The following is a 144,179-nucleotide window of genomic DNA, read 5'->3' as shown; positions in this document are numbered from 1 at the left end:
CTCTGTTCAGTGTTGCCGCGGTCATTCCCCTGTGTGCTCCGGCACTGGTGACGGTCCTATTTTCTGAAAGAGCAACACGGGTGCGTTTGCGTCTTTTTCAAGATGTCATTCCGCCTGTGCGTTTCTGGGTGCGGTCGTTCCCTGTCTCTCTCTGATGGTCACAACTGTTGTGTCACGTGTTTGGGCTTACAGCACGCTGAGACAGCTTTTGTGGACAGCTCATGTTTTCACTGTGGGAACATGACTGTCGCAGTGTTGAGGGCGAGACTCGCCTTCGTTCGCGGAGAGCGAGTCCCCATTACCATGCCCCACCCTCGGGTGCTGTGTGGGATGGGTGACCGGAGGATAGTGTTGGATGTCCCGCCCGGTAACCATTCCCTGTGGGCTCCTCACTCCTCCCTTCCACTGCAACCACTGGAGCCTCCTGTGTTGTCTGCTGGTCCATCTGTAATGGGTGGGCCAGCGGTTTCACTCGGGGCTCCCCTGGAGGACAGGACGCCGATTGCAGCATCGGAGGGTGAGCTGACTTCTAGAGATGATGACTCGGCTGCATTGTCTCCCTCCGGGAGTTCAATGTTGCCCGAGCCGGATCCAGAATTATCAGCTATGCTGAAACCGAGTGGAACCTCCACTGTGTCCCGTTCAGTCTCGGTTGGAATCTGGAGTTTGGTATCTTGGGGCGGGCCGCGCTGGTTCTCAGCTCGCCGCCCCAGTGCCTTTCTTTCCCGAAATGCATGGAGAGCTTATCAGGTGGTGAACAGCATCTTTCTCTGCCAGAAACTGCCTGAATAGCTTTTCCCCCTCATTTCCCTTGATGGAGGAACGGTGAAGGGTTGCGAGGTGTCCCTCCATTGGAGCGGTCTGTCGACACAGGTGCACCTGTGTCCGGCGGCCGCTGCCTTTTGGGGGGATCCTCGTCTCCCCCCTAAGGCCTGTGAGTTTTCGTCCATTCCGACGGGCAGAGCTTACAAAGCCTGTGGGCAAGCCGCTTCCTCTTGCGTGCCATGGTGTTGCTGCAGGCTAGGGCACCCATGGCATGCACGAGGGTAATCCAGACCGTGCGCTCATAGGTGAGCACCGCACTGCATCCGACCTCACCCTCCGGGGTACGGGTGTCGTAGCGTGCGTGATCGGTCTGGCGATGTCCACCTTGGTGGTCCAGTAGCGCCTTCGTTGGCCCAGCCTGGTTGGTATGGCGGATGCGGACAAGGTTCGGTTCCTGGTCTCCCCAAATTCCCAGGTTGGGCTGGTCGGCGACGCGGTGGAGAACTGCATCCAACAGTTCTCTGCCGCTCAAGCGCAGACGGAGGTCATCCGGCACATCCTGCCCCGGTGGCCAGCTGCTGCCTCCACCCGCCGCCGGTGGCAGCTCCTCCGCCTGCTCGTCGCCGTGGGCGTTCCCCGGCCGCCGCTCCTGCTGGCCCTCCGCAGCAGCCTCCACCCAGGCCTCAGCATGGAGCCGGCCGCAGTAGAGACGCCCAGCCCGCTCCAGGCGCTGCCAAGCCAGGTGGCAAGCGACAGCGAAAGCATTCCGGAGCGGGCCGCCCAGAAATGGATGAGATGCTCTTGGAGTGGCACGACCACTCCCTCCCCCCGGGTGAGGGCCGGGTGGAGCCTTTGTTTGTGTGTGTGTCTGTTCCGCCGCTGGCTCCCTAAAAAAAAAAAAAAAAAAAGCGGAGCAAGCGGTACCCACACTTCAAAGAGGGAGCAATTTCATCTGTTCCTGGGTCCCAAGAGGGCCAGTCTGGCGGGTGTGACCCTGTATAGCCTTACACCCCTCAGCTCCCCCTTGGTCGCCAGCAGGCAGCTTGGTGCATTCGAGGACCCGGTCATCCGCCTTCTCACGCGCCCCCTGCCGCTAGTGGAGACAGGTAAGTGTTGCACAGCACACTAACACCACTCTCTCTACTTTGCTGCCCCATCTCAGGCTCGGCTACCCCGCTCAAGTCAGTGATAATCATCACATTAGGTGTTGAGCAGACGTGCTCCTGAAAATTCAGTGATATTCATCACACCGAGTGTTGAGCAGTGCTCCAGACTTGTGCGTGCTTATCTTATCCTGCTGGCGAAGGATTTTATATAGCCGCTCCTCCAGCCGGTACGAAGGCCAGTTGTAAACTCGTTCTTCGTGCTATTAGGTGGTGGGTCGTGACCATCTTGGCCCAAGATTGGTCTGCAGCTCCGACCTGAAAGACATGTGCTTCAGATCTCTACCTTCCGCACCGCAGGCCATCCTGTGTGTAGCGTGTAAGGGTGGAGTATCAGTACAGTGTCCTTCCCTTCGAGTGCTCCAGAGCCCGTTGGGTCCTCAGGTCAACTGGAAGAGAGTAATCTCGCCCATGGGCTGAGTATCTCTTTTTCAGTTTTGGAGATGGTCTAACACTCGGTCTAACACGTCTCTCCAATGAGAATGTGTTCAGCTGTTGTTGAAGTGAGAAAGGTGAATATTCCTCCATATGTGACCGCTTCAGCGCTAGCTTCATGATCGAGTCCCGAGGTGACCGTGGCAGAGCAGCTCACCCTGTGTGACTATAGTTCATCCCGGTTTGCTGCCAAACCCTCTTCAACAGAGGGGCCATGTACAAAGGGCGTGTTTTAACGGGGGCCTGGGCGACCCCCGACTACACGGGCATTCGTGCCTCGAGTTGTTAGACATTGCGACCGTTGCGCAAGCTTCCCTTACATGTCACAACTCACCCGTCACCTCCTCCTTGGAGTCAGAAGCTTCTGAGGACGCTTTGTTCCACTCCTCCCACCTTACTCAATCGTGCCGCCATCGAGCCTCACGACAGTTATAGCCAGGGCAAGTGGAGACTCCATCCCCTGGGTCCAGCTGGGTCATGACCATTCCGGGGCCGCTCAGTTGCCCCCCCCGGTTTCATCTTTCCGCCAGTGTTGTTGTAAACCAAGCGGACTACCCTTGGACAAACACTGGGTCTCAGCTGCCCCAGGGGCCCGCAGAAATGCGTTTAACCCCAGTGAGCCTTCTAAAAGTGACTGCGACTCATGGTCGCCTCGCGCCTGCTCAAGTCAGTGAAATTATCACACTTCATGTTGAGCAGAATTGCTCCTGAAACTCAGTGAAGTTCATCGCACTCAGGTGTTGAGCAGCAATGCTCCTGTAGCTCAGTGAGTTCATCACACTCAGGTGTTGAGCAGAAATGCTCCTGTAGCTCAGTGAATTCGTCACACGCAGTGCTGAGCAGAAATGCTCCTGGTGCTCAGTGAAGTTCTTCGCACTCAGGTGTTGAGCAGGAATGCTCCTGAAGCTCAGTGAACTTGTCACACTCAAGTGCTGAGCAGAAATGCTCCTGGTGCTCAGTGAAGTTCTTCGCACGAAGCTCAGTGAGTTTATCACACTCAGGTGTTGAGCAGGAATGCTCCTGAAGCTCAGTGAACTTGTCACACTCAAGTGCTGAGCAGAAGATGCTCCTGAAGCCCAGTGATCTTCACATCTTGTGTTGAGCAACGCTCCTGTCTTTTTGCGCCCGTCGCTTGCACCTACGTGCTAAGTCAGGAGAGGAACAGGTCTTCATAGTTGCCCCTTATTGGCCCAACTAGACCTGGTTCCCATCGACAGCCTTCCTGACTTCCCCTGAAAACTGTTTCAGGGACGGGGCACGAGGGCACCCGCGTTCTTCCCCCGGAGATTCCGGGCGGTCTTACATCTGAACGCGGAGGTTCAGGTGGCTATCACAGGGCATGTGATAGTTACCATCACTTCTGCGAGCACCCCCTAGAAATGGGTAGCGTGCATACGCCTTCAGAAGTGGAACCTAGTCGTTGAGTGCGTCTTCTCTCCAGAAGAGATCCTGAAAGCTTTCGATCACTTCAGTGCTCTCTTTCCTGCAAAATGGGTTGCAGTAGGCTGTTTTCCTTCACCCTCAAAATTATGTTGCCTCGGTGTTTAAACGACGCTCATCGTGTTGCAGAAGTGTGCAGAAGCACGTTCTGATCGTCAGGTTCCTGAGGAGCAAGGTCTTGTAAATCCTTGTGTCCCTCTTTATCCTCTTGGGCCTTGTCCCTGGTGCGACTATACTGCAGAGACCGCCCCTGAGCCACTGCAGGCAGTGAGTTAAAAATTCTGTTATATCAGTTCTCCTGCTCGTGTGGTCTCTACTAGAGGGTGGGTTGCATACGCAACCAGGACGTTTTCATGAGCTGTATGCCAAAATCATTAGTATTAAAACATAAAAGACCTAAAATATTTCATTTGGTGTGCAATGAATCTAAAATATATGAAAGTTTAATTTTTATCATTACTTTATGGAAAATAATGAACTTTATCACAATATGCTAATTTTTTGAGAAGGACCTGTATATTGGGCAACAGAAATATTTTGCTGAGATAATTGTTCAGACTTTATTTAAAAAAACAAAACACTCAAAATTGCGGAATTCATAGGCTTTTTTTGTATTATTTAGTTTATCATTTTTTGAATTACTTCATTATTAAATCTATTTTATTATTGTTATTATTAGCATTCAAACATAAGCTAATAAGCCAAAAACAAATAAGAACTGAAATGTCAAATACAAAAACACTGTATGTTTTAATGTCCTGATCATTATGTTTTTTTGGCCCTTTTTCTAAATTCATTGTGATGAGTGTAAAAAGAATGTGAAAAAAAAATGTCATAAGCAGGATTCAAACTCGTGTTTCTGACATAATCATTTTAGTTAATGGTACTTTTTGTTATTATTAAAGGTGTGTTTCATTATTTAAAGCGTACATACAAACAAATATTAACCACATTAAATATCAATATTCATCTTTAATCATTTTAACATACAAATAAAAGCCAGCACTTCTTTGTGAGTCAGTAGCAAGATGAGTTTGTTAGCTTTGATGGCTCAATCTTCAGATGCTCTAGTTATGTTCTGATGAAAGATTTGACTGTGCAGCCGGAACACAGTCTTGTGATGTAGGATTCAGTCTCAGTCTTATCAAGGATGCCCACTATGCCTCAGTTCTCTCTTCAAACACTTTCTTCTAAAGAGAACCCTTTGAAAGAAAAATACCAGAGACATTGTGGCAAGATATGCAGAAGAGTGATCAAAGAGTATTTTCAGAATGGTTGACGTAAAATCCTTACCCCCCTTTCCATTTTTCTGCCTCTGCATATGGCCACTTAGTGTCCTTTTGTGATAATGAGTCTACTTTAAAAAACAACAACATCCGGATATAATAGGTTAATGTAGGAAGGAGTATCTGATACTGCTACAATCCTCATATCTTTTTTTTAAAATTATATGGATAAAATAAATCCCTGTCCCTAACCTTCACAAAGACCCACTGTAAAATTATGCCAGGCTGAAGCTTCAAGATCAACAACTTCTTAATTAAAACTTGTGTATAATAGGATCTAAATCTGGCATGATCTGCCATAGCTCTTCCTGTGTCAGTCTGACAGAGTCTGAAAGAGCCCTAGTGTCTGAAGCTCCACTGTACACGTTGAGCCTGACACCTCAGGGACAGTGGGACCTGTGTTTGCTTTGGACAGCAAAGGGGCCGTCTGGGATATCCATCCTGGTTTGGCCGCGCTCCATTCTCTGTCAGGGTGCTGCTGTCAGTGATACATTCATTATTTCCTCTGAAATCTGCGGTGCTTAAAGGGATTAGGAACTCTGTGTCAATGAGGTCACATAGCCATCAGTGCTTCACACAGCTAACAAAACAATAAGTTAAAAAAATATCAAGTAAATGTTGTGATTATGTCACAAAAAGTTTCCCAGTTGATTCAACCTTTCACCTCAACCTCATATAAACAACCAATAATATTTGTGCAAAATATTTGAATGATTTTTTTTTTAAAATACCATAACTCACAACAAAAAACTGAATATGTAGCCTATAGTGCCCTCCACTAATATTGGCACCCTTGGTAAAAGCAAAGGGGGGTGTAAAAATAAATCTGCTTTGTCCTTTTGATCTTTCATTAAAAAAACTCGCACACCAGGGTGAATAGGAGAATGAAATTGTCCAGCCATGAGTTCCTGTTCCACAGAAGTTTAAGAAAACACAAAGGCCAAATTCCCTTCATCCATCACAATGAGTAAAAACAAAGAATATAGTTCTGATGTGCAGCAAAACATTGTTGAGAATCACAAAATAGAAAGTGGCTGTAAGAAAATAGCTCAACCTTTTCCACCATCAGGGCAATAATTAAGAAGTTCCAATCAACTAAAGATGTTACAAATCTGCCAGGAAGAGGATGTGTGTCTATATTGTCCTAATGCACGGTGAGGAGGTTGGTTCGAGTGGCCAAAGCCTCTCCAAGGATCACAGCTGCAAAATTGCAGAGATTAGTTGAGTCTTGGGGGTCAGAAAGCCTAAATGAAAAGTCAAACAACCACATACATCACCACAAGTTGTTTGGGAGGATTTCAAGAAAAATCCTCCTGGTTCATCCAAAAACAATCTCCAGCATATGCAGTTGACAGATATGACTGGAACTTCAAAAGGGACCTGGTTCTAAAAAAAACAGCTTTATTAGTGGACTATCTGCTTTGATCTGCAAACTCTTTATTGTGATGGTCCTCCAACAGACACTCTACTAATATATAGGCCTACTCTGAGAGTTAGTTGACATGTAGTTGCAAAGTTACTTATAGCCTAGTTAACAGAATGTTCCAAAGGGACCATCAAAATAAAGTGTTACGGTTTTGTGGAATGACTCATATGTTGTAAACTTATTTCATATAAAAGCAACAGAATTTATATTACAATCAGTTTATTAGCAACACAACACATGAACATGAATCACGATCTCAAGGAGGCTGATAGCACTTCTGTGAACTCAGTAACGACTTCATATCGATTCACTGTGTGTGTCTGATTCAAACCGCTAACTCAACAGTGGGCCGTTTCACGTCTTTTTTTTTTACTGACTCGTTAATAAGAACCGATTCAACGGGTTGTGCGCAAATTGGACAACCATTTATGGACGCACACAAAAAAGTTAATGACTAAATTTCAAGTTAGCCTATTGTCGCATTTGCGAGTGTTTTAGTCGCAGCTTGGAGTAAAAAAAAAAAAAAACACAGGAACTGCAGCGATTTCTTTTCTACACAGTCGTTCTCCTAAAAAAGACAGGCTACAGGATTTAGACTGCCGTCATTTCAACGTTCATCTCCTCATATAGGCCTATCTTTCTGACAGCAGATGACAGACGGATTCTGTCGGATACGGATAGGGCAACATTTCCTTTAGCCTACAGAAAAAGATGGCGTGTAGCCTTATCTTGAGGGCATGCTTTAAACATGCTGGCAAGATCCTACAAACCCAAGCAATGAGGGCATGCTTTAAACATGCTGGCAAGATCCTACAAACCCAAGCAATGACGCTGTGTTGTACTAGTCTAGAGGTCAGACTATAGGGCTTGTGTTTACCTAAGGCAGATGCTCATATCCTTGACTCCTTTCATTGATCTGTTTTTGCCGCAGGTGTCTGTTGTGAATGATGACCTCACCTGAGTACATTAAGGGGATGAAGTCATTATTAAATTAGTTGGTGCAGGGCCTTTCCACCCAGCAGGTGAGCAGGTTTTGTTTGACTTTGTTATGTGTATCTATGTGTTGTAATGCCTCTCAACAGTATGAATGTCTTGAAGGTACTGACTCAGGAATTCTGTTCTCCAGGGAATTGTTTTTATGTAATAGCCTACCTCCGAATTTGTGCAGTAGTGTAATTTGTCTATGTCACCACTAGGAGACACTGTTCCTGCAACAATCCGTGTCCTGCTAGGTTGTAAAAACCCTCCTCTGACAGTTGTGTTGACAATATAATCCACTTAAGTTATGGATATTTAGACTACAGACACTGTTCAGATGGGACAGCCATGTGGACTATATAAGAAGCAGCATGAAAAACTTCATCAATAAAAAAGTGTTTTTTCCTCAATTATTTTCTCTGCATATGGCTCTGTTTTATTTCATTAGTTTATTTTTGTTCAAATAGTTTAGCATAACAGTATGGAAAGGATTGATGGCTCAGCCCTGGTGGCTAATATAATGTGTTTTTCTTGTTAAGAAACAAGCATTAAAAATGAATGACATGGTGCTTTATGATGCAGTTATCATGGTCAACCAAGTACTTACAGTTTAGAGTTTAACAACATTCCTTTCATTCCTCAGAGCAGATAAACTTGTATGACATGCGTAGAACACTTGATAGTTTTACCATCTTACTTGCAAACATGTTGGAACCTCTAAATGGTCAATCTGAGAGGAGAGGATGCCTGAAAACAGATGTATATGGTTATTTCAAGTCTCTATTTACCATAATATGAAAGAACATCGGCACACCCCTGGGAAAAAAGGAAGTGTGGGCAAAGAGGTGTACCATACTGCAGTATATAGCAAAACAGAGTGCTTTCCTCAGGGACACATGTCAATATTCAGAAGACATGGAGGGATGAAAACTTGCTGCCTTGTGCTACAAAGACTCTTAAGCCTTTGTTTAAGTCCCCACGGTTTCTTTTAACCATCATCATGTCTTCTCTCTCAAAGAGGATTTATGTTTTGCAAGTCGTATACAACAATCCCCTTCTCTTTCATCGCTCTATTCTTGTTCTTCCTCTCACAATGTTTTTCTTCCTCTGTGACTCGGTTTTATTCCCTTTATCTATTTTATTGTCATAAGCAGTGTCACACACATGGTACTGTGATGAGAAACAAAGATCCATGGCAGTTTACGTGCGTGTTTGTGAGAGAGAGGGATGATATTTGAGGATGTCTGAACTCACTGTTCTCTTGATACAGTTCACTGCACTCCGCTGTGTCTTGCAGAGCCTGGCCGTGTGGGTGATTGAGGATTGGTGTCCAGATGTGAACTATTTAAGTAGAACATTGTCCAGCATGCATAAATGTGTCTGTGTGTGTTAGATCCAGTAGCACATTCCTCATCTCTTCGATTTTTATGCAACCTCAAAAAAATCTTAACCATAAGAATCTCTTTTTCAATCTGTTTATGTGTATGTTTATGTGTTGTTGTTTTTTTACGGTTATGAAAATCATGGTTTTTATGGTTTAGTTTTGGGATAAAGTTTAGAAAAGTTTTTCCTGGAATATTACTAGACCTCAATGACCTGCCTGTAAAATACCTAAAACTGCATATTTAGAGGTCTGATACAGTGTTGTATTGATGACCTCTATAAAACCATTCCCTGTATGCTAGAAAAGCTGAAATGTCAGTATATTCTCAAGGTATGTTCAGTCAGAGTTTCATTAGACTACATTGAAAATCATTTGGAATATATAGCTACAATTTACTAAGTGGGCTTTTGTGTGAATAGCATTAAAATTGGTTAGAAAAATACCATTGTTGCATTTATGAATATTTTATATTACACGATTAGGCCTATATATGCATAATTTGATACACATTTTTTTTTATTAATAATTTATAAATTTAGTATTTTATGTTTACCACTAAACATAGAGAATTGTGGGTAACCCTCCCAGGTCAAATACTCAAAGGATTGCTAAATTTGACACATTGACAATATTATCAGTTGGCACAGTATGAACATATATTTTCCCGCAAAACTGGTTTATATGAAACATCTCCAAGTGTGAGCTGCAGTTATATGTAGTTTCAACTCATTAATGTGAAGAACGGATATTTAATGGGTAAATATAAACAAGTGTTATGCCACACTGATCTTAAATAGTTAAAACAGTAATTTTGTCATCCAGACTTTTAAATAGAGGGGCTCAGTGGAGTTTTCCTTCATCACATATAGTCACATAATAAGCAAGATGTGTATTTAGGGAACACATTTTAAGTGAAAATGGGGGATGCTGAAGTTAAAGGGGTAAATTGTCTGCTTTTCTGTCATCTTGGACATATATTTGTATTTAACTTATATTCTACTCCATTGTTCTGTATCCTAACTCGTTTCCCCTTGTGCTTAAGAGTGTAAAAGTGAGGTTTCCTCCCACAGCTAAGCTTTTATAAAGGTCAGACAGTCGGTGGGTGGACTATGCCTGGGTTCTGCTGTCTGTGAAAGCAATCACAATGGCTTTAGGCAACTGGGAAGGAAGTGAACACATGCTAGTGTCATCAGTCACTCCTCCTGATGGCTTTAGTTAGGCTTGTCCTTCTCCTCAAACGTTTTTCTTATTTAGATGGGAAGGACCACACTTGGCTGGTCACTGTTTCTGTGTCTTTTTTTCACCTTTTCTTTGAGGGGCAGGCTGATTCACTTCCTAGCGTGACGTCATTGGGTTTTGCTCCAGACACATGGGCCAGTGATGGTTATCACAGGGCAATAGTGGAAAGCTGAGCCCATTTGCAAAGACAGATGAGGTCTGATGGATTTTGTTACTGAGAGAATCATTTGTTAGCAATAAAAGTCAAGAGGTTTTTTTCCACAGAACTCTAGGTTTTACCAGAAAACAATCAGAATTATGACACCACATCTTCAAAATATCAACCATATTACTTAGTTTACTGAATGGCATATTTCTGTCTTCTGGGACCCATTTCAGATGTGTGAGAAATGCCAGAGTTGTTGTTGTCTCCTCATTGTGAAATGAAGAATGCTCCTCAAACTGTCTCAGAGCAGCATTTGGCTGCCGTGATAACAAACGTATCTTTGGAAGGGAGGAGAGATTCCCGTCAATTCCCGTTTGCGTCAAACCTGCTGGATCACATTGAACAGAAAAAGATCTGCTCTTATTAAAGTGACTCAGCATATGTGCTGGAATTGTTAATGTGAAGTCTATTATGTAAATTTACTTTATTACAACTACGGGAGCTTTAAAACTCTTTCTGGACATTGTGTAGAGAAACCGGTTTTTGAATTTCTTTGGAAAATTGGGGTTTGGGAAGTGACAGTGGAAACGTGACTGGTCCTGGCACGCACTAGCACGCTCACTTTTGGCCCGACAGTGGAAACACGGCTATTGTTTCATAAAGCTCTTGCAAAACTGTGACCTCATAAGAAATGATCATACAGCACGCAGTTTAATGTATCAGAAGTGTGCTTTTGACATGTGTACTTTGTGGCACCATGGAATTGCAATCTGAGCAAAATCATAATATTTGATCCACCAATGGTAGGAGTTTGGGCTGGGGTTACTTCTTTATCCAAGAAGTGGCAGACTGAGGGGTCGTTTGAAAAGTAATTGTTTTTGGTGGCACATGTGTAAAAAGCTAAAACACTTGTCCATTCATTTTATAACACTTGCTTAACTAAACAATTTAACCAAAACTACTGTAAGCTCCCCAAGTGAGGAAATGTGCAGTACTGTATATTGATAGTGGTACAAATAAAAAAAAGAAAACCAAAACAAATAAGTATCAATCACAGAAGCCAAATGTTATGTGTCAGCTAAACTTTCTGCAGTGTGTCCGCCAAAGCATTTTTAGCCAGCTGAAAACCCTGGGATGTCTGCTGAAAATACCTATATAGCTAAGGGCGCTTGAGAGCGTTTTGGCAGCGCAGCATTTTTTCCAGTTGAAACACTTTGCTTGTTATGATACGGAATATCCGTGAAAGTGTTACTAGTATCTCATTTATATTGATATTTTGTTTCTGCGTTGATTCTATATTAAAATGTCGATACAATGTAACGTATTTTCTCTGGCTCTTGTTTTAAATTATTTTGTTCCGTTATTATGCTTGTTGTTGGCATCTGTTGACGTTGTACAAGCAGAATGTGGCGGTCGGTCGGTGTGCTATTAGTCCCGCCCCTCCTCCACTGTGATTGGATAGTTGGGTAAAAAGTGACAGTGATGAGCGCTATGTTTTACCCAAAGTTGAACATTCTTCAACTATCGGGGACCAGTAAAAAACGCCGGGGGCTCAGCACTTCAGCGTGAAAAAAACTCTCAGCGCCTCCTTACGCTCATGGCGTTTAAAAAATGCGGCGCTCCCATTGAAAACAATTGGAAAAAAATAGCTGCGAGCAGCGATGACGGGCCCAAGCCGGTGGCACCGCCACCCCGATGCCTTTAGTTACCCTAAAGGCACCGGTGTGGCGGTGCCACCGGCTTGGACCCGTCATCACTGCTCGCAGCTATATTTATAACTATATAAATACAGGTGAAAATTGGAATATCGTGGAAAAGTTATAATTTTGATGATTACGGCTGACAGCTTATGAAAAACCCAAATTCAAAATCTCAGAAAATTAGAATATTACATGAAATCAATAAAAAAAGAATTTTAAATACAGAAATGTTGGCCCTCTGAAAAGTATGATCATGCATATGTATATACTAAATGTATCAGTTTCACCTTTTAATTTGAATTGCTGAAATACATGAACTTTTGCACAATATTCTAATTTTTCGAGTTTAACCTGTATAGTGTGTATATATATATATATATATATATATATATATATATATATATATATATATATATATATATATTAAGGGACAAGACAAAGAGAATTTTACTTGCCCGACAATGAAACAGAGAAAAAATAAAATACAATAAATAACTAGGGAATCACTAAAACGAGAGGATTATTCTGATTTCATGATACACTCAAAATATTCCACAACAAATCCTTTAAATTTAATGATAAAGAAAGAATAAAAAAATAACTATAAACAAGCCAAAACAAAATAATTTAAAGCGAAAGTGAAAGTAAGCGGTGTTGGGCTCATGCAAGTCTCTCATTAGAATCAAAATGTTTCAACATTTGCGATGTATTTGGATGCTAAACTATTCTTAATTATAGGCTTTGTACTTCACTTACGTTCCAAAATCAATGGAAAAAATCATCCTCTTCACATGCGCAAAAACGTGCTTGGAAACATCACAGTGGAGCGGTGCTTACTGTGAATGATACGATTTGTACTGACTATTTAAACAGAGCAGTGTCATTTTTATCTGTTAGGTTGACTATTTTATTATATTTGGTCCCACTTTATATTAAGTGACTTTAAGTACTATGTACTTACATCGAAAAATAAGTACAATTATTGTATTCAGGTTGTATTGTAAAACACTTTTGCTGCTATTGAGATGTGATACTGGTAAGGTTAGGGTCAGGTGTGGTGGTATGGGTTGGTTTAAGGGGGTCAACTGTGTGTAAACATAAATTAATTACAGCTTTAATTACATGCAGATATTTTCAAAATATAAGTACAATGTAAAAACATGTACACAATAAGTCCATTGTATCAAATTATTAATTTCAATGTAAGTTAGGGGTGTAGCGATACACTCAGCTCACGATTCGATACGTATCACGATACTGGGATCACGATACGATATGCAGCTTCTATATAATAGTATTAACTTTCTTGTGGAAGATTGCTTGTGATAAGCTTTGATTTATCACATGACTCTCATCACTGCTGTGGTGATTGTTGGTTGTCAGTGTATTACAATGGTACAAAACAGATATTAATATTTCAATGGGTTGGTAAATTAACATTAAATCAGATTATGAAATGACGGATTATTACTGTAAATTTTACGTTAAGTCTGTAAAACCAATAACGTTGATACTGTATTTTTGACGGTAAAGTTCTGGTAACCACAGCTGCCGGTTTTATTCCGTAAAAACAACGGGATTTTTTTTACAGTGTACGTTGTATAGAATTCTTCTATACAATTGTCCTTCTTTCACTCTCTTTTTCGCATCCGGTTGCAGGAGTTTGTCTTTGTGGTGCCGTGCCGTTTTAAATGACACCAGTGCTCGAAGTGGGGCGGTACTCACCGGTACGCAGTACCGACACTTCTACGTTTTACTCTTAAGGCTGATTTATACTTCTGCGTCGGACCTACGCCGGAGCCTCTACGCCGTAGACTACGCTTTGGTTTTAATTTATACTTCTGCGTTGTTGTCCGCGTTGACGCACGCAGAGGTAGCATGTGAAACCCGAGGGAGCGGTTTGAGCAGACCAATCACAGCGCTTGCGTCCGGGTTGAATTGGACGCGTTGTTACATTTTTGGAGAGGTGCACGTCAGGGTACGCCGAAGGGTACGCGCGCTACACACAGCCTACGGCGTAGCTACGGCGTAAGTTCGACGCAGAAGTATAAATTGGGCTTTAAGCGTACCTGCACTTTTTCTTGCATAGGCCTACCGCTACTTCTCGCATGTAGCCGGTAGGCTATACTACCACTGACAGAAAAAGCGAATTTGTGGTGGGGGTTTTTTCCGCACCCATGTTAACAGGTTAGAGCTTTCACACTGCACGTGGATCAAGGTTATAATCGTTAACGAAAACGAACGAAAAAACGAAAACTAGGTGGGAAAAAACATTGTCGTTAACTGAAATAAAAATAAAAACGAGTCATTACAAAAAAACGATAACTAACTAAAACTGTAATGTGTGTTTGGCAAAACTAACTAAAATAAAATAAAATTATAGAGTAAATGTCCTTAGTTTTCGTCTTTGTCAATGTCTTGGGCCGCCGCACCGGCCGCCACATATTGCGTTTCCTTAATCATTTTTAAAAAACGCAGCCTATTCGTTCAGCTGCATTTTCTTTCCCTGCTCTCTCTCTCACATACACGCGCGCACACGCACGCGCGCGCGCACACACACACACACACACACACACACACACACACACACAGCCCCTCCCCTCCGTGCACACCGCGTCTCCATGAAAACGAGTGTTCGTTGAAAGCAAGTTCGCGAAAGGTTGGTATCTCGTGAACATCTTTACACAATCACACATTAAAAAGTAGTATAACAAATATTTTAAATTCTGAATACAATTTTGTCAGTGTGTTAATGTCGACCCGAGAAGCGATTGCGGCTTCTTTAGAAAGTTTGAGGTAAAATGCAGTTGGGTTGTCGATGTCAAAACACGATATAAGCTGTGATTCAAATATTAGCTAAAGTTAAATAATGTTATGTCATTTTTTTACTCTAACACTGAATGTTTGCTGCTTCAATCCAGATGAGTATTGTATAGGGTAAATTTAGTAGGGGTGTGAAAATTGTACCGCTGTGGGATTTGTATAGGTTGTGCATTTTGTATAGAAGATGTGTAACGTAGATTTTTTGTATGGCGTGTGGATTTAGTAGAGGTAAAGAGATTGAGCTCCTAGCAATGTCTTGTGTGGCTCATAAATGTGTTGATACATGCCGTTCATGTGTGTCTTCTTTAATCTGTTGGCTATTTAGGTTTTTTCCTGGCACACGTCACTTACACATTTTGCAATTACTGCGGAGTGTTATGTTGACTATTTACATATTTGTGCTCATATGTGACCCTGGATCACAAAACCAGTCTTAAGTAGCACGGGTATATTTGTGGGAATAGCCAACAATACATTGTATGGGTCAAAATTATCAATTTTTCTTTTATGCCAAAAATCATTAGGATATTAAGTAAAGATCATGTTCCCTTTCGAACGGTCACTTCGTATTGCGTAGCTATACGCAGTGGGGGAAACTCCTTTTCCTCGATTTACTGAAGCCTTTATGTAAAGCGCATTTGCAGCTGCACAGCTAGAACATGAGCGTCTGGCTCGCTCATAGGCTGCGCTGCGGCAACTGCACATCCAATGGCGCAGGCGCCCCTGACGTGCAACCAATGAGATCACTCTGCGTCATACACGTCAGAGCCCGCCAAGGGGGCGTGACCTCAGTCTATAATAGCCCCCGAATTCGCCATTATAGCAGATTTTACTCCTTCAGCGACAAACTTCACGTCTCTGACCATTTATTGAGCCTTCGCCGTCGAACAAGCCTTCAGCCTGAGCCAGCTACAGTTCAGCAGACGACACATTTCACCGTGTTTCTCCTGACGCCGTCTCTCCTGTGGCTATCCGGCGATATCCTTTTCATTGCTCTTTGTATATTGTATTATTTGTACGAGCGTTGTTCAAATGCATCGTGTTAAGACCTGCGCCACGTGCGGATGCAAGCTGCACGAGGCGGACGAACACGCTAGCTGCATTCCATGCCTGGGACTTCACCACGCGGAGAATGCACTGTCTGCCGGCGGATGTGCGGCCTGCGAGAGCATGCCTATCTCCGTGCTGCGAATTCGGCTAGCCCTCTCCCGTGACGGCGACGGCGCCTCTCCCGCGCTTCCTTTTCCGGCCCTACTTCAGCCAAGGAAGAAGAAGCGCCGCAGCCAACGGCAGCCGGAGAACATGGATGTTAGTGAACGCACGCCGGCCTCGTCCCCGCCTGCCTCACTCTCTCCAACCCGTTCATCTCCGGTCCTGTTCGAGGGAGATCAGCGCCCCCCCCACGTGGCGGGCCTTGTCTCCTTCGGCGGGCCTAGCGAGCACGACGACAGCCTGTCTATCGCTGCGTCTGAGGAAGAATGGCCGGGCTCTTTCGACCCCGTCATGGCTTCCCAGCCAACGCCCAACGCCTCAGCTACCAGGACTAACTCCGACGCGGAAATGCTTCGGATCCTGACGCAGGCCGTAGCGGACCTCGAGCTCGAGTGGGCCGCGCCCGCTGAACCCCCTCGAAGTCGGCTGGATGGCTGGTTTCTGCCAGGGCACCAACAGGCCCCTCGTCACAAGCCAGCGCCATTTTTTCCTGAGGTACACGAGGAGCTTACCAAGGCCTGGCGCACTCCTTATTCTACACGAGGCCCCGCAGTTTTCGCGACGCTCTCCTCCGTGGACGGAGCAGCGGAAAAAGGCTATGAGTCGTTGCCGCCCCTCGAAGAGGCGTTGGCCGCTCATCTCTGCCCGAACACAGCTGCTAGCTGGCGAACTAGAGCTGTGCATCCCAACAAGCCGTGCCGTAGCACTTCAGCCCTCGCCGGACACGCGTATTCCGCCTCCGGTCAGGCTGCATCGGCCCTGCACACGATGGCCGTGCTGCAGGTTTACCAGGCCAAACTCCTCCGGTCTATGGACGAGGCTGGCCCGGACCCTGAGGCTTTTCGGGACCTTCGGAGCGCCACAGACCTGGCCCTGAGAGCTACTAAGGCCACAGCGCAGGCTATCGGGAGGAATATGGCGAGTTTGGTCGTGCTCGAGCGCCACCTCTGGCTTACCCTCACTGACATTAAGGACGCGGAGAGAACAAAGTTCCTCGACGCCCCAGTATCCAGCACCGGCCTCTTCGGCCCGGCAGTGAAGGGGTTCTCAGAAAGATACACCGAGGCACAGAAAGCGTCCCAGGCCATGCGTCACTTCCTGCCTAAGCGCTCTAGCTCGGCGTCGAGTGCTCACAAGCTAGCCCCGCCGACGCCTCGGCCAACAAAGCCCACGAAGCAGGCCTCTCAGCCCCGCCCTGCGGCTGATGCCCAGCGCCAGCCGAGAGCAACCAAGCGCTTCCCGCTTCCCCGACGCCAAGGCCCCAGACCAAGCGCCGCGCCTCACACAGCGCCGCCAAAGTCGTCCTAGCATGCAGGGGAAAGAGAGAGGGCACGGGTCCCGCACTCGCCGGACCACCCTCGAAGAAGTCAACAAAACTTCCCACAGCCCCTTGTTCAGTTCAGGTGGCTGGGGATTTTATTACTGCAAACAGGCCCGCAATAGTAAGCGCGTTCTTGCAAACAAACGCCGTTTTCACGGCGACCCATATAAAGCACAAAAAGAGTATGTTTCACAAACACAACACGTGGGTTCACGGTCCCCCTTCATCAGGCGGTCCCTCCCCCGTTATAATACTGCCTTCCCTACACGCAAATGCTTGTACAGTCAGTCCAATACTCAATGTGTGCACAAATCACAATATAAGGGTATCAGGTCCCCCTTCACTAGGCGGCCCCTCCCCTGTTGTAACACTGACTTCCCCACACGCGAATGCCTGTACAGTCAGTCCAATACTCAATGTATGCACAAATCACATGATAAGGGTATCCGGTCCCCCTACATTAGGCGACCAGCCCCAGTCAGTGTGTCAAGCCCTAGCCACACGTGTTCTAGCCTGGCAAGCTATCCCCGGTGTGTCGAGTTGGGTCATAAACACTATAAAGCGAGGTTACTCGCTCCAATTCGCTCGCAGACCCCCGAAATTTCAGGCGGTTCTCGAGACTTCGGTGAGAAGCAACGTGGGTCACGTGCTTCGCACCGAAGTACAGAATCTATTAGCAAAAGGGGCGATAGAATTAGTCCCCCCCGCGCTAAAACACATGGGTTTTTACAGCCGCTATTTTCTGATTCCGAAAAAAGACGGCGGTCTCAGACCCATTCTAGATTTGAGACATTTGAACAAAGCTCTCATGAGACGGCCGTTCAAAATGTTAACTATCAAACATATCCTCGCGCAAGTGCGCACGGGGGATTGGTTTGTCACAATGGATCTGAAAGACGCTTACTTTCACATTCAGATAAACCCTCGTCACAGGCCATTCTTGAGATTCGCCTTCGAGGGCCAAGCTTATCAATACACCGTTCTGCCGTTCGGTCTATCGTTAGCACCCCGTACATTCACGAAGTGTGTGGATGCAGCGCTTTCTCCTCTGAGACATCAGGGAGTGCGTGTGTTAAATTATCTCGACGACTGGCTGGTGCTGGCACAGTCGAGAACCGAGCTATTAGCTCACAGGGATTTGATTCTCAGCCATCTAAAATGCCTGGGTTTCACAATCAATGTTTCAAAAAGCAAACTAACCCCCAGCCAGAGTGTGATCTTTCTGGGTACAGTTTTAGACTCGAGAGCGATGACAGCGCGACTCACACCAGAGCGCGCGCTCTCAGTGCGAGCGCTTACAGGCACTTTCAGAGCTCGCGAGCACGCGCCACTGAAGAAATTTCAGAAACTGCTTGGTCTCATGGCAGCAGCATCGCCAGTACTCCGCTTGGGATTACTGCGCATGCGCCCGCTGCAGCATTGGCTGAAACGGCGTGTGCCAACTCACGCATGGCAGTCAGGCAACTTGCGCGTTATGGTAAATCACAGTTGTTTAAGAACCCTGATTCCCTGGCGAGCGCAGAACTGGTACCACGAGGGGGTGACAATGGGAACAATTTCCAGAAGGAAAATGGTTCTTACAGATGCGTCCAACCTGGGTTGGGGAGCGCTGCACGAGGGCATGCCTGCATCCGGCCTCTGGTCGAGCACGGAGCAGAGCTTACATATCAACTGTCTGGAGATGAAAGCAGTTGGATTGGCCCTGAAAGCATTTCTGTCGAACCTCAGGGGTCACCACGTTTTTGTCCACACAGACAATATATCAGTGGTGGCCTACATAAATCGCCAGGGGGGCATCAGGTCAGGAAACCTGCATGCGATGGCGAGAGACCTCCTCTTATGGGCACAAACCAACCTGAGCTCTCTGAGAGCAGCGCATATACCGGGCATCCAGAATGTGGGCGCGGATATGCTTTCACGGGGCAACACTCCCCTCGGCGAGTGGTCCCTGAACCCACAGACGGTCAGTCTGATATGGAAGGTGTTTGGCGAGGCCGAAGTCGACCTGTTCGCCTCGAGAATCAACACCCACTGCAAATTGTTCTTCTCGAAGGACAGGGACGCGCTGGCCCATGTCTGGCCCAACCGTCCCCTTTATGCCTTTCCCCCCGTCTCGATGATTCCACAAGTCATCAAACGGGTCAGAGAGAGCGGGTGCCCAGTCCTTCTGGTGGCCCCTCTCTGGAAAACCAGACCGTGGTTCCCGGAACTGGTTCAGTTATCGGACACAATCCCATGGCCTGTCCCACTGAGGAAAGACCTCCTCACACAGGCGAACGGGACATTGTGGCATCCGAGACCCGATTTATGGGCCCTCCATGTGTGGCCCCTCAACGGGTACCCAAAGACCGTCCTGAGAAGGTCTTAAGCACTATATCTGAAGCCAGGGCCCCGTCGACTCGGCGCCTTTACGCTTCAAAATGGTCGGGTTTTTCCAGCTGGTGCTCGAAAAATCAGGCTGACCCAGAGTCATGTGAGATATCTGTAGTTCTCTCATTCTTACAGGAGCTGCTGGATGCGGGTCGCTCCCCATCCACGCTCAAAGTGTATGTGGCAGCCATAGCAGCACATCATGTTCTGGTGGCTGGCCAGTCACTAGGAAGAAACGACCTGGTCGTCAGATTCCTTAAAGGTGCTAGGAGAATGAACCCCTCCAGACCTCCATCTGTGCCATCTTGGGACCTCTCCACGGTCCTGGGGGCTCTGAAAGGTCCACCTTTCGAACCGCTCCAATCGGTTGATCTAAAACCCCTCTCGCTGAAGACCGCTCTCCTTATGGCTTTGGCATCTATCAAGCGAGTGGGAGATCTGCAGGCACTCTCTGTGAGCCCTGCATGTTTGGAGTGGGGTCCAGATGACTCCAGAGTCGTCCTCAAGCCCAGACATGGTTACGTTCCTAAAGTGCTCTCAACACCGTTCAGAGCACAGGTGGTGACGTTATCAGCCCTCCCTCCTTCTGCAGAGGATGGAGAGGTTAATCTTCTCTGCCCTGTCAGAGCGCTGAGAATCTATCTGGAGCGTTCTGCGTCTTTTAGACAATCAGAACAGCTTTTTGTCTGCTTTGGTGGTAGATCCAAGGGGGATCCAGTCACTAAGCAAAGACTGTCTAGATGGATAGTGGATGCTATTTCTATGGCTTATACCGCAGCGGGTCAAGTTTGCCCTATAGGCGTCAAGGCCCATTCAACCAGAGGTATGGCCTCGTCATGGGCTTGGTCATCTGGCATTCCCATTAGTGATATTTGTGATGCGGCCGGCTGGTCCTCGCCTTCCACATTTATGAGTTTTTATAATATGGAAGTGCCTTCCCTGCAGGCGAAGGTGCTTTCGGTATGATTAAGACCCGTTGGTGGCCGGTCTTGTCATATATTACTGTGCACAATCACATTCACATATATGTGACCAGTCACGGAAACTAGGGACACAAGTCGGTTCTGGGGCATTTTGAGTTATTCATAGATTCTGAGAGTGTAATATCCAAGCTTTCCAACGATGTGTAACATGTGGAAATCTGATAATATTTGGAGAAGTTGTGGCCATTTTAAAGTAGGCACTTAAAAAAGCTCAAAGAGGAGAAAACGAGCTAAAGATTGTGCAGTTCTCACCTGTCTCTGCTGCTGGGGGTGACAATAGGGCTCATTTACATCTCATTTAGATAAGCCATACCCCCTGTAAAGCTCCTCCATGTGCTTTACAGCTTTTTTTACACTTCGAATGAGTGCACTTCTGCCGCACTAGGCGAAAAACAATTGTGCTGCCCCTCTATTTGCAACGTACCAGCAACAACACACAAAGACCAATAATGCCATATAGCCTGCATATAACGCGAAACCAGCAACAACACATAAAGACCAATATGCCATATACATATAACGCAAAACCAGCAACAACACACAAAGACCAATATGCCATATAGCCTGCATATAACGCAAAACCAGCAACAACACACAAAGGCCAATATGCCATATACATACAGTATAACGCAAAACCAGCAACAACACACAAAGACCAATATGCCATATACATATAACGCAAAACCAACAACAACAAACAAAGACCAATAAGCCATAGGCCTACATATCTATAGCGCAAATAGTACGCAACGCTCGTGTGCCCAAAATGTCAACAATATTAAAGTTTATGTAGGAGGCAAATGCCTGCTGGCATTTTTCTTTAAGCAGTCATTTCTGCAATTTTCCAAATAATCACATTTCACCTCCTCAAATTACTGTTGCAAATCTCTTTACACCACTTTCTTATGTGCGTATACACACAGAAATGAAATGTCCGCAAGCACATTATATCATCAGCAGGTTCAGCATCTTAAATAACGACTAAAGAGCAAATGAAGCTTAACTTACATTTCAGAAACACGCACGGCAGGCCTTCATCGCAGCAGCAAAGGTCTTAACTGCATCCTCTATTTCGATTCTCCGTCACATATGAAACAGCCAGCCACCGCTGTCAGCGAGCCGAGCCGCCGTATTGAAGCACTGAGGGCGAGCGCGCTGCGCCCATACCTCCGGTTCAGTTTCCCGAGCCCACGAAGTGCGGCGAAAACATTTTCGGTGTAACTGCCAGACGGTTCATCTCGTCTGCGACAATCTTTGCGGCATCCATCTTCATTGAATTTTGATATCAGAGAGAGCTGGCCAGAGCACAGCATAATAAGTAGCCATGTGGTTGACTTGGAGGGCGGGGGCAAAAGCGCCGGGTTATTCAGTATGGAAATACACACAGACAATGACACGCCACGCCCCTACTGCATGCTAGAATCTCCGAAAACAAGCCGATTTCAACCTCAAAATGTAAGCTTTTAAATATACCAATACTGCTATCTCAAACATGGAGAGGCTTCTTCGTGATTTCAATTAACAGATTCTCCAAAAAATTGAAAATCACCAATTTTGAAAAAAAACTCTTCTTTCTCATTTTGCTCGAAAGTTGTGCTGCCGACTTGTGTCCCTGGTTTCTGTGACGGGTCACATATACATGAAACCCGCTGCTGGCCGGTTGTAGTTCATACATAAACCCGCTGTGGCTGGTTATATTTATATATATATAAACCCGCTTTTGGCCGGTTATATGACATATACAAAACCCGCTCTGGCCGGTTATATGACATATATAAATTCCATACATATATAAAACCCGCTTCGGCCGGTTATATTCCATAACAGATATCAACCCGCTTTAGCTGGTTAAGATTTCATATATAAACCCACTTGACTGGGTATATGTTCGTATACTAATAACCCCGACAGAGTCTGGGTTCATTGGTGTAGTATATTGGGTATTTCTACTGATGTATACTACTGAGACCTGACGGTGTCTGGTCTATTTTTACATAAATTATGCGGTTATGGCTTGTTCTGTACGCTCAGGGGTCCTCAGTAACAGCCAGTTACTCAGTGCGGCGTTTTGCATGGCGTCCCCACTGCGTATAGCTACGCAATACGAAGTGACCGTTCGAAAGGGAACTACTCAGTTACTCACGTAACCTCAGTTCCCTGAGTTAGGGAACGAGTATTGCGTAGCCAGCCGCACTATGGTAACATGGCAAGTTGTCGCTTCAGTCGTTAAACCTGCTATAATGGCGAATTCGGGGGCTATTATAGACTGAGGTCACGCCCCCTTGGCGGGCTCTGACGTGTATGACGCAGAGTGATCTCATTGGTTGCACGTCAGAGGCGCCTGCGCCATTGGATGTGCAGTTGCCGCAGCGCAGCCTATGAGCGAGCCAGACGCTCATGTTCTAGCTGTGCAGCTGCAAATGCGCATTACATAAAGGCTTCAGTAAATCGAGGAAAAGGAGTTTCCCCCACTACGTATAGCTACGCAATACTCGTTCCCTAACTCAGGGAACTGAGGTTACGTGAGTAACCGAGTAGTTCCATGAAGATATTTTGTAAATTTCCTACCGTAAATGTATAAAACATTTATTTTTGTGAGTGAATGCAGCACAATCGTGAACATAAATGGAAAACTTTAAAGGATCCCTCAGATTTCAGATTTTCAAATAGTTGCATCTCAGCCAAATATTGTCCTATCCTAACAAACCATACATCAATGGAAAGCTTATTTATTCAGATTTCATGTGATGTATAAACCTCAATTTCAAAAAAATGACCCATATGACTGGTTTTGTCATCCAGGGTCACATATGTACATTTTATGTAGCTACTGGTGTTATTGTTGAATACATATTTCTAAAATTGTATGATGTTTTTGTTGAGTAATTATTACACAATACTTTTTTCGGACCTTCTTCAATCTTGCCCCTGACAAATAACCAAAATTACAAAAAAAGACTAAAACTAACACTAAAACTAATAAAAACTAAACTTAAACTAAGCATTTTCAAAAAATAAAAACTAAACTAAACTAGCAAATCCACTTTAAAAAACTAATTAAAACTAAACTGAATTTGAAAACAAAAAGTCAAAACGAAATAAAAATAAAAACTAATGAAAAATGCAAAACTATAATAACCTTGACGTGGATGCGCTCCGGCGATCCGTTCCAGGAACGGTGTGTATACACAGAGACAGTTTATAGAGCAGCGCAGCGTTTCTCACACAGAGTCTATTTCTGCGGTGCTGCACGCGCTGAATTAAAGTTACAGCGCATGGTTCGTGGTCAACATGATTACAGATTGACATGAAAATATAATAATCTCACCATAAATGTATTTTTGGACTTGCAGACTTGGAGGAGTTCCGTTTTCATACACACACACACACACACACACACACACACACACACACACACACACACACACACACACACACACACACACACACACACACACACACACACACACACACACACACACACACGACTTGTTTAAATACATTTATGTTGTTAATAACAATAAATTGTTGTAGTACCAGCAATATCTCCAAGTTTTGTTTTTGACTGTAGAAATCTAAAATGTCATGATTTACCAATGCAAGTGAGTACCGGCACCTTTCCCCCCCACTTCAAGCACTCAATGACACATCATATTTGTTGTGTTCGACGTCGTGTATAACTGTAACAGTGTTTGTTTACAGTATTTACACACAGTTCGTGTTTTGTCTGTTTTTTTACCTTCCTCCTGTCGAGTAACTGGAAAACCAAAATGCTGCCAGACATTGGACTTGTAAGTGGACGGGGCATCCTCTATTTCAATTTCAGTCAAACTCATTTTGCACTGCTACTGCTCAGTTCAAGCGATTCATTTGAGCGTGAATGCAGTGATGCAAGCGTGACGCGGGTGCGGTAGCTCAACCAATAGGATAAAACGGACGTCATATCGTTAAAAAAATCCCAAAACAAATCGCCATAACTCTACTATACATATATCATAACATTTTTGCATCGCGATACATCGTACCACGATATATCGTTACACCCCTAATGTAAGTATATATTACTTAAAGCCACTTAATATAAAGTGGGACCATATATTTTATTAAGGCTATAATGAACAGGCTGTAATGTCAAGATAGCAATAGCACAAGATAGCACAACTGACTGGTTCTATGCCTTTACTTAATTAATAAAGGCTTAAGACATTTATTTTCCTTTTTAATGCAGAAACACCACACAGCAGTGAAACGGTTAAACTAGCCCCCCTCCTTACACACACACACACACACACACACACACACACACACACACACACACACACACACACACACACACACACACACACACACACACACACGCTGTTTAAAAGCAAAAATATATTTATCCAACCCCATTTAAAAACAGTCTGGGGGTGCCATCTTTTGGACATTCATCATATTGCATTGGTTTTCATTTCTTGTCCTCAAACAGAGTACTAATTTGTTCATTTTTAAGTTACACAATTATCAGTGCACTACAAATAAACTGGTTCTATGCCTTTACTTTATTAATAAAGGCTTAAGACATTTATTTTCCTTTTTAATGCAGAAACACCACACAACAGTGAAACGATTAAACTAGCCCCCCTCCCCACAAAATCTCACACACACACACACACACACACACACACACACACACACACACACACACACACACACACACACACACACATACAGAGAGAAAGAAAATGCTACAAAACATCCACATTCAAACCAAAATATCTGACCTCCTGTTGGTCGGAGCTAATGACTGTAAATTAGAAAGTTGCCCTGCTTGATGAGTACAATATACTTACCGAGCTTTATGATTGTAGGTGAAACTATAAAACTAACCCCCCCCCCCCACTTTTGTCAAAAGGTGGCGCTACTGAGCCCCTGCACCACGCCCGTTTCTGAAACTATGCACATGTCTACTGGCTAATAAATGTGATCCGTCTGTTGAGTTTCATGCAATTTCAAGCATGCTAAGAGTCTCAAAAGCATCCAAAAATAATATTAAAGTTTGATGCGTTGCCATGGCAACAGTATCTAAGATATCAAGAATCCATTTACAGTTCTACATCTGCCGTGTGTTTACATTATAGTAGTGAAGTTTGAAGCAAATCAGGTAAAAATAAGAGGGTGATTTCTAAGCATTTTGAAAGTGATACACTTCCGGCTGCAAGTTGGTTGCGCTATAACTTTGACTCACAATATTCACATCCATGTGATCGGCCTCTTACAACGAACACACGGCTGAAGTTTCATCAAGATCAGTTAATGTATGTAGAAGTTATAACACACTTTCTGTTTCTCTTTTTTACCATAAATTCCTTCCTCGCCACGGCTAAACCATTCGAGATATCAAAAATCCGCTGGCAATTTATCATCCTCAGTGTCTTGACTTCATAGCCACCGAGTTTGGTGGCGATCAGATAAATTCCCTAGGAGGATTATTTCAAATTCCATAGCATGCATTTCCAAACAACCCTAAATAGCCGACTTCCTGTTGGGCTGCCGTAAAAAGTAAGAGTATGAAAGTTGTTCGGCCCGATGAGATCATGTGTAACGAGTTTCATATTATTTCATGCAAGCGTGTTTGATTTATGGACCAAGTTTTCGGACCCCGTTCAAGGGGGCGCTGTTGAGCCCCCCTGCCACGCCCGGATACCAACTAAGAATGATAATAAATATTCCTTACGAAAACTATATGAACTTCGCCCTTTCAGGGCTTGGGCCCTAAATACGCCAGCTGCGTGAAAAAAACAGTTTGGTGGGCACACGACCTTAGGCTTGTTTTCCCGAATGACATCTGTAAAACCTGAGATACAGTATTACAGTTTTGAACTTGTTTTGTCAGTTTGAGTTTGGCACACCTATGCAGGATTAGCTCAGTATATCTGAATGACGACAGTATGAGCTCATCATTTGTGACAGGTAGCGCTCTTTATCATTTCATCGGTGGGCTGCTGCTTCATTGACATGAAGGAGATGACCTCTTGCTTCCAGACTCTTTCCACTCACTCCAAAGCAGAGCTACGTGGACCGTTTACTAGGCAACAGCACCAAACATCAGATGACAGTATGTCTGAGTGTATATTACAGTTTAGTGACGTGCCAAGAAACTGCTCTGTTAAAGCAAAAACATTCTTGGGCTCAGAATGAAAAATGAGTCAGGGGAAACGTTATCTCTGTACGCCAGTTCATTGGAATGTTAATTTCATATATTATACAAAGGAGAAGAAAAGAAAATCGAACATATCTCTCTGTCACTTGATGCATTTAATATTAGCTACCATAGGTCATCAGGGTTTTTCTTAGAAATCCAGACTTGGTTTCAGCAGACAAAGTGTGGAGAAATAGCTCAACAGGGCTCTTGTGTGATCATGACATACCTTTCATTACACAATCTGTTGGTATAACACCTAATTCATTTTCAGGTCATCCCTAATTGCTCCTAAAGAGTTATAGCAAATTTTTTGGCTTCATAAAAAGCTGCAGCCTGCCTGGTCTTGACGGTTGATTTGTTGTACATAGCAGTGATCTCAATTGCATAGCATTATACTTCCTGACAGTTCGGTTTTACCTTTATACCTACACAGATTCTATTATTTAAAAGTGCACTCAAATATTACATCGTAAAGTACCGTACTTTACGTGAATGTTTACATGTTAGTTTTACTTCCACTTCAGTGAAGTACATTTCAGTGGTAAGTATTGTATTTGACTTAAAACGTAAAACTAATAAAACATGCTTGAACTTGTACAACTTGTACTTACTTTGTTCATTGAGCGAACAACAAAATTTGTTCAGTAAAAATTGCAGACGTTTTTCCCAGAGTCAGTGTTGATGTCAAGAGTAACTCCCACCAGAAATGTGTGATACAATTGAACAACACCAAGCATTCAAACACCTAAGGATTAACTGAAATAACTAAAAGGGAAAATCAAATTAAACTTAACTTTGCATTTTATTTGAATAGTGTAAATGTCAGCTAGTGAATTGCTTGTTTCTGTTTTAACTTGATACAGTACCTTCCATAAGTACTAGTAGTCGGCTACAAAAGTGAACATTCACATCAGTTGTAATTATATCTGTTGTTTGAGTTGCATTTTCCTTTTTGAGCATAATCTTTCATTTGCAAAGTATTTTTTCTTTTTCTTTTCCTCTCTCTACCACTAGTTGTTGAACAAACATAAAGGTTTCCATTGTAGCCTACTGCATTTGATCAGTTACAAAAGAGTGTTTGTTTTGAAAATGAAGCTGAAACATTTTTCAAAAATTTTGGATAACCATATTCTGACCTCAGTTTCTTTCCCATTTTAGTTATGCAAGAAGTTACTGGTAAATTTCAGTGTGTCTAACTACTACAGTTACACACACAATTATAATTTTTTGATAACCCTTACAAAGTATACTTCTTTTAAAATTAAAAAATAAGAAAGTATATTTTCAGTGTACTTATTAGTATGTGCTTTTTAGAGCGGGTGTTCACTGATAAGCTCACACAAAAATTGCTGCATAAGATGCTTTCCAACAGGTGTTTTAACATTCGTTGTAAAACTGTGGACCTATTTTTCCAAACGCCTCACAAACGGACATTCTTCCGATGAGAGCTTGAATAATAGACACTCCAGCCCAGTTGGTGGCGATAATGCACCTTTGCCAATGTTTGGATAGCGTAGCCTACGATACTGCGACTGCATAACTACAGAAAGAATACAAACTGTTTCCGGCGGCGGAGTAATACCGTACCTCACAGAACATCCAATACAAGTCAATGGAGTTGGAAAAAAATTACGATAAAACCTGTTGGAAAGCATCTTTTGCAGCGATTTTTGTGTGAGCTTATCAGTGAACACCCCAGACCACTCGGTGAGTTTCACGTCTTTGTGAACTAAAGTTTAATGCATATGAAACCATTGTCCAGGTGGGGGGATGCTGATACAGAAACCGAAAATTCTCTGGACAGTAGCATTTGTCCAAATTTCAATCTTATCCGTTCTATTTCATCAGAGACGATCTTAAAACAGGGCTGTAAGTGTAAAATACCTAACTTGTCCTTTAAGTGTAAAGGAGGCTATACTTCTAAGAAGCACATAAAAAGTACACTGAAAGTGTACTTTCTTATTTTTTAGTTTATGAAAGTACACTTTTTGATATATACTCTCAGAAAACTAGTATTTTAGTGGTTTTTTAGCACAGTTTTCTTTAATCTTTTGACCCAGATATACTTAAAAGTATAATTAAGTATTCTTCGCTTGTAGTTGTGTTTAATCTTTTGATTGAGTAGCCCATTAAATATTTTTCTCACATAGTTTTACATACTGTCTTATAAACTAATATTGTCTGAAAATATTGATTTATAAGAAAACGTCTCTGGTTACTTGCGTAACCTATGTTCTCTGAATAGGGAACGAGACGCTGCGGAAAGCGCAGTGGGATATCCTCTGGATGTGCCGATTGCCTGAAGCCCTATAGAATCACGCCAATTCATTGGCTGATGGCGCTCGCGCAAGCTGGCTCCGCCCCGACGCACTTACGTCGTAGCATGACGAACGCGCGCGCGCCATCCTCTCCTCAGATTTCTCTGCCGAAAAGAAGAACTGTCGGCAGCGCGAGGAGCTTGGCAGCGAACGCAGCGTCTCGTTCCCTATTCAGAGAACATAGGTTACGCAAGTAACCAGAGACGTTCTCTTTCATAGGTTCACTCAACGCTGCGGAAAGCGCAGTGGGAACGAAATACTAAACTCGCCAAGCTTAAGCGCTGCCATAACTGGTAACAGACCAAATAATGATAACCATGACTGGTTCAAGCAGATAGAACCTGGGAACCTGGAGTCATGTCAAAATCTAAATTATAGAACCTCACAAAGGTGTGCGGAGAGGACCAACCTGCCGCCACACAAATATCTTCCAAGAGGGCCCCTCTAAAAAGAGCTTGAGAGGAAGCCACACTTCTGGTGGAATGTGCTCTGATGCTAAGAGGTGAAGGCAAACCACGCACCTCGTAAGCCAGCGAAATAGCATCCGTTACCCAGTGGGAAATCCTCTGCTTTGATGCCGCAAGCCCGCGGCGGCCAGCACCAAAACACACCAAGAGCTGGTTAGATTTCCTCCAACCGCCTGAGCGATCTACATACAACTTCAAAGAACGGACCGGGCAGAGCAGGTTAAGTTTCCTTTCTTCCTCAGAGGCAAAAGGAGGAGGGTGGAAAGCGTTAAGGTTAACAACCTGAGAGCGGAACGCCGTGGAAAGAACCTTGGGTACATACCCCGACCTTGGCCTCAAGGTAACCCTAACCAGGCCAGGAGCGAAGTCCAAGCATGACTCACTAATAGAGAGAGCCTGCAAATCCCCCATCCGCTTTAGCGAAGATAAAGCCAACAAAAGAGCAACCTTAAGAGTCAGAATCCGCTCAGGGGCTGACTCCAAGGGCTCGAAGGGAGCCTCTGTCAAACCCTCCAGGACGACTGACAGGTCCCACGAGGGAACACCAGGGGGGCGAGCCGGTTTCAGGCGCCTAACCCCACGCATGAAAGCCGAAACTAACCTCAGTTTCCCCAAGGGAATCTCGTCTGATTCTCTATGAGCGGCAATAGCTGCGACATATACTCTGAGAGTGGTAGCAGCCGCTCCGGAAGCAAACTTTTCCTGCAGGAATTCCAGCACTGAGCCTACTGGGCAGCCAACCGGGTCCCTATCATGTGCTAAGCACCATGCCTCGAATACCCTCCACTTGGAGGAATACAGCCTCCTCGTAGAAGGGGCTCTAGCACTCGCAATGGTCTCCTGAACGTCGGTTGGGAGATCAAAGCTTAAAGTTAACGGCCTCTGATAGGCCAAACGTACAGCTTCCAAATGTCGGGGCGAGGATGCCATATCCTGCCCTGAAGCTGGGAAAGCAGGTCCTCCCTGACCGGGATCTCCCAGGGGGAGGATACCAACAGAGGGATCAGCTCCGAAAACCATGGCTGGGACGGCCAGAATGGGGCTACCAGAAGGAGGCGGACTCCGCTCTCTCTCACTCTGGACAGAACCGCCTGGATCAGCTTGATGGGCGGGAAGGCATAGAGTTTCTGCATCGGCCAAGGGTGGGCGAATGCATCTATCCCCAACGGAGCTGGAGGGCTCAGGGAGAACCAAAGCGGGCATTTGGACGACTCCTGAGATGCAAAGAGGTCCACTTCCGCTTTTCCGAACCTCTCCCAGATCAGGGCCACCATCTGGCGGTTCAACATCCATTCCCCAGACCTGAGCTTCTGCCTCGACAGGAAATCTGCTGCGAGGTTCAGAATCCCTGGGACATGAACTGCTCTCAGAGAGAGGAACTTGTCCTGAGACCACAGAAGAAGGTGACGCGCATGCCTGTCTAGGGTGCGCAAACGTGAACCCCCCTGTCTGTTTACAAGGGACACTACTGCCATATTGTCCGTTCTGACAATGACATGGTGCCCTTCGAGGAAAGGGAGAAAGTGGCAAAGAGCCAGGAAGACAGCCCTCAGCTCCAAGCTGTTTATGTGCCACGAGAGGTTCTCGCCAGTCCAAACCCCACACGCTGGCCTGCCCTCGAAAACCGCTCCCCAGCCGGTCAGAGAGGCATCCGTCGTAACCATTTGACGACGGAATACCGCACCCATACCGACTCCTTTCTGAAGGAAGAGGGGGTCCCGCCAGATTGACAGGGCGCGAAAGCAACTGCGCGACACCTTCAATAGGTGAAGGGCTGGCCCCGTGGGCCGAGCCCCTGAGAGCTTCATCCACTACAGAAAAGGTCTCATGTGGAGTAGCCCTAGAGGTAGCACAGGGGAGGCCGCGGCCATAAGGCCCAGAAGTCTGCGGCAGGTGCTCACGGAAACATGCTGGCCTAGCGCAAGGCGGGACAGACATGTCTCCAGACTGGAAATCCGTGCAGGAGCCAAACGGGCCTGCATAAGAACGGAGTCCATGTGTACCCCCAAGAAAACCGTGCTCTGAGCTGGAGTAAGAACGCTCTTCTCCGTATTCAACCTCAAACCGAGAGACTGAATATGACGGAGGACAATGTCCCTATGGTGAGTCACCAACTCTCTGGAGTGGGCTAAAAGGAGCCAATCGTCCAGGTAGTTGAGTATATGGATGCCCTGGAGCCGCAACGGGGCCAGAGCAGCATCCATACACTTTGTGAACGTCCTTGGCGCTAGAGCGAGGCCAAAGGGGAGGACCCTGTACTGGTACGCTTTCTCTCCAAAGGCGAACCGGAGAAACTTCCTGTGTCGCCGTACGACCTGGATGTGGAAATAAGCATCCTTGAGGTCTACTGTCACGAACCAGTGCCCCAGCCGGATATGAGATATGATGGCCTTCAGCGTCAACATTTTGAATTTCCCTTTGTAAAGAGAGAAGTTCAACCGGCGAAGATCTAGTATCGGCCGCAGGCCGCCTCCCTTCTTCGGGACCAGGAAGTAACGGCTGTAGAAGCCCTGTTCGACTTCCCCCGAAGGAATCTCTTCTATCGCCCCCTTCAGCAGAAGGGATGAAATCTCCTGCTGTAGTACAGAAGCCTGAGCGGCGCTGTCGACTACAGTAGGAAAGACCCCGTTGAAGCAGGGGGGGGTTGCGACAAAACTGAAGCGTGTAGCCGAGCCGAACTGTGCGAAGGATCCAAGGCGATACCCCTGGTAAACGCTCCCATTCTTGAACGAAATGTGATAGAGGGAGAGGAGTGTTGCAGTGCAGGGGATATACCTGAGATAGGGTGTCGCGCTGTCCATGGGGAGGCGTGGTTGACCGTGGAGGAGAGCGCTTGGCGTCCTGACACGTACTGGGGGGTACCACCACCTGCATAGAAGTAACTGGGTCCGCCTGCTTCAGAGGAAAACGAACTGTGCCTCCGAGGAAGCGATTGGCGGGTATAATGTGCGCCGGGAGCGAGGGGAGAAAGCAAGACGCGTCTCCTTCCTCCTGCTCCGGACTGGGTGAAGAGAGTGAAACAGGACCTGCACTTCGAAACACACTGGGTGGCGAAGGTGACAGGGTTGGAGGAGGAGAGCCGGTTGGAGGAGGGCAGAAACGCTTGCGCGGTCTGTCCCAACCTCGTAGATCTGGTGCGGCTCCCCTCCCTCTGACCTGCGGGTCAGGAACGGCTCGAGGAGGCTGGAGCGGCCGATTTGTTGGACCGCTTCAGCTGAAGGCGCTTGTGAGGGCGCTGGCGGGGAAACGGACGACCTCGGGCTCCCCAGACCGTAGTTGGTGGGGGATGAGCCGAGTCATTCCTTCTAGTAGGGAATTCAACCCTATGAGCAGAGCGTTCTCGGGTCTGAGAAGGGGGAGGGTTGGAGTCTCTTGGCTCTCTAGATCTCCTGGGCAAAAACTGCCTGAGCGCGGCCGACTGAGACTTAGCGGCACGGAACTTCTCAACCACCGTGTTGACCGCTTCCCCGAAAAGACCTGAGTGGGAGATAGGGGCGTCCAGAAGAAAACTCTTATCCTTTTCTCGGATCTCCGTGAGATTCAACCAGAGGTTGCGCTCTGCGGCCACAGAGCGACCTACAGCCCGAGCAGTGTGTTTGGTGGCTCTTAGGGCCAGATCTGTGGCTTTGCGAAGCTCTTTGACAGCTTCGGGCGTCAGTCCCTCTCCTTCGTCCATGTCCTTAAGGACGTCCGCTTGGTAGGCTTGAAGGATGGCCATGGTATGCAGGGCCATGCCTGCTTGACCAGCCGCCATGTAAGACTTCCCAATAAGGGAGGAAGTAGTCCTACAAGCCTTGGAAGGAAGGAGGGGACGCGACTTCCAGGACGGTGCAGACGACGGGGCGAGGTGGTTAGCCAGCGTGTCCTCGACCGCTGGAATAACGGAATAACCCTGCTCCACAAAACCCACAAGGTTGGTGAAGTCAGCGGCTGCCGCATTAGTTAGGCGTGCGGAGAAAGGCTGCTTCCAGGATCTGGAGATCTCGTGATGCAAATCGCTGAAAAAGGGCAGCTTTCTTCGCTCTGGCCTAGAATTAGGGCCACTAAGGAATCTCTCGTCGAGTTTGGACGATTGAGACTCGCGGGGCTCAACAGGCCAGTCTATAGAGAGCTTCTCTGTAGCGCGCGAAAGCACATCAATAAGCTCAGTGTAGGCCGGAGTAGGCCGCGCGTCCTGGCCGCTAGGCGGGATAACGTCATCAGTCAAAGCAGGCCCGAAATCCTCGGAGTCGGAAGCTGCAGTGTAAATCACGTCATCCAGACCGAAAGAAACCGATTCGCGGGCTCCCGGGCTGGGGCATAAATAATCATGCGCGAATTCAACCGCGCCACGTGCGTGCTCGGGGGAGGGAGGGAGAGAAAGGGCGAGGCCCGTCTGCTCGTACTCAATATCCTCGAGCTCAACATCCGAGCCCCAGGCCGCGGATCCACGAGAGGCCTCAGCGGTCTCGGGAGCGCGACGGGGGGAAACGAATGACTCCTTCTCAAAAACCGCGAGTCTAGAGCGGAGGGTTTTGAGAAGGAGATTGTCACAAAATTTACATTTTGACAATCCTAATACAGCCTCACGCGCATGCGAAAAACCCATACATTTAACACACTTACTGTGAGGGTCGTCGTTCGAAATGAAACGCGCGCGCGCGTTCGTCATGCTACGACGTAAGTGCGTCGGGGCGGAGCCAGCTTGCGCGAGCGCCATCAGCCAATGAATTGGCGTGATTCTATAGGGCTTCAGGCAATCGGCACATCCAGAGGATATCCCACTGCGCTTTCCGCAGCGTTGAGTGAACCTATGAAAGAGAACATATATAATTCTGAGTATGAACATTTTTACACATGAGAGCTACACGTGTATAGGCTATATAAGAATTTACTTCAAATCTACTTAAAGTACAGTTAAAGGTATTTCAAGTATACAGTAAATAATAATTCCTAAATAGGAAAATAGTAGTATATTTAAAGTGCTAAAATAATAGGCTATAGAAATAATAAACTATACTGTATAAGTATGATGTTAAGTTTACTTAAAGCTGCATTCCGTAACTTTTTTTTAGGTTAAAAATGATCCATAATACATTTTTGAGCAAATACAGTACATAACCAGTACTGTTTGATAAATATGATTTTACTGGTGCTTGAACTATTCTTAAATGTTTTTACTTGACTAAGAGGCTTTGGCAAACGAGAAGAAAATTGATTAAGGTGTTTATATAAAAAAGGAGGGATTATTTGAAATAGCAGTCACTGGAACAAGAATAATGTTGAAACACTTTCCAGCTATTCTCTTTGGATTGGCCATTACATAATAGTGGTGACGGTGGAGCTCTCCATGCGATCACTGACCAGCGTGGACATTTTTTCTTTCTTTTCAAGCCTCTACACAAAAAACGTTCATATCATTAGCAATGAAAACAAATGGTGCTGTAGCTATTTTTTGGAATACCACACATAAAATGTCCCTACTTGACATGATCATCCGGAGAAATTACAGGAAAATCTCAGGCTCCGCAGCAAAAAAAAAAAAAAAAAAAAAAAAAATTGTAATTGGAGCAGCCTGCTCTTTTTCAGCCGGTCAGAAGCAGTCTCTTGCTTGTGGATAATTGTGTGCATATGCATTTGATGTGTCTTTGAAAGTGCAGGATTTTGGAAAGAAATGTTGATGAAATTAGCAAAGTAGCAGAAATAAGTAATGATAATCATTTTTAAGACTCAACTTTGTACTTCAATAAATCTATCAATAATAAATTGTATAACTTTGTGTTCAGAACTTGGACAAAGTTTGCACAGAAATACAATATTCTATATTCGATATTGATGTGTTTTGTATAGAGTAAAAAGGATTGTGCGGCCATATTGGAAAAAAATCCAATCCATCACCACAAAATAGCATCTAAGCTTTGCAGATAAAAGGCAGACAAAAGGTGGTTGTTATATAACTCTATTTGACTAATGTTTGCAGGTGTAGGAGTCAAAAGATTTGGCACAAGATGTGCCCTTAGATTGATGCCCATTGATGTCTCTCACTGTAAATTATTGAGATGCTAGGTCATGAAGTACAGATGTGGCCAACAACAGTGGAAAACTAAAAGTGGTCAATGTCACGGACATGATTATAAAATAGATTCTGGACCAATTTTTGACATTTTAAGATAGTAGTGCATTTGCCATGAATCAAAACCATTTATTTTGTGAACATTATCTGACTTGACCCATTTTGAGGGCTTTTTGAGGGCCACCCCTCCAGATAGCTGAAGGACACCAAATCACAAGCAGGTGCTTGGAGTCTGCAAATACTGTGCTGTGTCACAAATCTTCATCTAGGAAAATTAAAAGCCTCTTGTTGTTTGTGGACCTGGTTGCCAAGAATTTCCTTATTAGCGTCCCTTCACACACCAGAGCTTGTTCTGAGCTAGAAAACCATACCATCAAACGATTCTATAAAATGTCAAATGAGATGTTAATTATAGTTCAATAGCCTTGCAAATAACTTTCTCAGCAGTTGACGAACACAATGTCATGTACAGTAAGAATCTGATTTAATCTCCTTTGTTTCCCTAGTTGTATGGTAATATATGCACAAACTCTACACTACAGTTCAAACGTTTGAGGTTAAGATTTTTTTAAAGATTTTTAAAAGGTCTCTTGTGCTCAACAAGGCTGCATTATTAGACAAAGCACAGTTAAAACAGTAATATTGTGATTATTATTACAATTTAAAATAACTGTTTTCTATTTTAATACTTTTTAAAATGTAATTTATTCCTGTGATAGCAAAGCTGATTTTTTAGCATCATTACTCCAGTCTTGTGTCACATGATCCTTAGAAATCATAATATGCTGATTTTGTGCTTGAGAAACATTTATTAATATCAATATTGAAAACAGGTGTGCTGTTTAATGTTTTAGGGAACCTTTGATACATTTTATTCAGTATTGCTAGAAAGTAAAAAAAAAAAAAAAACATTTATGTGAATTTTTTCCCCACCCCCCAGTTTTAATCAATTTAATGTATCCTAGCTGAATAAGAGTATTAATTGTTTTCAAAAAAATCTTTGAATAGCAGTGTACATGTGTAGGATAATTTTAAGAACATAAACCCGAATGACTATTTAACAATAAAAACGGAAGCAATGAATTTAGGCACATTTGGAGTCTCGGGCTGTAACCATTTACTGTAAATCTTAATGTACATAATATTTTTACAAAACATCATTCAATAAATCTGAATTGGCACAGAAACAGATGATAAGAACCACTGAAAGGATACAAAATGACTAATACATTTTTTTGTGTGAAAATAAACACATAACACACAGTTTAAACCGTGTCGAATAGCACTTCAAAAATATTTTTTGTTTCAAGCTACATTTGAAGTCTACCAGCATTCTGTCTACAAAACATTATGAATTCATATCAATGCATATTTATGACAATTAAAATACAATACAGATCCAATATCCAAAGGCACAAGATACGACTAAAACAATAGGCTTTAAAAAATAATATAGAGTATATACCATTAAGACATGGTCACGAAAGCGAACACTACAAGGCTCAAGTCAAATAACTACTCACACTTACATTGATATTACAAATGTACAAATTGACACTTTACAAGGTAACTGTCATCGATGCAGATTTTTGGAAAAAAACATTATGACTACTGTAATATCACGTTTTCTTTCTGCTCAAACAATTGAACACCAAAGATTGAATATTGTATACAAAATGGTAGTTGCACATATCTGAAACGACATCCAACAAACGAATCAACCCATGCTATATTGATTCCCCCCCATATTTCTATTTGCACGGAAAACATGCAAGTAGCACAAAGAGCAATCTGGGACAGACAGCCAATATTGTCTTATGGATAAATGCGTAACTACAAACTCTCAGACTATGAAGTAATTGAGTTTGAGCAACAGCCCGCGGATGCAAAATGGAGAGAGTGAGATAAGCGGGAGACCATCTCGAGGGAAATGACATCAGAGAAGGATATTGCAACCTAGTTTTTGTAACACAATATGATTTCTTTCGCTCCTTGTATTTCATATGAACTGTTTATCGAAGGGTACATACTTTAGCTTATTCCCTCGACTAACCCCCTCCTGTAGTTCATTATCTTCACTCATTCAGCTCATTGTCTACTGCAGTATAAAATGTTTTAATTCACATCATTTCATTTTGGAACACGTGAATCATCCGCAACAATATTGCACAAAGCCTATTAAAATGTTTGATCCCTACAAAATCATGTTGGAATGGAGCAGCTTTGAGACTGATTGCCAGGTGCAATATCGCATGGAGGAAGCGGATTTGTACGCAAGATACACAATCATTACAATCACCAAACAAAATAAATGCTACATATCTTCAATCAAGGCTCATGCCATAGTCACAAGATGTTCATAAACTTTGTTTTGGAGACTGTTAGGCACATATAACTATGGCATCAAGTTATGGAGAAAAATTCCATAGAATAATTCCAACAGCAATAAAATGGGAAAGGCTATGGAAATATCACCTTCCACTATTAAAACGTGACCCTTTTCATCCATATGCCACAATCAAAAGAATGATGTTAAACTAAAAGAATTCATGCACAGCTCTTTAGATCTAATTGACGAGTGGTTCGGAGAGCTGGGCAAGAGGCACAGTTTACAAAATTTAGCAGCATTACACACACAGCAGAAAAGAGGGCTAGGAAAACAGGGCTACTCTTCACATATACACTCATTAGATTAGTCACCATCCACGCACAACAGCCCATTTACAAGGTTTCATGGTTTTTGTGTCAGTCAGGTTCAGTGTTTTGTTTGCGCTCTGAACACACATGGAAGTAGTGACACAGACTTTCACATTTTTTAGGAACGGTCTTCAGGGGTTCGAAGCTTCCCAGTTTATAACAGGTTTGTTTACAGTCAGAAGGGGCAGTTTGCTATAGTCAAGACGCAGACATGAAATAGGAGAAAAAGAAGAAAAATAATAAAAAGAGTTCAGTCATAGTTCAACGTTATGCAAAAAACCTCACATTTGTACAATTAGATTCTTTTCGACACTGCCACAAACTGGTTAAAAAATTATATAAAAAAAATAATTAATGTTCAATGGAACAAATTTGTTATAGTCACAGATAATAATGGGTTACTAATAAATAAAAAAAAGTCACTTTTTTATTTTGAGTTTCTTTTTTAATTTAGAATTGTGATGTTCTTTCAGAAATATTTGGATGTAAATCCAAATCAAATATGATATTACAACAATTGGAACAAACAAATGACTGTTTACTATTGTCTTTTTAGAGCTGCTTCACAGCAGAATTGAATTCTGTTTGTATTATTGAATCACTATTTTCTTGTTATCACTGTAAAGCTGATTGGAAACAGCCTATTGTATGAAGCGCTATATAAATAAAGGTGACTTGACTTGAATTTTAAAGTAACCCCAACAAATCAGAATGAACAAATATCAAAAGGCATTACACTTTTTGATAATGGAACACATCAGATTTGTAAGCTGTAACGAGACGTCAACAACAGAAGTACTGAGTGTGCAACAGGACTGTTATTATACTGTACATGTTTACATGTATGGAACGTTTTCACTCAATTGTAATCGACACAAGTCTTTTCTTCTTTCTCCCCCCTCTCTCCTTCTCTCCCTCATCTTCCTCTGGGTCTTGTAGAGAGGTAACACCAGCAGTGGACTTGGGATGGTCCCCTGGTGTGCCCTCCCCTTCCTGCCCTGATCTTGGGTTTGGGGTTTGTGAAGGAGGTGCAGAAGTGTGGGTGTCATAGTTCATGGTAGAGGAAACTTGAGAGATAACTGGTGTTTGGACTGAGGAAGAGGAGGAAGAAGCTTCAAATGTGTGCTCACTCATCTCAAAGTGTCCAAGACCCTCTTCCTCTTGCATGTGACTCAGGTAGTCTGGGAGGAGGAACTCACTAGAGCAACAAAAGGGAGAGAAGCGCCAATGTTCAGAAAATCCTCAATGCCATCAATACTAACTTAACATGAGATAAAACTGACACGTTTAATGATCTTTACAATGATCTTTCACAATCTTAGTATCTTCATTGGATTTTTAGCATAAAAGCCTTTATGGAAAATGATGGGGGTAAAACACAAAAATAGGTTATTAAAATGTAAAGTTATTGCTTTCAATCTCCTCTGTGAAGCCACAATCAGAGGATGTCAAACCACTCAGGCGCAAGTTTGTGAAAAAACAAAATAGTAATTTCTTATGATTAACCCAAGATTGTGTTACTAGTTTGGTATAACAGTCTAAGATTCTTTGGATTTTTTTTCCACGAACAGCCAGTCCTTGCATGTTCAAGTGTAGCAAAAAACTTTGGCAAAATGTCCTCTGGCAAAACACTTCAGCTATCTAAACTAAAAGTCAAAATTGAAGCTTCAAAATTAGATTGAGGATTGTGGCTTGGCAGAAAAAGTGATATAGCAAGAAATTACAATTCAAACATTGATAGCTTAATTCATGAATAGGATTTAGATTCTAATGACATAATTTCCTATTTCTTTACAGTAAGTCGTTGCAGTCTCGACATTGATTTCCGAATTTAAAGTCCTTAGCACAAACTTTAAAGCAAAATATTGACAGGAATTAATTTTTTTCTAAAAGCATTAAAAATAATTTTTAAAAATGTCATGTGAAATACCTAATTAACCCAGTTAGCGCTTTTCAATTTATAAGTGTTTGTTCATCTTAAAATTACAATTAAACATTAAGTCCATCAAAGATCTCTAAAAAGTCTGGCTGCAATGCTGACCGTTTCTTGTTATCACAATAATAAAATTTCATCGGGACACTCTACATGACCGCTCCCTCTCTTAAGAAGCACACGGCAGAGCCAAACTATTGCCTCAGCACTGTAGCTTTCATAGACACTGTTTATTTTTGCCTGACAAAGATCAATAGACCACAAAGATCCTAAGAGCGAGAGGGCTTAAATCAAATAAACAGTTGGATGAAATAAGGGAGTCTACGTGTAGCAGGAGCTCAATGCATAAATGCACCTGACTCCCTTCCATAAAGCAGAGGCTTTAATGAAGGGCTAGCGTCATGAAGATTACCTCAGACGAACGCCTCTTACGGTCTCCTCAAAAATATAGACAGTGATTCCACTAAGCTTTTTTGAGAACTTCACTTAAAAAACCTATTCAGCTGACACAGGATTGATTTCCCTGCCTGCTCCAACAATTTATATCGCAAAGCTTCTTTTCCTAATGCACAGTCCAACTCTCACTACTTCCAAAATGGAATCAAAGTCATGATTATTTCATTTAGAAAATACTTGTTTTCACACAGGAAAGTCAATTAGTTGTTGTTTTTTACACGTGCAATATTAAGAATAGAATGCAAGAAAAACTGAAGGGAGTGCACGTGTGTTAAAGCTATTCAGGAACAAATAAACATAAGCATAATATGGATCAGGACAGTCAATAGAGGAGATTTCAGTGATTTCCTGAAAGCTCTATTCAGTAATTAACGGTCTTCCAAATAAAACACAATGGAACTGGGCGTTAGCCTGGACTGGGGTAAACTTGTTAAAACTCAGCAGGAAAGACATTTCATCTGATAGAAGAATTTTGTCAGTCACACCGAGAAAAACAGATGAGAAAAACCTCTCCTCTTCAGTCTTTAAAGATACATCTGTAACACTTTATAATAAGGCTATATTAGTTAACATTAGTTCATGCTCTGTGTATCATGAATCAACTAACAATAAGCAACAATTATTACAGAATTTATTAATCTAGGTTATTGTTAATTTATAAATATACTATTTGTCATTGTTAATTAATGTATGTTCATAGTGTACAATTGAAGTTATATAAATGAATTTTAGTTTATGTATTACGATTTACGAACATACATTAATACTGTTGAAAAGTTTGGGGTAAAGTAAGATTTTTTTTCAAGATATAAAAAAATGTATGCAGCAAGGATGCATTAAATTGATCAAAAGATACAGTAAAAACTTTTACATTGTTACCAAAAGATATATGATAAAATTCATTTTTTTGACTGATTTATTACGGTTTGCATAAACAATATTAACCAGCATACCTGTTTTCAACATTGATAATAATAAGAAAGTATTCATTCTTGAGCACCAAATCCGCATATTAGAATGATTTCTGAAGGATCATGTGACACTGAAGAATAGATTACAAGAATAAATTACATTTTAAAATAGAAAAGTTATTTTAAATTGTAATAATTTTTCACAATATTACCTTTTATTTTTTACTGTATTTAATCAAATAAATGCAGCCTTGTTGAGCACAACAGGCTTCTTTCAAATTAATAAAAATATATGAATAAATTATTTAAAAGTAATGATCTTTGTTAATTCATGACACCCAATGCATTAACTAATGTCAACGAATTGAACCTTATTGTAAAGTGTTTCACCTTATACACATATTCTTCAATACAGTTAAATAAATTCTACCCCCCCTCAATTAAAAAACGCATCTGCTACCTCCTCAACATGAGATGAACGGCCAAGCGTACAAAACTAAATTTGTACTTCTACATATTTTCTTAGAATGTTCAGCTCCTCCTCACCTGGTCTGGAAGTAGTTTGCTAGTTCTGACGCCTCATGGTTGAGACTCCTCAGGTGTACGATTAAATTGCCGGAGTTGGTAAACATGGCGCCGCACGTTTTGCACTCGTAAATCCGAGGCTTGCGGATGATGTGGCGAGACACCCTCATGTGGTGCTTATATTCACCGAAGGAAGTGAAAGTGGCGCTACAGATCTGGCACCGGAAACAGCGTTTACCTTCGTGTTTCAGCCGGTGCATCTTCAGGGAGTAAGCCCGCGTAAACTTTTTCCCGCAGCGGTCACACTGGAATGGCTTAATACCTGTAGCAGAAACCCATGAAAGATTACTGTCTACCATATCCATATCAGAAAACAGGAGATAATTAGTAAATAAAGATGATTATGAAGTTAAATGAGACTGAAATGAACATAACAAGAATGTCTTTGTTTGAGTTTGTTGTGTGCTAACTGCTAAATAAAAGACAAAATAACCAAAAACATCGTCCTACTCATGCAAATAGCCTAAGTCAGGATGTTTATTGTGAAGGTTCACTCCAGCAATGCATCACAATAGGCCTGCTGGTCACATAAAACCCACAACTAAACCAACTGCATACAATCGCTTTCACCAGTCCATAACTAATCGCTGTGATGAGTTCTATTTGGACAATCAACTGCAAACAAAACGCCACCTCTGTATAAACTAACAAGTCGATTTGGGTGAATCATGTTGTACTCTTCTGCAAACAAGAAGTTTATGTAATAAAGAGCCCGACATTAAGTCTTTCCTGGATCCTGTCTAAAAGCTTACCACCTGTCTTCAGCTGTCCTAAAACATTTTAACAATAAAGCTTCAGTACATTAATCATTAGAAAAATGGGATGAGGCCAGTGCTTAAAGTGCTTGTAAATTAATAATTGGCGGATTCAAAACAACAATTAAAAGTCACTGTGACCAACACGGACCTTACAACTTCAGTTTTCCTGGAACATACAATGACGTCATTAAACGGTGATAGCACAACTAAGAGCATCATTCACAAGTGTCTGCATTGCCCTAACTACAGCCTAGAGTATTATTCTGTAACGTATAGCTACGTTGAGACCAAATATCATCAACAGGATCAGGCAGGACACGGCTTAAATTAAGCACTGGGTGTCGGCATCAGGAATATAAAGTGAATATTGTGTTTGAAGGAAAAAAAAAATTCTTAGCGTTCACATGCACTGTCACGGTCAGTGTGGAGTCCTGTAATAGCAGAGGCTCTCTCACCAGAGTGGATGAGCATGTGCTGTTTGAGATTCTGTATTCGAGTGAAGCGGACGCCACATGTAGGACACTGGAAAGGCCGTTCAGGACTGTTGAGTCCGGGGCGGGTGGAGGGACTGATGTACAGGTGGTATGGGTACTGGACATTCTCCAGCCTGGAGAAAAGCAACAAGCAAAAAAGAAAAGAGACTAATTAGACAATCCAATTACACACGGACTCTTAGTTGTCACTAATAAAGAGACTTGTAGAACTCTTCTATAAAAAAAATCTGTCTTGTCTTGAGTAATTATTTTAAGTTGAAAAACTCTTAATAGGAGTCTAAATTACTAAATAAGGAAACACGGTGACACATGTGCCTCCATCTTCCCAAAGTTTTGGGATCAGTAAGAATTTGTTCTGAATTTGATTTAGTAAGGATGATGCAAAAGACATTTCTACTTCAAATAAATGTTCTTTAGAACTTTGCACTCATCAAACAGTCCTGAAAAATATTTAAAAATTCAGCATGTTTTTTTCTCCAAAAACATTAAGCAGCACAACAACTTTCAAGGGGCACTAAAGACTGGAGTAATGCTGCTGAAAATTCAGCTTTGCATCACAGGAATAAATTACATTTGAAAATATACTAAAACAGAAAACATTAATTTTAAATTGGAATAATATTTCACAATGTACAGATACAGTTGCTAGATTACAGCCTTGGTGAAAATAAAGAGACTTCTTTAAAAAAACATTTAAAAAATTGTATCGACCCCAAACTTTTGAATGGTAGTGTACCTGTGATCACTATCTTCTTTAATCTTAGTGCAACAGATTGATTTACGGGCGTCCTGTTTGTCTTCACAAGACCTAAATTTTAAAATCAGTTAAAGGGGTGTATTTTCAAATCTTTATATTATGTTTTTATATTTTTTTATTACCAAAAATTATTTATTTAGTAAAATGAATTAATTCATCCTCATTTTCACTTCACTCTCTTCACACTCTGTTACAAGGGGGATAAATGTGAGTAAATGCCCAATGCTTTAATTGGTGAACTTCAACTATGTCCTCCCTCGCAGCCTGTGTGATGTGTTTTTTGATGCTCAAGATGGCCAGTGCCATAACAGAGCCGTATAGGTTTGAGCCCGAGTCAGAAGAAAATCAACAAAGGCAACTAAAACGATTGCAACAGTCTGTATCAGCATGCTAATTGTGGTATGTTTTTATTGTAGAGTAACCTCTTAAATGTGTAAATATCAAGAACATGATTTTCCATTTCATGACCCCTTGACAGGAATACATGTAAATATGGGTAGGAATTTAAAGAAAGTGTCACGAAAGAAAGTGTATTTGCAGTACTGCTACAATATCCTCTGTCTACAGATCCACAGAGATCACCACAAAAAGATTTAAGGCTAACATATAACACATTTAGTCAGGCATATCAAGTTGTCATATAAAAGCAGACTCCCACTCCTGAGATGGACAGCAGTGTCTTTTTTTCTATCCCATTGTTTTGCATCATATCATTTCCCTTCTCTTCCAGTATTCCAAAAGGCAAATGCATGTCCAAGAAGTTTCCAGAAAGCCTGCCAACTAGCTTCTCTGGCCTCTTGGCAAGAAATCTTCATCCTAATAGCCACTACAATATCACAGAAGCCTCTACTGCATATAAATAAGAAAACATGAGGAAAGACAATGATGAGAAGTCTAGAAAATGATGTCCCTCCTCAGAGGGGCCCTTTAGTTCAATCATAAAAGTGAGACGCTGTAAAAGGATACTCTGTAAAAACAACCCAGACACTCAAAGGGGTCTTACCTCTCATCCTCCTCCATGTGACCAGTAGTGTTTGGAGTGCCCTGCATGGACTGGAGACCCTCAGTCACCCCCTCATCCATGGAGCCTGAAGAGAGAGCAAAATGTTATTTTTGAAACTCTTCTCCAGTAAAACTATGTCTCAATATGGTGTTGTTTATTTTAAATAGATACTGCCTCAGTAGTTCTCAAAAGTGCATGAAATAATCAAAGAGTAAAGTTCTGATAAATATGAGGTAAATACGAGGACTATTTTAATGATGACTTTACTACCTTTTCTGGGCCGGCAGATGCAATTACATAGCAGCCTGTGAAGGAGTGAAGCAAGTCTCAGATTTCTTTAAACATATCTTAATTTGTGTTCCGAAGACGAACGAAAGTCTTACGGGGTTTGGAACAACATGAGGGTGAGGGTTTCATTTTTGGGTGAACTAACCCTTTAACTGTCATGTGCATCAAGAAAAAAAATTATACATTTTTTCATAATTAATATAATAGGAGTGGACCAACATTCCACAGGCCACAATCAACAACCTGATCAACTCTATGCGAAGGAGATCTGTTGCACTGTGAGGCAAATGGTGGTCACACCAGATACTGACTGATTTTCGGACCCCCCCGACCTCTAATACAGTAAAACTGCACATTTTAGAGTGGCCTTTTGTTGTGGCCAGCCTAAGGCACACCTGTGCAATAATCATGCTGTCTAATCAGCATCTTGATATGCCACACCTGTGAGGTGGATGGATTATCACGGCAAAAGAGAAGTGCTCACTAACACAGATTTAGACAGATTTGTACATAGAAAAAGTCTTAGATCTTTGAGTTCAGCTCATGAAAAATGGGGGCAAAAACAAAAGTGTTGCATTTATAATTTTGTTCAGTGTATGAATGTAAGGAGTCTTACCAATGGATGAGGACTGGGGGCTGATGAGTAGATCTTCTTGGGTGTGTTCATTGCCAGGAACTGTCTGCTGGTCACTCAGAGAACTGTGTGGAGCACTGACAGGCTGAGAAGCCTCTTCATGCACTTCTTCATCACTCAGCCTCTCCACCTTCACCTGCACATCATCTTCTTCATCCTCCTCTACCCCTGCCACACCCCCAACCCCCAGGCTGCGCGGGCCCTCGCAGGCGAGATACTCCACCAATGCCCGTCCACTAGAGTCCTGCCCCGACGCTCCGGATGCTTCCAGGAGACCTTCAGGTAGTTTTGACTTCTCTGGCGTAAACCGCCGGTCCACACCAAAGGGGTATGTCCAGGAGAAGGCTAGAGATGGTTCCAGAGCCTGCGCTGAACTCTCTGGGAAGGAGGAAGAGGAGGGAGAGGGGTTGGGGACTTGTGGAGAGGTAGAGGATGCTGGTTGCGGGCTCGCAAAGCCTTTGCGCTTGCGCCTAGATTCACGGCACACAGGGATGGGCCGCTCTGGAACGCTGCACTCGGATGAGACCGGAGACGGTGAGAGGGCATCTACAGGGGCGAGGGTGCAGCTCGCATGGCCTTCAGGTGGCTCTTGGGGCCTGTGTAAACTAGGAGGCAGGGTGCTACCAGGGCCTCCTGCTCCTGAGGATGCAGAGTTCCACAGGATACTGGACTTCATGAACTCAGAGCAAGTGTTGGCTACCGCAAACATCTGCATGTAGCTAGCCGCCGCGAGTACATCGATGATATTCTCCGTACTAATGGACAGGGTGGACGTGTAGGCGTATTCCAGAAGAGGGGCGAAACCAGCGACAGTCACATGTTGAAGATCCAGCACATGTTTGTTATCTTCACCTACAATCACAGTGTCTTCTTCAGCCGGCTTCCCAGACAACTTCGCTCGAAGGAAGTCACTACAGCAGGCCAGTACTACTTTGTGGGCTGAGAACAGCTGGCCCTGTACACGAATGTTAACGTCACAGAAGTGGCCCTCACTTCGCAGGGTGTTAAGCTTATCCAAAAGTTCCTGGCTGTGGCTGGGGGAGTTGTGAGTGAAGGTTTTCACACCCATCCTTCACAGTAGGACGAGGAGTCTGGGCTGCCTGGACAGAATAAGATACATTAGTCTCACAAAATGGCTAACATTTATATGCAAACTACAACAGATTTTTGAAGTAATCAAACCGTAATTTAATATTTGAAGTAGGGAGTAGTTTGCAGGAATATACATGATTGACTGTCATTAAAGTATCGTTAAAAACATGAAGAGAACTCCAAATACCATGCACACATAGCCTATTTTTAAATTATAATTTAATATAATATTTAATATAATTTAAATAATATTATATTTTATATAATTTAAATTAATATGTTAAATACATACTGCATCATTGCAGAATACATTTGTGCTAAAGTTGATTTAATGAAAATAGATATGCTTAAAAAAAATGTTATTATTCAGGAAAAAAAAATCCCCTAAATTTCTCCCAAGTAATAGTTTATCAATCTCACTATCACTGGCCAGGAATATTCTTCCTCACTGCTGATCTAACAGAGCTAGATATACAGACAGAAGACAAAAGGCTTCACACCTTCAGCACTTTTTCATTTCCAGTGATCCTTATGAAACAAAGCACAAGCACATACTCAGAATGATTCAGAGCTGAAGAATCCTGATTTTGTAACTTTTCCAAGCCCAAATATACTCCCTCTAATAACATCTGCCGAAAATTGGTTTAGAATTGCTTGGATCCAACTGACAGCTAACAGAGTGATGGCAGATATGTCTAAACTATACAGATGTCCAAATGAGTCGGTCTCGGCTTAGAGAGAAAGATCATCCTTGACTCACACTGTTAAACATTTACAACTGCAGTGTCTAACCAAACAAGGAGATGAAGTAAGCTAAGAAACATCTAAGAAATTCACTTAATTCTTAGAAAAATTATACTTCGAGTTCTTAGAACGGTAAGCTGCATTCCACACAGTGACAGAGACTTTACAAGATTTTTGGGACAAATGAAAGCGTAAGGGCTATAAAATAGCCATACAAAAAAAAAAAACCTTTGCCTCTGCACGTTTCTGATTTATTGCTCCAGCAGTAACTGGACGACACGGTTGAAATACTGATAAAAAACCTACCGCTTTTTAAGGTGTCAATGCTCTAAGCCAAGGTTGTTGTTTTTTTAAACTGTGGTCTACAAACCCACAAGAGTTAATGGGGGGCCGTGAAAAATTTGAAGAACAAAAAAAAAATATTTTAATAATGTTCAATGTGGTAACTTATAAATTAAAAGTAAAAATTAGAATTCATGAAATCCGTTTATTTTAAAGGATTACAGGCTACATCTAACATTATTATAAAAAAAATGTATTTTCAATTTCAACAAAGAAAGTTATGGAAGTCCATTTATTTGCCGAAGCAATGGCACGCCGCGCGAAACACAACTTTAAAGGGATAGTTCACCCAAAAATTAAAATTCTGTCAGTATTTACTCTCCCTCATGTTGTTCCAACCCCGTAAGACCTTGGTTCATCTTCGGAGCACTAATTAAGATATTTTTGATGAAATCTGAGAGCTGGATCACTCCTCCATACTAGTTAGTCCATAGGCTTCTTCAGGGATTGAAACTTGCCAGCCCCGAAAAGTTATTAAAGAAATCGTTAAAATAGTCCAAGTGACTACAGTGGCTCAATCTTAAGTTTATCAAACGACGAGAATACTTTTTGTGCGCAAAAATAACAAAAAAATAACGACTTTATTTCAACTATTCATTTCATTCTCTGTGGGCCTCGAGTCAGTTCACTAGTATAATAGCGTAAGCTTCTTTGTTGTTGTAGGTCACACACATCACACACATGACCAGCGTCGGCCAATAGTGAGCCTACGTGTGACGTAGCTCTATGCAATCACACTAAGTTAACTGACTAGAGGCCCATAGAGAAGGAAATTAATAGTTGAAATAAAGTCTTTTAAAGAACCTAAAGAATTTTGGTTTGTTTTTGCGCACAAAAAGTATTCTCGTCGCTTGATAAACTTAAGATTGAGGCACTGTAGTCACTTGGACTATTTTAACATAATCTTTAATAACTTTTCGGGGTGTTCCGAAGATGAACGAAGGTCTTACGGGGTTGGAACAACATGAGGGTGAGTAAATACTAACAGAATTTTCATTTGTGGGTGAACTATTCCTTTAAAGAACAGTTAGGCTATGTTATTATGAGAAGTTTAATCGGTTCTTTATGAAACTGGCAGGAGAGACTCTAGTTAATTAATGAGAAACATTGAATTATGACTTGGTATCTAATATTTTTTATTATTATTTATGAGTATTCACAAATATTTAAATAATTTTAAACGAGTCACACAGTATGAAATTGTATACATGAAAACACATAGCAACTGTTAAGAAGGCATCGCTGCACTAATATTCTTTCGTTCAAAGTTAATGTGTTCCAGAGTCGTAGTGGTTCGGGAAAACATGAGGGTGAATATTATGAGACATTTTTAATTTTGTATGAATGCCTCCCAAAACAAATATAAAGATGTCAGTTTCGAAATGAATAACGATTAAAAGTTAAATTATCCCTGGAATTTATCCATGTAAAATATTTTAGCTCAGGGAAAATGTAGCAAACGTAGATACACTGCAATCTTAGTCAATATCACAAATGCAGAATTACAGACATAATTCATTCATGAATGGAGAGGAAGTTGCAGGAGACAATGACATCTTGTTGATGGCTGTCAAACTTATCATAGGGGAACGTTAAAGGGGCGTGGCTTTACACACGAGTTGCTTTTGTTTGTGTAACAAATCGGAAGCATGCATTCTATAGGAGCCGTGACAATATCATTCTCAACCCCCATACCAAAGGTTTAGATTCACGCATTTAGTGCACACTTAATTCCTGATCCCCCAAAGCTGCGTATTTTGACAGGTTGAATGTGGCCTGCTATTGTGCGGTGTGTAAAGTAAATTAGAGAGTAAGGTTATAATGTATATATGAAAAACCCAAGAGTTAACAATGCGACATTACCAGAAACTTGTGCAGAAAATATAAAACGTGTGCTTTACCGTTTACAGTAAAAAAAACAACAACAACAACGTCCAGCTAACCTGCAGCATTCATTGGCTAGCTCGCTAATCTCTGACGATGACTACAACAGTGTCGACAGTGTGCAAAACATTTCTCGAGTTGGATGAATGTCTTTCAAGCTCACCGGTAACAAAGAAGAACGTTCGAATCCGGTGAAATGTTATACAACTATGATGAGCGCATGAATGTGAGCCAGCAGCGAGCTAACTAGCTGCTAGCATTCTGACACTTGCACAGAAGTACTGTCGCTTGTTGAAAGCAGAGTCACATCCCGATAAATCACGAAGTCGAGGGCCACCCGTTTGTAGTAAAAGGCAAAGTCATACAAAAAGAAGCCTGCTCAAAATTGCATTATGTATAAAATGCATTGGTATCTCCTTTGACAGGTTTGAGGCTGGTGTTTACATACTGTATCCCAGAATGCTTTTCACGGGGCTTGTGCGACGACTGACCTTTCATTTTTGGTGATGACCTCATAAGCGCTGTGATGACGCAGTAACACAAAATAAAAGCATGATATTAATTTGTGTAGACCATTTGTAGAGTATTTAAAAGATTCGTTTCAGACTACAGCATTATATGTTACTAGTTCTAGAAAGTCAAGTGTTGTCTATGTCCTTTGCTTTCTTTTCTTTTTTTTTAAAGAAAAACTCAACACTGACTGACTGTTGTTTTATGTTACTAGTGGCAAGGTACTTATCTGTTCTTATTATAACAAGATTTAATTAAAGTAGAAAACTTACCTTCCTCCCTGACAAAACCAACTGAAATAACCAGACTGCACACAGCCTCTAACAGAGTCCTTATATTTTACTACATTTGCATCTTCTCTGAGTTTTCATTGGTGCTCTGAGGTTTAATCTTAGTTCCTAGCCTTTTATTAGTATGTACATACAATTATGTACATACAAAAGAAAATTACATTTCTTTCCATGTATTCTGTATTGTATGTATACAGTACAGTTTTTTTGTTCATTGCTGAAATGTTTTATGAATGATTTGTAAAATGAGGTAACATTGTCTCTATAATTGACTCTTCAATGTGTTGATGTGGAAGTCTTACAAATGAATCTGGAACAATTTTATTGTAAACATATTTAATTCATACATCACTTATGTATAAGACAGACAGCAGCATCAAGGAAAAAAACATTAGGTGTTGAAGGTAGAAAAAATAAATAGTTTGTAAAAGGAAGCTATAACAATAGCATTGTGCAGACCTTCATTGAAGGGATAGAATGCTTTAGTTTCAAATATGCACCATTCAAAAACTTGCATACTTTTGACTCAAACGGAATGCAAATCTTTTCTCAAATTTTTTCTCTTTTTTTGAGTTTTGGTAATAACTACAATTATCTTGAGGGCACATGTGTGTCCAATAATATACAGTAATTATCCACTTCTAAATGAACATTTAGCAATAAATTATTTTCTCCTGAAAACTCACATATGCCAGTATCGGTTATATTATATGATCCCCTTTTTAGTAATGTGCACCAGTGGATGCTAAATTTTATTTTAATTTAAGGCACGCTTTGCAGTCTTTACACTGTTGCTGTCAGACCGGGGTAGCTTGTTGCCCAATGGCTGAATACCAACAGAGTGTGAGAGAAGGCAGTTCTTCTAAAATCATTCATCCAAATTAACAGTCGTAACCAGGTAACATTCTAAAAGTAAAATTAGCATATTTGTATCTATTCCAACAGCTCTTATCTCTGTGTATGTTGTTCAAATACAGCTATTGTGTGGCCAGTAAAGGACTGTACTTCCAAATACTGTTTCTTCCAGTGTTGTAATATGAAAAATCTGAACGCCTTCATGGGTAATACCAGTATTAAAAGTAGTAGATATAATTACGAAACAGACTCAATGCTACAAAGTTGGCAATTAAAATAAATGTGTGAAATCAATTTGTCTAGCATGTATGAAGACATAAAATGCAGTTCATTCTGAAGTTTTTTTTTAAGAAAGTGGATGCTCTGACTTGAATAATTTATGTGACCACCTTCCGGTATATCGTTAAATTTGGACTTGTTTCATATGTGGAGTAAACTATAAACATTATGGAGGTATCTGACAGATGTTTTAATAAAATTTCAGCAGGTTTGTTCAAAGGTTTTGCTGTTTTCCAAAGGACTCCTCTCTAAACAATTGTGAACATTATGAAGCTTGTATTGACTGAGGTAGATCTCCGTGGGAGGTTACCTTTGTGGTTAAAATTAAACAAAATAAGACACAGAGAATTGGATTAAACCATGATATAGATAATAATTCATATCAAATGCCCTACTTATGTCTAAGAGCTCCTTTGATTGCTTGTGAAGCTTGGAAGGGCTTTCTCAGTCACTACAGACACAACAGATCCCACCACCTCCTCATTCTCTTACACTGTACACCATGTCAGCTTTAGCAGTCCTGGTAAAAACATTCTCCTACAACTACCTCTGGCCTCTTATCTGGGTTGCACTTCTCATGCCCTAGAACCTTGCCCATGTAGTCCATGCAGACTACAGTACGGTGGCGCTCTCCGGGTCCACAAGTCCGTGAGCACGCTGACCACGGCCCCATTTGCCAAATGGGACAGGGCAGATCCCCACAGGGCCGGATGTCTGCCGGTCGCAGGTCGGCATCGCAGAAGTAAGACAGGGATCCCTGCCCATCTCTACACTCCACGGTTCTCCTTGACCATCCAGCACCACAGCTCTTGGAGCACTCAGACCACTCACCTAAGACCCAGTCAGCTCCACCAAAAGGCAAGATAACATGTGCCGAAATCCTGCTCTCTGTGCCAGGTTTGCTAAAAGGCACATCCCTCGGCAAAAAGAAAGTATACTTTATCCTAGGTGGTGAGGTGTCCCCAGCAGTGGACAGCAGCTGGACAGTGATGGGCTCCCGAAGTGTGTGAAAGCTGAGGAGTCGCTCCAAGGTGGTGGAAGAGCCACTATAGCGAAGCATGGCACCAGGCACTGGGATATCCTGCTCTGCCATAGACACTGAGAAATTCCCATTCAGGATGTAGGTTCCGCCTTCTGCCTTTACCGCCAAGTAGTTACCATCATGTGCGATGCCTCGATTGCTGCGTTGCTTTATGTCAATATTAGTAGCCCCAGCCGGGATGGTAACAATATCAATGTAGCCAATACTGTGGAGATATTATAAGCAAACAGTATATCATAAACTAGGATGATATGCATGATATATCCGTAACATATTGGTTACTGGCTGAAATTACACTCTTAAAAATCAAGGTTCTTTATTGGCATCTATTGAAAACCTTTAACATCCATGGAAGATTCCCACTGCACAAAAGGTCCTTCATAGTGGAAAAAAGGTTCTTTAGATTATTCAAATGTTCTTTACACAAAGTGTCACGGTTATGGTCTATTATTTTGATTTTCTGTTTTGTTTCCTTCAGTTCCTGTTTCCCTGCTCTGTTTAGTTTTGGATTCCTTGGTTACTGATTATATCTTAATTTGTTCTTGTGGTTACATATGATTTTCACCTGTCTGTCATTATGTTTGCCTGGTATTTATACTCCCTGTTATGTTCAGTTCACTTGTCAGTTCTTGTTATTAATTTACATGTGTAGTTTCCTATATTCTCCCGAGTGTTCTCCTGTGTTATTCTCCATGTTCATTAAAGACTTTGTTTTGTTATCTCTGCGGCCTGCATTTTGGGGTACTACACAACTTTACACTAAGACAAAAAAAGGTTCTTTTAAGAACTGTTGCCTGAAAGGCTCTTTGGGCAACACAAAATGGTACTTGTACAGCTATGAAAACCCACTTTTGGAGCTTAGACTTTTGAATTTAGCAGTATATAGTGACTCATATTGTATACTTAATTGTACATGCTCATTTCCCCTACTTTTACATACCTTAGACTACCTCAGATATTTAAAAAAAAATGTTTTTTATAACACTGTTAAATCTAAAAAATCTCAAAATGAATATCTATTTTTCATTCTATACATTATGTGATACCTAAGTTCACTTGTAGCACTGATTTTAGTGTTTTATTTTTCATTTAGACAAAATAGTGTAGAATTTTAATATTGCTCATACAGTAACATGACATTATTTTTGGATAGAATATTAATTTCAGTGCACCCTTATCAAAAACTAAAGTTAGCTCAGTTATAACAACTCACTCTGTCCTTTCCCAGAGTTTATTTTACAGTTTTCTAACATTTTAATAATGCTTGAATATACTTTTTTCTTTTTCTTTTTTACTTACGTAGCTTTGTTTAGTGACCCACTTATTTTCCTACAGGTCGTACTGTCACCTCCGCAGATACCACACTTATCCAGCTTTTCATTTGAGCCTATGACCTGGTCACAACCGGCTTTTATGCACTGGCCCTGAACACAGATAGATGTGGTGTCTGGCCCGCAGGTGGTGCCATCCACAACCTGCCCAGAACACATAAAAGATCAGCATTAGACAGAAACACTAAACAAATGAGAAACAATGTGCATTTATATTGCAGTGGCAGCCTAAGTGCTTAGTGCAGTGTATTCTGTTCTCAAATAATGGTTATTCCATGTAAAGCGGAATGGCCAAAACTGAAGGCTGATGACGCAAAACCAACTACATTTCAGCTGTATCTGAAATATCAGTTACAGAGGTTCACTCAAGAGCTTAAGGAAGTAGCTGGACTGTAGGATCCGGGTGCTCAGGTTTCACATTTTACAACAAGGAAAATATTTCATGCATGAGAGTTTAGTGGGAGTGTAAAGATATCAATGGGCCTGTGGCAAGAGGGAAGTCAAAGAAAGAGATCAATTGACATCTTAGTAAAGCTTTAGAGCAGGCAGTTACACAGAAGAGACTAAAATTTATTTCACATATTGTCATTATTGCTGATCAGATAGATTAAAAAGAAAGACTTTTCAATGGATCTGCACCTTGGCTTCAAAAACTTTGAATTCATTGCTCCATTTGGCTCGGCAGACGAGTTTGCAGCGGTCACGTGGAGAGACACCAGAATATTTGGGGATCCACTGCTTTATGTTCCCATGAATGTCCAAGTAACGATCACTGTTATGCTTCTCACACTGCTCCTCTCTGAAGCTTTTGCCTGTGAATAAAAAATAAAAGTCACTGGTGCACCACTAAGAATAATGTGATCATTACAAATGCATGGGTTTTTGACCTTTTGACTTCATTCATGTGACATATGCTACCCAAAGAGGTTTATTTATAAAATGTTACCATGGTCTTCTGGGCAAGTCTGAGTATTGCAGGATTGGTATTTGACCCTCTGTCCCACACAGTACGATCCCCCATTCTGTGGCATTGGAGCAGTGCACTCACGGTGAGAAAACTCCACACCCCCACCACATGTCCGTGAGCAGGGTCCCCAAGGGCCCCACTCTCCCCAACCACCATTGACTGGAACCTGGAAGACAAATAGAGGCTGTTTATAAATTTCACTGTAATGTTGCACCTAGTAGAAAATAATCCAAAAGAACACAGTAAAATACAAAAGTACAGTAAAAACAGTAAATTTGTTTTCTTTTATAATACATTTTAAAATGTAATTTATTACTTTGATGGCAAAGCTCAATTTTCCCCAGCCTTTACACCAATTTCAGTGTCAAACGATCCTACAGAAATCATTATATACATATTATATTAATATGCTGATTTTATGCGCAAGAAACATTCCTTAATATCAAAGTTGACAACCGCTGTGCTGCTCAATATTTGTGTGGAAATCGTGATGCATTTTTTCAGGATTATTTGATGAATAGTATGTTCAAAAGAACAGCATTTATCTGAAACAGAAATCTAACAGTAACATTGTAAGTGCCTTTACCGTCATTTTTGATTAATTTAATGTGTCCTTGCTGAATAAAAGTATTAACTTCTTAAAACAATGAAACAAAATTATATAAATAAATAGTAGAAAGCAATTATTATATATAATTATAATTATATTATATATAATATAATTATATATGTATTTTTAATTTCATTTTATTATACACTGTATGTAAAATCACTACATTTATATCTTCAAATATCTCTATAACTCAGCGTATTATCTGAGTCAATCACAGTGCTCATCTTGACCCCTGATGTAGCCTTGCAAAGTCCTAAACATCACTTCCAGTAAGCGTAGTGCTGACAGAATGTGAGCATACCACACTGCATTTCTGTCAGGGTTTTTTATGAGTTGGCTGAAGGATGCCTTCTCACAGCCAGGTCGTCTGGGATCACTAGAATTTTTTTTTTTTTTACACTACACCTAATATAATCAAACTTTTTAAGAGGCTTTGCTGAATACATGCATCTGAAAATTGAAGGCTCAAAAATAATTGATTTTTTAAAGGCTCCCTCTATATAAACTCTCTTTCTGGCATTTAGAAGCTGGATTTAAAGTAGATTGATTATTTTAAGCTGCTCAGAGACAGGGCCTGGTTGGGATCCAAGAGGAGAGGAATACGTTTTATTTCTGAGTCTGACTCTAAGACTTTTTCAAACATGTAAACAGTATGGTGAAAAGAATGTGTCATCTTTGATGTCCAAGGAAGGGAAATACGTAAAAGTTTTGAATAATCAAAAGAGAAAATTGGGACAGTATGAGCTAATGTTTACAATTTTTAAAACGGAGTGTAGGGTGATGCACAAGGGCCCATAAGCAAGGCGTCACCAAAAATGTCAGATATTTTTTTAAAGTGGTGCCCATAAATCTGTACAGAGTTGTTTCCAGCCCGATTCCCCCCCCCCCCCCCCCCCCCCCAAACACACACACACACACACACACACTTTAGATGGTACGTGCTGACAGATAAAACTGGATGACGCACATACACATCCTGGCCATGCATACCTTCCCCTCTCCCGCCTCCTCCATTGCACTCGACACACATAAACCCTCACGACATTGCCTGTCCTCCCCACAGGGTGTACCGTCGACCCAGGGGAGGCTTCCGTTCCGGGTAGTGCACTGTCTCTCTCCTTCCTCTTGACACCACAGCTGTGCACATGCTTGCTCTTTAGGAGCATTAGGACACTGGATGTATTTGTCCCCGAACGTCTGCTGGCACTGACGTTGTAGACCAAACGTATGGCCGGGGAGCTCAGCGGGTAAAGGGATGGTCATCTCAGGTGGATCCAGCAAACAGTCACCTGAGGAATACATACAGTATGCAGGGTCTTATTCAGCTGTATGCTTGTAGAGATATTCAACTGCTAGCTTCTGTAATGATGCTTATGAGGTGGTTTGGACTGTTTTCTTTAAGCCTGTTGCCATTGACCGAGTGTTTACTTCAAATAAAACAATCTCTTACATTCAGCGAGTCTAAAACAGGTGTGCACCTTAGCTTGAGGGTACTATTTTCATAGCAGAGAGATCTCACTGTACCTCCTCTAATCCCAATGTGCGTAAGACATAATAGTCTCCCATCTGGAGATTTCCATTATGTAACCTATTATTGTGGAGTTAGCTCACTCTAGAACCAAAAAATCGAATCAGTAAGAAAAGAAAGTATAATTTCACTGTAAGAAATGTCTACCCTCATTCCTAAACATAGTTTTATCCATTTGGATAAAGATATGGAGACAGTATAACACAATGAAACAATAATGCAGCCTTCTTGACTCCCTTTGTGTTTTTCCAAGACTGATACTGTGAAATCTAATTAGGCTTAAAGTATTGAGGACACATTAAGAATTTGGACAAGTTTCAATACAGCTTTGCACACCTAAATGAATGTTATGAATGCTTAGTAATGAAAGGCTTTTGTTGAAACGGATACAGGCATAACAACAATAGAAAATAACAGCCTTGAAGTCGTATCAGTTCATATTCTACCTGTGGCAACAGTACGACTGCTAAAGACGGCATGTGCTTGGCTACGCATAATGTTTCTGTGAGAGAAAACAGTTGTTAAACCTGGAATGTGTGAGTCACTGAAGATGAGTCAATGGAAGACCGGGAACAAGAGCGTGTAGACTGAGATATCGACGGAGATAAATCAAAAACTGGAGAAAATATGTCTACCGTATTTCCTGAGGTGTCACTTTTCTGATCTGAGCTCATCTTTATTGTGAATTGTTCTATTTGATTTGAACAACATTTAACCCCAGGTATCCCTATAGGCAGTCTGGACAGATCCCCCTCGGCGTGTCAGAAATCTAAAGTCCCTTTTGAAAGATATTTCACTTCATGTAGTTAACAAGTTCACAGCTTCATAGATGGGGAACTAACATACAAAAGTTTGGGGTCATATTATTTTTGAAAGTGATACATTTATTCAGCAAGGGCATATTAAATTGATCAAAAGTGACAGTAAATACATTTATAATTTTGCAAAAGTTTTCTACTTTTCTTTTGAAGTTTCTATTCATCAAGGAATCCTGAAAATATCATTGTTTACACCAAAATATTATGCCTCACAACTGCGTTCAACGTTGATAATAAGGAATGTTTCTTGAGTATTAAAGGTAGTGTAGGCAAATTCACAGAGGCTAGCAAGATCCCACCCTCCCCATTTGGAGCACTCTCCAAAGCCACACCTCCTTCAAAACACATGGACGTAATGCACACAGCGCCTGCAAAGCGACGGTGTTAAATTACCTCATGTCTCAAAACACATAACATTACAATAATAATGAACATAAATAACTTACAGAGCTCTTACTTGTACCACCTGACTGCGGCAGATTCATTTCGGTGTTGGTAGGGTTGACATAGAAACGCAAAAATCCGAGTCTGAGGATGTGAACAGCAGCAGGTAGAATTTCATGGGTTGCCATCTCGTAATTATGGTTACGACATGGTGTGAACGCAGCATAAGCGCATTATTTTGGTTTAGGAGGAACTGTAAAAGGTGTCTGCTGTTTGTTTGTGGCGCTCAGTGACTGTCCACAACTCTGCATAGCCTTGCGGTACGCACTGATTACGTGTGATGTCTGCGCGAGCAGGGTGCACGGAAATATTTTTGGTCCTGAGACTTGATATGTACGTTTATTTCTTTAGACCACTTCTATTATTGATTGCTCTCAGGATGTGAAGAAAGTTTAAACCAGTATAACAAAAAGTGTCTATAAAAAATTACCTACCCTACCTTTAAATCAGTATAATGATTACATCTTGAATCAATGGCTGTTGAAAATTCAGCTTTGCCATCACAAGAATACAATACATTTTAAAATATGTTAAAATAGAAAACAGTGATTTAAAATTTTAATACTATTTCACTATATTACTGTTTTACTGTATTTTTGATCAAACAAATACAGCCTTGGTGAGCTTAAGAAACATTAAAAATCAGGAGTCTTACAGATCCCAAACTTTTGAACAGTAGTATATATTCATACAAAGCATGAGTAGATGAAGTGAGTGAGAGTGAGCTTGCTCTGCAAAGACTGTTAGTTTTGACACTCTCAGCAAAATTACACAGTGTGGTCCAACCAGCCCATTATTAGTGGTTAGGGAGTAAGTTCAGACAGAAGAGGCATTTAAACAAGAAACGTGCAATACACTGGAAGAAAGTAAATTCATAAAACACAGGCATCTACATTATAGAGATTTTTCACCGCACATTAAGATCAAAATTATACAGTAGATTCTCTGTGACATGTTTCCATTAACTTTAGAATGATAGATTTACAATTTAAGCCAAATGTCTCAAAAACTTCACTGAATGTTATTGTCTTTTCCCCCTCTGTGTCTCTGGGAAATATGCACCATTATGTTCTAAGGCCAAAACCAAAAAAAACCTTAAAACCTAATGTTAACTGAGAGAAAACCAGGGTTAATAAAAGATACACTCAGAAAGACAAGAGAATAACAAATGGTACTGCTTTTCTGGGAGTACTTTTTCACTGACATAAAACTTTTAATGAAGGGAAATGATTAAAACAGTATCCTGACAAACAGAGAAGGATCATACCGTGGCCATTGTCGAAGAACTCTGTGATGTACAGAGCACTACATGGAGACCAGGGAAGAGTTTTGTTGAGGTGAATGAAGAAAGGAGCCATCATATGATGTCCATTGAGATGCCCAAACCATTTCTCACAATTTCTTGAATCATCATGTGGCATGCTGAGTACATGGCCTGAAAAAAGGAGAAGAAAACAAAAAGATGTACATGTACAGTGTAATAACTTTCACACATTGCTGTGCTCCTCAATATGACTGTGCTCTATATATCTTTCATTGATGTTTATCATTGCTGCTCACTATGTAGTTTTTGACTTTCCAGAGGGTGTCACTTACAACCAAACATTTAAAGAAACAACAACACTGCATCTACCTACTACTGCAACTTGGTGCTTAATAATTGAAGGAGTCTATAAATGTACATGTATTTTGAACACCTATTTGTGTGTGCATACTCTGTATGGATGGTTTAAGCTCACTCCTGAAAATATGATTCAAGAAAATAGCACAGATGGAATACAAGAACTTGTCCTTGGACAGACTGACAACTCGATATAGAAATCGGCAATACAATGACTTCTAAAGCCACTACAATATGTACGTATAATCAATAATTTACTAGTCTACTACAATAATGCAATGTCTTTGAATTATCTTAATTTTGTCTCCAAAAATATTGACATGTGATTTAGCATTTTAGAACCAAATTCTAACTTTAATCAGAATTAAAATTCAATTAAAATTTGAAATCCTTCAACAGCTTTAATATTCACACAAAGCTCTCAGTGTACTTTAGCTGCTGAAAACAGCTGGTTTGCATTAATTAATGACTAAGTCTGGAAACACATGCTCTTGTCCAGACAGTCAGTTAGGGTGAGATGTCAAACTATTAATAGACATGGAGTCTGTTCATGTGTGTGAACATACCGAGTTCATGTGACACAGTAAATGCTGCCTGAAGGCCATTGTCCTCTATAACTGAGCAGCTTCTTTTGGGGTCACACATAGTGCCAACATCAGCTACACCCAGAGTGTCACAATCCTTATATCCACAAATATCCTGAGGTCAAAAAGAGAGAGAGACAAGTGGGCAAATGAGAAAGAGAGATGTGAGACAAAAAAAAGAAAAGCAAGAGGAGAAGAGAGGGGGACACATCTGAGACACTAATATCCAGCCATCGCTCCATTAGTTCCAGACAGCCTTTTTCCCCCAAGCAGGCTCTTGCCAGCAAAACATATTTGTCAGTGTTTCCATCGTAAAATGAAGCAAATACATGGCAGACTGCGTACGTACTAGATAAAAAAAATAAAAAAAGGGGGAAAATTAACTGTGACATAGCTGGACCACACAGCACAGGCAGACCAATAGGTCTGTCCAGCACTTCCCTGTCAGACAGGGATAACCTTGACTGTGGAAGACATCTCAGTGAAGCCATGTGTGACGACCAGAGACACACAGACCTCCTCCACTAAATAAAAAACACCTGTTCTCCATCTAGCCACAGAAGGACTGAGACCTCCATGAGTTCTGTTGTATTGCTCTCAGCTGGATGTCCAGCCAAATTTTTGTTTCTCCTACATCTATTTTATGCTGTGCTAACCCTCTGGATTTGGCAGTGCTACAATCTCATGTGTGCTGTCTTCAAGATTGAACAAGGGGCTCCCTGTTGAGCATTGTGATCATGACCCTGTCATTGCCTCAATGAAATGATGTCTTGTTTTGGAAAAGTGCTAGCCAAGTGAGTTAATCAAAAGCTGTAAAATGTGTGTGGACTGATAAAGTTGGGGAGAAAGTGGCCATCTTTCCTGATGAAAAAAGTACTACAGTACATATTTCTGATTTAAAGTAAATCTGCTATTACACGTCCAGTTGTGTCTTTTTTTATTGCAACTGTTGTAGGTTACTGACATGGTGGACAAGATGATGAGATCTCAATCACTGTTGGCATTTCATTCAAATTTGGATTTTTTGTTCTGAAAAAAAAAAAATGCTTTGTGTTTCTCACCTCTCTAGTGAACAAGATGGCAGTGTCATAGTGTTCAGGATGCCTTTGGCTGCCTGGGTTGAAATGTTGTTGCCACATGCAGAAGTTACGCAGGGCAACACCGCCATTGCTTGAAAGCTCAGGTCCCACCTCCTCATCCTCAACAACCACCATCTTTACTACCAACAGACTAACAGCATTTTTCAGACTTGGATGTGCGTAGATCTGAGCTGCCATGGACATCACGGCCAGGAGGTAATGCTGCAGAAATAAAGAGAGAGAATATGAATTTAGTAATTAAACAATGGTCTGTGGATACACTGTGTAAACAAATTTCAAAGATACTTAAAAAATACACCCCTGGATATATAGTACCAAAAACATCGGATGGCATTAAAACTAGATGGTTGTCTGATCGACTGTTTTCAGTTTCATACTTAGGAGACTATGACTTGACAAAAGTTTTAAAAACAGGCATAAGTATCCATGTTACCCTTACGAAAAAGAAGTTCATTCAAGTGTTCTATTAGTATACTTCTTTTAAACTAAACATAAGAAAGTATACTTTCAGTCCACAATTTATATACTTCACAGAAATATACTTTATGTACGTCTCATAAATATACTTAAAATTACACTGAAGTGGACTTAACTTATACTGAGAGAAAGTCCAAGTATATTTGGCCTGTACTTGTACTCAATTAAACTTTTAAGTAGGCTATATCTCGATCAAAATATTAAGTATTCAAAGTATACTTGGCTAGTAGTTGTGTTAACTCTTTTGATCGAGTAGCCTATTAAATTTTTTTTTTTTTACATACATAGTTTTTCATATACAGTCTTATGAAACTGAAATTGTTTGAAAATATTGACTACAATATTGATATAAAACAGATATGTTTCTAATTCTGCGTATGTGAATTTTTGTGTAGGCTAGTCCACTGGTAGTGCTCATAGGGATTTACTTTAATTCTACTTTACTCTTTCATTAACTGAATTTTCCAGCTTATCGACATACCACAACTTTCCGACATTCAAGTGTTGATAAAAAAGGATGCATGAAGCTAATAAAATGTTTTTAAAATTAGTTAAAGTAGGCTACAGTTAAAGGTATTTTTCAAGTATAAAAAAATCTACATTTAAACATGCAAAAATAATATATAAATAGTAAACTATAAGTATAATGTTATGTTCACTTAAAGAAAACTTACAAGTATACTTGCAGTACAAACTACTAAACTAATAGTTTACAAAGAGTACACTTCAGTGTGTATTTTTAACTAAAACATGTACTACTTGTATTAAAATAGTAAACTACTAGTATACTTATAAGTTCACTTGTAGTACAGATGCATTACAAATGAGAAACTTGCAGTGTATAGTTTACTACTGTTACACTTATAGTACACTTAAACGTATACTTTAATATAGGCTACTAAAAGTGGGCCAATTTAGTCCCAAGCTGTATTGAAATAATCCACTTACAAGTTTACTACAAGTACACATTGATATTAGTATACTTACTTACTACATAAAGATACTTAAAATATACTTGAACATTACTTAAGATAAAAAATAACTTGAAGTATACTTCTTTTTCGTAAGGGTAGACATATTAATGCAGAGGATATAAACATCACAGTAGACTTAATAAAGACATGTTAAGTTTTTGCTTCATTAAAAGGGTAGCCCAAACCTGAAAGTTTGTGGGACCAAAATATTTAAAAACGTGTTCTTCTTTATATCAAAAATATGGGCCAAAAACAACTCCTGTCTGTCCTTCTTTTCCAGATGGTCCTTTCACCCCCCATCTGTATTTTTTCTCCCACACTGATTCACAGACTAGTTTCATATTTTGTTACAGTAGGCTAACCAACCCCACAGTCACCCTCAAACCACACGTTTTAGTGGTTTGTCTGATTTATGTTACTTTTCAATTCTAAACCATAGACCATTAAGAGCTACTTTGTTTTAGAAATGATACTTCAATCGCCTTGTGAATAAAGCTGAAAATTATGTTTTATTAACAAAGTTCGGGAGGAACACGTTTAAATGATCTACATACCTAACCAATCAGCACAAGAAGAGGCCTATAGGCGACACACCATATTTCTCGACAGTTTTTCTGGATCCACCCTCCGCCACCCCCACTCCTCACTCTTATAGTTCTTATTCCAGCCAGGGTATATGAGGGGAGTACTCTGGGTTTGGGCCAAATTCAGTGCTCCCTTCGGACAGCACGGCAAATACGCATACTCTTTAGCCTACTCTGATTATTTGTACGTGTGAATTTTACATAAGATTAAAGACCGCAATGGAAATGTGTCCCTGAATGATAGTTTTACCCTGAAATCCTTGATAATGTGAAACAGCACATGACAGCTGTTTTGAGTGCACGCATAGCCCATTTAATTAGCTATAATGGATAAACACATATTCCTATACGTTCAGTATTTACAGACCTTGCTTGAGAGTAATAGTTTGTGTTTATTTCTAGTATTTAATATCCATAAACTTACATCTCGGACAAACATGAACAGTTAGTTTGCTAATTTATTTGTAGGCCAACAATTTCGCTCCAAAAGACTCAGTGACGTAGAGGGCGGGAACGCGATTTCTAAGGGAGTGTCACTGAGTTGCGGTTCGGGGGACCCGCGGATTTGAACCACTGCCTGGTTCGCATTTCTCCAAGAAACGCAAGCGGGGCTCACTGCAGAGCCAAATGACGTCCAGCACCACCTCTCTGGACGTCGTGGGCTGAGCTTGACCTAGTCTAGCTCCAGCTGCAACATGCAGACTGAAACCCGAACTATACAGGTAGAGCGGAGTTACAGATTTCGTTCAGAGGGTTCAGAAACGCCTATCTACTCCGGATTTTCTATTTCAATGAGAGAAACCCCGCTGCGAGCGACCATGGAGAGAAAGAAGACACATGACGCTTTCACTTTTCAAAACACATCCCACAGGCAAAATTATGCTAATCCGCTACCTTTCGCTGCGGTGAGCTGTTCTTCGCTCCAGGATCCTCACTCCCTATACTGCAGTAAATTGACCGAAAATGTATTCAGAAATATAGGCTACACTCTCGCGCGACCCGCACATGCTCAGAGATGTAGACCTACCTTACGAAAAATAACAATGGTTAAAAAAAATTTAAAATAAATAAACATGGTTATATAGTTCAACCATGGTAACTACAAATTAGGCACGGGTTTGCTACACTATATATAGGCTCGTTTGACCATGGTATTTGTAGTAAAACTGTGGTAGGCTATAGGCCCTACTATACAAATGTTAATCAATCCGGGAAAAAAAACATGGTTAGCCTAGGCTACTACACGTTTACAATTATAAAACCATGGTTTATTTTCATACGGGTATTAAATGTCACCTGGAAAACGTAGCCTATTGAAGGCGGGTGCAAATAAGTTACAGTTAAAAGTATCTCTACAAATATTCCATAAATAGGTCTAGGCCTACTTTAAATATTGCAATCACAGTTGTCCGTATTGCTAAGGACAATAATTGGGGTATATTATGCTATTTAAAGATATTAGCTTGTAAAACGCAAAAATTTGAAAATATAAAAAAGAGAGCTGCATAGCCTATAGCTACATGTGTTTCAAAATGAATTAGATGACTGAACGTTGTTTATGCACCCGATGGGCAGATTTAATAGCCTATTAACCACTGCCAAATTTGTAAATTAAAACTGTTAAATGAGCAATTTGCGAGTAAAGAGACAGTTCACTAACCTGTATCTCATCTCCATAGAAACGTGTCATTGAAGCGTCGGCCACTACCAGAGTCTCGATGTATCTCGCAGCAGACACAAATCTTTTTGCGCGTCTCATTTTGCCGTGTTCGTCTCCACTGGAGTGCAGGTTGCTCTCTTTCACAAAACGGTCCACTTGATCAAAGACCATATTTGACGCTCCCCGGTTGTTGAAAAAGACTCGCCTTTTAACTACGTGCACCTGCGTAAAAGATTTCCCGGTGGTCTTGACACTTGCTTTAGGCTGAATAAAGTACTCATCCCCTTGCGTTATGAAAGTACCCTGGATGCCGTGACATAAACTGACAGCAATTACAGATTCCTTTTCGGAGTTGACCGTTCCTGTGTAGAAACAGTCTCTGAGGTCCGCACCGCGGTCTCCGTGCTGGGTGACACCCCCGAGAGAACCTCCACTTCTGGAGGCGTCCAGAACCGCGGGGAGATTATTCGCTTTAATGCGCTGAACGCTTAATGCTGGAGACACGAACTTGCTGTCCGGCGTCAGGTCAAGCACAAAAAGTTGACCAAAGGCACTGATCTTAAAACGCGCTCTCTCTTCATTTCTCCAAAAAACACCTTTTCTGAATGCAAGGTTTATTGGCACAGTTTCCTCTTCCTCGTTTAGCTCACACAGAGTAAACCGAGACATAAGATTTACTAAGAAAAATATATAACAAACCATTGTGGATACCATTTTAATAGTGAATTCGGAAATTTTCAAAACTGTATGTTTCGCACAGATAGCTCTATTTTAAAACAAAGATGCAGATGAAGATAATGAAAATACTATGAAAAACCTAATATAAATATTGACTTAATAAGAATAAAAAGTAGCTAAGTCTCGAGAGTTCATAAAAACAGTCTTGTAGATAACACTCATTCGGCTAACTGTAAGCGAAGAATGTTCGCGTTGCTGGTATTTATACTGTCTTATGCTTCTCCAGCGTACGCGGTTTATTTTTGATATTCATTCTCTCTCCTCCCCCTCGTGCGCCAAAGCAAGGAAAAAACAACCCCAGTTTGATCCAAGGGGCTAACGACGACACGCCCCCTTTTCACTACAGCGGGTCTTACTTTCAGCTATTATTATAACAGCCGGCTGGAATGCTGCAGGACCCTCAAAGTATGTGTTGAGTGTCAACCATGTAGAATGATAGAGAGCGTGTTAAACCAGTGAAAATATTGAAAGAAACGCGGTGTAGCCTACCCACGAGCAAGGTGACATCTGATTATCGATCATGGCTAGGTGAACTATAAATCAAAATGAATGATTTTGAAAAGTTCCCAAATAGCCTACGTTTTGGAGTGCATATCAGTTTGAAATAGATTACGTTATTTCAAATAATTAATTCAAAACCCTGATCTTCTCTCTATCTGTGGCATTGATTTAGTTAAACCCTGCACACTTTAAACAACAACAAAACAACTCTAAAGAACTAAACAGAAAGACAAATCTTTAAAAAAAATGATCAGAGGAGGGACATATAAAAGGTTATTCACAATATACACAGTGAGCGTTCTTCAGCGAGGTCTTCATTATCATAGCGCAGCACATGCGTATAGCGCAGCGTACATGTCTGATGTCAGGTTGATTTCAACCACCGCTAAGGGGCAGCATTGTATCATTTAGAGTAGAAAGTTGAAACAGGAGGTTTTTCTTCCAGTATAACAATTTAACAAGATATCATATATGGCATCCTACGGTACAAAACATTGTCCAATACTAAAATATTTTTTTGCATGGAATGGAAAGAGGTTATTCTGAAATTATTGGTCGTTGTTTAAAGTTTTTTTAATATTTACTAAGCTGTGCTGAAATTGTTTTACCACAAGATGTCGCTCTTACAACCTGTGCTAACTGAATAGGATCCACTGAACAAGTACTTCAAATTGAAAATTTTTTGATTCAGCAGTCATGACAGATGCTGAATTTAGAACCGTATATTAGAATACTGCTCTTATTATTTCTACCATAGGATGATATGGTAAAAGTAATATAATATGCCAGTATACAAGTAAGCGGTTCCTATTTTTTTAGCATGTCACTGGGACATCACCCCAAAGGAAACTTAGCTATCCAAAAGGTGCATATTACTATATTGTACAATGCAGCTGTAAGGTATCCCTTCCAATAATATGCATCCTAAGGATAGGAGTACCTTTAAGGGTAGGCCTAGGCCTACCCCACTGACAAGCTGTTGTACCCCTAATTTTCCGATTTTTTTTTTTGACAGTGTATTATTCAAAGATGCTTGGAAAACGGTCAAGCACACGCAAATAATTATGGAAAAAATAATATAAAAATTATGGAAAAATATTATAAATTTTAGGTACCATTAGTTACATAAACTCTCCTTAAATTATGATTATATCACTCATTGGTGTTTAAAGGTTTTATAAAAGGGAAGAGAAATAAAAATAAATGCAGCCATAACAGATACAAGCTAAGACTAAAAAAAAATTTAAAAAAATTAAGATCATAATAGAATATATTTAGAACTTTGCAGTACTTGTGTGTGTGTGTGTGTGTATATATATATATATATATATATATATATATATATATATATATATATATATATATGATATATAGTCCATGTGCTGTCCTCCCCTTGCGAACTTCATATTGTAAGAGGCTGTTTGGATGCTGTAAATGAAGTGGGAGGGAAACCCGGCTCTTGGAGCGCTGCAGGCTGATGATGCGAAAGCTCACAGAGCCACAAGTAGTTGCAGGCTTAACCTTAAATCGAGAGGCATAGCTTACACAGTGAGCCTCTCGAGCACCTCCCCAAATACTTCTGATGACAAGCGCTAGATGTTTGCACATGACGCGCGCACATAAAGACGACAGATGAGCAGAGCCGCTTCAGTCTACAGGTACAAGAAAGGGATGGATCACAGACCGGCGGATTTCACACTTTGTGGACGCGCAAAAGCAACATTTTAGTGCAACCGCATCCTGGAATATTGTTGCATCCAAATCTCACTCTATCACAATTTGCGCTTTATCAATCAATTTTCTCGCGCACAAACATGTTTTTGTTGCTAAGGTCAGTTCTTCTTGTTAACGTGTTCTATACTCAATTGGAAAATGTGAATTCAATGCAGAGTCAGTTTTGCGTGCCAGTTAGACTGAATCATGTCAAGAACAGTTTAGTCGGTGCAGAAGACAACACGTTGGAGAAAAAAGTTGTATTTAAAATAAGTGCATTTGAACAAGATTTTGTACTCGAATTGCAGTCAGACTCAAGCTTCATTGCTCCCGGTTTCTCGACGCGCGCCGACCTAACTGCTCAAAATTCCGCGCACAGTGAAGATCTGAACCGGTGTTTTTATGCCGGTGAGGTGAATTCTGATCCATATTCCTATGCAGCGCTCAGCTTGTGCAAGGGGCTGCAGGGCGCATTCGGTTACGATGGCTGGGAATATTTCGTCAAGCCGGCTTTTAATGACACCGGCCGGGATAATGTGGATGCGCATGTCATCAGACGCAGATCTAACGCCAATCTGAGTGGAAACTCAACGTCAAGGTGCGGCGTGGACAGCGATGTGACCCACACCGTTGCGCAGTCTTTGGGGAAGTTTAAGCACATGAAGGAACACATGAGTAACATCACTATGTCAGTTCTGAAAAACCGCTCGAAAAGATTCGTCTCCATTCCGCGTTATGTAGAGACATTAGTGGTGGCCGATGAATCTATGGCCAAATTCCACGGCGATGACCTCAAGCATTACGTGCTGACCTTAATGTCCGTGGCGGCTAAGCTTTACAAACACCCCACCATTCTCAACTCAATCAACATCGTGGTTGTCAAGTTTATGGTGATTAACGAGGAAGAGAAAGGACCCAAGGTTTCCGAAAACGCGGCGATGACCCTGCGTAATTTCTGCACCTGGCAGAAGAAGCTGAACAAAAACAACGACAAGCACGAGGAGTATTGGGATACGGCAATCCTATTCACAAAACAGGTAAGGGGTAATGCGCGTTTTGTCAATAGGGGGCAGTATGAGAATCAGTGAATAGAATGATCCGGCTAATGGATCTTGTGGTAATTATATCAAGATGGCTTGCAACATGAAACAAAACTGAACACCACTCAAGCGGCTGCAATTTACTAACCCAATAATCAACCCAATTTAGACATGATTTATGACAACACTGTAATCAAAGTTTTTTAGTCCAAATGTGCACTGCATAAGTATAAATATGGTGTTTTAATCATGCATTGTTTGTAAAATAATAATAATTGTACATGCTTGAATGAGTTTTTATTCTAACCTAATTTTTTTTATTTTTTTATATCTGAACACATATTGGTATACAAAGCTTTTTAAACTTTGAAATATATTTTGTGTCTCAAAGAGTAATAGGCAGGCTGCAACAAGAGTGGCCTCTCCAGTTAACCTGCAGTTGCCTCATGTTTATAAGTGTTCTTAAGGTCATGGGTCAGGCCTGCCTTGGAGCTACTGCCCTGTATCACACTGTGAGTAAGAATGTGTGCTATGAATCAGCAGAGATACAATTCACATATGCATAATTAGCAGAGTGATAAAATCATTTGCTCATTGATCTCATTGAACTTTTGGAGCATTATTTTTAATTGAAAGCATTTAGAGCAGGATTAGCAATGATAAATGATTTGAGACTGGACATACAATGTCTAAATAAATAAAAAAGTGCAATTTCTTCACATGGCAGAGTCAAATTAGCATTGGCATTATGTCAGAGCTAAAAATCATTTAAACTCTTGGCAGGTCTGAAAAGATTATTTTGGAAGAAAACAGAAAGAGTGTGATTATTTGTAGGTAAAGGGATAGTTCACACAAAGATAAAAGATTTGTTATCATTTACTAATCCCTCATGTCATTCCAAACCCCTGACACTTTTTCTGTCATCGAACCCAAAAGGTGACGAATATCTAGGACACTTTTTTTCATACCATTAAAACTAATGTGGAAGTGTGCTGTCAAACTCCAAAATGACAAAAGGGCACCATAAAGGTGACCTTACTCATGCACTATATATTAAGTGTTCTGAAGCCATATGATTTTTCCTTTAAATTTCAGTTTGTTTTTCATGCAAAACTACCACATGGCTCCAGAAGATTTGGAATATAGTGCGCTAGTATTACTGACCAATTTAATGATCCTTTTATAGTCGATTGTTTTTTGTCAATTTTCAACATAGGCTCACTTTACCTATTGTCGCAAAATTCCAAAACTGTACCTACCTGTACATGCAATTCACTTCCGTTTGCATCTGAAATGAACACTAGTGGCAATAAAACACCAACAACCTTTATTCTGTTTTACGTAAATTGTGATGACGTGCAAATTAAAAGATAATAATCTTTATTGGTTACCTAACCTGTATGAAATTCTGCTTGTTAGTGATAACATCAACTTCCTTCAACTTCACATCTTCCTGCCCTTATTTAACCCCACTGCAGAATAAAAGTTTCTCCTCACAAATAGTGCCTTGTTTCCATTCATTCCAGCTGTTATCAACTGTTTTCAATGACATTGACCAGGGCAACATTAAGGAATGGCTACATAAAGCTTTGCATTCAGTCTCCAGTATGTCAGATTATGCCTTTACTCACACAGAAACTCCTTCTTTGCACCGACTCACCCTTACCAACTCACATGAACTCATTTTAGGCTGTCAGCTGTTTTTTAGGAACACTTGTATGTGTGAAAACAGCTCCAAACACGCCAGATGAGTGCAACCATTGTATCCTCTGGTAATCTACTGCAGTTACACATGACCTGAGTTGGACATCCAGACCAGTTTTGTCTGCCTAGTCTGGATGAGACCTGTAGTGAATCATTCTAAGAGGAGTAAATGTTTTATTGTTTCTTCTCCAAAGGGAACTTATGAAGCATTTTAGCAAGAGAGCACTGTTACTCCCTACATTCTTCCACTCATTATGTTCATTACTCCCTGTGGACAGAGAGAGAGAGAGATTGCTGGGTTTCTCCATGGTCTTGGATGAGTCAAGATGATTTGGAGAGGGGCTAGACTTTTACATCTGTTAACCTACATAAAGGAAAAAGTTTCCAACCTGAGTAGGTTCATTATGCAAGTCTGCATAAATAATACAGAGAGAAATATGATTGAAATGACAAATATCGATCGATAGACAGATGAATAAGGGGATGTGATAGATGAACACTATAGCAGGTATGTGTTGAACATATGGACATACTGCATCTAAAAATGTAGATTCCCTTGACACTTAAATGAAGATTACAGCTTAAAGGAGTAGTTCACTTTTTAAAAAACTTTTGATGATAATTTACGCACCCCCATGTCATCCAAGATGTCCATGTCTTTCTTTCTTCAGTCGAAAAGAAATTAAGGTTTTTGATGAAAACATTAGGATTTTTCTCCATATTATGGACTTCATTGGGTACCAAACGATCCAAGGTCCAAATGACAGTTTCAGTGCAGCTTCAAATGGCTTTAAACGACACCAGACGATGAATAAGGGTCTTATCTTGCGAAACGATCGGTCATTTCAAAAATAAATAAAAAAGTTTAGTTTTATAAGCACAAATGCTCGCCTTGCTCTGTTCTGTGATGCATGTTCGTGACTTTGCTGTTCAAACTCGTTCATCAAAATGAACAAATCTTTTTTCGAGCCATTTCGTTCATTCATCAGAAAATTATGATATAACTATTTCTTTAAGAGTTAAAGGGAGTTTCATACAGGACTTTGGGAGATACACTAATGGGAAGTGTCCAGTTTCGAGGGGAGCTTCCCCTAACCACAGTTGCAGCTGTGAGTGACCTTTACCCCCTCTTTCTCCTCCCACCCCCTTTCAGTATGTTCCTTATTACTAGTATTTAATGAGGAGAATCTGAGAAGAGAGAAAACCTATGTGGACACGATATCTAGGGTGCTGCAGAGCTCCAATACCAGCTGCAGGCTGGAAATCAAATGACATCGGCCTATCTTTTTTATCCACCCTGTTCTGTTGTGATCTATAGGTCACCTATAGATAATTTTCGAGTCACCTTTAAGTCACCTTTATGTAGCACATTTTTTACAATACAGATTGTTTCAAAGCAGCTTTACGGTAGAGATCCACTTTTGCGACACGTCTGAAGCGCGGTGTCGCACGCCTCTCCACATTTGTAAGTTGATGGGCGTTCCTCAAGTTTACCGCTATGGGCGTGGTTTTGACCCAGCGGCCAGTCTAGAACAAAGGCCTCTCGAGAGACTACTTCTATTGGATAGACGCGTCGCGTTTGACGGATTCATTTTCATAAAGATGGGCATCGGCCAGCTTTTTGACGTGCAGCATTTTTCCAAATGAAGCGCCGCCTTCCCGGGATGCTTTGCGGGCGCGTTAAAGTCGCGTGACGTCACCCATAGGAATAAAGCGGAGTGCGGCGCGACTGAAGTGTCGCACGGACAAGTGGATCAGTACCGTTACAGTGATAGTCTTTCTTTACAAAGTGACATTGCCAACTATTTGCCTGGCATGCATAATACAGCATTTTTAGTCTTTTTCACGGATCCGTGTGAACAGGAATCATTTCAATAACGTTGTCATCTGTACAAATGGAAAAAAACCGTTTCCGTTTTCAGTACATCATTCTGTCAAATAATGTAGTTGCATCAAAACCAGCAGTGGATTATTGCATTTTTATTCACCAATTAAATATTATGGCAGAGAGTATGTTTTTTTAAGAAACATTTGTTGCAAGAAACAAGAAAAGTCTCAACATGAGTCATTGTTGGCCAGCCATGCAAAATTACAACAATTCATGTTTAATAAAAACCAGAGCAAGAATTGTAAGGCCACTGTTGAAAGAGAGACTGAGAGTCATGCTATGGCAACATGAAATGTAACCATTACAATAGTGACATAAGATGGATTTACAAAACTTTACATGCAACTTCAGCACATGAACTACAGTTTTAGGACCTTGAGGCAACTAGTATACGGCCAGGTAGTGCAACTGCATTAAGAACAGCGTCACAAGTTTGAGAACTTGTTTCAAAGAATCAGATGACTGTTCTTAGCCTCCCAGAAAATATGTTTACTTATATGTTTAGCCTCCCAGAAAAGGTGTTGTTATTCAATCTACTTTACATCATAATGTTTGCTTTTTGTGTACATCCACTATGCAAACTGCACACCTTCCTGAAGGAATTATTCTTGTTTGTACATACATCTGCATACTCGTATAGCCTACCTGACATTTCATAAAGAGCATTACTGTTATTTTATAATAGATCATTGTGTTATGTATAATTTGGGTAATTTGTAACAGCAAACCAGTTGAAAAGTTTGACTCAACAGTTCATCATGGAGACAGAAAGGCGCATCTGAAGTTTATTTGCATTTGCTAAATGCAGCCTCCATCAAAGGCATTTGTCCACTATTGAATGTGTGGCACTAATGGAAAGTGAAGGATTTGTGCTGATAGCCAATGCATTATACTTTTTAAATAACTTTGGAACTTTTTTCTAAAAGGTAGTATGCAGAATAGTTTCTACAACATAACTTTTTCCCCCCAAATATTTTTGCAGAAAATATAAGAGTAGTACTGGATTGCAGAAATACTACACAGAAAATCTGTCACATAACATGTTAGGGAACAGTAAATGGAATAATTCCTGTGCTTCATGTGCTTCTGAGCTGGTGTCAGGTTATTTGAGAATGTGCTGTCTGATTACTTAGGCTTGCAGTTAAACACTTAAAGGCCCCCTGAAATCAAAATGTAAGTTTTTTAGCTTTTAGTTATGAATATGTTAGCCGTAATGCTATTAATAAGGTGGTGTGTTCCAAAACAATGACAACATTCTCATTTAGAAGGTATAAGCATTCAAAACGTACAGTCTCTCACTTCCACTAAAATGGATCAAGGGTTTTATGACATCCCCGTGGATTTCAGCTTCTCATCACATCTTCTGTCCAATCAAATCTTCACTAGAATCTAAAGCGTCCCACTCTCTATGCTATAAATACTACCTGGCTAAAGTGACCGTTGACACGTCACGGAGCAATATGGGGAGGAGATTTGTGTTCGGTTGCTCAAACGCTCGAGTTTTATTCCTTTTTCCAACTGTACGTTGGTTAAGAATGAAATGGCTAGAATTTATTCACACCTCTACTTATGAATCCAACGTATCATCAGCACTCGGATTTGCTTCGATGGTGCTGTCAAGTACAACTTGTAGTCTGTGAGGTAAACTAAATGCTATTGGCTAATTTGAAAAGGGGGAGGAGCGATTCAATATGTCCCACCTTAGTTTCTTGCTTCAGTGGAATTTATGTCAACGCATCAAACAAAGCTGTGCATTCCAAGGCACTTCAGTGGGCCTTTAAGTGTTTTAATCATATTTGCCAACTTGAAAAACAAAATGCTTTAGTGGGGTCTATAAAAGTTAAACATGTAGGCCTGGTTTCACAGACAAGGCTTAGATTAAGCCAGGACTAAGCCTTAGCTCAATTACTACTATTAAGTAGCTTTTATAAATGTGTCTTAGAAAAGAATACGAGTGTGCATCTTAAAGGGGTGGTAATTCCCTTTTCACAAGATGATCTCTGATGTCCCCAGAGTGTGTATGTGAAAATTTAGCTCAAAATACCTCACAGATATTTTTATATAGCATGTTAAAGTTTATGTCACTTTTTGAGGGTGAGCAAAAACGCCTCGTTTCGTGTTTGTCCCTTTAAATGCAAATGAGCTGCTGCTCCCAGCACAGGGGGCTTCGATTACCTCACACAGACATGAATTGAAAATTTCAAAAACTTTGAGTCAGAAAGATGGAGAGACTCAAGAAGAAGTGACAACATGTAGACAACATTTCTGAATGGTTAGTTGATGAATTTATGTAGCTTATGTGTAGTTATCTTCTTGATAATCTATAAATCATGTTCCGGGGCAGGGTTTATGTAAATATTGGTGTAAGTGATGTCACTAACCCTGGAGGAATGTCGTGTAATCCCTACCAGCCATTTGTTGTATTCCTTAAAAAGCAATTTCTTTAAAAGAAAAAAATCTTCCTTCGCTTTGAACTTTGAGCGTTGTAACTTTGCAGATGTTGTTTATGCTCAAACAGCAACATTTCACACTAGCTAAAGTTAGAAAAGTGAAATCATAATCAACCACCTCTTTAAAACAAAACAATGGCACTGACATATTTTAAGATGCAAATGTACAAGATCTATGCATTTGATATAAACTTTTTATATCTTTTAAGACTTAACAGTTGTATTATCCTGTGGCTCCTTCTAGTGGGCAAAATTAATATCACAGCTTAGAATTTGCCACCTCCAGAGCATCATAAATTTATGAAACTCATGAAATTCAGCTTGTTTGCTCAAATTTGTTCTCTGCGTCATTTAACACTAAAGAAAAGATTGAATGTTTATCAAATGTCTAATATCAGTTTTTATTTATATTTTATATATTATATACTAATATCACTTTTTTATATTTAAAGATCACAAGAAAACTTTTGTTGTCGAGGTCACAAGAACATTAGGTTGAGATCATGAGAAAACAAGAAATAAAAAATAATAATGCATGGCCTCTTATGGCTTCCATTGTTAAAGTTACTAGCATCAAACATTTGCACAATCCTACATCTGCCTTTTCAGCTATGTTCCTTAGTTGGCAAACTAAAAGTAACCAACAGCCTTGGGCTACATAGGCCCATCTCATATTTTTATTTAACAACATATTTGGTTTGAAAATGATCACTAGCTTGGAGCTTGTTGACTGCCATGTGAGCTTGTTTTTTGCAGTCTGTGTGGTTCTCAAGTTCGTCACATGGTGCGATTCAATGAGAAACTCTTTTATTGAGCTTTTTGGTGTCATGGTTGTCAAAAACAGGACGGAAGCAATCGCAGGTCAAACTCAGTTCTTTATTGAACAATGAAAAGCTAGACAGGAACACGGGTGTGGACTGGTGACGCAGGGACCTCGATGGTCGAAGACGAACCCGTGAAGTGCAGTGAAAACCCAAACGACAATCCAACGAAGAGACGACGACGAATCCAACAGGAACACCACACGGAGAGACAAACATCCAACGAATCCAACAGGAACACCACACGGAGAGACAACATCCAAGAGACAACATCCAAGAGACAACATCCAACGATCTGACAAAGGAGATGAGAGAACTGTGAGAATATATGGTGAGATGAGATCGGCTGCAGCTGGTGATGTGATGACGATCAGCTGGAGCGGATCAAGGAATGACACTCATTCACGCCCACTACACACGTGCTTTCATACAACAACATAAACACGAGACGAGAAGGAAGCAATGAACTTGTATACCGTGACAGTACCCCCTCTCCTAGGAACGCCTCCTGGCGTTCCCAGACTCCCTTACCTGTCGATTGAAATCATCGATCAGAGAGTGATCCAGGATGTCTCTAGCCGGAACCCAACTTCTCTCCTCCGGACCGTAACCTTCCCAGTCCACCAAGTACTGAAATCCACGTCCCCTCCGTCTAGAATCCAGAATGCGATTTACCGAATAGGTGGTCTCCCCATCTACGAGACGCGGCGGGGGGGGAACCGGGACTGGCGGATTAATGCGAGCATGAAACACGGGCTTGATTTTTGAAACATGGAAAACGGGGTGAACCCTCCTGTACGCTGGAGGTAAACTAAGGCGGACTGTCACCGGACTAATGATCTTGGTGACAGTGAACGGGCCAATGAATTTGGGGGCAAGCTTATTAGAGACGGATCGGAGAGGAATGTTCTTAGTTGAAAGCCACACTTTTTGACCAACGACGTATACGGGAGGCTTCGACCGGTGGCGATCGGCCTTAGCCTTGGTGCGCGCCCCCACTTGGAGTAGAGCCTCACGGGCTCTAGTCCAAGTGCGGTGACACCTCTGGATTAAGGCGTGAGCGGAGGGGACCGCGACCTCGGATTCCAGACTAGGAAAAATAGGTGGCTGGTAACCTAAACTACACTCAAACGGAGATAGGCCCGTAGCCGACACTGGTAACGTATTGTGGGCGTACTCCACCATGGAAATCTGTTGACTCCAAGAGGAAGGATTCTTAGAAACCAAACATCGCAACACCCTTTCCAGATCTTGGTTGGCTCTCTCGGTCTGACCATTGCTCTGGGGGTGGAACCCTGAGGACAGACTAACTGTCGCCCCCAGTAACTTACAAAATTCTTGCCAAAATTTGGACACAAACTGGGGTCCTCTGTCAGAGACCACGTCCATCGGGAGGCCATGTAAGCGAAAGACGTGGTCAATGACTGTCAACGCTGTCTCCTTAGCTGAGGGTAATTTGGGTAAGGGAATGAAATGAGCCGCCTTCGAGAACCGGTCCACCACAGTCAAAACGACTGTGTTGCCCTGGGAGGGCGGGAGGGCGGTGACAAAATCTAGAGCGATATGGGACCAGGGTCTCGAAGGGACAGGCAGCGGTTGAAGGAGCCCATCAGGCGGACGATTGGAAGTCTTACCAGTGGCACAGACCGAGCAAGCCAAAACAAAACTGTGGATGTCACGAGCCATAAGTGGCCACCAAAATCGTTGCTTGACTAAAAACTTAGTACGATTAACTCCTGGATGACAAGCCACGTTGGAGCAATGACCCCACTGTATAACGTCGGACCGTAATCCCTCCGGCACAAATAAGCGATTCGGTGGGCAACCGGGCGGAGGCATTACCCCTTCTAAGGCCGTCTTGACCTTCGATTCGATCTCCCATACGAGTGTGGAAACAAATAGGGTTTCCGGTAAAATGCACTCGGGAGTAGACGGGCGTTCGGAACGATCAAAAATGCGAGATAAAGAGTCGGGTTTGATGTTCTTAGAACCCGGGCGGTACGAGAGAGAAAAATCAAAGCGACCGAAAAAAAGTGCCCACCGAGCCTGCCTGGAGTTCAATCTTTTGGCGGTTCTGATGTACTCTAGATTCTTGTGATCGGTCCAGACGATAAAAGGAACCCCCGCACCTTCTAACCAATGACGCCATTCCTCCAACGCTAACTTGACTGCCAACAACTCCCTGTTACCAATGTCGTAATTGCGTTCGGCTGGGGATAATCGATGAGAAAAAAACGCGCAAGGATGCATCTTATCGTCTGCGGGCGAACGCTGGGACAGGACTGCTCCTACCCCCACCTCTGATGCGTCGACCTCCACCACGAACTGACGTGAAGAATCAGGGGCAACGAGGATGGGAGCTGAAACAAAGCGGCTCTTGAGTTTGGCAAACACAGCCTCGGCTGTATCTGACCACCTGAACGGAGTTCTGGGGGAGGTCAAGGCAGTCAGAGGTGCGGCTAGTTGGCTGAAGTTGCGAATGAAACGCCGATAGAAGTTGGCGAACCCCAGAAACCTCTGCAGGGCCTTACGGGAATCTGGACTTGGCCACTCTACCACAGCCTTAACCTTCTCAGGGTCCACACGCATTCCCTCAGACGAAATGATGTATCCTAGAAAAGGAACAGACTGTGCATGAAAATCGCATTTCTCCGCCTTGACAAAAAGCCCATTCTCTAGCAACCTCTGAAGCACTCGTCGAACGTGTTGCACATGTTCCTGGAGAGACGAGGAAAATATCAATATGTCATCCAGGTAAACATATATGAACTGATCTATCATGTCTCGCAACACGTCATTGACCAGTGCCTGGAAGACTGCTGGGGAGTTGGACAGCCCGAAAGGCATGACCAAGTATTCAAAGTGCCCCCTGGGGGTGTTAAAGGCAGTCTTCCATTCATCCCCCTCCCTAATGCGAACCAGATGATAAGCGTTACGCAAGTCCAATTTCGTGAAAACAGACGCTCCCTGCAACCTCTCGAAGGCTGAAGACATTAACGGCAAAGGATAAGTATTCTTTACCGTGATGTTATTCAGCCCCCGGTAGTCAATACAAGGTCGCAGAGACCCGTCCTTCTTTCCCACAAAAAAGAACCCCGCCCCCGCCGGAGAAGAGGAAGGACGGATGAAACTGGTTGCCAGAGAATCAGAAATATATTTCTCCATAGCCTCCCTCTCCGGATTGGAAAGCGAATATAACTTGCCCTTAGGCGGAGACTTACCTGGCAGTAAATCTATGGCACAGTCATAGGGACGATGCGGAGGAAGAGAAGCAGCCCGAGACTTACTGAACACTTCCTTCAGATCGTGGTACTCCTCGGGCACGTTAGACAAGTCCCCTGCCTCCTCCTGTAACACAAAAACAGGCACAGACGGACAAGCAGACATCAGACAAGACTTATGACATTCCTTGCTCCACTCCAGAATAGCTCTTTGCTGCCAGTCCACACGAGGGTTGTGATGAATGAGCCAGGGGTGTCCAAGAACTACAGGTGCCAGGGGGGAATCCAGTATATAAAAAAAAATAGTTTCTGAGTGATTGCCTGAGGTGATGAGTGTGATGTTTTCGGTGATGAGCGAGATGATGGGAAGTTCTTGACCATTTAATGCGTGTACTGCAATCCTCTGTGTGAGTGGTTTAAGGGGAATCTGAAGTCTATGTGCAAAAGTACTGTCCATAAAATTACCCTCAGCCCCGGAGTCCAGAAGTGCTTGACAGTCGTGCTGGTGAATTGACCATCTCAGTCTTACCGGAAGGAGGGTAGATGTGGATGAGGTCTTCTCGGCGGAGATCCCACCCGATAGTAGCCTCATACTTACTATCGGGCTTGGCCTTTTACCGGGCAGTTGTAGGCAAAATGTCCCGAACCTCCACAGTATAGGCAGAGGCCCTGGGACCTCCGCCTTTCCCTCTCCTCCCGGGAAAGCCGAGCTCGACCCACCTGCATGGGTTCGTGATCGAAGACTGGGCTGACCACGTCCCTGCCACTGGACCGTTGACCCTCTGCTCCAGCTGGAGACCAAATGGACGGTGCTCTTCCCCCGACTCTGGTGATGCGAGCGTCCACCCTCAGAGCGAGCTCGACGAGTCCATTCATCGTCGTGGGGAGGTCCAGGGCGTAGATCTCCCTCTGGACGCGGTCAGCCAACCCATGCAGGAACATGTCCCACTGCGCCGCCTCGTTCCACTGGCTTTCGGCCGCCAGGGTGCGGAACTCGATCGAATAGTCCGAGACCGACCTGTCACCCTGACGGAGGCCGGCCAACACCCTGGCAGCCTCTCTCCCCGCGACGGCCCGATCGAACACCCGTCTCATCTCTGAGGAGAGTGCCTGGAACGAGGCACAGCAAGGGTCTTGATTTTCCCACACCGCTGTCCCCCATAACGCCGCCTTTCCGGTCAACAAAGTAATGACAAATGCCACCTTGGCTGGCTCATTATTGAAAGTTCTCGGTTGCAGTGCAAAATGCATGGCACAACGTGTCAGAAATGCTCTGCAGTAAGCAGACTCACCAGCGTATGATTCTGGAACAGGTAGGCGTGGCTCTGATGTCGTAGCGATCGCTGGTGGTGTGGGGGGAACAGCTGGTGTGGGTGGCGCAGCGGGAGCACGAAGTAATTGGATCTGCTGGGTGAGCTCGGACACCTGCGTCACCAAAGCTTGTACCGCACGACCCGTGTCCCCTAAATTCCTCTCCTGAGAATCCATTCTTCTCGCGCTGTGCTGAAGGAATTCCTCCAACGAGGTCGGCGAACCTGCTGCTTCCATAGCAGGGTCAGATCGTTCTGTCATGGTTGTCAAAAACAGGACGGAAGCAATCGCAGGTCAAACTCAGTTCTTTATTGAACAATGAAAAGCTAGACAGGAACACGGGTGTGGACTGGTGACGCAGGGACCTCGATGGTCGAAGACGAACCCGTGAAGTGCAGTGAAAACCCAAACGACAATCCAACGAAGAGACGACGACGAATCCAACAGGAACACCACACGGAGAGACAAACATCCAACGAATCCAACAGGAACACCACACGGAGAGACAACATCCAAGAGACAACATCCAAGAGACAACATCCAACGATCTGACAAAGGAGATGAGAGAACTGTGAGAATATATGGTGAGATGAGATCGGCTGCAGCTGGTGATGTGATGACGATCAGCTGGAGCGGATCAAGGAATGACACTCATTCACGCCCACTACACACGTGCTTTCATACAACAACATAAACACGAGACGAGAAGGAAGCAATGAACTTGTATACCGTGACATTTGGGCAGTAGAGAATTTTGGAACAAAATGAAACAACAACAAGATGGCGAAAACTAAATACCTCAAATAATAATTGGGAAATACACTGTTGCAATCATTAGAAAAATCATCTTAATTTTGTATTTTTGAAGCACTAAAATTTGATTGCTATGTAGCCTGTATTTAATTATGCGCTTGTTTGCACAGACACTCTGCTGGAAGTGTACATCTACTTGGGTTGCTAACCATATAACCACTATTGCCCTGCAGGGGTAGAGTTAAATAGTTTATCAGAGAAAGTACAACAATGATCTAGATAGAAAGTGCGAAGGAAGGCAAGAGTTAGTGAGAGAGGGAAAAGAGAGAGAAATGCACATATGGAACAGTTTGGATTTTATAAAGGCATAATGAAAGTCGTATGTTTGCAATGTTGGATGCCAATTGGGTCAGCGCTGCTTGTGGAGAGTATGGACAAACCCACCCCCCACCCCTTCCCTGTTTTGCTGAGGACAAAAAGATTTCTGGCCAAACATGACTTGAAATGACTTGGAAGTCTCTGTTCTCGCTGCTTATCTAACCTTGTGAGAGCACTGGACCTAGCTTGACCAGGACCTGAAAAAGATTTTGTTTCCTCCACCTGGCACAGGCAGATGGCTAGAATCCAGTGAGAAAGCCCATACCTTATTTTATTACCAAAGCATGTCATCGGGCACTTGGAGTCTGAACTGAGGGTATAACTCAATGGTGTAACATGAAACTGATCAGATAATATCTTAAATGGTTTTTGATAAATATTGCATATAAAAAACTAAACCTTTCACCTCATTTGCTCGTTTCTTCATATTTCAACCAGCAGTCCAAACAGATTTTAGATCCTGGTCACACAAGTACAAGTTTTTCAGAACAGGGATCTGGCCTACAGTGTTTGTAATTTTTAATTAGATGTTTCATCTATTTCCACTGAACTTAAACTCATTTTTCCCTGAATGTTTGTTTGTAATAGATTGTGTATAGCAGTCTACTTTGTGGACTACATATGACCAAAGTAATGACCTTAACACCATAATTGTGAATGACTACAATTGTTCATGTTCTTTAGTAATCCAATCAACAAACCGTCTGCTTTCAGATTGTTTGTGTATACTTGTAACTAGAGCAGCGTGGCTAATTTAATCACCAATGTGAAGTTAAAAACCCTTTTGCATAGAAAAGCTGGTGTTGAGATAGTGGAGAATGGAATGATTTAGAAAAAGAGGTCACACCTTTCCTGTTACATGCATTTGTGGGAAGAGGCCATGTAGCCTTCATGTAATAATGGGCTGCATTTGTTTTTCAACTTTGCTGTATTTTCATCTTGAGTGTAGAGTCAGGTCATACAGAAAGGTAGGGGGCATGCTGAAAGATTTTTACAATTGGTCGTGAAAGAAGCCTGTTAGGGTGTGGGTTAGGGTTAGGGTTTAGTCAGAGCCCTTCTAACGGAGAGCCTTGGCAATTCCTATTAGCCCCATTGTATCATCTTGGTTGCAGTTCCATTAGAATTCCACTGGAGGTGATCACGGGCGAGTGTAGAATGAATGGGAGTCTATGGAGCTAGACGGCTAAATGTATCCCTTTCTCCTGCTTGTCGTTGAATCAACGTAGGTTTTATTGTTGATTCCGCAAGTTCAATATAGATTATAGTCCAAAAGTCGAATGAACGAGTACTTATGTCCTTTAGATTTCTTACAGGTTAGGTCGTTGTTGGCCGGAACACGCTAGCATTCTGCTATTATGTGACGTCATCACATTTTTGAACGGATTTTTAGAACAGATAAGTGAACTTAAAAATGCAATTTTCAGCTGAGTGTATTATCTTAGCCCCCCTTTTGAATGCAACTTTCAAATGACTTGACAAAAAATTACACCCTGAGAAAAGTGGATTTCTGGGGGTGAAACCCCATAGACTCCCATTCATTCTGCACTCGGAGCACCCCCGCATGGACAGAGACGTGTTACTGCAGCCAGTCCAGAAACCGGAAGTATCCACAGTGCCAATTCTCTTCTATTAGACATTCTCTGGTTTAGTTTCTGTTGTAGCATTGTGTAACTTTTTGCACGCCCATTATGACCCGCAGCTACCCCTGTCTCTGTCTCACAGATTAGCTGTCACACAAAATGATGACTGAAGAATACACTCCCAACCACTTTATTTCTGGCAGATGCCTGACTAGAGGGAAGTTCTTTGACCTGTTGAATGTTTGAGTGAGGCTGCTATCGTCAGAAGGTCTAAAAAGATTCAGGGGACTTTGTTTATGATTAGCCCCATGATGACCATTGGGAGTTAGCAGCTGGATTCTCATACATCACGAAATATAGAGAAGATGTGAGAACTAGGTCATATAAAAAATGAGAGAGACCAGAAGAACCCCCCTGTCCTTATAAGCTGTCTTAAACTTTAATATAAATGACTAACAATTTTATGTTTATGTATAAATACAGGTATATGTTGCTCTCACTGATTTGTGACAATGCTTAGACAATGCAATTTATTTTGTGGTCAAAGCTATCAGAGCAAAAGTTGAGTGTTAAAGGAGTCTCTTTTAAATGTGGTGAAGCTTCTGTTCCCTTTAAGCATGTTGCAGCCAGAAAGGAACTCTACTTTTAATGCTTAGGTTACGACCGCAGTCAGTGTTAGTCCTCTTTTGGGAGTTGGTATAGGGTGTTGCAGCATGGAATAAGTTTGACCATCAAACCTGCTATTATGATGTTTAGTCAGTAGGGCTCAACAGATATTTTGAGAAAATTCATATAACACAAAATAGGTCAGTTGGAAATTCCTTTGGACTGAGAAATTATATTTTACAACATTAAAAATAAGAGATTTTTAGGGTATCTGAAATATTTTCATGTCAATCAAAAGCACATTCCTCTAGCTTATTTCTTATTTTTCCACCCACTTTCATTTTCATTATGCTAGTGTGATTCTTCAGTTACATTTACCTGCATATTAGTGCTGTCCGAAAGGTTTTTTTCTTTTTATTATCACTAATATTATAACTTTACACCAGGATTTATGCACCAATGATTGAAACCCAGCCTGATCTCATGAAATGCGTCTCTATATGACGCATGAAATGTATTGTATTTATCCAAGGGGGTAATCCATCAGCCGGAAGTTGAAGCCTCGCGGGAGCCGCCATTGTAGCAGAACTTCACCTGCTGTTAGCATTCCATTGACTCCCATTCATTTTGGCGTCACTTTGACAGCGAATAACTTTACATCTGAGGCATCCAAAGACTTCATTTGTCCATTATATATTTCTAAATAAACACGACAATGTATAAAAGGCTCCATTACTTTGTATCTTACGTTATGGCCCCGTAGAAGCCGTTTTTGTTAAAAACAGGCTAACGATTGCGTCATAACCACGCGACTTTTTGTCGCACAATAGAGACATTACCGTATAGACAGGAGGAGAAGCTCGCAGGCAATCGTGGGGACGTCCCGTCAAGGGAGAAGCCCATAGATAATGAGTCCATAAAAGCAACGGGACAAAATATTTCAACAACGTTTTTGGGGAATTGGAAATAATTCGGTATGTGGCAAGTGAATACATATGAAGTGATTAACGTTGGCAATTTTCACGCACAGCTACTAGATTTACGTCTGTCAGACAGGTTGCTCACGTCATCAAGCTTAGTTTGAGTCGGTTTGAGTCTGCGCGTCAGGAACGGAAGTGCTAAAAAATCGCTAAAAATGGGCTCCAACTGTCTCAACTGAGTTCCAATGAGATGGCTCTGTCCACTTCTTATACTGTCTATGTATTTATCGTGCAATTTATACGCGCAAATGAGTTTATACTAATACGCACGTACCCCACACCACTAATCCTACCCAAGGGGTTTACAGTGCGTATATCATATGCACGTAAAAACTAATTTTTGTGTATAAATTGCATGATAAATACAATGTGTGCAAAGAGATGCATTTCATGAGATTGGGTTGTTGAAACCACATGCCATTGCGTGACACTGCCTAGCATCCTCAGCAATTTTCATATTTACTGAAGGATAATTGTACTTAAAAAATAATAATTTTAAATTGCACACCCTTGTATGGGTTAAATATGCGAAAATGTAATTTCTACTCAAATTGCCTTGTAATGACAAATCAAATTAGAATTTACAATGTGTTAAAAAATTCAGATAAGGATAATGACCACAATTTTTTGTTGTTTTTCTGATCTAGGACCTGTGTGGAGCCTCAACATGTGACACACTAGGTATGGCAGATGTTGGCACCATGTGTGATCCCAAGAGAAGTTGTTCTGTGATTGAAGATGATGGGTTGCCCTCTGCCTTCACTACTGCCCATGAGCTTGGTAAGAGTAAACAGATGTATAAAAGCGCAACAGTAGGGTTGTGGTTATTAAAATCCCATTCATTTTCTCCATTGAGCGCTCGAGTTTCATTCAGTGTTACAACAGTACGTTGGTTAAGAATGAAATGGCTAGAATTTATTCACACCTCTACTATTGAATCCAAAGTATCATCAGCGCTCGGATTCGCTTCCATGGTGCTGTCAAGTATGAATTGCAGTCTGTGAGATAAATTAAACGCTATTGGCTATTTGTAAAGGGGGAGGAGCCATTCAATATGTCCCGCCTTAGCTTCCTGCTTCAGTGGAAATTATGTCAATGCATCAAACAAAGCTATGTGTTCCAAGGCACTTCAGTGGGCCTTTAAGCTTCAAGATTGTTAAACAGGGATGTATGCTTCACACAAGTCAGTGTGATTGACTTCAATATAAAAGTATTAAAATAGCAAAATGGTCTATGAAAAAACTACATTACCCATAATCCCTGGCTCTCCCGTAACTATTTGACTCATTAGCAGTTTGACACTGCTGGCAGATGTTGTAACTACAACATCAAAGCTTGTTTCCCTTTCAAGGGAACTCCACACTGTGTCTGATGTCGACGCTATGGGGAACGCCTCAGCTTGACTGCATCTGAAGCATGTGTGATTGGCGCAACATCAATCTGTGACATATGACGGCGTACAGTGGAAGCTATTAAGAATACTCAGAACAATGCAGCATTAGCTTCTGTGTCTTCAGCAAGAAGGGGGTGGATCTTGTGACCATCGAGGCAGGGGATTTAGCGGATTCACCACCTCTATCCCCTGCTTACGAGGAGCTAGTGGAGGTTGTTACACTGACAGTGGCCAAGTTAAACATCGATTGGCTGGCTGAGAAACAAGAATCGGATCGTAAGATCAAGCTGGATGAGCGCTTCCTGCCCAGTAAAACTCAACCTCCACGTCGGGCCTGCCTTTCTGTCAAGACCTCCACACCGAGGTGTTGAGGTCCAGGGAAAAGCCCTTCTCCTCACGTATATCCAGCCCCACTATCTCTAACTACGCTTTGTTTGGAGGATGAGGGAGCATGGCTATGGAGCGAGGCCCAGGATTGAAGAGACACTGGCATGCTATCTCTCCCCTGAGGCTGCATCGTCCCTCATGGCCCCGACCCTGCCCACCAAACCCTGTAGAACAACATTGTCTCTGGTAGGCAAGGCTTACATGGCAGCAGGTCAGGCTAGTGCATGCCTTCACACAATGGCCATACTTCAGGCATACCAGGCCGACCTGCTAAAGGACCTTGATGAAGGTGAGGGGGTTGGGTATTATACGATTAAAGGGGCCACCAAGGAGACGGCATGGGTTTACATGGGTTTTCCACGAGCAGTGGTTTCCAGTGAACGCATGTCTCAGAATCCGTCCGGTATCATTGTGGTCGCTCTCTACAGTTGAGCCCCTTATGGGCATTGGACCTATCCCGTCAAAATGCACTGGAGGTCAGTCTCGTGAGCAGGTTTGGTTCTCACCCTCCAAGATTCAACAGGGTGTTATCTATGGTAGTGGGCCCGGAGCAGGCTCAGTGAGAGGGATTCCCAGTATCGGGTACTTTCTTTCAGCTTAGCATTATCCCCTCGCACCTTTACAAAGTGCATGGATGCAGCTCTGGCTCCTCTCAGACTCCAGCGCACCCGTGTGTTCAATCCAAGCGGCAACCTCCCTGTCTCTCTCTTGAAACCAACACGGAAGGGAATTAAACTGCAATTCATCGACTGCCCGCCTGAGGCTGGCAGCAAAAGTGAGTCAAATCTGTATCTGACCCCAAGTTAAAAAAATATTTTTACAGCTTGGTGTTTAAAGTTGTTATGGTCTATATATTTTGACCTTCATGACAACTGTGAGGGGGGTGAATTTTTTTAGAACTCATCCGTTTAAATTATATTAAACCTTAAAATGCTGCATAATCAAGGGCGTTGCCACTTGATTGACAGGTGGATTGCCACTGCTGTCACTAGCCGTTTGTCTGCTCTCTGTCTGTTGGCCATCACGTCACCTCAGCTAATCCCAGCTGCTGAACTTGCCATCTCTGCTGTGTTTGTACTTTTTTCTGGATTATTTAAAACAATTTAATACACGTCTTATTCCTTCGCCCACGCCGTTGGATTCCGTTGTTGTCGAGTATCGAGAGAACAACCGGCGCTGTTTTTCAGTTGTTTTCTTCTGTGAACATGCACTCATGGATGTCTGACGATTTTGTTGCTTTTTGAAGTTCAGATTTAGTGTTCAATAAAAAGTACCGTCAGATGAAATCCTGCAGGTGTCAGTGCTTTCTCTCCATCCCTTAAATGAGCGCGGATTTCTAGTGCATTTACTTGAACTTAATATCTATCAGAATTTAAAATGGACTGAATAAAGCTCTCTACGAACTTAATGTGCGGTGCCGCGCTGACTGACATGTATGTGCATGAATCACTGTCACACACACGCTCAGAGCAAGTATTGTAAGTTACTGCATGATAATACATTTTTAACTAGCAGAATAATAATGCATGACAATACACATAGTCTCACGTTTAGTTATGTCTTATGGACTTTTTTAGGACTAGTTTGGGACTTGGTAACCATGCAGGCATGGCTGTCTCCTGCTCGTATATAGTAATTTCTCTCAACAGTGAACAAAATCAGGCTAGGCCAGGCCATCATGGTCAAACAGTTGAAAAAGCTGTTGGGACTCATGCCAGCTCCGCCCAATGTGATTCTTTTGGCCTTCTTTGCATTAGACTATTGCAGCGGTGGCTCAAGACCTAGGGGTTTTTCCCCAAGGGGCAACCCATTTTGCATTATCAAGGTTAGGCACAGATGCCTTCGTTCCTTGATGATGTGAAAGAAATCTTGGTTTCTGTCCCAGCCATCCTGTCGAGGCAGAGGCTGAGGCCCGGGAATGGAGACTCGACCCTGAGGTGGTGGAGTATATTTGGGAAAAGTTTGGACGGGTGGAATTGGACCTGTTTGCTTCTCAAGAAACTTCACACTGTCTGCTCTGGTTCTCTCTGATCCATTTAGCTCCTCTGGGACTGGATACCATGGTACAGACATGGCTGAGGCTACACCTGTACGCTTTTCTCCTTATCGCTCTGCTCCTAGGAGTTATAGAGAGTTCGCTAGGACGGGGTCAGTCTACTAGTAGCCCCTTTCTGGCCGGACCAAGTGTGGGCAGCTCTCCTTGGAAGATTCCAGTCAGGAGGGATCTTCTGTTGTAGACCGGGGGCAAAATCTACCACCCCGGGAGATGTAGAAGCTTTGAGTTTGGCCCCTGAGCTATGGCCTCTCAGCTAAGGTTTTTGAGACCATCCTAAACTCTAGAGCTCCCTAAAGTGGAGAGTCTTCACATTATGGTGCAGAGAATGCCAGTTTGACTCAGTTAACTGCCCAGTGGATTCAGTGCCAGAGTTCCTTTAGGATTGTTTTTCTACATGGCGGCGATAGCTGCCTTACACAAATGTTAGGTAATGGATCTTTAGCGAGACACCATTTATTAACCCATTTCCTTCATGGTGAGGTCTGCAGTTCACGTTAGAGTTCCAGCCTGGGATTTGGCTGTTGTTCTGGAAGGGTTGTCCCAGGCATCCTTCGAGCCCCTGGACTCAATTTCAGAGAAATTCCTAGCACTAAAAATGGCATTTATGTTGGCTATTACATCCCTTAAGAGGGTAGGAGATTTGCAGGCCCTGTCAGTTGCCTCCCCCTGCCTAAAATTTGCTACGGGTAGGGTAAAGCCATCTTACACCCAAGACCGGGCTGCGTGCCCAAAGTACGCACGAATATAGCATATCATACGACCTTGCTGGCCTTGCATCCTCCTCCTTTCGTGTTGGTGGACCAAGAGAAGCTCAATCTGCTTTGCCCAGTTAAGGGCCATAAGACTTACGTCCATGGACTGCCCAGGGCCGTAACACGTGACCAGCTGCTGGTTTGATTGGGTTCACCCAGACAGGGTTCACCAGCTGAAATATTGATTTAATACATTGTGCACAATATCACTGACTCACACTCAAAACAATTTTCCTTAAATAGTATTCAGATTCTATCTCCCAGCACAAACATAATGTTTCAATAACATGCCTATTGCATCGTCACTTATTTTATTTCAAGCTGCTGAAATCACTTGTGAAATCTGAATGCTTGCCAATGCCAACCCTACAAAACATGTGGAGCTAGAACCAGTAATTTCAGTATCCAAAATCTTTTGGAGGATCTACACAACATTGTCCCAGAGATGATGTTCATTCAGTTCAGATTAGCTCAGTGGAACACTGAGAAAAGATAAGCTCTATTGAAGTGGCTTGTTTCCCTGTAGGAAGCCTCATAGGCGGTTTTGTAAAAGTTTCTTCTTAAGGCCAGGGAGGAAATGTGGGGAGCTTTTGGAGGTATTGTAGAAGTGACTCAGCATAGCTTTGGTCTGATTGCTGACAGGAAAATTGTATGAAAGTTATTGGAATTATTGGTGATTTAAAAGGCAAAAATCTAAACTTACATTTGTATCATTTCCAGAGATGGTTAATTTACATCAACATGGAGTGCTGACACAAATTGCATTTTATGTCTCTTTTTTTCTCTCCTCTTCTGTGTTCTCATAACTTCTCACTCTTTCCTTCTCCCCTTTATTCCTTCTCCGCTGCAGGACATGTATTCAATATGCCACATGATAATGTTAAGGCATGTGAGGAGGTTTTTGGCAAGCTGCAGGACAATCACATGATGTCTCCGACTCTGATCCGAATCAACCGCACCAGTCCTTGGTCCCCATGCAGTGCTGCCATTATCACCGACTACCTGGACAGTGGACATGGTAAGTCAAAAAAAATGAAACGTAGCAGGTCGAGACTTTGTGAATTTGAGAAAGTGCTCATGAATTCTTAAGCAAACTGAGGTGGCCTGAATATGGTTTGCTTGTAACATGAATTACAAATGCAACTGTGGGTGCACTTTTGCATAATGCCTAATCCTGTAGATTTGGCCTTTGCAGGGTTACCGTACAAAGGTAAAGCCATTTGAAAGTGAAGAAATTATAACACTATTGAAATATAACACTATTTTTTGACAAAGGACCACAAACTAAATGTTGAAATTTATCTTTACAAATACTGTATATGTTTATATCAAAATGTAGTGAGTTCAGTTTTATAAATATATATATATATATATATATATAAATTTGTCATTTAAGCTACAGAAGAAAAAAATCACTAAAGTATCTAATGAAGTTGTGTTTAACATGAGGTTTGGTGTAGCTACGTTAAGGGTCAGTACTTTTTATTTTTAAAGAAACTAATAATTGTATTCAAGGAAGAGTTAGATTGATCAAAAGTGAAATTATAGACAACTAGAGGTTAAGTTTGTAAACAAATTTTGATGTTGGCTTAAGAAAGCCTGAATGGGCAGCCTGACTCAAAGCACATGTCTGTTCGGTGTTCTGGAGCTGGCCCCACCACAAAAAAGTTATTGTTTTCAGGTATTTTAATTGTGTTTTTGTTTTTGTGACCCATGCTATTTTTGTATTCTAATAAATATGCTTATTATTACAGCAAAATTATACATACAAGTTAAAGTTCACTATAAGCAAAGCACAAGCAATTGCACAAATAAATCAGGTTTCAGGTTTGTAGTTGTTCAGGTACACCAATTGAATAATCAAATGTCAAATAACATTGCACAGTCTTTACTAAATACTACAAACTTTTTTCAGACAATGCTTGTGAATGATTTTTTTGGTCTTTGTCTGTTTTTTTTGTTGGATTAACATTAAAGACAGCAGCTGGTAAATACAGGCACTTTAAGACTCAATTCAACGATACACAACTGCTTTCTTTCTCAACTGTATATAGCAACAAACTTCAGACCAGGCCCAAGGTCTGTGGCAAGTTTGGTGCTTATAGAATTAAAGCTCTAGGAGCAGTAGTCAGAAACTTTAGTCTCAGAAAAAGAATATTAAGTTTAAATAGCATTTCAGTATGCTGGCTTTCCCAAGCCAACATAATGCTACTAAAAATATGTTTCAAATAAATGCTTGTCTTTTGAACTTTCTATTCACCAAATAATCCTGAAAAATCATGTATAATATAACGGTAATATATAACGGTATAACAAAGATAAGAAATTTTTCTTGAGCACCAACTCAGTATATTAGAATGATTTCTGAAGGACCATGTGACACTGAAGAACTGGAGTAATGGGTGATTAAAAAAAAAAAAAAAAAAAATATATATATATATATATATATATATATATATATATATATATATATATATATATATTATTTCAAAATATTACTGTTTTACTGTATTTTTCTAATAAATGCAGCCTTGGTGAGCACAAGATTTTTTTTAAAAACATTTTAAAAATCTAACCGTACCCTTTTGAATGGTAGTGTTTATGAGTCAGCTTAGGGCTAAATAGAGTGATTTAGAGAGTCTGGGTTTAACACCAGTGTTGGTGCTTTCTAAAAAGCTTTCTTCAAAGAAATACATGTCTCAAAGTCAGTTTAAGTTACAGCTTGCAAAAATTCTGTGATCTAAATTTTTGTTTAAACAGTGCGGCAACTGATGTAACTGTTTGACTGGAGTGTTTCTGTGAAGGTTTACAGTGGGGTCCCTGTGGGATTCAGAACCCCTCTCAGGGTTGGTATTTGCCCTCTGTAGACTAAGACGTGTATTTACACTACATCTCTGATAAACATAAAAATCTAAAACAAATATGTCATGCCCACATTTTAGTCATATATTTAAACTTTAGTTCCTTACTTTTACAAACAATACTTTTTGTATTTTAACCCCCATCCTCTCCTTGCATTCTGTAACAAATCCTTCCCTCATGGGTCAAAATGACCCGAAGCCCTAAAATTATATATTTATATTTTTGTTTTGTAAAATAATTGTATATTTTAATAAAATAATAAGAAATACAGGTAAAATGAGAGCAAGTATAAATACAGTATCTAAAGTGCTGTAAATATAATTTCATACAACTGTATAAAGACTTCAGGTGCAAAAGCCTCTAAGTCCGTCTTAAGTTTTCGTTTAATATTAACATTTTTTATCAGGCTCCTATGTATAGGTTTCTACCCAAGTACCGGCATTTCTGAATGAGTTGAGGCTGGGATTTAGTGAGTTTGAAGTGAAAGTATTTGATGAACGTATACTATGTGTGGAGAGCATTCGCTCAATATTATTATCTCATTTTTGAAGGGGAGGCTTTTAGAGGCTTTTGCATCAGAGGTTTTCAAATGTAACTTTCTGTTATTCTTTGATATCGTTGCAGGTGATTGTCTGCTGGATCAACCTCAGAAACCGTTAGCTCTTCCAGACGTGCTTCCTGGTGCATCGTATGGTTTAGAGCGGCAGTGTGAGCTTGCCTTCGGTGCCGAATCAAAGCCGTGCCCGTTCATGCAGGCACCATGCCAGCGCTTATGGTGCACAGGGAAGACCCGTGGGCAACTGATGTGCCAGACCAGACACTTTCCATGGGCAGATGGAACCAGCTGTGGGGACGGGCAGCTCTGCATGCGGGGCACATGCATGGAGAAACAGGAGATAACTAAAACTAAGGTACCTTCACATACTGTCTGGCCAAAAAAAAAAAAAGTTGCTGTTTGGATTTAAATTGGCAAACACATTGGCAAACACACTCATTTTAAAGGAACTCTCATTGTGAAAGATGTCATGTGACACAACAGAGCTTTGACATATTGATGTCAAACTGTTAATCGTACTCCACTTGACCTGTTACTTGGTTTATTTGCCCTGTTGCTTAAAGAATTTGCACATGACCTGTGAACGCGTAGTGTTCTCTGTGACCGGTCCGAGTCATCTGGGGTTTAGAAGTAAAATCTTCTGTTGTCAAGGGATGTTTAATGTTTAAAGGCCAAGTGAGCTCTGACATCCCCCTCTTCCTGTTCCTTTCTGTTAGGTGGATGGCAGATGGGGTAAATGGGGGCCATTTGGTACCTGCTCCAGAACTTGTGGAGGTGGTGTGCAGCTGTCTAGGAGAGAGTGTGACAACCCTGTGCCAGTCAACGGAGGCAAATACTGTCAGGGAGTGAGGGTCAAATACCGGTCTTGCAACCTTTCCCCATGCACTGACACAGGTTTAAAAACCATTTCAAAATGTTTTTTTATCCAAAAAAATCAGCATCAATGGATACATAAAGTAAACAAAAATCATTTGGAATAATTTTTGTTTTTTTGTATGCATTGCACATGGCATAAAATATTTCAAGAATGTGCTCTTCTTTCATCTGCCCCCTTTTTTAGGCAAGAGCTATCGTGAGGAGCAGTGTGAAGCTTACAATGGGTTTAGTCTGAACACTAACCGGCTCACCCCTTCTGTGGTGTGGGTGCCCAAATATTCTGGTGTGTCGACCAAAGATATGTGCAAGCTGATCTGCAGGGCAAATGGAACAGGATACTTCTATGTTCTTGCACCAAAGGTGAGCAATAAGTGTTAAGAACCATCTACCACATTTAGAAATGACTTATAAAAAATATATAACAAAGTTGGGTTCGAAAGCATGAAAAATATATAAATACAAAAATATTATTTTGTTATTTAATTTTAATTTGAATATCATGCATTCAGGGAAAATATATGAGTTAACAATATAATAACATTAATAATATAATATTTTAGTTATATATATATAGAGTTAATAAAATATAGCCTTAGGTAATATAATATATAACCTAGTTTGTGTCTCATGAAAAACTGGAGATAATGGAGTTTGAGTGCTTTATGGGGGATGCGGAAAACACATTAATTTATAGGCTCTCCTACATTTACATCATGTAAGGGAGTACAAGAGATTATGATATAAAGTCAACCTAAGACACCATAACACCATAAAATACATTTGCAATAGTTTGGTACATGAAAGGCTACACATGCAATATCAGAACAGTTATGAGTTAGTGGACATTCATCTAAGAATTTATTGAAAGGAATCATTCAATTAAAAACATATATTATTATACGCATGTAAGAGAAGAAAGTACGTGGTGAGCTTACCTGCTGTTTCATGGCTGCTTTACACTTATGTCAGATGTCACTGCAGACAGAGCCGAGTGGTCAGGAAGAGGAAAGATAACCAAGGTGAAAAGGCCTATCTTTTGTGAGATAGTGTTGTGTGGAGTGAAACTGTACAGACGCAACAGTTACGTCATGGCTAGTGCATGGCTAGAGGTATGTTTATGAGACTGACATGCTGTTTTAACCAGGCTTTGACACTGTAGAAACTATTCAGAGCTTGAACTCTTAAGGAGACTGAAAAAACTCTAATCAAATACTCTAAAAAAATATTAAAATAAAATAAAATACCAGAGACTAGACAGTACATTAATTCAGTAAGCCTCATTGCTAATTTGAAGGTGTTACTAATCCAAAACAAACGGTCAACAGAGTAGAGCCAGAACTAGCGTAATAGTACCCTATTATAAAATTTGCTTATTTATGAACTTAATATAAATACCCAGCCATTGTACTTTTGGTGTAATAAATTGGTATACTTACAGTCTGCTAAAATGGAACAACTAATTTTGTCCTTAAAGCAGAACTAAGTAACTTTTTTACCTTAACCGAACAGCTTTGGAGTCATTGTAATGTTTATATTACTGATTTCGTGTTGAATGGTGGTCGTCTCGCACCCCCCTGGTGCCTGTGAGCCGAAAAACCACCCTTGCAACTTTGGGCCGGCGGGCCGCCGGCCTCAGTGTTAGGAAGTATCGTGTGATATCAGGTCTCGCGAGGTAACGAATTGCTTTACGGCACTGCACGCGTACACGCCCCCATCCAGGATCCGGCTAGCTATAAGAATAACTATCGTCCCATGGCAAAGCCGGCATATAAGAAGCAGAAAGCTAGAAAAGCATTATCGGAGGAACAGAGAAAGAGGAAATGGCAGACTGACCGAGCGAGGAGTCAGACACGAGTAAACATCGGACCTGCGTTTTCAGAATGGCGAAAAAAAAACGAAGAAAGCGCGGTCGGAAGAGTCTAGAAAAAGGTAACGAGAATCTGACAGCACGAGGAACCGGACAAGAGTCCCACTTGCCCAGTCTTTCACTGTTAAAGTTGATTCCTGCGATTATCATGAGAACAGTTGTCAATATCTCACATAATTATCAGGACATAAATAAGCCTACATGTTGTAAATAGTGTAAATGAGCGCAATTTGCAAACTATTATGATAAATTGCAATAATCAACATCATAACGGACATTGTTACGAAATCAGGGCTCTCAAGTGTCACGAATGAGCGTGACAGCCACTCATTTCGGTCTTCTGTCACGCTCTCCCGCCACACATTGTATTTCTCACGCTGAAAAACTATTTGTAATATATTTAATATGCCAAAACTCTGGCCGCGCCGCTCTCACTGTGGAACCGGCAGGAATCAAGCGCGTCTCCTCTGGTGTTGTTCGTCGAGCGATAAATGATACACTTTATTGGTGTCATCTGGCATTTAGGCTCAGGTAAACCTAACGCGGTAGGCTACTTTATTATTATGAAGTGCAGACAAAGGCCGTGAGTGCAGATACGCTCTGCGTGAGTGGTGTTTACGACAGTAACGTTAAATACAAGTACTCTACAGCGACTCTAGGGATCGCTGTTTGAAAAAAACAGAAATCCTGCATAGTGCCGCTTTAAGGCACTAGTTATCCAGAAATAGTGCTGAGGTCCAACTAAAGATATTTTTAAGTATTTGATTGTGCTAAAGTGGAACTGTTGCAAGTATTCTTTAGGTACACTTTAAATATTTAGCATTTAAAGAAAGATATTATACATAGATCATACTATCCTTACTAATAGTGATATAAAAACACATTTTAGGCTTAATATTAAGAAACGTGCATTGTGCAATAAAGTACTCCAAATAAAGTTTAATTATAATATTTATATCAGTAAGTCTCAAGCGATATGTCAGTAAATATTCTAATGGATTTGTAGTATAATTACATGTATTTCATGCTATTTTAAATCCATTTTGGATTTTTTTTCACTAGGTAGACAAACAAAATCAGGGCTCTCAAGTGTCACGCAATGAGCGTGACAGCCACTCATTTCGGTCTTTTGTCACACTCTCCCGCCACACATTGTATTTCTCACGCTGAAAAACTATTTGTAATATATTTAATATGCCAAAACTCTGGCCACGCCGCTCTCAATGTGGAACCGGCAGGAATCAAGCGCGTCTCCTCTGGTGTTGTTCGTCGAGCGATAAATGATACACTTTATTGGTGTCATCTGGCATTTAGGCTCAGGTAAACCTAACGCGGTAGGCTACTTTATTATTATGAAGTGCAGACAAAGGCCGTGAGTGCAGATACGCTCTGCGTGAGTGGTGTTTACGACAGTAACGTTAAATACAAGTACTCTACAGCGACTCTAGGGATCGCTGTTTGACAAAAACAGAAATCCTGCATAGTGCCGCTTTAAGGCACTAGTTATCCGGAAATAGTGCTTTAGTTCCAACTAAAGATATTTTTAAGTATTTGATTGTGCTAAAGTGGAACTGTTGCAAGTATTCTTTAGGTACACTTTAAATATTTAGCATTTAAAGAAAGATATTATACATAGATCATACTATCCTTACTAATAGTGATATAAAAACACATTTTAGGCTTAATATTAAGAAACGTGCATTGTGCAATAAAGTACTCCAAATAAAGTTTAATTATAATATTTATATCAGTAAGTCTCAAGCGATATGTCAGTAAATATTCTAAGGGATTTGTAGTATAATTACATGTATTTCATGCTATTTTAAATCCATTTTGGATTTTTTTCACTAGGTAGACAAACTGGACTAATTTCTTTCACTTTCGGCTGGACGCCCGCACATCATATCATACTTAGAAATCAGCATTTTGTTGGAGCCGATAGCCTCGTAGCAGCTTGTAGCATGTAACATGTAGCGTGATTATGCTTGGGGCGACCAAAGTTCGAGTCCTGATCCAGTCCATTTCTCTCCCAGTTCACAATAAAGGCAAAAATGCCAAAAAAATAAAGAAAATGAAATCAGCCTGTTTTACAAAGCTGCTCTGAAATTGAGCACTTGGAAACATTGAGGAGGATTTATCTAATGTAATCCTCTAATGCATACATCTTCAGTATATCTGTGTTTTAATATCTATAATTTCACTCAATTACAAATAAAATGATGTATCTAAATCATCAATACATGAATCATTGTTTTTTAAAGGAAAAATGTGTTGTATAAGAATTGCCCTTGTAAAAGAAAAGTCCATTTTAAATAATTTCAATCATTTTTCTCTGCTTTTTATAGGTTGTTGATGGTACACCATGTTCTCCTGACTCCTCATCAGTTTGTGTCCAAGGTAAATGCATAAAGGCAGGCTGTGATGGAAAACTGGGATCTAACAAGAAGTTTGACAAGTGTGGTGTCTGTGGAGGAGATAACAAGAACTGCAAGAAGGTCTCAGGCCTTTTCACCAAGCCCACGTGAGTGAAGTTAAATAAGAAGACAAATAGTCTTAAAGGGTCATGAAATTAAGCATAGCGTCAGTTCTGGCAGGTCTCGTTAGTCAAGCTCGCATCAGCTGACTCTGAGCTGATCCACGTCTACCTATAGGAACACGTATTAATAGCTACGTTTACATGGACACCTTTTGGTTCAATCGGAATTAAATCAATCCGATTGATGAATCCGAACACGGTGTTTACATGAACGATAAATAAAGAAATCGGGTTGATGTGCTTTTTTACTGTATATGTCACAAGCTTCAAATCGGAATTGATTTTTGACATGCGCACACTGCACGAATATACTGCCGCTGTTGCGCATAACTATTCTCCTCTATTGGTTCTTTATTTGTTTTAAACAGCAGACTTAATATTTATCCGTCTCTGGTCATGATTTGGAGACAATGAGCATATGAACCGTTTTGCTGTGCTGCTTATATTTATCACGCAGTAAAACCCCGTGCCCAAAACCAGTCGTCTGGGGATGAGAGTCTGAAACAAGGACTGGTGGGACGTTGTCCAGAGTGGCATTTTTTTTGTTCTCTGAGGTCCACGTCTAATAATATAAAATTTTTACATAAATAATATCCTAATTTAGAAGTAATAATAAGGTATTTTCAATCCTGTTTTGACCCTCTATTTCAAACACTTTTCAACACGTTTCAATGGGCGTGCCACATTCAAGACTTTGAAGTAAATGCCCAATGATATATGACTGGGTCACAGTTTTGCATATTAAAATCATTTTCAAAGCTCCCGCCATTACACGTGTGGAACTTCCGATGTTGAAAAATATCTCATAATATAACATTTGCTAATAATGTGAAACATTTATTAAAGTTTATAATGAGACAAATAACGTGTTATAATAATAATGTGTGACAAAATCCAAAACTAGTAATTTTCTGTTTTAAGCTCTGAGATTTACGGCTTATTTTTCTAGTACAATGACCTCTTATATGTCAAAAGATCAAGGAAAATTTTATTTCCCAATTCATGACCCCTTTAAATTAATTCATGCATTGATAATTACCTACGTGCTTTTGGTAGGCCTGGGTATCAATACAGATTCCCTGATTCTAAATTTGATTAGATTTCACTAGATTCTGTTATAGGGTATATTTCAATTATAATCTCCTTTTATACCTACATATCTAAATTATACTGGATTCTTTTTTTGTTAATGTGGTCACATTCAATACAGACTGCAAACTCACATTCTCATTATTTTTGAAGCATGCAGACTGGTCAACTGACATACAGTACTAGGAAAGAAAAGATTATGCAAAAAAACATTCTAATACTTTTTCTTTTCTCAGGCATGGTTACAATTTTGTGGTCATGCTTCCCATGGGAGCCTCCAACGTCGACATCAGGCAGCGTGGCTACAAGGGCATCATGAGTGATGACAACTATCTTGCTGTCAAGAACAGCCAGGGCAAGTACCTGCTGAATGGAAACTATGTGGTTTCAGCCATGGAGAAGGATATTCTGGTGAAAGGGAGTCTGCTCCGCTACAGTGGAACGGTTGGGTCCTCAGAGACTCTACAGGCTGTGAAGCCTCTGAGTGAAGCCCTGATAATTGAAGTGCTGTCTGTGGGCCAGATGACACCTCCACGCATCCGCTATTCTTTCTACTTGCCACGGGAGAGCAAAGATAACAAGGTGCAAAAGAAAGAAGAAAAGGCACATGTTGAAAACAGTGTTCTTAGGGAAGATGGAGGAATCAGTAAAGGTGGAAAAAAGGCAGATCATCTCAAGGACAAAATCTCACCTATGTACATCAAAGATATCGCACCAAAACCAGGGAAGTGGGTGGCGGCAGGGTGGGATGTTTGCTCAGTTACTTGCGGTAATGGACTCCAGAGGAGGATGGTGCAATGTCTTGGGGTAGATGGTGGGCCTGGGGTGGACTGTGACCCTAACCAAAAGCCAAGTGCTATTCGGGCATGTGGAGACCCTTGCGGGAGTGTGGGAGCCATGTGGGAGGTGGGCGACTGGTCCCCCTGCTCCAAGACTTGTGGGAAGGGTTTCAAACGGCGCCTGCTTCACTGCGTTACAAAACTGGGAACGTTGCTATCCAGGGAGAAGTGTGCAGACAAGAAGAAGCCACAGGAGCTGGACTTCTGTTCATTAGCCCCTTGTAAATAATCAGTATCTCCCTTTATTATTTCTCTACATGGACCTTCTATTTTTGTCGAATTGCATATTCAAAAGAGAAAATAACAAAGAAAATAGACTATGTTCTGGATCATAGTTTATATTTTCTCATCTGCCTGACAAAGGGACAAAAAATGACGACAAAAAATGACAACAAAAAATGATAAAGACAGACAACTGAGGTCATGAGATAAACAGGCTTGAACACAAATGCAAATAGTACTCTACCTCCAATTGTAACAATTATTAAATAATCCATCACCTGTAAATTATCCAGATGAGACCAAATTATAATCACGAATAGCATTATAGCCTGATGTCATTACAATTCATAGGTATTCGTACATAATATCTTCATGTATATTTTTGTTTGTTTGAATAAATGCCATAAAGACATATTGACAGCATCTAAAACATAAAAGTATATAATTATGAATTTAAAACAAAAATATTTATGAATTCTTTATTATTTTTTATATTGTAAATATATTTGTACAGTTACCTAATCACACCTCTATCCTAAAGCTAACCACTTCTCAGCAATATATATATATAAAAATATATAAAAATAGGCAGATAAATGTAAATTATTTAAAATTAAGTAAAAGCAATAAAATGCTATGACATTGAACATAATAATATCATTGATTAAATGCAGTACAATTTACAGATTACATCAGTTCAATATTCCATTAACTGAAAATATTTTTTAAACATTTGTATGCCTATAAATCATTCATATGTAAAATGCTTACATTTGAGATGCTTTAAACATGTCAGTAATGTACGTTTCTATTCAAACATGAAAGTGATGTGATAGAACCACACTTTATACGAATACCTATGATTACTAATGAGATGACATTGGGCATTGCAATGCGAGGCCAATAGAACAATGTAGTTTTAAAGCCTAATCTGCACAAATAATTTGCTTTTAACTGAACAGATGATTTTTTTTCTGCAGACATCAGTGTAAACATCTCTATTTGTGTGAGCTAATTGATGTTTGAAATGGCCATTAATGAATGCCTACAGTGGAGAGAAGCCAACAAGCACTGATAGTCCATCTGGGTTAACCGAAACATTCTGCAGGGCATATAATAAACTTGCTCAGAAATGCCCTTGCACTGCATGGAACTGGCTGCAATCTACCATTTGATCTACCCTTTTTTTCCTGGGGAGCAATTCATTATTAACCAAAAATTAAGATCAACATCCAAGAATGAGACTGGAGTATTTGTAAAGAAGGTTAATATTTGCAAAAGAAAAGTAACTTCACAAGCTTTTAATTTTTCACAATGCTTAAGGACTGAGAGGAAGCAAAGACTACATTTCTATCAGCATGTCCTTCGTATCAACAAACAGGCTTAAATATTAGCATTTTTTCACAAATAGAGCAAGGAAGCCGGTTATCTCAATGCTTTATGTCATGCAAATAAATGTCATCTATGTTGTAATGTAACTGGAAAACTTCTAACTTCTTTCCACAAGGCTTTTCGTGCAATCCAATGATCCACCTTTACTGCTGCAAAATGACGTGCAGTAACTCAGAGGGTCCATTTTGACAAAGTACAGATCATGTAAATGTTTTAGTCTTCACCGATGTATTAGCCCCCTAAAACAAAAACAGCAATGAGAAAGTGTTGTGTACTTTTTACATGGCCTGTGTTTTATCAGTACACGTGTATTAGCATTAGACTCTTTTTGTGTGTCCATTCATCTCCTTAAAGTCACTGTTATTTAGCTCAGCAGACCTAATTTTTTTCTGGCTAGCATATTTCCTGCTGTCAGCCATGTTCTGTACTGCCAAGCTCATTCTCTCCCCGTCCAGCTTTCAACCAGAATTATTTTTTGTTTGTTCGTTGTAATGCTGTTTATCTCCTCTCCTGTCCTCTACCTACCACTGAGCCAGAGGTGCAGCTGCTATAATCATGCCCTGTCTGGTACAGTTGCCATTTTAACTAAGTTATTATTGCTATTATAATGAATTTTAAGAACTGGTGGCTGGTGGCACAACGTTGTACAGTGTCGTGCCCTGTGCTTCAGTGGCAAGTTGTTCTTTGTACACAGTAAGTAAAAATCCCTGTAATACACAAAAACACGTTACGTTTGTGATCAAGGTTCTTCAGAGTGAACATATCGTCCATCTAAAAGATGGTTTCTGTATTACTTTAATGCATATTTTTCTTTTGCGCATTCTTACAGCAAAAGATTTCAATGTCCAGCATGGGCTTGTATACCATGTATACATCCATTTGGCTGTGCACAAACAAATCATGTAAATACCTATTATGTCTTGTTATACATAATTTTTTCTCGTCATGCTTCAAGGTATTTATTCCAAATAAAACATTTAGAAATATTTTGTGGTGCAGTCTCTGTCATTTTTCATTATTTTCTCAATTAACGGCATAGTATGTAATTTTCGCCGCAAGAGGTTGCATATTCAAAGAAATAGCAGAGGTGTAGCTTGATAACACTGTGAAGGAACGCGGAATGATGGGAGTTGACGTCTTTACCTCCACTGCCGATGGAAATCAATTCTACGGGACTCACAAATCATGGTCATGGATGAGGTCATGAAAAAGTTACAAACCGTTACATTTGATCACATGATTTTATTTCATTTTAATGAATTAGCTGCAAGTAACGTAATATTTAATGCTAAATTACTACTCATACATGTTACTTTATTTGTCGAATTAAATGGTGGAGTAACACAGCGCAGTTGTGTGTCTTCAAAACAATCATACTAGTATATTTGAAAGTATATTTGAGTATATACAAGTATATTTGAAAGAACCCACAGCATTTGCAAAGAGGCTGACTTACTATTATGTATTAACACATACTGTATTTAGTTTCACTGCCCTAGATCTGTTCACCAGACTTGTTAAACAGTGTTAGAAAATGCCACACTCATATTGATCCTTGTTTTATTTCTCCTCTTGTACAAAACTCTTCTTGGGTCATTTGATTCACCCATCAGTTTATGTTTCTTGGAGTTATCTTTGGCGACAGAACCTGCTGCAAACCAAAATGAATATTTGCGGTCTATTACGACTGTGTGAAACAACAACAGAGTTGACTGTTAGACGCTACAACTATTATTTCCGCATTTTTTCATGAGACTCGCTATTTTGCCATGGTTTCTACCATTGATAGGCTACACAATGTTGCAAAGTTGTTAGTTAAAATTGCGAATTTCTCTGGATTAAAACATTGATATAACATAGCACTGAGCTAGTGGTTTTTGGATATTTTAATGCAAAAATCATACATACTGCGCCATAACTGTCTCAAAAGTCTTGTCTGACCCAACTGCTACCTTAGTTTGACAATATAAATGTCTACAAACAGGAATTTAAAAAAATTAATATTTTTAAACTCCTGAGACAACGAAAGGAGAGAAAGATGGAAAAAAGGGGTAATATTTCAAGCTGTTGAATGTAACAGCTACACGCTCGCCGTCTCTGGCCATTTAAGGCAGTCTGACCTCGATCGGATGAGTATATAACTTGGAAAGCGGTATCAGGGCTGTGCATTGTGGGTAGTGAGACAGACTAGTGCTATTACATCAAGCAGAAAGCATTGTTCTGTCAGTGGCCAAAACAGTCTGATTTCAACTGACCTACATAAAGACCAGCATGGACTATAAAACAAGACTGAACAACAATGAAAGATGATTTACCCTCTTCTTCCTTGTTCCAAGTTTTTCCTCCTTTTACCTTTTTTGAATCCTGATATGTTTTGATCCTTAAAAAAGTATGCTGGTATCAAAAGCTCTATGAATGCTTTGTTCATATTTTAACACCAGAACAACATGTTTTGGAGTTCTTAACTTTTGGGGAATGATGGAGGATATGAGGTGTTATTTTTTTAATCGCTGTTTGTCAAAATTTCCTCATAACCACCATCTTTTGCTCCCTGATGTTACGGATTATTAACAAACAAGAAAAGGAAATATAGTATTGACAGTAACACTGTCTTAATATCCTGTCTAAAACCAAAAAACGTTGACCATAAACTAATCTTTGGGGTTCTCATTCTCACCCACATGTTAGATGAGAGAACAGGAGAACATAGAAATAGTTGGGCAAAGTTCTCTGTGGGAGCTATGGTAAAAAATTCACATTTCAATTGTAAGAACTTATGTTTTCCTAGTAACGGCAATGATTAAAACCACAACCAAAAATATTTTAAAAAATCACATTTACTCAAGAATTTCTGTGCTAGTTCAACCACCAACACTTCAATAAAACTGTCCGATTCAATTATTGATTTAATCATTTAACAGATGCCTTTATCCAAAGTGACTAACAAATTAGAAGAATTTAAAACCAGCAATTTAGAAGGGCTAACATTATTAGTAGTATCTCAATACTGAGTTTCCACAGAACAGTAAACCATGAAGACGTTTGAGCAGAGAAAAGAGAGAAATTAGTTGCTAAGAGAAGTACAGTATAATTTATAGGCAGTGCTCTTGTTTTTTGGTTATGGAAGTATAGTGTTCTTCAGCTAATTTTGAAAGGCTGTGATGGCATGAGAAGATCACTAAAGCAGTACTTTCAATTTTTTTGTTGTTGATGAAAACAGTAGAAAAAGTATTCGGTTAATGTGTCTCAACATTTTGTTTATAAAGCTCTGGAATCATTTTTTTTTTTTGTCCTGTTACAACAAACTAAATGCCAAATGTGTTCTCGGCCAGGTCCCATATGGTGAGTCATACTGCTGTATGAGGTGAGAGCATTGAACTGTTAGAGTCTATTTCACTGTCATCATGTACAGCCACTACAGGTGCTTGCTAAATGTTTGTACCAAATTCACTGTACAAACTATGCTTTGTTCCTTCTTTCAGTCTGTTGGAGAGAAACAACAATAAAACTTGACCGAATGCCAGCTATTATCAGCCCAGTAGAGTCTAATCATCATCTCTCTTAAATTAAGAACAGCTCTCAACTAAAGGCTGGAATACATTACACGACTTTTGATAGCCTGAACATCAATAGCTGCGAATTACTGATTATATTGTATTAAATGTAAACGGTGACTGATAATGGATTCATATCCATTGACAACATAGGTAAAACAACTGATTACATCACCTGTTGAAATCACCCAAGACCGTTTTATTCAACTACTACGGCCATCTCCTGCGAATCTGTCATGCGTCTCCTAGAAACAAGGCCCAGTTTTTCACTGTAACCATTTACAAAGTCGACAAGTGTGTGGTGCCTATAGTGTTTTAAAATCTGTTCAGATTTTAAAAGTCATGTATTTGAGTGGACAGGAAAACTCAAAATAGAGCTTCAAGTTTACAACATCAATCTCAATATATAAGGTCTTTAACTTGGTAGCAAAATTTTGAGTGCATTAAGTTCAATTATTCACACCCACTTAGTGTTTGTGAGTCTCATGATGTTGCAGAAGTTTGTCATAAATCTATAATAGAACTGATGTTCTATAATATACACTGGCATTAAAGTAACTGTAACGAATCACTGAAGGCAAGCTGGTTGAGAACCCTTCTTCTTCTTCTTCTTCTTCTTGTTTTTATGGCGGTTGGCAAATAACGTCTGGTTGCATTACCGCCACCTTCTGAAATGGAGTGTAGGTCTGGATAAATTATTTCCCTACACTTAAATTATCTTTATTAAACCTGTTCTTCTAAAAAAGGAAAATAAAAACCCAAAACAAAAATCTCCCGAATTCCTTAGCAAAATATCTCTTACTTTCAAAGGTATCTCTTCATCTTCTAGCTGCTGGATTAACTGTTGTCTCTCATTACTATATCTAGTACATTCTTCAATAGCATGTTCTATGGTATCCTGTGTGTTACATACACTACACCTCCCATCAGCATGTTTTTCCATTAAAAATAATGTACTGTTTAAGCCTGTATGCCCAAGTCTCATTCTTGAAATGATGTTCTCCTCCTGTGTATTTCTGCAAGTACTTCTACTCACCCCCACTCTTTTTTGGATATTATATAGTCTCCTACCAGTCTGACCATTATCCCACAACACTTGCCACTTCTCCTTTATCTTTCTTTTAATGATTGATTTCACCTCTTCTTTACTATACTTAATGCTTAAACTTATATACTCCATTTCTGTTGCCTTTTTTGCATACTTATCAGCCAACTCATTCCCTATTACTCCTTTGTGGGCAGGAACCCATACAAGTCCAACATTGACTCCAGTTTTAATTAATGTACTAGCCATTTGGACAATTTCTACCACAATGTCTTGTCTAGATTGTGAATTTATGTTCTGAATACTCATCAGAGCTGACGCTGAGTCTGAAGCAATTACTAAACTTCTTGGCCTGTTACTCACAGCCCAAGAGAGTGCCATTAAAATAGCAATTAGTTCTGCTGTATAGACTGCTAAATTATCATTAATTCTTTTTTGTGTTGCTACTTTTAATTTTGGAATAACAAAAGCCACCCCCACTCTCCCATCCCTTTTGGACCCATCTGTGTACATTATAATCCTATCCCCATATCTTTCAACTAAATACCCCTGCACCATATTACTATCTATATCCCCATTCTTAGTTTCCTCCAAAAGACTGAGATCAACTGAAAGATCTTCAAGAGTCCATAAAGGAACTCTTGAAAATACTACTGTGGGACTTATATCCAACAAGGCTATTTCCATCTCATTTATTTTCTGTCCAATAGTCCACCCAAAACTACTTTTTCTACCATTCTGTCTCTCTTGACACTCTACCAATGTAGATTGACTCAAATGGTCTTCCCTATGACCTTTAAGGTTTGCCCAAAAAACCAGGCTAAGCTGGTCTCTTCTGAGATCTAAAGGCAACTCCCCCATCTCTACTTGGATGGCTGCCACTGGAGTTGTCTTCATGGCTCCACAACATAATCTTAAACCTCGACTCTGCACTCTGTCTAGTTTATTTAAAGCTGTCTTAGCAGCAGACCCATATACAACACACCCATAATCAAAAACTGATCTAATCAGTCCAGTATATATTGTATGCATAGCACTCCTAGTTGCACCCCATTCCACCCCATGCAAACACCTCATTACATTCAATACCTTTTTACACTTTTCTACCATCTTCTGAATATGAACTGCCCATGTTAATCTTTTGTCAAACCATATACCTAGATATTTAAAGCTCTCTACTCTTTCCAATTCCTTACCTGATATTTGAATCTGTAACTCCTGACTTATTTTCTTCCTTGTGAAGAAAATGACCTTAGTTTTTTCCACAGATATCCTAAATCCCCATTCAATTGTCCATGTGTGTACTGTATCCACTGCTTGTTGTATCTTATTTACAATGTGATTGATATTTCTTCCCCTTTTCCACATTGCTCCATCATCTGCAAATAAAGCTACACCAATAGACCTTTCTACATTTATAAATATCTCATTTATCATTACTGAAAAAAATAATGGGCTAATAATACTCCCTTGAGGAGTACCATTGTCTACCTCATACACTTCACTCAAAACCCCATTTACTTTAACTCTAATTTTCCTCCCAGATAAAAAGGATTTTACCCACACTAACACTCTCCCCTTTACTCCCAACTGATATAATTTGATAAGAAGCCCCTCCTTCCACATCATGTCGTATGCTTTCTCTATATCAAAAAATAAAGCTAAAACTGTTTCTTTGTTTACCTGAGCTTTTCTGATGTCATCTTCAAGTAACACAGTTGGGTCCATAGTCCCCCTACCTTTCCTAAAACCACTCTGGTAATTCCTCAATGCATTTTTAGTTTCTAAATAGAATGCTAATCTATCATTTACCATTCGTTCCATGGTCTTACCCAACTGAGATGTCAGTGCAATAGGCCTATAACTACTAGGCAATTTAGCGTCTTTACCAGGTTTCCTAATAGGAATAATAATTGACTCCTTCCAAGTGCAAGGGATTACCCCTTCTACCCATATTTTATTAAACAGAGCCAATATTACTTCCTTACTTTTATCAGTTAGATTTCCTATCATTGCATAGCAAACCTTGTCATTCCCTGGTGTAGATTTCCCCACCTTCTTCAAAGCACAATTCAGTTCCTTCATTGTAAATAGAACCTCCATCACACCACCTTCCTCCTTATCATTACCCAACTCAGCACTATATCTTAGTTTAGTAGCTTCTCTTCCTTCCCTTTCTATCTGATCTAAATTTGCTTCACTATGTACCTTTACTAATGTCTTTGCTATAACTTCAGCCTTGTCCCTGCTATTAGTAATAATCCTATTATCATCTAACATTATTGGATATTCATATTCTCTCCCATTACCCCTCATTTTCTTTATCATACCCCACACTTGTTGTATTGGTGTAGTTCTACCAATAGATTCACAAAACTTTTCCCAGTATATTTTTTTTGCCTTCCTTATTGTCTGTCTCACTATTGCTTGCAATCTTTTATATTCAATCATTTTCTGAAAGTTGTGTGATCTTTTCAAAATTCTAAAGGCTCTATTTCTATGCTTTATACTCTCACTGCAATCCTTAGTCCACCAAGGAACAATTTTGATGACATTTTTATTCTTTGTTTTAGGTACAGCTACTTCTGCTGCTTCTATTACACTGCTGCTGATTTCCCTACATAAATTCTCAACACTTTGATCCTTATTTACACCTACCAATCTGTATTCACTCAACTCTCTAAATGTGTCCCAATCAGCTCTTTCTAACATCCACCTACCTTCCCTCATTACACTCTCTCTTATCACCTCCACTCCTACCTTAATTGTAATTAAAAAATGATCACTGCCTATATTACTTTCCCTCAATACTTCCCAGCTACATTTATCAGCTACTGTCTTTGTAACCAAAGTCAGATCTATTGCAGATTCATATCCCCTAGCTATATCTATTCTCGTACCTGATCCATCATTCAAGCATACTAGCCCCTTCTCACCCAAATATTCCTCAATAACTTTTCCATTAGAATCATCCCTATCCCCCCAAAGAGTACTATGCGCATTAAAATCACCACACCAAATACCTTTACCATTTAAGTTATCCCACATTTCATCCAGATTCTCATCTTCTAGTTGTCTGCATGGATTGTAAAAATTAATGATACCCATACTACCACTATCTGTCCATATTTCTATTACAATATATTCTAAATCCACACCCTTCTTAACCTCTCTAAACTGCATCCCTCTTTTAACAAATGTTGCACACCCTCCACCACTTCCCTCCACTCTATCCCTTCTTATACTTATGTACCCCTTTATAACAAAATCTAATGACTGTTTAAGCCATGTCTCCTGAATGCAAATTACATCTGGCTTTACCTCTAAATTATTAATAAAACCTTTTAACTCCTGCCCATTTGCTATAAGACTTCTTGCATTCCACTGTAAAATCAATAAGTTCTTAGAGGTGTTAATGATGGATCATTTGTTTCACCCTGCATAAGATCAGCTTGTATTTTTTCCCACGATAAATTATCCACATTCAAGAACTTTGCAGCAGCTTTAACAATTATTTTTATTTTCTCAGTTCTCGTTTTAGCTTGATCAGAACAATTAACCACGTACGCAATGAACAGTATCAATTTCTCTGAGCTTAACACATCCTCTTTTGGCCTTCTGCATTCAGCACCACCTTGTGTTGCATTTATCTCCTGTGTCTCTTTCCTTTCCATATTGACGACCTTTACCGCCTCAGCATATGTAATTTTTTTTGTTGTCCGTATCTGTTGTACCACCACTGCCCTTTTGCTTACAGGACATCCCCCATACGCAGCCGTATGATCCCCACCACAGTTACAACATCTCCTCTCAACCCCCTCTCCACATTTCCCATATTCATGCTCTCCTCCGCACTTCCCACATCTTAATTTCCCTTTGCATACATTTGCTATATGACCAAACCTTTGGCATTTATAGCATCGAGTTGGTGGAGGGATGTACTCCCGCACCCTGAAACTCAAATAGCCCACCATCACTTTATCTGGCAACACTTGCTCCTTGAACTCCAAAAGTACTGTAGTGCTATCTACTTTCTCTCCATTACGGTTTGCTTTAAGTCTTTTTATGTCCACTACAGTTCCTCCCTTAATGATCTTTTTAAGATCGTCTAATTTTTCCCCAATCGGTATACCTGTGATCACTCCCTTTGTTCTTATACCTACAAACCTTCGTACTTCACTCACTTCTTTCTTACACACCGACTGTAATCTCTCAGCCTTCTCTCTTTGCTCAATGTTCCTGCATTTAATTAGTAATCTGCCATCTCGTAACACTTTTGCCATTTCTATGTCTCCTACTACCTTTTTCAATCCACTCGTCAATGTAAACAAACCAATTTCGTTTATATCATGCCCCTCTTTAAATTTAACGATTACTTTCAAATCATCTTCCTGACTTACCTTCCTTCTCACATCTCTACCTACTTCATCAGATACATCTTCAATACTCCTCTTCGATGGTCCTTTCCCCATTCCCTCAGCCCCATTAGACCTAGTATAATTTCCTCCTCTCCCTCTACCGATTACATAACCTTGATTTTTCCAATCTTCTTGACCTTTTAACCAATCCCCACTCTCATCATCTTCCTCCATTATACTATCCAGACCCAGTCACAAATCAGATTATGCCAAACCGCCAAATAAAAATAAACAAAACAAACCAAAACAAACAACAAAAGAAAAAAACAAAGAAAATATCTCTTGGAGATACAAACAAACCGCCACCGCCGTCAGTTCGCGCTCGTCGCGTGTGTCGCAGCTGTGACGCCGGTTGAGAACCCAAATGATTAACCCAAATTAATTCAAAACATAATCAAACAAAGGTATGGCACTCAGAACAAGAACCTTGACAAACATTCAATACTAGACAAAGACACAAGGCAAACATGAGGGCTTAAATACACTGACTAATTACTAGACAAGGGACACCTGTGAACAATGAGACGATTAACAAATGACAAGACACATGGCAGGATCACAAGACAATCAGGCAATCACATGACAAGACACAGAAACATGACAATGACAAGTACAAGAAACAAAACCCAAACCTTGACAGTAACATTGGAGTGATGATTTTATTCTTTGGTACTAATGCAGATGTTTTAGTTGTGTGAGGTACTTTGGTCAAAAGTTGAGGAGAGTAAAAAAAAAGTTATTGCATCATGTTACAAAGTGGAATGTCAGAGAGAGTTGTATGTGGTGTAGTAGTAGTGCATTTCATGACTATCATCTCTTCATTGTCAATCAACTTCAGTCATGTAACAAACAGATGGTTTAGAGCAAAAAGTTTCTGAATCCAAGAGCAGCTCTTTATTAAAAGTGACAAAATTACAAATATATCCAAGAGCAAGGGAAACAACAAGGAGGAACAAATGGAAGGCCTGAAAACAGACCACAACATGGAAACCATCTAACAAGTTTATATTGGACAAAGGATTGGAACAAACACATGGCTATATATAACATGCTAAACAGGTCTAATCAGGTTAAACAAGACACAGGTGCTAATAATTACAATGGGGAAAAAAGGAAACACAAGAAACAGGAAGACTGGGCAGAAGAAACATGATAACGCTTCAGAGTCCCCCTAAAAAACAGATACAGAGAGCCCCACTGGTCTTTTGAACTACCAAAAAACAAAATATATAATGGCATATGTATGTCTCATACACACTCTGCGCTCACAAGGTGTGTTTGACTTAAAGCGGCGCTGCACAGACCGATCGGTGTATAACATCGAAGTACCGCAAGAGTGATTATGTGCAGACGGCTGCGTAAAGGCTCATTTGAGATGAGTCTCGCCTGAAATGTAGGCGGCTGCAGTGAGGGGAGGAGTGAAAAAAGCGCAGGCAAGCCAGACAGTTCTCTCTTCTCGTAGTGGATCAGACACCAGAGGCAGATATCGCGGGATTCACACTCATGCACGGTGTTGATAATAAACTGGATGTAATTTAAGTTATGTTGCTTATATTTGAAAATAAGTACAATGAACAAGACACCAAAAGTACTTATTTAATTCCATTTGAAAGACGTGTTTATCACTCATTTTTACTTTAAGGCAGACATGTTTTTATTTATATTTTTTATAAATATGACAACAATTACATACCCCACAGAGAGTGCACTGTCCGAGAGTTTAGGAATATTCACACATAATTTATACACATAAAAACATGATATCAGTTTTAAAATCAAACATGTTAAAAGAGATCAACACATCACAGGTGTTTAAACCAATAAGCATTAAGCTGTGCTGTCAGCAAGTTGTTTCCCATCGTGCTTTTGATCAGCGCAGTCGGTGGAGAGCAACTGCGTCTGACTGCAGAATCCGACACGGCCGCCTTGCCATCACAAGATTTTTTGACATATGTAAGCATGACATCAACGTAAGTCGGACCACACTCGGACAAATTTCTAATTGGCATGCATCTTGCGGTGATAGCCAGTGATCGGTTCTGCACAGATTTTGCTAATCTCAAACTAGCCTTATGCTTTCGAGTCACTCTCGCGGTACTTTGATGTAATACACTAATCGTTCTGCGCACCCGCTCTCACTCTGATCACACACACCTCCAGTAAATCACCTTCTTGTTTAGACTTGTATTTAAACTGTTCACTTGTACTCAGTCACTGGCATTGTTGTTTGTTACTTCAAGGTTCAAGGTAACTTTTATTATCCCCGAGGGGCAATTTAGATTACAGCCAGCAGTAACAAATATATTAATCAAACAACAACAATAAACACTACCACAGAAGAACAAAATTTGCGACCCTGGATGACAAAACAAGTCATATGGGTCATTTTTTTGAAATTGAGATTTAGACATCACATGAAATCTGAATAAATAAGCTTTCCATTGATGTATGGTTTGTTAGGATAGGACAATATTTGGCTGAGATACAACTATTTGAAATTCTGGAATCTGAGGGTGCAAAAAATTGAAACATTGAGAAAATCGCCTTTAAAATTATCCATTTATGTTTGCGATTGTGCTGCATTCACTCACAAAAATAAATGTTTTATACATTTACGGTAGGAAATTTACAAAATATCTTCATGGAACATGATCTTTACTTAATATCCTAATGATTTTTGGCATAAAATAAAAATTTATAATTTTGACCCATACAATGTATTGTTGGCTATTCCCACAAATATACCCGTGCTATTAAGACTGGTTTTGTGATCCAGGGTCAAATTTAAGTCACTCACCTTTGTGCTTATGTTGGCTGGAAAAGACTTACCTGAGTTTTTTGTTACAGGTTTATGGACTGTCCTTGGTTACTTACCCAAATTGCTTACCTGTGAGTTGTTTTTGGATTTCGAAGACCTGGGGTCTATCTCTTCCTCCAAATTAAAGGTCACTACATAGTAAAACATTTTTAAATACAAAACTGTCTGGCTTTCAGCGATGCTTATTTATTATTATTTCATATGTATTAATTATATAATTATTATATCCCTAATCCATTACTCACGAGCAATTTTAGTTTAACAATTATTATTAAATGAACATAAATATATACAGATAATATGTACATCTCTGTATATCTATATATATTATATTTTAAACTATATAAACTAAATTAAACTAAATTTACAACCTTCTCTTGTACTGATATAGCAAGATATTTTCTTTTTGCTGTATAAATGCATTTATGTGGTTCATATTCTTCAATCTTTAATCTTCGGCAGAAAAGAAAAAAAATAGTACTACTCGAAAAGTGAAACGCAGTTTCTCTATGTTTCAAGGCATGTGATTGGCTATAGCCAAATATATAGTAGCAAATATATTTGCTACTGATGTTACACTTTCATGTGCACTTGCTCCATGAACTCGGGATCAGAGCCTGAGTTGACAGAGAAAGTTTATGATTAGCATCATGGTACCAACAAAGCCTGATTGTATTGGTTTGCTTTTGTCAACTTTAAACTAATCCTGTAACCCTGAGTTTGTTCCATCAAGGTATAAGCCCGTTTCCTGTGGATCAAGTTTTGTTGACCTGTTTTCATTAAGAACCTAGTATTCTAAGTTCCTGTTTGAGAAAGATTTAGCTGTAAATACGTACCTGCGTTCCTTGAAGGACTATTTAAAAGACTTGCCTTACTTGCATACTTTCCTTACGCTACTCACCTGTTTCATCACCTTGTTTTGCAATACACTCCCACAAACTTGGATCTTCATCTTCTGTGTTTGTGTGTCATTACAGTGTACAGTTGCATTGTCTAAATGACACTAAATCTACACTGAAGCCAACCCTAAACTGTAGCTATAAACTGCATATATGGTCTGGATTTAATCACTGACTAAAGTGCTCTGTGTTCATGAAACTACATGTGGAACTTTATTAAGCCAAACATATTTCAATGTGTTCAGATACATTCACTCTGAATGGCAAATATAGTCAGTATTACATAGCACTGTTTAATCAACTTTGTTTAATCTCCCTAAATACTGAGCAGTTTGAAGTTTGACATATTACTGCCCATCGCTGCCTTTGGATAGAGAACAATGAGGCAAAACAAAAAGAACAATAGAAGAATCAGAGGATCAGATGGATGATGAAGATTCATAAAGATCTGCGAAGGGATTAAATAATGAGAAGGGTAAGAAGAGATTTCAGTTGGCTCACACCTGCAACATAAAAGTGAGCAGCCAAGCGATGACGACACAGATGATGATGACGAATCTGACAACTAGACCTTAACATTCATATTAACCCACCTCAAGAGAGACTTGAGATCATAGATTTACGCTAAAATTATCCAAAATATATCCATAACGTCCTGCTGTTTCTATGGTTGAAGTACTTATTTGTTTACTTTTTAGTTTACTGACCCTTTGAAAGAAATGTGAAATGATACTATACTGTCATTTAAATGTTCATTTGTGCTAAGGGTTTTACTCATTGCTTGGCTTTCTTTGGCTTGCAGTTTGAGAGCAGTTGGGTTCTGGCCAGGTCAATTTGCCGTGCCAGACCTTGAAGACTGGCTTGATGGCTCCAAATGCAGGACATCTTAGGGGAAGCATACCACAAAATAAAGGGGGTGGGGGGGGGTGGGGGCAGGGGGGTGGATGAAGTCATATGTGCTATAAATCCCTTCAAGTAGAGTTCTCTGCAGGAGTGAAGTTCATTACAAACTGACACAGTTAGGGGATTCCTGCTTTCTCAATTTCTCTGAGATGGAAATCTGGACTCTAAACACAAACATGCAGTTTTCATTTTGAGGCTCTTTGTTATGCACTTTTATGGTGAACAAATAACAACCAGCTAGACTTAATAAACTTGGGTCTGGGGGCTGCAGTAATAAAGTTAAGGATTTTTACACTGATTGGATGTTGACTGATATAGGTCCAACAGCGCCAGAACTTTAATATAATTAGATGCTAAAACATAGACTATAAAGGAATGACAGATATTTGAGCGCCACATCAAAATGGCTGCTCACTGCTCCGGGTGTGTCCACGGTTCACATGGTGTGCCAATAGGGAACCGGTTCCGACGTAAACGGTAGTAAGGAGACCGAACAAGAACGAAAATTTTTGTGCCTGATTTCGGTGCTTGACTCTCTGTGTCATGAGGCACACACACACGCAAGGTATCTCGCTCTCTCCCTCTCCGACGTGCACGCGCTATTCGGTTTGGAGCAGTCTGTTCTGTCTCGCATGCGCGCTCTTGCTCGCTCTCTCTAGATTCCGGGAGACTTTAACTAATTTGCGGGCACCAGGGAGCCGTTATCAATATGCGGGAGACTCCCGGAACTTCCGGGAGACTTGGGATGTCTGCTGATAGCGAGGGGATCAATGAAGATGCCGAAGACAAAACGCTCCAAGGTTTGGCTGCATTTCACATGTAAAATTAAGCGTCAGAACGCCCTCTGGGTTTGCTGATTGTCTGAAGCCCATATAGAATCACGCCAATCCATTGGCTGATGGCGCGGGCGCCGCCTAAACGCTCTTATGTCGTCATATTATATTAGCGCGCGCATCATCTGCTCCTCAGATTTCTCTGCCGAAAAAGTAAGCTTGCAGTGCGAGGAGCTTGGCAGCGAACGCAGCGTCTCGTTCCCTATTCAGAGTACATAGGTTACACCAGTAACCAGAGACGTTCTCTTTCATAGGTTCACTCAACGCTGCGTAGCTGATACGCAGTGGGAACAAAAAACCAAACTCGCCAAGCTAAGCGCTGCCGTACAACAACCAGACAACTAACATAACTGGTTCAAGCAGACAAAACATGGGAACCTGGAGCCATGTCGAGATTAAATTACCCTGGTAGTAATCTCTATTAATCTATAAATATTATTAATAATAAGTAAAATATTGTTTTACTTGATATTATGTCAATGTGAATTTTTATTTTATATTGGTTTATTATTACCATATGTTAGCCTACTTATATTTATATTGTTTAAAGATTTAAGTTAATATTGTGTCCAGTTTGGCCCTGAAAATAAAAGGGTATTATTTTTTTACCGATACCCAACCCTAGCTGTCACTAACAGTTATTTAGGTAATCGAGTAATCAGGCGATTTTTTTGCCAATTAATCAAAATTTTTTGTGGTAATAAAAATTGACCTAACCCTTTAAAATTACTTAAAATACATATATAATAAGGAGGCAATAATATTTGGTCCAAACAAAGTATCAAAAGCAAGTAATCGTATGGTTTTACAGAATAACACTGTTAAAATACATAATAGCCTATGAACAATCATTGTATGTACATTTTGTATTATAACATTATAGAAAACAAGTCTAAAAATGTGTTTCATGGATTCTCGTCTGTTGAATGCGAGCGACACTTTCAGTAATTTGCCGGTTACTCGACACTGGTAAATTGGAATTGAAGATTTTTTTTGCGTGCTCTAATTTAATCGAGGAATCTTGAGATCTCTAGTGTTCACTACTCACTACTCCTAATGTGTGTGCAACTAACTTGGATGGGTTAAAGACGGAGGACAAATTCCGACTATGGGGTACCATACTTGGAATTCACGCGTCACTTTCACCTTAAAGAAAAATGATTAAATAATAGAAAATAGTGGATAAACACTTACATGGTTATAGAGAAAGTAACAATCTACAAAATATGTTACAAAGACAACGCTTTAAGAATGCTCAATTCTGATTGGTCAATCGGCACATTAAGTGGTCAGATATTGCCTAATATTTGCAGTTGTCCATGTTAACACTATTTCAATTGGCTCATTCGGAGAACTGAAGCTGGCGCTATATATGTAATATATATGAATATGTAATATTGTTTTAGGATCTTCAGCATGTTTTGAACATTGCATTGAGCATTCTTAGAGAGTTGTCTTTATAGCACATTTTGTGGACTTTTAATTTCACTATAACCATATATTGGACTTTTTTTTTCTTAGAGGAAGATTTAAGATTTTTTTTTTTCAAATTAACAAAAATTCAAATTAATGTTTTATATCCATTTATTTAATTTATTTAATTGGTGGGTAATAAGCCTGACAATGTACAGTCAGCCAGTCGTTATTGCAAAATAAACCCCTTCAGGGTGATACAAGACACCTCAGCTTACATTTATTTTCTCATGCTGTTTAATGGGAGATATTATTCTAAAAGGAGGTTAAAGAAACTATATTTTAGGTAACAAATCCATGAACAAAAAAAATGACTCAACTGCGCTGTGACTCTAAACAAAAGACCTTATACATCTGGTTTAATACATTTAATAAGTCTTATTAGAATAGGGATGGATTTCATATTTCTTTTCGGGATTTTGTTTATGAAAGTTAAAAGTCATAAATAATCAGGAAATCCCCCATTTTGTTATGAAATAAAAGAGAGGAGCAGGATATGTACAGCCATTAATTAAGTGCAGGGATGCTGACACAGACGATCAGGGAGGTCTCAGTCACTGAACTCACTGTGCCTCAGTATTTACACAAAGTTTCTTGGCTCAAAAGTTTATTTGTTCCAGACATACATGCAAATAAGCCACTTAACTACTCTTGGAGAGAATGGTGTGGCTTACACAAGATCAACCAAAAAGCAAATGCAAACATCATCAATTAACTCATGCCTCGTCACACGAGAGGCTGGCTCAGTGGCGCGAAGGAATTCATTTCTCTTGGGTTGAAGTGCGTTCTCACATCAGCTCTTAATGGTGAGGTAAACCCTGAGCAGAGTCAAATAAAGTATCAGCTTTGCCTTCATAACTTTAGCCAGTGCAGGGATACGTTTTCTTACTGAAGAATAACACTGACTCAAAGAGTCTCTGCTAAGGCAGCCAGAATGAAATTCAGTCCAAACAGTAAAGGTGTAACTGTTTGGTGTCGTAGAACACACGCGAAATAGCAATAGATTTAAAATGTACTTTAATCATGAATGCAGGAGATAAACACATTACAATAACAGACAAAGGACTGAACTGAGCAGGGAGTATACATGTAGAAAATAACAATATTATTTAAGAAAAGCTTTAGGCAAGTTTCAGTCCAGTGCTAAACATCGAAATTAAAACAAATATATAATCTGCCATTTCAGTTTATACATTTTATTGTAAAATCATACAAACAGCCTAATTTGTTTTGTCTAAAAAGTCACATATATTATTCATATCTTTTAATTTATACATTTTTAATATATCATTTGTGCACAAAACAAACCGACATAAACCGGCGTAGATCAAAAAACGAAAACAACAAACACAGAACATCTCATTCAGTCTCTTAAATATTTTCACAATTCCTACATGATATAATTTTACATTTAAATAAAACTGTTGATCAGATCAATAGAAATACTGTTGATATGTTTTATTTATACAATCCCATAATGTCTACAGTGACGACATTATTAATTTGCAGGCTACACAAGTGCTTTAAAGGACATTAGTGAAAGCTTGTTTCAAATTTGAACTGGGTTCCTGTTTTCTTTTGTATGAAAAAAGGCATCAACCCAACAAAACCACTGCACCTGCTGACCTGCTCTGACCCATTTCAAATGATCTCACCACATTTTGCTCAACTGACAAGACTTTGGCAGATATGTGTTGTTGACGTGGTTTAATCCTGGAGGTAAAGAAAGTAAGGAATTTGCTTATTTTTTTAGTTTTATATTGTTTACCTAAATCCAGCCATATGCCAATGAGTATGTAGATCGTCCTGGTTGCGTATGCAACCCACCGTTCCCTGAAGGAGGGAACGGAGGACGTAGTCGACGCGACTGAAATGGGATCACGCTAGGGAGCCTGTCTTCTTCGAGTACTATTGAACGAGCTTCTGCATACTTCTGCAACCCGATGAGCGTCGTTTAAACGCCGAGGCAACATCATTTTGAGGGTGATTTAGGAAAACAGCCTACTGCAACCCATTTTGCAGGAAAGAGAGCACTGAAGTGATCGAAAGCTTTCAGGATCTCCTCTGGAGAGAAGACGCACTCAACGACTAGGTTCCACTTCTAAAGGCGTAAGCACGCTACCCCATTCTTGGGGGTGCTCGCCGAAGTGATGGTAACTATCACACATTCTTGTGATAGCCACCTGAACCTCCGCGTTCAGATGTAAGACCGCCCGGAATCCCCGGGGGAAGAACGCGTGTGCCATCGTGCCCCGCCCCTGAAGAGTTTTCCGGGGAAGTCAGGAAGGCTGTTGATGGGAGCCAGGTCTAGTTGGGCCAATAAGGGGCAACTATGAAGACCTGTTCCTCTCCTGACTTGGCACGTAGGTGCAAGTGACGGGCGCAAAAGACAGGAGCATTGCTCAACACAACATGTGAAGATCACTGGGCTTCAGGAGCATTTTCTGCTCAGCACTTGGGTGTGACAAGTTCACTGAGCTTCAGGAGCATTCCTGCTCAACACCTGAGTGTGATAAACTCACCGAGCTTCAGGAGCATTTCTGCTCAACACTTGAGTACGAAGAACCTCACTGAGCGACAGGAGCATTTCTGCTCAGCACTTGAGTGTGACAAGTTCACTGAACTTCAGGAGCATTCCCTCACTGAGCTTCAGGAGCATTTCTGCTCAACACTTGAGTGCGAAGAATTTCACTGAACGACAGGAGCATTTCTGCTCAGCACTTGAGTGTGACAAGTTCACTGAGCTTCAGGAGCATTACTGCTCAACACCTGAGTGTGATAAACTCACTGAGCTTCAGGAGCATTACTGCTCAACACTTGAGTGCGAGGAACTTCACTGAGCACCAGGAGCATTTCTGCTCAGCACTGCGTGTGATGAATTCACTGCGCTACCTGTGATGGACTAACTGAGCTACAGGAGCATTGCTGCTCAACACCTGAGTGCGATGAACTTCACTGAGTTTCAGGAGCAACTCTGCTCAACATGAAGTGTGATGATCTCACTGACTTGAGCAGCGCACTGAGTCGCCGTCACTTCTTAGAAGGCTCACTGGGGTTAAACGCATTTCTGCGGGCCCCTGGGGCAGCTGAGTCCCAGTGTTTGTCCAAGGGTAGTCCGCTCGGTTTACCCAAACACTGGCGGAAAAATAAAACCGGGGGGGCAACTGAGCGGCCCCGGAATGGTCATGACCCAGCCGGACCCAGGGGATGGAGTCTCCACTTGCCCTGGCTATAACTGTCGTGAGGCTCGATGGCGGCACGATTGAGTAAGCGGGAGGAGTGGAACAAGGCGCCCTCAGAAGCGTCTGACTCCAAGGAGGAGGTGACGGGTGAGTTTGTGACATGCAGGGGAAGCTTGCGCAACGGTCGCAATGTCTAACAACTCGAGGCACGAATGCCCGTGTAGTCGGGGGTCGCCCAGGCCCCCGTTAAAACACGCCCTTTGTACATGGCCCCTCTGTTGAAGAGGGTTTGGCAGCAGACCGGGATGAACTATAGTCACACAGGGTGAGCTGCTCTGCCACGGTCACCTCGGGACTCGATCGTGAAGCTAGCGCTGAAGCGGTCACATATGGAGGGAGCCAAAGGCTGCGACTACCATATACCCCAGGAGCCTCTGAAAGTTCTTTCAGTGGGACCCTTTCTCACTTCAACACCAGCTGAACACATTCTCATTGGAGAGACATGTTTGACCGAGTACCTCTCCAAAACTAGAAAAGAGATACTCAGCCCGTGGGCGAGATTACTCTCTTCCAGTTGACCTGAAGACCCAACGGGCTCTGGAGCACTCGAGGGGAAGGACACTGTACTGATACTCCACCCTTAGACGCAACACACAGGATGGCCTGCGGTGCGGGAGGTAGAGATCTGAAGCACCTGTCTTTCAGGTCAAAGCTGCAGACCAGTCTTGGGCCAAGATGGTCACGACCCACCCCCTAGTAGCACGAAGAACGAGTTTACAACTGGCCTTCGTACCGGCTGGAGGAGCGGCTATATCAAATCCTTCGCCAGCAGGATAAGATAAGCACGCACAAGTCAGGAGCACTGCTCAACACTCGGTGTGATGAATATCACTGAATTTTCAGGAGCACGTCTGCTCAACACCTAATGTGATGACTATCACTGACTTGAGCGGGGTAGCCGAGCCTGAGGTGGGGCAGCAAAGTAGAGAGAGTGGTGTTAGTGTGCTGTGCAACACTTACCTGTCTCCACAAGCGGCAGGGGGCGCGTGAGAAGGCGGATGACCGGGTCCTCGAACGCACCAAGCTGCCTGCTGGCGACCAAGGGGGAGCTGAGGGGTGTAAGGCTATACAGGGTCACACCCACCGGCGGCGGTTGGAAGCAGCAGCTGGCCACCGGGGCAGGATGTGCCGGATGACCTCCGTCTGCGCTTGAGCGGCAGAGAACTGTTTGATGCAGTTCTCCACCGAGTCGCCGACCAGCCCAACCTGGGAAATTGGGGAGACCAGGAACCGAACCTTGTCCGCATCCGCCATACCAACCAGGCTGAGCCAACGAAGGCGCTACTGGACCACCAAGGTGGACATCGCCAGACTGATCACGCACGCTACGACACCCGTACCCCGGAGGGTGAGGTCGGATGCAGTGCGGTGCTCACCTATGAGCGCACGGTCTGGATTACCCTCGTGCATGCCATGGGTGCCCTAGCCTGCAGCAACGCCATGGCACGCAAGAGGAAGGGGCTTGCCCATAGGCTTTGTAAGCTCTGCCCGTCGGAGCAGACGAAACTCACAGGCCTTAGGGGGGAGACGAGGATCCCCCCAAAAGGCAGCGGCCGCCGGACACAGGTGCACCTGTGTCGACAGACCGCTCCAATGGAGGGACACCTCGCAACCCTTCACCGTTCCTCCATCAAGGGTAATGAGGGGGAAAAGCTAGTCAGGCATTTTCTGGCAGAGAAAGATGCTGTTCACCACCTGACAAGCTCTCCATGCATTTCGGGAAAGAAAGGCACTGGGGCGGCGAGCTGAGAACCAGCGCGGCCCGCCCCAAGATACCAAACTCCAGATTCCAACCGAGACTGAACGGGACACGGTGGAGGTTCCACTCGAGCCCGGCAGCCTCGGCGGCCCGTTTCAGCATAGCTGATAATTCTGGATCCGGCTCGGGCAACATTGAACTCCCGGAGGGAGACAATGCAGCCGAGTCATCATCTCTAGAAGTCAGCTCACCCTCCGATGCTGCAATCGGCGTCCTGTCCTCCAGGGGAGCCCCGAGTGAAACCGCTGGCCCACCCATTACAGATGGACCAGCAGACAACACAGGAGGCTCCAGTGGTTGCAGTGGAAGGGAGGAGTGAGGAGCCCACAGGGAATGGTTACCGGGCGGGACATCCAACACTATCCTCCGGTCACCCATCCCACACAGCACCCGAGGGTGGGGCATGGTAATGGGGACTCGCTCTCCGCGAACGAAGGCGAGTCTCGCCCTCAACACTGCGACAGTCATGTTCCCACAGTGAAAACATGAGCTGTCCACAAAAGCTGTCTCAGCGTGCTGTAAGCCAAACACGTGACACAACAGTTGTGACCATCAGAGAGAGACAGGGAATGACCGCACCCAGAAACGCACTGGCGGAATGACATCTTGAAAAAGACGCAAACGCACCCGTGTTGCTCTTTCAGAAAATAGGACCGTCACCAGTGCCGGAGCACACAGGGGAATGACCGCGGCAACACTGAACAGAGAACTGAAACAGTGAAGCACTCACTTTTCCGCCCTCTAACCAGCCATCAACACACACAAACATTTAGAAATTTGTTGCTGTTAAAACAGCAGTTGAGAGCTCAAAGCTCGCGATCACCGCTGCACTCGCGCTGTAGAACACCCGCACTGGGAGAGTCTTCCTGAAGAACACCGACACACTCGCTCGTTGTAGACAACAGCACTCTCAGAGACATCAAACGATCGGCTCCGAAGCGAAAGGCAACTAGTGCGTGCATCCACTTCCGTATTTATACCCGCGCCGCGGGGGCGGAGTGTGTGATGCGAATCACGCACGCCAATTACATTGGCTCGTTCAATAGTACTCGAAGAAGACAGGCTCCCTAGCGTGATCCCATTTCAGTCGCGTCGACTACGTCCGACGTTATCGACTGAAAGGGAACCAATGTTAACATTATTTTCACCTTAATTTGAGATTTTGTAAACATTACATTTGTGATGTATAAACCAAGACATAAACTGACACCGGACCAATTTCAGAAGGTGAAATTGATTTTAAGCAGGCTAATCTGACAGATTTGGGGGTTTTACATAAAACTGGTTAACTAAAGGCTACACAATAGCTTAAATAAAAGAATATCCTCCAAGAGTTTAGAGAGAACAACTCAACTTAAGAATGAGCCCCACCCCGCTGTTTAACCTTAAAGAACCTTTCTCTCCCACTCCCAGCATCTGCAGCTAAACAGTTTTAAACCCAAGTGACCTCCTCTAGGTCGTCCCACCCTTGACTGTAACCATTAAAAGCCTTCAGTTTTATAGTTTTCCCCCTAAGCAAATCTTACCCCAAAATACTAACAGCAGGCGCATATAGCAGGCCCATGCCATCCCAACGCACGATGTTGTAAGCTTAAATAATGCGCAAGAATATAAAGTGGGAAAGTATGCAGACAAACTTTAAGTTTGAACTGTTCAATTATGACACCACAAATAATATGGAATTGAAGTCAGATAGGCCTGTGTTCACTGATCTACTTACACCTCAAACTTATGCAAGTGATAAGCCTTCACCAAAGCCAAATGTATTATCATTAAAAGTTAGAGAGTGAATAAGACCATCGAGAAGTAACAGAACATGTGAACATATTTATTATGCGCAATGACCGGCTGTCACGTTTCAGTAAGTTTGAGTTTTGTTTTGTGATCTTGGTTTCCCCTGTCTTTGTGATTTTGGTTTAGTCCTGTTAGTTTTTCCCACTCCTCGTTTGTGTTCAGTTAATATCCCATTAGTCCCAGTTCTTTTAACCCCTGTGTTTTCCCTCAGTGTTTATTGTTCGTTGTCAATGTATGGTTGTGTTTACCCTGAAGTCCTGGAGTTTTGTTCTTTTGTTCTTGTATGTTCCTGAAGTTAATTTTGTAAATAAATCAACTACTTTGAAGTTCCTGCATCCTCGTCTTCAGCTACCTGCAACAACCCTGACACCGGCCAGCGGCCAAAAAGATATAGATATAGATATATAGATAGAGCAAAGAAAAAACAATTTAAGCAAAGAATTATTACTTACAATCAAAACGAAAGAAATCACAGAAAACTTGCAAATTATGTTATACCAGACTTGGGGAGGAGAAAGGGAAAATTGGACAGTGGTGCCAACACAAAGAAAAGAATAAAAAAAAAAAAATCTAACCCATTTCAACTATCTAATACAAAAGAAAAATCTAGAAAGAAAAGTCTTAAAAGCCCAAGACGGCATATACTTCCCTACACTACCTATCAAAACAAAAATTACAGCAAATGGCACATGCCCCTAAACCTAGTTTGTCTAAACAAAATAAATCAGAACTAAGTGTGCACGATGTACGTCATGTGACATAACTTGCCTATCCCCTTTTCCTCTTTCCAGCCAAATATAGAGTTACCGCTCTCAAATATTCAGTAATAAAGAAAATAGGACGGCAAAGTAATCTGGTTTCACATGATAATCAAAACACACAAACAAAGCTTGATAAGTTATAACACAAAATAAAATCAAACAAGAACAAAACAAGCATAACCGTAAATACCAAGTGCACAATCACAAGTCAAGTTCACACACAAAGGGCAGCTTCCTCTAGTGCGTTCGCGTGTCCTTTTATCGTTTCCCAGTGGCTTCCGGTAACGGGATGATTGGATTTCGTCGTCTGACATCAGCATGGTAAACCCTCCTCTCAGATGATTGGGCATTAAAAAAAAGTTTGGTTCCGGTTGGTTGTCAGTTGAAGTCATGGGTCAGTAGGGAATTTATTTATTTATTTATTTATTTTTTTCCAGTGGCAGCAAGGGATAGGTAGGAAATTATTATTATTATTTTATTTTACAGTAGCGATGGATACTCTATTTTTTCATAACATAGCCTACCTGTACTACATGTACTCTACCACCTTGTGTGTCCCAGCATGTTACACACACACACACACACACACACACACACACACACACACACACACACACACACACACACACACACACACACACACACACACACACACACACACACACACACACACACACACACACACACACGCTGATTTTAAATATGTGTACTTTTTTCTACTCCTAAAAACCAAACATCTCAAGCAATGTTTCATCTAATAGCTTTAATAGTATTAACCTCAATACAAACCTTCTCAGAAAACCTTCAAAATAAAATGTAACAGTTCAAAACGTTGAACTTAAGCCGTACCACTGAGGCATGAAAGGAAACTTATGGCAGCCATTGACACGGAGTTGGGGTACTTTGAGCCGTGGAGGGCAGAGATTCTGGCTCTGGGGCGCACTTCAGTGCTAAATACCTGAAAAAATGACATGACACCACTGACAACCGAACCAAGCTGGTGAGTGGGGGTCGACACCACATCTCTGGCTATGTCTGTCCATTTGTCAGCTCTCTCAACTTTTTCGGACAGCTGATACGAATGTACAAGAGTACTGTTTGACTTCTTGAAGCACGTTTTCAAATGATTTTAAACCCAATCTCACAATTTTGGTTGACATGCTAGTGTTGCATGGGCAAATAATCGACACATTACACATGTCCATTGTAAAAGAAAGAATAATATTGTTGTTAAGGACTGGGCTAAAGTTAGGCTACTGTATAATTCACATGGGTGATTCCAACTCTTACTCTCCTACACATACATTATTTACTGTGCATATTCGTTCTCGCCACCTACTGGCAACTATTCAGAACACACCAAAAGTTACCAGTGCCCGTAAGTGACAACAACGATGTGTGAACGACCATGTAGCTGCCTCGTTTGTTAGCATTGCTGGAGGACAACAGGCATCTGGCATCGCAAGAGTGCTATACAAATGCGGTGCTGTACAAAAACAGGAAAAGGATCAAGGAAATCAAGGAAAGTGAGCAACAAGATTTAGCATAGACACAAGCAGCAGCACTCAAAGAGAGACACAAGCAAAGAAGATTAGGGCATAAATAATCAGCTAAAAAGGATCAATTAATCTGCTAACCACTGATATATTTCTTTTCTTGAAAGAAACCGATAGCACATAAAACCTCATAGATTTGCACAAAGCAGGATATGGGCAATATCAAACTTAACAAAAAAAATATTTACACTGATTAATACTTGGAAAGAAAAAAAAGTAATTGACTGCCAAATAATTGGAAACACATGAGCCCTGCCTAGCAAAATAAATCCATATCATACACTGTTTACATTACAAGCTGAGATATTTAACTAAGCATGCCCACCTTGCTACAGTATTTGGTTGAAGTCACACACTCCTTTTCTCCTGCTTTATATACAAATTATAGAGCATTGTGAATTCTCAATGAACTTGAAATCCTTCAACTGAATCCCCGAAATGAGTAAGTCAATCTGAATATCTAATCGATACAAATATACACAGATGAGAGAATAAATTGGCCTGTTAATTTTATTCATGGTGCATCAGACTCTGTTTTATACATTCATGCAAATAAAATTACAGTCTGTGGTTTTTATTTTAATTTTATATTTGCCTGGTCCACCCGTTTGTCTAGAAACTCACCCAAATGCAAAATCATACCTACACCTCAGGCCTATGTTTTTTCCAGCATCTGACATCACATGTAATAAAATAGCACTTGGAAACTGGTTAAAATAAATAACAAATAGAAAAGCTAATGTTTATTTTCTTCAAATATAATAAACAAAATTACTGTTATCTGGATTCCCAAGCCTACTGTGATTCTGACTCTCTGCCAGCCTCAAAAAGAAAAGAGTTGTAGAGCAGTCTGGGGAAAGTAATTTTAAATAAATTAATTTCAAAATAATAAATATTATTATCATCAAACATTAAATTAAAATGTGAAAAATAGCTAGGAGGCCCCTTGGGCATTTATGGTTTGCATAAATAAAAAATAGTCCCAAATGATTTAGGTTATGTTAGAAACATCTGAGCCCAATGAAACATGCTCATAAAATCTTCATCTCCCTGATTGTAACCTCTGATTACTGTCTGCTATTACTGAATTATTGCTCTTATGACCTATAGTACCCTGTTTGTTACATTATGGGGTTCAGATATTTTACTAGCCATGCTCACCTTGCTATTTGATTGATTTCTTCTTAGAAGCTACACACTAGAGTATATACTTAGAATAACTGAATCCTTGAAGAACTCTGAGCATTAATAGCTGCTCTCAGACAGCAGTATCCTGTTTTATAAACAAATTATAGAGCATTACGTGTTCAGTGATCTCTCTCAGCTGAGACATTTGTCTTTATCTTAAACACTGTTTGTGCACTGAGGGAGGATAGCAAATGTAAAAGAAAAAGAAAAATGGAATAAAAAGTGTGGGTTAGTTGAGGTCATTCATTTTTACCGGTTAGTTTTACCATGCTGCTTGTTTGCTTTTAGGTTCTAACTCAAACCAGATCAGAGTCAATCAGCACTGCTTGTGTGTTTTTTGTAACTTGCAACTTGTAAAATTAAAAGTGTGATCCAGGATAAAAGGTTAAAAACCCCCACAAATTGCACTAAAAAGCTCCTCAGGTTGCTCCAGGCAGCTAACACGAATGTGCAGTCTCAAGTGTGTCATTTCTCTATGACAACCAGAGCTTCTGCAGTGACACAATGACCAATTGACAATTGGCCCTTTTACTTAAAAGGCGGGACTTATTCCACCAAGAATAAGAAATTTCTTTACACTTCTCCAAACACTTCTTTACTACTCTCCCATTTTTATAATAATATGAACCGTCTTGTTTAATCATCAGAGAGCACAGAGATGATAGCAAATAAATAATGCATACGTCAGCCGCCCTGGCACTGAACTAGCAATCGTTATTAAAGTTCAAAAGAGCAAACAGTCAAAGTTATTATGTGAGTCAACTTCTGTCGAAATGCAAATCTGCAAAGTGGCATTTGTCATCTGTCACCGTGACATCAAGTGGACTTTTGAAACTGAAATAGTGAGTGAATTAAGCTCTGAATAAAGAGAGGAATAACATGGATAGAACGTTCTTGTTGGAGGATTGTAATGCATCACAGTCAGGTACAAGGAAAGGAGACGACGGCTACTAAAAATAGGTAAGACAAAAAGTTTTATTTTTCGCAACTCGTTTATTGACTTGTTAATAGTAATTTAGTGTGGAATATGTGACAATCGGGTCCAGTCGGTTCTGTTTCTTCCCGCCAGGTTCGGGTCCAGCTTTCAAATAATAGATGGGTCCAGGTCGGTTCCGGGTAGTAAATATGGCATTTCTCGGATCTGCATGGGTCCGGGTCCAGCTTTTGAAATAATAGATGGGTCGGGTCCGGGTCGGTTCCGTGTAGCACATTAAGGGTCTCTTTGGGTTCGGGTAAAACATTTTTGACCCGTGTAGACCTCTACTCCAAGGTCAATGTCACAACCCCTCAATCAAGCACAGAGGAAAGCTGGAATTCCAAGATTCAGCATTCCTACTGTCACAGTGAACCACTGTGTCTAGAGACTCTTATTTTGTGAAATTACTTTTATTGTGACACTGGACTGAGAACACACTATGCATACATACATTTTCATATTACATAACACATTATTTGTTTTGCGCAAATTAACAACAATTAACACAGATAAGTGTGTGTCAATGATTGTGTATTGTTTTAGTGCTGTTCCTGTCCTCACCATGTCCTTATTCTTTAGTTAAGTATTTAGTCATTAATTTTACTATATTGATTTATGTATTGTATTAAGAACACAAACAAGACCGGTCACCATGTTAAATGTTTATTGTTTTCAATAGACCTCTTGAAGAAAATAAATAGTCACACTTGTGTACCGGAACATTTTTACAATACCAAACAGACGAAACCCGGTCACAGTATCTGCCACCATTTTTAAATATCTATTTCCTTTTACTGTGGATGCGGTGCATCGATGATGTAAGCTCAATTTTAGCTATACCACACACATTTATGTAATCTACACCAAGCTCTAGAGGGCCTAAGCAACATGACATCATGACTTTGCGTAAACATACACGCCACTTTCAAGTCAAGTGGCGTGTTATCTATACGCATTTTGAGCTATCCGCGTTTATGTCCACGCCGAAATCTTTTGCGTGTATGTCTACGCCATTAAATGTCCAAGTGATTCCGCGTGTATGTGTACGCCGTTAAATGTCCGAGCGAAACGAAGCAAAATCTATATCTACATCTGTGGAGCGATCTTTTTTTTTCCTAGGATGGTAGGAGAACACTCATAAATGGTATTAACCCCAGTGACGATTTAGGGACGGGGTTGGGGTAGGTCATATATCTATATATACATAATACAGTAATATAACGTTAAGTCAAAGGCGTTGATAAACACGCTGAAAAGCGATTATGCGTGTTGATAGCACGCCAAAAATGGAAAATACGAATTGGCGTGTCATACATACGCCATTTCATGAGATCAGTCTGGCCTAAGCTGAACAGTAAAGCACTAATGGAAGGATGTGATCGAAACGGCCAGCTTAATCACAAGAGAGGACAAAGATTTGTCATGAAACTAACGTCATGGTCATCATTTTTTTTCTTTTTAACTATAAGCATAACAAGAAATAAAGTCTGAAAAATAAACAATAAGCTAGAGAACACAAGGTCAAAATAAAAAATGATCCTTAAAAAGTTTACTCCATGTAGGCTACTGTATAACTTGCCTTGTACTTTTTGCCACATAAACTACAACAATAGCTTTGCTCACAATATCAACACACCGTAACAGCAAATCAATACACAAATCAATAGACTGCCAAATGGAAACTCTAAACAAAATAGACAAAGATCAATGATTTACAGCTGAAATAATAGGAAAAATCACATTGAATACAAAAGTAAAAAAACAACAACAAAAAAAAACATTAAGTTCACCAATTTTCAACCAGCTTTGAATTTTTAGTGCTGTAGTAGATGTAATTAAACAGTAAATATGTCCGAACCCTCAGTCATCACCTCTTCTGTAACAGCCATCTCAGCAGCACTAACGTAAAGTTTGTGGTCCTTTGATTAAGATATTCCTATATAAAGACCACTGTAGCCCCCCAGGCTCTTTCTGCAATTGCCCAGCCAAGGAACAGAGCAGTTAAAAGTAAAACAGGTGTTAACATTGAGCAAAATTTATGTGGCTGATGAAAGCAAAAGAATCAAAAATACAAAAAGGTGTGCACATCCCAAAAACTTAATTGGGCTCAGATGCAGGACAAAAAAGATGACAACCATAAAAAAAATGTCTGCTCCAAAAACATTTAGTAATATACAGCGCAACGTCTCGACCGTCAGGTCTTCATCAGGCACAATTGAGAGAATTGATTATTAGTGAATAGGTCAGCGTACACATAGGCTACTCCTAGCATAACGTGCATTTAGGCTAGTGAGTCTAGTCCTTGCAAAGCATCCAACTATCAACAGCAAACAGTTATTAGCTAACAAAAAAAGCAAATCAGGAAGAAGTTAAATGAATGAATGAGGTATTTATATAGTGCATTTCTATGTACTGCTGTACATCCAAAGCACTTTACAATTAAAGGGATAGTTCACCCTAAAATTAGCCCATGATTTACTCACCCTGAAGTCATCCAAGGTGTATATGACATTCTTCTTTCAGATGAATACAGTCAGAGTTATATTTAAAAAAAAAAAAAAATATTGAGCAAGTTGACTTACGCCAAAAGAGTAACACTTGACGATGTATGACGTTAGATGTAGGAGTAGCGTTAGCTTTGATGCCTCTTACGGTTCAAACAAACAGGGCTGGTCAACCGCGTTCTTCATTACGTTATGTGTCAAGTTCAAGAGTTACTCTTTTGGCGTAAGTCGACTTGCGTACGGCCATCTGCCGGAAGCTAGTTATTTTAGTTTATAATATAACTCCGATTGTATTCGTCTGAAAGAAGAATGTCATATACACCTAGGATGGCTTCAGGGTGAGCAAATCATGGGCTAAGTTTCCTTTTTGGGTGAACAGGGGTCCCTTCAACAACCACCACCAGTGTGCAGCATCCACAGTTAGGTGCTACATGCTGCAAGCTTTTTTTTACCCACATTGTTTTCTCCAAACTGTCATTATAATAAAGACGTTTCATCATTTTGCTAGGCTTTTGTGCCACACAACCTCAGCAAAAAAATTTATTTCAGCTAACAGGAATGCTAACAGCATGATTCCAGGCAAGCACCGCCAGTTCTGGTATCCAGAGCCTGAGGCAGTTTGTTGCCAGGAGTATTGATAAGACATTCCGACATGGAAAGATGATACAACGAATGCAACACATTTACACACTTTTGAAACAATGAGAAGAAAAATAATGTTTCATTTGAGCGAAAAATATTAATGTTCTACCACAAATAATGTTGTTCAGAGTAAATCCCTTTGGGTTGTTTTTGGCAAATGCACTTGGATCTGCACACCAACTTCCCTCATTTAGATGGTTTGGATTAATATGGATAAGAAAACATGAGAAACAAGCCAATCTCCTGCTCTTAAGAAAGGTATAGCTTTCAGTGATTTATAATAGTTTAAGGGAAAGCTGAGGGTCATGATTACATGTATATCTGATGCTATGTCGTTTAGCATTGCATTATAGATGTATATTATCCTTAAGAAAATAACCAAGATGGCTTAAAGAACACAGATAAACCATATACTGTCACAATGGTGAGTTAATTTTCTTTATGTTTAATCAGTCAAAACGTCTCTATCTGCATTTTATTTAGCTGCAGCGATAGCTGGATGTCTTTGTCCATATTAGGGATTTCCTGTTACGTCAAACGATTGATACTTCTATGGGTCTCTCTTGTGGACTTTCTGAGAGAGGATGGTGTCAAGTTAGCCTGGCAAGCCAGACCCACAGTTGTCTTTAAAATTCCCTCTGCACGCAATAGGATAGCGCAACAACCAACCAGAGCAACGAACGGTTGTGGCTGAGTGAGTCCCATGGGTTTTCCCACCAGCGGAGCTAGTTGATATATTAAACTTTTGCCGTATCCGGTCAGCAAAACTCCGAACACATCTTCCTTTTTTTAAGAATGACTTAAGTGCCATTCTTTGTTTTCTCAAAGAAAAGCTTAACTCCAAGTCCTCCAGAGTCGCGGTCAAAGCCGATTCAAAAGACCGCTGTTCGCCAGCAGCAGCAGCATCTTCTTTGTTTTCAAGTAGCAGGGAATTCACACAGAAACACGACTCTGCAGTCATTATGTTAAGCCCGCCCAACTCAATACATGATGTGATTGGCCTGACTAGAATTTGTTTTTTTCAGCTCGAAAGCCAATGGAGTTGCTAGACTACACTGGCTAAAAAATAAATTTTACTGCCGCTAGGGTGCGTCTAGATTTCTAGGCTAGTGTCAAGTATGAATGAAACAAATTACATGTCAGAGTTTAGCGTTCCATAATGCTCACATTGGCATATTTTGAGTAAAAATACAACAAAAATATTCCTCTCTAAAGATATTTAAAGTAAACATACAATAGTCCAGGTACAACCAGGTACTGGCGCTGAATAATTTATGTGTCATATTATCATATGTGTACCATTCATTCTAATGATTATTATTGCAGAGTATTACCATTATCACGGTATATTGTCACACCCTTAAGCTTTGAATACCACGGTTGTAGTCAATGCCAGTATATCGTGACAACCCTACTTCTTTGCATCCCAAATCATTCGCATTTAGCTCTTGATGAGACTATTTTCACAGGAGACAATCAATACATTTTAGAAAAGGAACGTGCAGTACACATACATGTTTAATCGACTAAGTAAAAATATGACTATGTTGATTTATTACTGTTTTTGTGAAGTGCCCTTGAGCTTGGGAAATGCACTATATAAATGAAACATATTTATTGTTATTTACACCAATGCAAAAGGGTCCTGGACCAATTAAAGCAGATTTGATGGAGCTTTGATGGAGCTCTTTTAAAGTGATCTGCTACGTCTGTCTTTCTCTTTCTCCAACTTATTGGAGCATGAACTGCAGTGCTTCACCTGCTAAAGTCATTAATGACCTGTAGATTAGTTCCACATGTAAAAATGCTCCGGTGCACAATGTCAGGTCCCATAAAAGTAGAACATTGGGCAAGAAACCATGTGAGAAAGTGATGTAATATTTAAAGGCTTTGGGTTACAGTGCATTTGAAAGCATGAAGGTGATGACCCATTTTAAACAAATAAAACATTGGATGAAAATAAATATTTTGCAGATGGCCACAAGCAAGTGTTTACATGCATGTGTTCACTTATATCCAATAGTAAGAAGAAACGGCCTTTTTCTTTTAGGAGCATTTTGGCTCATGGTTTATAAAGACCCACTCACAAATAAATAATTTGCACCAGTGTATCAGCTATACTGTAGCACTATGGGCTGAACCCTGAATAGTTGCATATGCACTTGACAGTCATGGTTGGATGGTGGGTCCAACTATGCATGCTCATGCAGGCCCCCTCTGTGCACACATACACACACAGACACACACACAGACACACACACACACACACACACACACACACACACACACACACACACACACACACACACACACACACACACACACACACACACACACACACACACACACACACACACACACACACACACACACACACACACACTAACACACTAACACACACACACACACACACTGGATCAGCTCCAGCAGGATGAGTCATGCCCTGGTGTGTGGGTGTCCAATGTGGAGTCAGCGCGACTATACCGGGAACTCAGTTTAGGGTCTGAAACCACAGCCACCCCGAACTCCATTGGATCCACCCCTAAACCTCCTAAAATGCAACATATTCACAGACAAACATTTTGAAACTGCTAGGCTATTGAAGAGTGGCTTAAAATCCACTAAATTTGTGTTTTTACAAACTGAAACTTCTTTCACTGCTCCACTGACAGACATGGAGAGAATGATCTCTTAATGACATTGCATTACTTCTTTTCGCTGTGCAATCTCTTTCAAAAATCTATTAAGTATATGTTTGTAAGTACATGTGCACTGCAAGTTGAATAATAATAAAAAATAAAAAAAAACTCTTAGTTAGCTCAAAAGGATACCAGGTCATCAAACAGAATGAACTGGGAAAAGCAGAAAAAAACACAGTTTATCATAGAGTTCAAATATGCTGTATTTCAGATAAATGACTTTTAGAGAGTTGATTCAGACCTTCGCTTGCCAGCAGGCCAACATCCAATTAACTCCATGAAAATATTAGATGTTTCTCTGTTCAGACCCGATGGACACAATAGCACTGATGTCCTTAGTTAACATTACAGAAATACAGTGGTGTAACTTTGTTTTAAAAAGTGGGTGGGACAAGTAAGTGTGTGTGTGTGTGTGTGTGTGTGTGTGTGTGTGTGTGTGTGTGTGTGTGTTTGTGTGTGTGAGTACAATAGCAATTTTAGGAAAAAATAACATTACAATGTCTAGAAATCAATTTCAATATTAACGTTACGTTGGATTTAATTTGTCTTTTAATGAGATCTACTTATACAATATATTGTTAGTGATGAGATAGATCCGCACATTTTACTTGTGTACCGTAATGGTCTGGTGGTTATAACTTTTGCCAATCTTGTCAGAGGTTACAGGTTCTAATCCACAGTCGTATAGTTTTTTTTGTGTCTTCATCAAAACCGAATAGGTTTATCAGTGGTTACAGTATAATCAAGCAGGGGCATGTTTGTGTGCATCTTGTTGATTTCACTGGAACGAATAGAGTCTCCGCAACGGCGTTAAGTGACAGATTAAAGCGCGCGTCCATGTGAAGAGAGAAAAAGTGCGCGAGCCACAAGAGAACAACTGTATCCGCGCCACTGATCGCAAGCGGCAACAAGCGCTCTGCATGATTTTGAGAACAACACATTTTAGTGCTTGAACTAAATGAATGCTCTGCTAGTTAACTGGAAATGTTTTATTTATTTATATTAGGTACATCCATGCCTCAGAATGTTTCAAAAAGTGGTGGGGATTATATCGATTTTGAGAAAAAATATTGGGGACATGTCCGACCCGTCAATTACGCTTATGCAGAAATACCATCACTCGCACAAGCTCAGAAAATTTAAGAATAAAACCAACAATGGTTTTGTGCAGCATTTTACAATAAAGTTAAATAACGTAATATTATCATAAGGCAATATTCTGAACTAACAATAAACAAATTTTCCAGCATTTATTATTTTAGGTTAATGTTAATTTATAAATATATTATGCACTATTAATTTATGAAATTTGAAACGTTAATATGTAGGCTACAGTATATAGGTAAATTAGCATTAACCAAGATTAATAAATGCTTTAAAAGTATTGTTCATTGTTACTTCATGATACCAAATGCATTAACTAATGTTATGAATTATGAAATCTTATTGTAAAATGTTACCTAAAGAGTTACTTTTGGTATTCTGGTGAAAGGATCTGATTAAGAACAGTTATAACACTCAACTTGATGCCATCGATTGCATTTCTGTTTGGTTTGGCATGCTGAGGTTTAGAAAATGTGGTCTTGCTTTGCAAACATTTCCTCCTGTAGCCTGCAGAAATAATGAGCAAGAGACAGGAATATTATCTCAAAATAAACATCAAACAACTTCCTTAAACTAGAATTTACTGAGATTAAGTGTACAGTACAGACTAAGACAGGGGTCTTCAACAGGAGGTCGGCGTCACTACAGACCACCAATTATGTGGAGCCCTTGATGTCAAACTAATTTCAATCATGACAACTCTCTGAAAAGTTTTAGCATGTTATTGAATATGGCAATCTAGTCTTGGCGGACTAGATCTGCTACATTGCTGCTGCTGTTGATGGTTACTACAACTGCTACAACAGAGCAAGTATGGACTTGCTACTGCTAATATATACACAGACGCACTGTATAAATGCACACTGCCGTATAAATAGACAGACATAAATCCCCTAGCAAATCTAGGCAGGTGGAGCTGGGGGAGGTGGAGGACTTCAGAGGAACTCTGATAGCATACTAGCAGACTAGCTAGGACTAGTTTAAAGCAAACAATGAACCAGTATATTTAAATGTTGATCAAGTAATCTCGTTGGCTGTGGGATTATCAGAGGCCAATCAGTTTGTGCCATGTGGTAATGTGATTGCTTGCAGATTGCATGTAAAGGACCAATCAGCCTGCGTCCTCTAGAGTTTCATGACTGATCTAGATTTGCTCTGTTCTTTTTTTGAAAAAAAAAAAAAAAATGAAAGTAAGAGAAGTTTACGAGCATTAATAATTATAACATCAATAATGATAACTTTAATGGCTTTGTAATGTACTTTACAGTCTCAAAAGTTGGAGTCAGTAAGATTTTTAAAAAAAGATGCATTAAAGTGATCACAAGTAAAGACTTATATAATAAGTAAATAAATAAATGCAGTTCTTTGGAACTATTCATTCATCAAAAATTCAACTTTGCCATTACAGGAATAAAATACATTTTAAAATATATTAAAACCAACCCCACAGTTTTGAATGGGAGTGTAAACATCATAATAAAATATGCAAATACGTTAATATGGCACAATACACATGCTATTATAAAATTTAAAAAATCAAATTAAAATAGAACCCCAACCATGCAGTGTTTTATAGAGAGCCAAACTGGCTTTTGCTGGAATAAATTTCTCGTCTGGAACCATCTCAACAAAACCAGACTCTCTCTTTCCAAGCAGCTAAAATCCACCATCCCACAGAAAAGTTACATTTAATTTCAGTATATGGGCCAAATTACCCTTCATCCTAATGTATTTGCCAAATGATAAGCACAAGATATTTTGAGATACTGTGCAAAATAATTCAAGACTGTATATGTAATATATGTATATGCAATTTCATGTATGTAATTTCAAATACTGTTATGTATGATACATTAGGTTTCTTTGGCTTCTTGGCTTTAGCTTTATAGTTGCTAAGATCATTAAACTTTAGTCTGACCAAATATACCTGTACTTCCTGTTATTCTGTGTAGAATGCCAGAAAACCCAACAGCAACAAATACAATCTATAGTACCATAAAAAAAAGAGCTGTTGGTGATTAAAAAGGCGGTCCCTGTGTCAACTGCAGGGGCCGGTCAGTCTAAAGGCATGATTAGATCCCTATTGTCTAGCCAGATGTATTTTGCCAAGGGCCAGGCTTTTTTGGGGGGCATGGCTACAAAACTTATAAAAGTTATGGCTGTAGGAGCTCTAAAACCAGAAAAATGAGAAACTACAATTTATCCCATCTATTGGATACAATGATGCACAAATCAAAACAAGAGACAGAGAAGATAGAGAGTCATAATCATTCAGACTTATATCTGAATATGCTTAAGTGTGTGTATTGTAAATGTCAAAACAGTCCTGTAACAGTCAGACCTCACAAGATATGTTTTTGGACAGGTTATTGAGCCTATGTCTTGTCTGGACAGCATCAAAATAGTCACTGGCTCTCTTTATCTAGCAATAATTCTCAATCATCTAAGACTTGCTGCAGGGTCTCATTGTGCAGTTTGAATGAATTCCAAAAAGATAGCACTTGTGTTATATGAACAGAAAGATATGGAACTGAATTTCTGGACTAAAGTAAATTTGCACAATAGCTTTAATGTAGTTGAAATTTAGCTGAAAATGTGTGGTCAGTAAAATAAAATAAAAAAATAAAAGAAATGAATACTCCTTATTTAGCAAGGATATGCTGTTCTTTTGAACTTTGTATTCTTCAAAGAATCATGAAAAAAATTAACAGTTTCAACAAAAATATTAAAAGAAAAATAAGCTACTCAACTGTTTTATACATTGATAATAATAATAATTAGCACCAAATCAGCATATTAGAATGATTTCTGAAGGATCATGTGACACTGAAGACTGGAGTAATGATGCTGAAAATGCAGCTTTACTATACAGGAATAAAATACATTTTATATAAAATATTATATTAAAATTAAATTAAAAACAGTTGTTTTAAATTGTGATAATTGTGTTTCACAATTTTTTTTTCTCCATATATTTGCATTAAGTTTTTTTAAATCAAATAAATGCCGCCTTGGTGAAATGCAGCCTCATAAAAGACTTACCAACCTCAAATGTTTGTCATATTCTTATTGGTTGATCTTCTTAATTGTTCACAGGTGTTTCTTGTTAGTCATTAGTCTTGGTATATAAATAGCCCTCCGGTTTCCATTGTGTCTTGTCTAGTTTTGTTTGTCTAACCATTGCTGGTGAGCCTCATGTCACCAAATTCACGTTTTTTGTGACGGTGTGCTGGTGCCCGTGCCTGTGTGCCAGTGTCCGTGCCCGTGCCGGGTTTCCATGAAGGTGTGTCCGTGTACGTGCTGGTGTCGGGGCCGAGTTTCGGTGCTGGTGTCCGTGTGTCGGTGCCGGGTTTCTGTGTCGGTGCCGGGTTTCCATGCCGGTGTCCGGGCTGGGGTCGGTGTCGGTGTTGGTGTCTGTGCCAGTCTGTGCGTGTCGGTGTGTCCGTGCTAGTGTAGGTGTGTCCGTGTCGGTGTCCATGTGACGTAAGTCTATGTAGGGTTATATTTTTATACATTAAAGTCTGTCCCATCTTCAATTTATTTGTAATTGGCGAAGTAATTGGCAATGTCATTTTGTAAAGAAAAACTAAGCGTCCGCACACATACGCATTCAAACAGGCCTATAGGCTAAACACGTAAATACGCGTGCATGCCGTCACCGGTTTCACGGGTGTAACGGCTTATGAAGTATCACTTGTAACTATATCGCTTTCAAAAATCTTTTTTTTTAACTTACACATTGAAACCTACTTCAAAGTTTGCGTTCTCAGGCCATCTAAAAGCCGTTGTCATGTAAATGAACAGCCAGAATGCATTACAAGTTTTCTGTTTTCAGTTGAAAACGGTGTCGTGTAAGCATTTTTACAATGGAAATGAATCAATTAAAAACTTACTTAAGCTACACAATTACTTTATTCTAGAGCTGTTGTACAGCCATTTAAGGAATGTTTCTAGAGACTTTTTAAAGCTAAGAAATGATAAGTGTATTTACAAATGAGTATTACAACTGCTCACAAGGTGATCCCTATGACCAGTCCATCCATCTGACACTGTTGTTTTAAATAAGATCTTTGTGTTACTCATGGGAACCGCAGTCTTAACTTCAGTGGTTGCACAATAATAAACATAAGAAAGTGACAGGTTTAAAAGGGTAAGTGCACCTCTGAAGACATGTAAAGCATGTAAAAACCCAAATGCACTAGGTAGCATATAAAATCTATATTTACAAAAAGTTAAAGGATTTTATGAACTACCACACAGCCAAACAATAAAAAATAGGCCTACTGAAAAGAATCTGTAATGCAAATTGACTCTGACAAACAGTGGATTCTGGAATATTTTAAACTTTAAGTACGCACACAAGGCGCATTCGTGCCATGTTGGAATTACAGTCATTACGAGATTCTAACTTGGGGAAAAAGCGCTTCTGTCCTTAATTTTCGAAGAACTCCAACTTGTACCACCTGAAAGGTCTCATCATTGTGGAAACACCCAATGTCAAATTCAGCAGTAAAATGCAGTTAAATACAAAGTGAAATTCTAGATGTTACAGGCTAATAGGTCCGTAGCTCAACCTGCTTGCAATCACATCGTTATCTGGCCACAGCTGATTGGATCCTGCAGTATCAGTAGCCAATGAGCTCACGGACTCATCCTTCAAATCCTCGGTTGGCAGCATTTGCCTTAGCAGTGCAGGATGCTTTCAGAAACCCTCGACCTTCTCCTGCAACTCCTGTAAAGATCTGCTACAGGTAATTCATGTACACTATATTGTACAGCAGCAGCATGTCTTACTTGCTCTCAGCAGCATGTTGTGTATGTATTGGCAGTAGCAAGTCCCGTACTTGCTCTGCAGCAGCAGTAACATCAATAACAGCAGCAGCGTAGCAGAACTATTCCACCATGACCAAATATCAACATTGTCATACCCATTACCATGCCATGTTTTGTTTATTAAATCCTATAATTGACTATTTTTGTGTCTCAATAATGCAAGATTAATCTGAAAACAAATGACAGACATAAAACGCAGTTTAAAGTACCTATAGTTAAATAACTAATGTGTAATGTCCTGCTTATTAGGCAAAATAAATTAAATAAAAGTTTATTAATAAAGCACTTGCATAAAAATTGTTTACTTGTTGTATTGGAGTTTGTCTAATGATTACTCAAATTACACATTCATTTTGCAATTATTAGTGTTGCCACAGAAAAGCATAATTTCAAGTCCAAGGACCTGAACACCTCAGAGGAGAATGTCCAGATTGTCATCTACTTATTAAAACATGACAGAAACGCTGTCACATATCTACCTAGTCACCATCCTCTGCACTTAATTTCCCAGCATCCCTTCTGGTCCCCAACTGCACGTCATCTCCAAACACACACATCTGCACGTCATCATCACCCTCATCACTGGCACTACAAATGCACACTCCTCACCACAGTTCATTGTCTGATCTCGTTTGTTCTCCCTGTCTCCAGTGTCTTCCTTTCCTCTGTGTCTCCACCAAGATCACCCTTTGGACTCTCCCTTACCTGCTCACCTCATCAATGCACCTTTATTCAATAAATATCACTATTCACCATCATTCTTCCTCTCCTGTGTCTCCATACCGTAACAAAAGCACCTACAATTCCTGCCCCTTGTTGTACGCATACTTTTCGGATGAAGCTTAGGCAAAGTTTTACACACCTTTTATGACTAGGACTTTTATGATGGATTTGATCTAAATCTAAAAAAAAGACCTTGCAAAATTGATATTCTTCCCAAAGACTATTATTCGTTGAGGTGAGGACAGTACAAGGTGTTCCTTTGTGTTATGTGTAAATTAGAGTGAGGTAGCTGAAGAGATGGTTAAGAGACCCGCTGTGACAGCGGCAGTGGACATTGAAGAAAGTATGTTTGTTTTTTTTTGTTTCCATTGAGTGTCAAGAACTGCATGAGGTGATGTGGTGAGTCTGGACGGACAATGACGTGTTTGAAGGTCTGACCAGCTGGAAATGGGTGCGTAAGACACAAAGACAGACACACAAAGGATAAACACACACTAACCACACACCTCGGTGTCTGACCTTTCCATGGCAGAGAACAGCTTTGAAAGGCTATCCAGTCTCACTGAGAATTTAACAAAAGTAAGAGGGAGGGTGCAAGAATGATGCAACAGAAGACTCAGAACAACTCAGCTCACAACGCATCAGTCTGAGGTTCTCTTCAAGGAGGATTTCCTTTTCTGAAGTCAGCACACACCCTCAGCTCATCTTAATATTCATGGACATCATGCATTCAGCTTTCCAACAGATCGAGAAAACTCAAGTCTTATGGCCATTCATAAGGTGTACAATTTGGCATTTACCCTTGCTCGGCAAAGTTTAATTGGCGAAATCTAGTCATTCTAATAGCAATGCACGCAATCAGGAATTCTGCATGAGGGCAAAAAAGTTCCCAGCGCACATTTCGCTTATGTTCAAGTTGGTCTTGCAAATTCACTGAACTAACCAAAAGAAAGCTGCTTGGTTTGAAAGAGATGTCAGAAAGCGCTTCATAAACTGGACCTGGTTTTGGGTGCAATTTATTTTCATTACACTAATGCGACCGCATGTTTAACCACATAAATAACTTTTTGAGTGCTCTTGGAGTATGCCTTTATTTGTCATTTTGAAAGGATGGAAATATAGCACCAAATATGGAATAACCCCTTAATGGAATAAATCAATAAAAATTAAAGAGAATACATTACAGTCTGTCTGTTCTTTGTACCGAAAACTGAGCATTAAAAAACTGAGATCTCGCATGAAATTGGGATTTCTATTATTAAAATAAACAAACCGTGATCTCCTGAGAAAAATGTCATATCGAGATCACAAGAAAAACATTGCATCTAAGGACTACTGTTGCAGTGTATTGCAAAGAAAAAAAACAGTGGAATATATAGATACTGAGGGTTACATCATTTGCAGATGTACTTCATATGAGATTCCTGTTGTAAAGTTATCAATTCACTGTGCGGCATTGTCTATGGTCGAGGAAAGTTTCAAGTGTCCAACACATCAATTTCAAGGTTGCTGTTAGTTTTGAACTGGGCCAAGGACTGACATCTGTGTATCAAAAACTATTTATTCATTTGAGAAAGAAAAGTGAATGACCCTGGTAATATCGTTTATTATCAATGTGGGTGTGTTTGAATTGTGTCAGTGGGTAACCTACAAAAAGCCAAATCACGCACCACTTGCACACAAAGTCCATGCAGTAATACACAAGGCCATAACAGCTGCCAAAAGGCACATGGTTGGTGTTATAAGAAAGCAAATTTGATTCATTTTTCCACTTTTTTTCCGTTATGTTTTTTCAGGCAGCTCGTTGACTCCCTTATTCTCATGCACATGCTCGCATGCACACTCAATCGCTCTCCTCCTCTCTTTATTTATCTCGTTCTTGAGCAGTGTTGGGAGTAACGTGTTACTGTAATTACACTACTTTTAGCGGTATACGCATTTTTTAAATCAAGTAACACAATTACAATTACTGAAATTTAAATGAGTTTGTTACTT

The 144,179-nt window shown here is 40.7% G+C and overlaps 3 protein-coding genes across 7 annotated transcripts; 1 reads left to right on the top strand and 2 right to left on the bottom strand.

Annotated features, from left to right (window-relative positions):
* Positions 1 to 36,787: 36,787 nt before the first annotated feature.
* Positions 36,788 to 50,792, bottom strand: zbtb44 (zinc finger and BTB domain containing 44). Of its 4 annotated transcripts, none has more exons than XM_077240753.1 (6): positions 50,436 to 50,792; positions 46,193 to 47,306; positions 45,289 to 45,373; positions 43,490 to 43,641; positions 42,238 to 42,538; positions 36,788 to 39,589 (listed from the first exon to the last, which is right to left on the bottom strand). In XM_077240753.1, the coding sequence occupies exons 2-6, from the start codon at positions 47,277 to 47,279 to the stop codon at positions 39,247 to 39,249; spliced, it is 1,968 nt and encodes a 655-aa protein (XP_077096868.1). In that variant the 5' UTR covers positions 47,280 to 47,306; positions 50,436 to 50,792; the 3' UTR covers positions 36,788 to 39,246. The 4 variants fall into 4 exon arrangements, with proteins under 4 accessions (XP_077096868.1, XP_077096870.1, XP_077096871.1 ...); XM_077240755.1 differs by having other exon boundaries at positions 42,455 to 42,538; XM_077240756.1 differs by having other exon boundaries at positions 42,455 to 42,538; positions 46,193 to 47,310; positions 50,436 to 50,780.
* Positions 50,793 to 51,391: 599 nt separating this feature from the next.
* adamts8a (ADAM metallopeptidase with thrombospondin type 1 motif, 8a) lies at positions 51,392 to 66,964 on the bottom strand. Of its 2 annotated transcripts, XM_077240815.1 has the most exons (10): positions 66,324 to 66,865; positions 65,950 to 66,271; positions 62,216 to 62,455; positions 61,137 to 61,269; positions 60,217 to 60,384; positions 57,150 to 57,448; positions 55,526 to 55,712; positions 55,219 to 55,391; positions 54,548 to 54,723; positions 51,392 to 53,453 (listed from the first exon to the last, which is right to left on the bottom strand). In XM_077240815.1, the coding sequence occupies exons 2-10, from the start codon at positions 66,118 to 66,120 to the stop codon at positions 52,718 to 52,720; spliced, it is 2,283 nt and encodes a 760-aa protein (XP_077096930.1). In that variant the 5' UTR covers positions 66,121 to 66,271; positions 66,324 to 66,865; the 3' UTR covers positions 51,392 to 52,717. The 2 variants fall into 2 exon arrangements, with proteins under 2 accessions (XP_077096930.1, XP_077096929.1); XM_077240814.1 differs by having other exon boundaries at positions 65,950 to 66,964.
* Positions 66,965 to 68,790: 1,826 nt separating this feature from the next.
* Positions 68,791 to 101,245, top strand: adamts15a (ADAM metallopeptidase with thrombospondin type 1 motif, 15a). The gene is made up of 8 exons (XM_077240752.1): positions 68,791 to 69,938; positions 86,281 to 86,413; positions 91,072 to 91,239; positions 93,708 to 93,994; positions 94,356 to 94,533; positions 94,700 to 94,875; positions 98,728 to 98,903; positions 100,244 to 101,245. The coding sequence occupies exons 1-8, from the start codon at positions 69,003 to 69,005 to the stop codon at positions 101,073 to 101,075; spliced, it is 2,886 nt and encodes a 961-aa protein (XP_077096867.1). The 5' UTR covers positions 68,791 to 69,002; the 3' UTR covers positions 101,076 to 101,245.
* The last annotated feature ends 42,934 nt before the right edge of the window (positions 101,246 to 144,179 follow it).

This window comes from Siphateles boraxobius, unplaced genomic scaffold (assembly GCF_051911475.1).
Source record: "Siphateles boraxobius isolate OS27281-9 unplaced genomic scaffold, OSU_SipBor_1 24, whole genome shotgun sequence".
In the NCBI taxonomy this organism is placed as follows: Eukaryota; Metazoa; Chordata; class Actinopteri; order Cypriniformes; family Leuciscidae; genus Siphateles; species Siphateles boraxobius.
This window is presented reverse-complemented; position numbering and strand designations above follow the sequence as displayed.

What these genes read in the sequence shown, in the direction of transcription:
- zbtb44 (XM_077240753.1), bottom strand. Translation starts at nt 47,279, where the DNA reads ATGGGTGTGAAAACCTTCACTCACAACTCCCCCAGCCACAGCCAGGAA. An exon ending in CACATGGAGGAGGATGAGAG is followed by an intron (nt 43,642 to 45,288) that starts GTAAGACCCCTT and finishes GCTTTTCTCCAG; the next exon opens with GCTGGAGAATGTCCAGTACC. An exon ending in GCAAACTACTTCCAGACCAG is followed by an intron (nt 39,590 to 42,237) that starts GTGAGGAGGAGC and finishes TTGTTGCTCTAG; the next exon opens with TGAGTTCCTCCTCCCAGACT.
- adamts8a (XM_077240814.1), bottom strand. Translation starts at nt 66,663, where the DNA reads ATGGTATCCACAATGGTTTGTTATATATTTTTCTTAGTAAATCTTATG. An exon ending in TACTGTGTCACATGAACTCG is followed by an intron (nt 60,385 to 61,136) that starts GTATGTTCACAC and finishes TCCTTTTTTCAG; the next exon opens with GCCATGTACTCAGCATGCCA. An exon ending in GTTCTTCGACAATGGCCACG is followed by an intron (nt 57,449 to 60,216) that starts GTATGATCCTTC and finishes TGTATTCCTCAG; the next exon opens with GTGACTGTTTGCTGGATCCA.
- adamts15a (XM_077240752.1), top strand. Translation starts at nt 69,003, where the DNA reads ATGTTTTTGTTGCTAAGGTCAGTTCTTCTTGTTAACGTGTTCTATACT. An exon ending in CAATCCTATTCACAAAACAG is followed by an intron (nt 69,939 to 86,280) that starts GTAAGGGGTAAT and finishes TTTCTGATCTAG; the next exon opens with GACCTGTGTGGAGCCTCAAC. An exon ending in AGGAGATAACTAAAACTAAG is followed by an intron (nt 93,995 to 94,355) that starts GTACCTTCACAT and finishes CCTTTCTGTTAG; the next exon opens with GTGGATGGCAGATGGGGTAA.